Below are 127238 nucleotides of genomic sequence, written 5' to 3'. Positions count from 1 at the left end.
GAAGCAAGAGGGGGCCATTCGGGCCATTCACCCTTCGAGCCTGCTCTGCCATTCATTATGATCACGGCTGATCAAGTTCAATACCGGGGGCTGGATTCTCCGTTTGGGAGACTAAGTCCCCATGCCGGCTTGAAAACGGTGGTGTTTTACGCCAGGATTGCCCACTCGGTCGGTGGGGGGCCCAGAGCATTGCCGGATCCTTGGCCGCGCATGCACACGGCAGCAACTGCACCGTGCTTCATGGCAGACGCAGCCCGTGGACCTGGACCGCAAAAATAGACCCCCCCTACTTTGGCCGGCTCGCGTGCCCTGGACCGCCGACCCCCCTCCCACAGTGCCCCCAGCCCAGAATAAAGCCCCACCCCCGCCCGCGGATCGGCCTTCCCATGACTGTGGCGGCGCTGGACAGAGTCCGCAGCCGCCACGCTGCGTTCTTGACGGGTGAGACCATGATAGTCCCACGCCATCGGGAACTCGGCTGGTCAGGGACAGGCAGGCGGGCCTCAGACAATGGCCGGAGACCGTGGATACGGCATGCGCCGTACTCCTAGAGAACACCGCTTTTCAGGGGTGGAGTATTGCGAAAGCAGCGCCGCCCCCGATTTTGTCGTCATCAGGGATTCTCCGCCCCGTCGCCGAATGCAATTTCGGCATCAGGGATCAGAGAATCCAGCCCCCTGATCCCACCTTCCCCCCCCATATCCCTTGATCTATTTAGCCCCAAGAGCTATATCTAATTCCTTCTTGAAATGACGCAACATTTTCGCCTCAACTACTTTTTGTGGTAGTGAATTCCACAGATTCACAATTCTCTGGGTGAAGAAATTTCTCCTCATCTCAGTCCAAAAGGTTTACCCCTTATCCTCAAACTATGACCCCCTAGTTCTAGACTCCCCCAGAAGCACATGTGTGACTAACGATGTACTCTGTGTCTCCGCAGGAGAAGCTCTCCCAAAATCACCGGGAGAGGGCCCAGACCGGTGGAGGGGTACCGGAAATAAGAATCCCAACAACATTCAAGTAACGGGCCCTGGAGGTTTCGGGGGTGGCTGAGGACAGAGCGGTCACCAATGCGGAGGTCAGTGCACGCTGCAGAGGTGAGGATCCACTGGGCCCCATCTGGGTGGACTGTCACATGTGAGTTGTTAATGACATACAGACTTACCCATCTCTTCCACTGACCACGTGTTCATTCGCCCACAGGCCCTCCAGCTGATGCCACCAGCCCATCCGGGATGGTTCCCTCCCCTGCCTCCCATTAGACCACCTCGGAGGAGAGTTCTGACGATGCCACAATTGGTGCGTCACAGCTGTCATCCCCACCCTCCACAGCGCAGACACATGAACCTCGGTGGGCAACGTTAGTTGACAGGCTTCTGGACACAATCTGATGGAGGCTGGAACGCCCAGGCGAGACAGCAGTCGGAGGGCTGCTGGATCCCAGGACACAGCTGGGTCCCAGTCAGATACTGAGCCTCTGGAACAGGTTTACCCGGAGCTGATGGAGACGTTAGGGAGCGGGTCCGGGAGGCTATGGGCGCAGGTGATGTTGTCGGCAATGCGTGGCATCGAGGCCAACACTGCTAGGGTGGTGACCACAATGGAGAGTAGCGTGAGCGAAGGTGTCCAAGGCATGGCTCAGTCGGGGTCTCGGCAGAATGTCCGACTTGCTGGGGGATGTGACCCAGTACCAGGCTGACCTTGATGAGGTTCTGTGGGACATGTCCCGCTCTCAGATGGGCATGGCCGAGGCACTGCGGAGCTTGTCCCAATTGCAGGTGGGCATGGTCCAGTCACCGAGGAGCATCGCCGAGGGAGTCGACACCATGGTAAGCAGCCAGGGCTGGCAGAGCCAGATGACGCAGGGGCAGCTGGGGCTTGAACCAGCTGCCCCTCCATCCCAAAGTGAACCCCAGGCATCTATGGACACCGACCAGGAGGGGGTGCTGGCTGGCAACTCGGACCCATCACATGGACTGTTGACGGTGGCCACCAGCTCCCACGGGTTCCGCCCCTCTGATGAAGCCATGTCTTGCAGCCAGTAAATGGAACAGGGTGGCACGGCTGTGTATGTCCCGATTCCAGAGAATGCTCGCTTGGGGCATCGAGGACCATGGGATGTGGTAAGCAGTTCGCTGTCTCCACCTCTGATATGCATCCTGGGACCACACCTAGACGCGGTGGTAGAGCTAGGAAGGCCAAGCACAGCGAGGATCTCACTGAGGGCACTGGGGGGGGGGGGGGATAGTAGGGCAGCACCATCAGGATAATGGGGCACTTGTACACTTGTACATGGAACATTGAAATACCCTCACCCCTCACCCAAACCTCTGGCTCTTTATTCCGTGATGCGGGCTCATCACCAATCCCATGCCCGTCCCCCCAAGATATGCCCCCCTGCCCCCCAACCAACATGCCCTGCCCACCCACACCTACCTGCGGACATGTACCTGGGGCCCATTCCATGGGTGATCGAAGGTTGGTCGCTGACTCCCGCAGTGTTCAAGCACAGTGCCCATGCATCAAGGTGTGATTGGGATGCTGGGGAATGAGCCCCGCATGCTACATGGCCCACCCACCCCAGGGATCCACTTGGGGTTGTGAAGTACTCAATTAACCACAATTGCCAATTCACTATTCGCAATGGCCTTCCGCCGCACAGCCAGAGGTCAGTGGGTATTATGGGTGGTCGGTGGGGCAGGCAGGGGCTAGTTCCCGGTACAGGAATACACGGTCCAGGGGCTGGCATGGCGAACCCACGCCATCTGCGCCCCCCCCCCCCCCCCCAGCCTCCACAGGCCCCCACCCCCCCAGTCCTGATAACCCCAGCCCCCCATGGTGGCCCACACCCAACAGGGGCTGCACCCCAGCGGTTCCCCCCCCCCCAGAGCACAGGAACAGCATGCCCAGTGCCCCTGGGTTCATTGCCTGCGAGCGAAGGTGGCTACTCAGCTCCTCAGCTACCTGCAGAAGCCCATCCGCCAGGTTCACGTTTTTCAAAAGGAATACTAATCGGCGCCAGCGTGAGCACTTGCTGGGGAGGCTGCTGGATAAGGGTGGCTCCCATTAATTGCATGGAAATGGGACTTAAGTGGTGAAACTTGGCTTCTCGCCATGCTACAGCGGGATCCTGATTTCACCTACGTGAGCGGGCCAGTTGCATCGCAAATGGTTTGGTGACCGGTGCGGTTCTCATTTTCCTCCTTTCACCGCCTCGTTTCGCTCGAGGGAGAGCGCAATGAGGCCAGGGAATCATGCCCAAAGAATGAGGAAGGTTAAGGGTGCACTTTTTGAGAACTGATGTTAATGAATGGGAAGGGCAAAATGAATGGGGAATAGTTTCCAAGATATGTCAATGAAAACAATGACAAAGATATTTAAACATTCAGGAAGGCAGTGGGGGACCAATGGTGCAGGAGATGTCTCATTCTGGTCAAAATCATCAAATTCTATGGCTGAAGCCATTCTGCATGATTCCTCCTTCCTCTGGTTCACTGTTCTGAAGCATTGGACAGGGTTGATCAGACCATCCTCCCATACCTCTGTTCCTCAATGCAAGAGTTGTTGGTAATGTGGGAGGGAATAGGAAAGAAAGCATGAGAGTTTGGGGAAAGGAAGCTAGTTGAAGAAGAGCTGACAGAAGCACAGATTTTGGATATTTAAAAGCCGACAAGTGCTTTGTGCTTAATAACAGAGCTGAGGGGACTTCCGGTTGCGGCGATGCGGAGCTAAGCCGCACATTTCGGTAGCTCCCGCTATAATGGACTTTTGGGCTCTCCGGAGGAGCCCCAACGGAAATGTTTTGATTGAATCCCGTGTGGGAAGGTGAAGTAAGGTCCCCCCTTATGTCGTATGGCGGGGATTAGCGGTGGAGCGACGGAGAAAGAGGCTTTGGAGCAGCGGCAAAAACGAGGGGGAAAAACCAAGATGGCGGAGGACGGAGATCGAGCAGCATGGGGGCCGGACGAGCAGGAGTTCCTCAGGCGCTGCGTGGAGGAGCTTAAAAAGGAGATGCTGGCGGTAAAGCTGTTGGCGATCGAGGGGCTGAAGGAGACCCAGAAGGCCCAGGCGGTGGAGCTCCGTGAGGTGAGGGATAAAACTAATGAGAACGAGGACGAGATCCTGGGCCTGGCGGTAAGATGGAGGCGCACGAGGCAGTGCACAAGAGGTGGGCCGAGAGACTCGAGGTCCTGGAGAACAGGTCGAGGAGGACGAATGTCCGAATTCTGGTTCTCCCCGAAGGAGTGGAGGGAGCTGATGCCGGGGCGTACTTGAGTACGATGCTCCATTCGCTGATGGGTGCAGAGGTCTCTCCGAGCCCCCAGGAGCTGGCAGGAGCTCACCGGGTCCTGGCGAGGAGATCCAAGGCTGGCGAGCTGCCAAGGGCGATAGTGGCGAGGTTCCATCTCTTCGCGGACAAAGAGAGTGTCCTGAGATGGGCCAAGAAGGTGCGGAGCAGTAGATGGGAGAATGCGGTGATCCGAGTCTACCAGGACTGGAGTGCGGAGGTGGCAAGGAGGAGAGCTGGCTTCAACCGGGCCAAGGCGATGCTGCATAAAAAAAGAGTGAGATTCGGAATGCTGCAGCCTGCGCGACTGTGGGTCACTTATCAGGACCGACACCACTATTTCGAAACGCCAGAAGAGGCTTGGACCTTTATCCAAACAGAAAAATTGGACTCGAACTGAGGGGCTGTGGTTGTGGGGGGGATGTTGACTGTATACGGGGTTGTAAATATGGGTAAAGAATGTTTCCTGGGTGGGATGATGGATGGTGATGGGGGAAGAGTTCTTTTTTCTTTTGATGAGATAGTGGGGAATGTGGGCGTCGGTGCTGGAGGGAGGTGAGACTCGGGGATGGGGGATCTGGGATAAGGCCGCAACAGGAGCTGCGCCACAGGGGGCGGGGCTGTCTCAGGAAAGCGCGGGCATTTTCCCGCGCTAGGGAGGGGGGAATGGAGGAACGTAAGGAGGAGGAGAGATTCCCACACGGGGGAGATCAACGGGAAGGCGGGGGAAGCCGGGGTCAGCAGAAGTCAGCTGATTCACGGAAGTAGTATGGGGGGAGCAAAAGAGCTAGATGCGGATCTAGCGGGGAGGGAAGGGGGGAGAGGGGGGGATAATAGGGTTCCTGCTGCACTGGCCGAGGGGGAACTGAAAATGGAAGAGGTGGTCGGGGTGGGGGTTCCCCGTCTGGGGGACTGGAGGGTGCGGGAGACGCGGGCACGGGACTGGCCTAAGATAGGAGATGGCTAGTTGGCGGGGGGGGGTATCCCCCCAATCCGGCTGATCACGTGGAATGTGAGAGGCCTAAATGGGCCGGTTAAGAGGGCCCGAGTGTTCGCGCACTTAAAGGGACTGAAGGCAGACGTGGTCATGCATCAGGAGACACATCTGAAGGTGGCAGATCAGGTCAGGTTAAGGAAGGGATGGGTAGGACAGGTGTTCCATTCGGGCCTGGATGCGAAGAAGAGAGGGGTGGCAATACTGGTGGGGAAGCGGGTGTCGTTTGAGGCCAAGAACATAGTAACGGACAATGGAGGCCGATTCGTGATGGTGAGCGGTAGGTTGCAGGGGACGGGGGTAGTATTGGTAAATGTATACGCCCCGAACTGGGACGATGCTGGATTCATGAAACAGATGTTGGGGCGTATTCCAGACTTGGAGGTAGGGAGCTTGATAATGGGTGGGGATTTCAACACGGTGTTGGACCCAGCATTAGATCGTTCCAGATCTAGGACGGGGAAGAGGCCTCCTGCGGCGGCCAAGGTGCTCAGGGGGTTTATGGATCGTACTGCGCTGTATCGTTTTATGTTCTATGTTCTATGGGGGGAGTAGATCCGTGGAGATTTGCCAGGCCTTTGGCCAGAGAATTTTCTTTTTTCTCCCATGTACATAAGGCCTACTCCCGGATAGATTTTTTTGTTCTGGGCAGGGCATTGATCCCGAAAGTGGAGGGAACGGAGTATTCGGCCATAGCCATTTCAGACCACGCCCCGCATTGGGTGGAGCTAGAGCTGGGGGAGGAGAGGGACCAACGCCCGTTGTGGCGGTTGGGTGTGGGACTGCTGGCAGACGAGGAAGTGTGTGGGAGGGTGCGGGGGTGCATCGAAAGGTATCTGGAGGCCAACGACAACGGGGAGGTGCAGGTGGGAGTAGTACGGGAGGCACTGAAGGCGGTGGTCAGGAGAGAGTTAATCTCCATTAGGGCTCATAGGGAGAAGAGAGAGGGCAGGGAAAGGGAGAGGTTAGTGGGGGAGATTTTAAGGGTGGACAGGAGATATGCAGAGGCTCCTGATGAGGGACTACTCAGGGAAAGACGAAGTCTCCAGACGGAGTTCGACCTGTTGACCACGGGGAAGGCAGAGGCACAGTGGAGGAAGGCACAGGGGGCGATGTATGAATATGGGGAGAAGGCGAGTCGGATGCTGGCACATCAGCTCCGTAAGAGGATGGCAGCGAGGGAAATAGGTGGAGTCAAGGATGGCAGGGGAACTACGGTGCGGAGTGCAGTGAAAGTGAATGAGGCATTCAAGGCCTTTTACAAGGAGCTGTATAGGTCCCAGCCCCCAGCGGGAGGAGAGGGGATGCGACGATTCCTGGACTAACTGAGGTTCCCGAGGGTGGAGGAGCAGGAGGTGGCTGGTTTTGGGGTGCCAATTGGAGTGGAGGAGCTGGTTAAAGGACTGGGGAGCATGCAGGCAGGGAAGGCCCCGGGGCCAGATGGGTTCCCGGTGGAGTTCTACAGGAAGTATGTAGACCTGTTAGCCCCGTTGCTGGTAAGGACCTTCAATGAAGCAAGGGAGGGGGGGACCCTGCCCCCGACAATGTCGGAGGCGACGATCTCTTTGATCCTGAAGCGGGATAAGGACCCACTGCAATGCGGGTCGTATAGACCGATCTCGCTCCTCAACGTAGATGCTAAGTTGCTGGCAAAAATGTTGGCTACAAGGATTGAAGACTGTGTCCCGGGGGTGATTCACGAGGACCAGACGGGATTCGTAAAGGGTAGGCAGCTAAACACCAATGTGCGAAGGCTCCTAAATGTGTTAATGATGCCATCGGTGGAGGGAGAGGTGGAGATAGTGGCAGCTATGGACGCGGAGAAGGTCTTTGACCGAGTAGAGTGGGAATATCTCTGGGAAGTGTTGCGGAGGTTTGGGTTTGGAGAGGGGTTTCTCAGGTGGGTTAAACTCCTATATAGAGTCCCGGTGGCGAGTGTGGTTATGAATCGGCGGAGGTCGGACTATTTTCGGCTGTATCGAGGGACGAGGCAGGGGTGCCCCCTGTCCCCCTTGTTGTTTGCACTAGCAATTGAACCTTTGGCCATGGCATTAAGGGAGTCTGGGAAATGGAGGGGGGTGGTCCGAGGGGGAGAGGAGCATCGAGTGTCGCTGTATGCAGACGACCTGTTGCTGTATGTGGCGGACCCAGTGGAGGAGATGGTGGAGGTCATGCAGATCCTAAGGGAGTTTGGGGACTTCTCAGGCTATAAGCTCAATGTAGGGAAGAGCGAGCTCTTTGTGGTGCATCCGGGGGATCAGGGAAGAGGGATAGACGATCTACCGCTGAGGAGGGCGGATAGGAGATTTCGATACTAGGGGATCCAGGTAGCTAGGAGCTGGGGGGCCCTGCACAAACTCAACTTGACGAGGCTGGTGGAGCAGTTGGAGGAGGACTTTAAATGGTGGGACATGTTGCCACTCTCGTTAGCGGGCAGGGTACAGTCGATTAAAATGGTGGTACTTCCGAGGTTTCTTTTTGTATTTCAATGCCTTCCAATTGTGATCACTAAGGCCTTTTTTAAGCGGGTACGTAGGAGCATTATGGGCTTTGTGTGGGCAAGTAAGACCCCAAGGATAAGGAGGGGGTTCCTGGAGCGTAGTAGGGATAGAGGAGGGCTGGCGTTGCCGAATCTGGGTGGCTACTACTGGGCAGCCAATGTGTCGATGATCCGTAAGTGGGGGATGGAGGGAGAGGGGGCGGCGTGGAAGAGGTTGGAGATGACGTCCTGCAAAGGAACGAGCCAGGGGGTGCTGGTGACGGCACCGCTGCCACTCTCGCCGACATGGTACACCACGAGCCTGGTGGTGGCGGCAACGCTAAAGATCTGGGGGCAGTGGAGACGGCACAGGGGTGCGATGGGAGCCTCGGTGTGGTCCCCGATCAGAGACAACCATCGGTTTGTCCCAGGAAGGATGGACGGCGGGTTTCAGAGCTGGCATAGGGCAGGGATTAGAAGAATGGGGGACCTGTTCATTGATGGGACGTTTGCGAGCTTAGAGGCGCTGGAGGAGAAGTTTGGCCTACCCCCGGGAAACGCTTTCAGGTACATGCAAGTAAGGGCGTTTGTGAGGCGGCAGGTGAAGGAATTCCCGCTGCTCCCGGCACAGGGGATTCAAGACAGGGTGATTTCGGGCATATGGGTCGGAGAGGGCAAGGTGTCGGCGATATACCAGGAGATGAAAGAAGAGGGGGAGGCTTTGGTAGAGGAGCTGAGGGGTAAATGGGAAGAGGAGCTGAGGGAGGAGATTGAGGAGGGGCTGTGGGTTAATGCCCTAGGTAGGGTTAATTCCTCTTCCTCGTGTGCCAGGCTTAGCCTGATACAATTTAAGGTGGTTCACAGAGCGCATATGACGGGGGCGAGGCTGAGTAGGTTCTTTGGGGTGGAGGACAGAGGTGGGAGGTGCTCAGGAAGCCCGGCGAACCATGTCCATATGTTTTGGTCATGCCCGGCACTGGAGGGGTTCTGGAGGGGAGTTGCGAGAACAGTATCTAAGGTGGTGAAAGTCCGGGTCAAGCCAAGCTGGGGGCTAGCAATATTTGGAGTAGCGGACGAGCCGGGAGTGCAGGAGGCGAAAGAGGCCGGCATTCTGGCCTTTGCATCCCTAGTAGCCCGGCGGAGGATCTTGTAAGTGTGGAAAGATGTGAAGCCCCCCCAGTGTGGAAGCCTGGATAAATGATATGGCAGGGTTTATCAAGTTGGAGAGGATAAAGTTTGCCTTGAGAGGGTCTGCGCAGGGGTTCTACAGGCGGTTGCAACCGTTCCTAGACTATCTCGCAGAGCGTTAGATGAAGGTCGGACAGCAGCAGCAGCAACTCAGGGGGGGAGGAGGGGGGGGGAGGAGGGGGGGGGAGGGGGGGATATCTTTTTTGGGGGGCGGGAGGGGGGGGGGTTTCTGGGGCTCATTTGAGCAAGAAAATACATGAATGATCTGGAAAACTGATATGTACGGGAGGAATCCAATGTCCAAAGTTCTGTATCATATTGACTTGCCATGTCCATGTCTTGCTATGCGAGCTTTCTTTTTTTGTGTTATGGGGGGGAGGGGGGGGGGGGGGGGCGGGGGGGGGTTGTTTGTATGGTTGAACATTTTGTTTAAAAATTCTTAATAAACATATTTTTTTTAAATAACAGAGCTGAGAGGGGCAGCACGGTGGCGCAGTGGGTTAGCCCTGCAGCCTCACGGTGCCGAGGTCCCAGGTTCGATCCCGGCTCTGGGTCAATGTCCATGTGGAGTTTGCACATTCTCCCCGTCTTTGTGTGGGTTTCGCCCTCACAACCCAAAGATGTGCAGGGTCGGTGGATTGGCCACACTAAATTGCCCCTTAATTGGAAAAAAAAATTGGGTACTCTAAATTTATAAAACGAGAAAAAAAAATAACAGAGCTGAGGGTGGAAGTGCATGTTTCAAGTTTACATATCCCTAAATGATTATATTATACTCAATACAGGAAAAGATAAACATCGTATAGTTTATCTACATATATTTGAGAAGCTTGAACCATGGTGCACTAGTATTAATGGAATTAGAACTGGACGTAATATTTCTGATCCTTTTTGGCAACAGCTTACTGTTCCTGTAGATGGATAATGAAAATCAGGGGTGGATCTCAGCGAGGTAGTTATTTTTTAGTGTCACAAATAGGTGCATTAACACTGCAATGAAGTTGCAGTGTGTTAGATTAACACTGCGATGAAGTTACCGTGAAAAGCCCCTAGACGCCACACTCCGGCGCCTGTTCGGGTACACTGAAGGAGAATTCAGAATGTCCAAATTACCCAACAGCACGTCTTTCGGGATTTACGAGAGGAAACTGGAGAGCCCGGAGGAAACCCACGTAGGCACGGGGAGAACGTGCAGACTCTGCACAGACAGTGACCCAAGCCGGGAATCAAATCTGCGTCTCCGACGCTGTGAAGGAACATTGCTAACCACTGTGCTACCACGCCGATTCATCATATACGAGCTTCAGTGAAAGTTGACAACGTACTGACCACAGAAAGGCATTGCAGATAGCATGCAAGAGCGGAAACTGTCTGATTTTTCCCTCCCCTGTCCAATAGTATTAAGGCAAAATGTAGCATACTTATTGCAGCCCTGAGAGTCAGGGCAGACCAGGTCCCAAACTGGCCCATGCAAAATTCCCATTACCAACTGAGGCCACGTATTTGAGTCATAGCAGTAGGCTTAGAGATTTATTACTCTCACAGTACTATAGCTCATTCATACATTTGGAATTGTGTCATGCTCAATCTAACGTGCAATATTGTGCATTGGGCTTCACAATGTTAGGCCTCCTGTTGTGATGCCTGCTATAATTATTTTGGAATTCATAATGTTGGCACTCAAAAGAAAAATGCTGCTTTCTTGGGTTTTATGCCAAGGACAGGCCAGTAACTTAAATGATAGGATTTATCTCTCTTTCCTAATTAGTATGGTTAATTAAACAAAGATTCCATTAATCCAAACTCAACAATAAAAACTAGAGACTAGAATTTCCGTAAGGTTTCTCCCAACTTTAGCTGAAAACTGGAGAAAAAAACATAATCAGCCCTTTACACTATAGGTTCTGCATTTCTGCCCACATTATGACAAGAGATCAGGCAATCCCCATGGAAATTGTCCTCCTGAATTTTACCTACTTTCCCTCAGCAGCAGGTTCATATTTTATTTTCTAAGGTACTCAAAATTATTTCATTAGGTCTGACATTCCAGACATAAACTAGAACATGCATTGCTTTTCAACTCTGCTGTAATCCAGTGGAGTGGGAATTGCATCCCACAATCTGCCTGTAGCTTGGGAGATAGGTAATGGAGAAAGACCAATAGTCATGTCATGCTGCTAGAAGTACACCATCATTTTGTTACCATTATCTCAGCTTGATAATCACAACTACATACAATATAGACCTTGAGGGACAAAAATAACATGTCAAAAGATTTTATTCATCACAACTTAAACAGAAAGCAACTTTGATTTTTTTTAAACCTTTTTCTTAAACATTAACTTCTGGTTACACTAACAGCTGTTATAACAAACAATGAATACTTGGCTTCACATAGAAATCCACTATTGGCATTAACTAATTTTGATGAATAGTTTTGAAGTACACAATACAACAAATGCAAGTTATGAACTAAGATCATATATATTTTCATATGTACTGGCATACCAGCTAAAAGAAGGAATATGATGTTAGCATGATTTTTTTTCTTTTGTTCTGTAGTTTTGGTTTTACATTGCAGTATTTTTCAATGCCTACACTAATCCGTTATGCTGCGTCATAGGTCATCATGGTTTGTACATTCCATGGAAGGTAACAGGAATGTTGGTCTCCACTTCTGCCCTAGCTATTTCACTGAGATCCTTGGCATCAAGAATCAGAAGGAAGGCAGGTCTTTGTCCTGAACCTGGGCTTACAACGGAAGTCAGTAATATTCCTGTTAACAAGTAAAAAAAATCATTAACCATCATATTTTCCCCCTGTTAATTCAAGTAATTATCTCTTGCTGCCTCAGTCTAATGTTTAACATAATCCCTTTCATAACTCACACATCTGGTTGCATGCATGTGTGAAATCTAAGGCACATCTCGGTGCTAGGCGGTTAACATGCAGAATGAGCCATCAGGGATTATTACTGATCATTCCTTGAGGTTTTGTTTTTAAAAAGAGACTGGGAAAGTCTGAGACGCCACAGCAGCAGTTATCCACAATTAGGCAATTACATGAGGAGATTGGATGTAAATGGTCTGAGAGGCAGTTTGCACATCGTTCATCAGATGTATGAATGCATGACAATTGGAAGTCTACCCTCATGCTCAAGGGTCTCCAAACAAAGTTAGTAAGAGTTATGCTTGTAGAAACACCACATTCACACAAATCCAGAGAGTTTAGTTTCAAACTGACAAAAGCCAAGACTTAGGGCCTCCCAAAGTGTGGACCATCACTGTGGATTAACTAACCACAACTGCACAGTTTACCAGTCCTCATGAGCGTCCCACTTTTTGTTCAACTAGAATCACTCTACCTGCTTAGTTACTGATGTGCAAGGTTATCTGGAGCCTAAAGGGAAGAATCCCAGGTCACAGTGACAAATTCAACCTGCTTTTCCCACTTTCGTGATATAAGGGAGGTAAAGTAGAATAGAAACCTCTGCTGCCATTCAAAGTTATCATTAACTGCAAAGCAAGCACCATCTGACATCCTCCTACCTGATCCAAAATTTAAGTTATCACTATGTCTATGGGCTGTGTCATGATATGCACTCATGCACATAATGAGATAGACAGGCAGTGGCAGACACCCAGTACAACCAATCAACACACAGGACAGAACACAACCAATCACCAGGCAGAACACTAGAAGGTGGTCTCCCACTATAAAACACACGAGGCATCAACACTCTGCCTCTTTCCACTGGTGCGACAGTCAGGGTGTATATATCAGTTAGCACCTTCTACACATGGCTCAGAGCTAGTCTGGTCTAGTATGTTATAGTAAGCATGCTTAGATTAGTAGAGTGTCAAACCCACAGCGAACTGTGTGCACTGCTTAACAAGTTCAATAAAGCATATTGAACCAACACCAAAGTTTGGAGTCTACTTTCAAGTACAACTGCATCCAGTTGCAGTCCGTCTTACCCCTGGGTGATTTACACAACATGGTACCAGTAATCTACTATCTCCAAGTGGTTTACCTCGAGTGATTCCGTGACGACCAGCAAGTGCCTTCCAGCGGCATGGAGAAGATCCAGGCCCCTCCACTGCTACGGATCTTCGGCAATCTTGGTGCCAACTGGCGGATCTTCAAGCAAAGGTTCCTTCTCTACATTGAGGCCTCTGACCACGAGGATGCGTCCAATGCCAGAAGTATCACGCTGCTCCTATCAACTGCGGGGGACCAAGCCATCCAGATTTTCAACTGGCTTAATTTTACCGACGGCCAGGGCAAGACCAAATTCAACACCGTTTTAGAGAAGTTCGACAGTCACTGTGAAGTCGAAACAAACGAGAGCTTTGAGCGCTATATCTTCCAGCAACGCCTTCAGGGAAAGGATGAACCGTTCCAATCCTTTCTAACTCATCACCGTATATTAGCGCAGATCTGCAATTATGGTGCAACCGATGATTCCATGATCAGGGATCAGATCGTGTTTGGGATGCACTCCGATTCCTTGCGGGAGCAACTCCTCAAAATTAAGCACGTGACCCTGCCAGTCGCAATCGAGACGTGTATAGTGCATGAGCATGCGAGAAATCGGTATTCCCGTTTCAAATTGGCAGAATACGAAAAACTTGCCTACCACGAGGCAGAGAGTGTACAGGCCATTGCCCGGATGCAGCGCCTCAGTATCGATGAAAGCTGCCATTTTGTGCGCTTTTCCCGGGGCCCCACGCATGTGCAACACGAACGGGAGAACGAAGCGGACGAAAACCAAACTGCGCAGATGCGAACGTCGGCTGACCGCACTGCGCATGTGCGACGATGCACGGAGTGTAACGACGTCAACGTCATGACGTGCCCGAACTGCGGCACGACCCACTTAAAGCGGCAATGCCTGCAAAAGGCAGGCGATGTTTAACTTGCGGGAAGCCTGGACATTATGCAGCCTTGTGCAGGTCTGCACCACCAGTCAAGGGCCAGCGATCCCAATTCCAACGCAAGCGCATTTAATATGTACAGCAAGATTTACTGGATTCAGATCCTGGTAGCACTACGGATCCAGAGGACGACTGCCTGGAGTCCCCCGATCGTGTGGGCATCATCACTAGATGTGAGTATGCCTCTTCAAATTCAGCAAGATGCCTATCTATCCTCAATGTGAATTCCGCAGACGAATGGCATGCTGTCATACAAGTTAATCAATGCAGCATCCAGTTCAAGCTGGACACTGGTGCTTTTGCCAATCTCATCTCTCAAGCTGATTTTGACCGCATTAAAAAGCAACCCAAAATTCTTCCGCCAGCCTGCCAGTTCCTCGATTATAATGGCAATGCCATAACTGCACGAGGATCTTGTCATCTATTCGGCTCCAACAAGACCATCAATGTCACAGTGCGATTCAAAATTGTCAAGCCTGATAAGGCATCCCTGCTTGGTGCCCATGCATGCAAGCTACTCAACCTTGTACAGCGAGTCCATGCCATGTCTTCTTCCAATGTGGATCTTCAGGCTGACATTGGTGACATCCTTGCTCAATATCCAGATGTGTTTGATGGAATGGGCACTCTGCCATACTGCTACAAGATCCTACTCAGCCCTGATGCCACACCTGTAATCCATGCACCACACCGGGTGCTGGCTCCTCTGAAGGAACATTTAAAGGCACAGCAACAGGAGCTCCAAGACCAGGGCATCATCTCCAAAGTGTCGGAACCGACTGACTGGGTCAGCTCAATGGTCTGTGTGAAGAAGCCCTCAGGAGAGCTGCGGATATGCATAGATCCCAAAGATCTTAACCAGAACATAATGTGGGAACAGTACCCGATCCCGATGCGGGATGAACTGACCAGTGAGATGGCACACGCCAAATTCTTCACGAAGCTAGATGCATTGCGTGGTTTCTGGCAGATACAACTGGAAGAGTCCAGCAGGAAGCTCTGCACGTTCAACACACCATTTGGCAGGTACTGTTATAACCGTATGCCGTTCGGCATTGTCTCAGCCTCTGAAATCTTCCACAGGATCATGGAGCAGATGATGGAGGGCATTGAGGGTGTGCGTGTCTACGTAGATGATGTAATCATATGGTCCACGACCCCCGAGGAACACATATCCCGTCTCAAACACGTCTTTGTCCATGCAAACGGACTCAAGCTGAACAAGGCCAAGTGCGCCTTTGGCATGTCAACCATCAAGTTCTTGGGCGACCAGATATCCCAGCAGGGTGTGCGACTAGATTCAAACAAGGTCAAGGCCTTTAATGCCATGAAGACCCCAGAAGACAAGAAGGCGGTACTATGCTTCCTCGGAATGCTGAACTTCTTGGGAAAATTCATTCCCAACTTGGTCTCACACACCACGGCTCTCAGGCATCTGGTGAAGAAGTCCACTGCATTCCAGTGGCTACCCACACATCAAGCAGAGTGGCTCGAGCTCAAAGCAAAGCTCACCACTGCTCTGGCACTAGCGTTTTTTGACCCGGACAGGGAAACAAAAATCCCAGGACGGCATTGGTGCGGTGCTCCTCCAGAGGGTTGACTCCACGTCCTGGGCTCCAGTTGCTTATGCGTCAAGGGCCATGACTCCTACTGAACAGAGGTACGCCCAGATAGAAAAAGAGTGCCTGGGCCTCCTAACCGGCATTGTAAAGTTCCATGACTACGTCTACGGTCTACCTACATTCACAGTGGAGACTGACCACAGATCCTTGGTCCATATCATTCATAAGGACTTGAATGACATGACGCCCAGTCTTCAGCGCATTCTCCTTCGACTCCGAAGGTACGATTTTGAGTTAGTATACACACCAGGCAAGGAGGTGATAATTGCGGATGCCCAGTCCCGCTCCATCACCTCGCCCTGTGAACAGGTTGACTTCATCCGCCAGATTGAGGCACAGGTGCAGCTGTGTGCCAGCAACCTCCCGGCCTCAGATGAAAGAGTGATCAGCATTCGTGAAGAGACTGCCAAAGACCCTCTTCTGCAGCGTGTAATGCACCACCTTGCAAATGGCTGGGAAAAAGGGCAATGCCCTCAGTTCTTTAATGTGAAGGACAATGTGACAGTCGTCGAGGGGATCCTCCTCAAGCTAGATCGTATTGTTATTCCTCGCAGCCTGCAGAGCTTAGTGCTCAAACAAATCCACGAGGGACACCTAGGTGTCGGAAAGTGTAGGCGCAGGGCTCGGCAGGCTGTCTGTTGGCCTGGAATCAGCCAGGACATATCCAACATGGTCCTCAATTGTGCGACCTGCCAGCGTTTCCAGCCTGCTCAAACAAAAGAAACACTCCAGCAACACAAGATCGTGACCTCTCCGTGGTCCAAGGTGGGAATCGACCTTTTTCACTCCAATGGGCGTGACTATGTGCTCATCATAGATTACTTCTCAAATTACCCAGAAGTTGTGAAGTTGGCAGACCTCACATCAAGGACAGTCATCAAGGCCTGCAAGGAGACATTTGCCAGGCATGGTATTCCACTCACTGTCATGAGTGACAATGGTCCCTGCTTCCACAGCCAAGAGTGGTCCAATTTCGCCAAGTCGTACCAATTCAACCACATCACCTCAAGCCCACACTACCCGCAGTCCAGCGGGAAGGTTGAGGAAAGGGGTCCATATAGTGAAGCAACTACTCTGCAAGGCTGCAGACTCTGCTTCTGACTTCAACCTTGTGCTGTTGACGTACAGGGCAACCCCCCTGTCCACCGGTATGTCTCCGGCTCAACTCCTTATGAATAGAGACCTGCGAACGACTGTTCCAGCCATACACTTACCAGACCTGGATCACGTCCCAGTGCTGCAAAAGGTTCAGCAACTCAGGAACCGGCAAAAGCTGACGTACGATGCTCATGCTACGATTTGCCTGTGCTATCTCCGGAAGATGCGGTTCGCATCAAGCTACCTGATGGAGGCTGTTGTTGTTCGACAGCCTGCTTCCAGATCGTTTGTAGTTCGTATGGCTGATGGCTCCATTGTCAGGCGCAACAGAAGGGCACTGCGCAAAGTTGCCTGCCCACCACCAGATCCTACTTTTCCATATGTTGTTATGCCTCATCCGGACACCTCGCACCACGAGGCAACCAATCTGGCAGCAATCCCGCCTGTCAAGGCGCCATCGTCCCCACCTCCACCTCTCAGGCGGCTGACTAGGATCAGACGCAAGCCCCAAAGATTGGACTTATAGACATTTATCTTGTAAATTTTGTTCTGTATCTGCACGCTACACACCTCTTATGTATATATTCATCCACTCGCTTTCATCCACTTGCCATTTAATGTAAATAGTTCTACATGCAAATACAGTCGCATATGCTCCAAGCAACCAACATTTTTTTTGTTGAAAAAAGGAGAGATGTCATGATATGCACTCATGCACATAATGAGATACAGACAGGCAGTAACAGACACCTAGTACAGCCAATCACAACACAGGACAGAACACAACCAATCACCAGGCAGAACACTAGAAGGTGGACTGCCACTATAAAACACACGAGGCATCAACACTCTGCCTCTTTTCACTGGTGACAACTGTAGTGACAGTCAGGGTGTATATATCAGTTAGCACCTTCTACGCGTGGATCAGAGCTCGTCTGGTCTAGTTAGTTATAGTAAGCACGCTTAGATTAGTAGAGTGTCAAACCCACAGCGAACTGTGTGCACTGCTTAACAAGTTCAATAAAGCGTATTGAACTTACATCAAAGTTTGGAGTCTACTTTCAAGTACAACTGCATCCAGTTGCAGTCCGTGTTACCCCTGGGTGATGAACACGACAGGCTGATCATTGTAAATGGAATTCAATCTGGATAAGTGTGAGGTGATGCACTTGGGCAGGACAAACAAGGCAAGGGAGTACATGATGAATGGCAGGAGCCTGGAAAAGCACCGAGGATCAGAGGGGCCTTGGTGTGCATGTACACCAGTCCCTTAAGGTAGCAGGGGAGGTAGATACAGTGGTTAAGAAGGCATATGGTATACTTGCCTTTATTAGCTGAGGTGTGGAGATGCCGGCGTTGGACTGGGGTGAGCACAGTAAGAAATCTTACAACACCAGGTTAAAGCCCAACAGGTTTGTTCCAAAACACTAGCTTTCAGAGCACTGCTCCTTCCTCAGGTGAGGAATGGGCAGTGCTCCGAAAGCTTGTATTTTGAAACAAACCTGTTGGACCTTAACCTTGTGTTGTAAGACTTCTTACTTTATTAGCTGAGGCATAGAGTTTAAGAGCAGGAAGGTTATGCTGGAACTGTATAAAACATTAATGAGGTCACAGCTAGAGTCTTGTGTGCAGTTCTGGAATCCACATTGTAGGAGTGATGCAATAGCACTGGAAAGGGTGCAGAGGAGATTTACCAGGGTGTTTCCTAGGCTGGAAGAGAGCTATGAAGTGAGCTTGGATATACTGGGGTTGTTTTCCTTGGAGCAGAGGAGATTGAGGGGGGGACATGATTTTGATGTGTAAAATTATGAGGAGTACAGATTGAGTAGACATGAAGAAACATTTAAAAAATAAATTAAAAGTACCAAATTGTTTTTTTTCCAATTAAGGGGCAATTTAGCATGGCCAATATACTTACCTTGCAGTTCTTTATATTTGTGAGGATGAGACCCATGCAGACATGGAGAAAATGTGCAAACTCCATATGGACAGTGGCCCGGGCCCGGGGTCGAATCCGGGTCCTCGGTGCCATGAAACAGCAGTGCTAACTAACCACTGCGCCACCATGCCGCCACCCCTTACACAAAGAAACCTTTCCCCTTGGTGGAGGGATCAATTACCAGGGGGCATAGATTTAGGATAAGGGACAGGAGGTTTAAAGGGTATGTGAGGAAAAACATTTTCACCCAGAGGGTGGTGAGAGTCTGGAACTCACTGTCTGAAAAGGTGGTGGAGGCAGAGACCCTCATAACATTTAAGAAGTATTTAGATGTGCACTTGTGATGCCAAGGCATACAAGGCTATGGGCCAAGTGCTGGAAAATGGGATTAAAATACTTAGGTGGTTGTTCTAGACCAGTGCAGATGAGATGGGCTGAAGGGCATTAACTGTGCTGTAAACCTCTCTGACTCCTGCCAATGTAAGATGGCTGCGCAAGATGGCTGCTGATACCCATTTGCACACTTGTCCAAACATGGGCAGAAAATCAATGACATAATTTGCAAGACACACAATGCCAGTTTGATCTTATTTGGATTCCAGATTACAACCTCCAAAAACCACATTAGGAGCTGTGGGCCTTCTTCCTGGTGACAGGCACGGATTAAATGGAAAGAGACTCTAGAGTGGGGATTCAGAAACTACAGGGAGGCCACAGTTTCAAACCAGAAGAAGCGCCAGAGCTCCAAAGGCGGGATATTAAGATTGTAATCCAGAATTGTGGCCATCACCGGGTGGATCAGTCAACTCCTCTCCCTCCCTATCCCAATCCCCAGCTCCATTCCTCCCCCTCCACCCCACTAACTTGGAGAAGGTGAGGTCTTTTTAATCACTGTCTTTAATAACTGTTTGATAAGCATCTCTGCTGCCTACTCTGTCACTTGCAATGGCGTCACAGAGTAAACCAGTACAACTGAGCAAGCACAGCATTGGTAGCAAACACAGCCTTATTTAATACCATCATCTTCATCCATCGCATCCGGACGTGGAACAAAGATGGGTTCTGATGGATATGTATCCGGTTCCTGCCATAACCAATGCTCCTTTGTTTTCACGTTTAACTTGTATATCTGCACGGGAGAAGAATAGGTTAAAGTGGGAACAAATTCATTTCCTGCTAAATATAATTTCCTTTCCAGATACCCAGTTTTTTACCTTATCTGGAATAAAATGGTTCAATCCCAGTCCGTAAGCATAGGTGTAGTCTTTGCCACTGAATTTCTGATAGTTAATTTGAGGAAATTCAAATGCTGTAACAGAGAAAATGTGTTTTATGCAAATTTAAAGCAATCTCCAAAAACATCTTGTAAGATTTTTTTTTTTTGCACATCCTCGTGTAAAAGGGCATCACCTTGCCGAGACCCTGAGAAGAGCACTTCTGGTTCCAGCCAAATTGTTCCATCTTGCCGAACAGTAGCAGTGGCCGTCGTGGTGTTGAGAGACACTAGATTTTTGCCATGTTCAACCTAGATAAGACACAATAAACAAGGCACTGTACAAAATGCACCGCCGGATATAGTACTAAGTGAGAAGGCAAGAATTCTTCATTTCAATGTTTTTAAATAAATGTTTATGGGCCTAAAGCTTCACCAGGGTAACTATGGTGGAAGTAAGACAGGACTCTTGGGGAAAAAAGGCACTGACTGAGCTGGCTCAGTCAATGCTGGTTTTTTGGCCTCCACAACAATGTACAGGGACCATACAAGTGGGATCCAGGCCTAGCAAACAGCTTGCAATACCAAAGAGGTGCACACTTAAAAAATATACATAACTGAAGGACCCTCTTCCTCTGGGCCATATGGTCCAGTGATAGGGTCAGGGTGGCCTGAGCAATTCAGCTCCTGAAGGATATGAAGTGTGTGTTGGCATGGAACAAGCAATTCAGTGCAACCACTGTGTTTTATAAATGCAGAAGTAATTTATGGTGCAATACAGAGAAAGTGACTAGACCATCAAGGAAACCAAAAGACACATTTTCATTTTGGTAAATACACTTGAATATTGCTGAAAAGAGAGATATGGTGCTGGAACTTATCCTTTAGTGCACTCATCAGGGCAAATCCAAGAATACCACATTTTAAACAATCACAACACTTTATACTGCTGGAGAAAAGGGTGCTGCTTTTAAGTAAGTCGACGAATTGGCAGAGGTTTTGCCATGGAGAAAGCAATGCGGAACTATTGGCTCCCAAGTTCCTAGGTAATTCAAAAAAGGCGCAAGACTTAAACATATTCCTTTTGATAACAGAGAACAGGTACGTTCAATTTTTTATATTCTTTTTTGTGAAGGGGCAATTTAGTGTGGCCAATCACCTACCTGCACATCTTTGAGTTGTGGGGGTGAGACCCATGCAGAGACGGGGAGAATGTGCAAACTCCACATGGACAGGGACTCAGGGCTGGGATCGAATCCAGGTCCTCGGCGTCATGAGAGAATAGGTCCCTTCATATGAATGTCAGCTCTACAAAGTGCAAATGAATCATGCTAAGAGATCAATTTATTATCTTAAATTGCTTGTTTGTGTAGCTATCAGCACACTCAGGTTTGTTCAGCAAGTGCTGCCAAATCATAGAATTGCATCTAACATTTTGTTTTGGGTTTTGCAAGCGTGGGCTGGTTGAGTACTCTACTTGCCTTACTATAAACAACTGAAGGAACATACTTTTGATTTGATCAGTCAATTGTTGGGATGTAGGTCTTATGCAGCTGGCATTTCACTGGCACTGAAATTAATTTATTTTTGTATTTTTGGGGGGTTTTAGTGCTTTACATCAAAATTTACAAACAAGGATAAAAACAACAACAAGAACAATATATGTATCACAGGTTGTCACAGCATCTGTGGCAATAGTCCCAGTAATAGTATTTCTTTATTTACAATGGTGAACATTGTAAAAAGAATATACTATTTTATTTACAGTGACGGAAGGAGTTACCATCAATTACAAAGGATGAGACGGGTGCTCTGTCCCCCTGTTCTTTTATGCGTGGGAGGGGCCTGTAGACCTCCAGGTGTACGGCCTGCCTTCCCATATCTCCTCTCTGTTATGTGTGTTCCCCCTGGCTGTTCTCCCTCACCCCCCCCCATGCCTCCTTCCCCCTCCCTACCCCCTCCCTTCCTATCTGCTCCCCCCCCCCTCAAAGTTGCTGATTAGCTCTTCGAAGAGGTTGGTATATTTTTTCCATGAGTCATAGAATCTCTCCTCCGATCCTCTGATTGAGAATTTTATTTTCTCTAGTTTCAGGAATTCAGCCACTCTAAGGCACTGGGTGGTGCTGCCGACTTCCATCTGAGCAAAAGTCTCCACTGGGCGATCTTCCGCTCCTTTCCCAATGAAGAGCTCTGGGTGCTCTGACACCCTGATGACCGCAACAAATGGGCATGGCTCCATCTTAGCCCCACATCCCATGACATGGCTCAAAGAATGCTGTCCAGAACCCATCGAGTCTGGGGCAGGACTAGAACGCATGGCCACTGACACTGCTCGCACTTGTCCTCCACCTCTGGGATGATTCTGCTCACCCGTGTCTTGGTTAGGTGCGCTCTGTGCACCACCTCGAGTTGCATTAAGGGGAGTGGAGGTGGCGGGGGGAAGGGGGGGGCGGCAGGGGGTGCCAGGAGTGAGGCAGTGGCTAGGGCCTGGAGAGACATCCTCTATTTGGACCCAGTCCGCCTCCGGCTTTCTCAGCCACACTCTCATCCTCTCTGCGTTTGCTGTCCAGCGATAGAATTAAAAGTTTGGCAGGACCAATCCTCCAATGTGTTGCCCTCTCGGCAGGGATAAAGGGCACACCTGCCTCGTTCTGCTATGGGGCCAAACTACTCGGAACTGGTGACATTCATCTGCACGCTCGCCATGGGAGTTTCACCCACGTAGCGAACCCTGATCCTAACCCAAACCATTCAAGCACCTCCATGAGGTACCTCCATTCTACCCTGTTTTCAAAGGTCTCATTAATCTCGTTCGGGGCCGCAACCATCCTACCATTTCTGTCCCTAACTTATACTATTTCTTTCCGGGCAGCCAGCTTCTATGGTTGATGCGCCAGCATGCAGCTGGCTTTGACTCGTAAAAGGCCCCCAAATATTGGCGGAGCTGATGGTCTGCTTTCCCTGCGGAGAGCAGATCAAATTCCATTGGCAGCTTTTTCCTCTCTGCCAGCAGTTCCATGGTTGGTGCCGTGGAGTACCGCCAATCCTCATCCAGCATGGATTCAATCAGCCGCCCATTCCTTCTTTGGACCACTTCTATGGGCCCTATCAGCTATTATCACCGCCTCTGATCACGGCCTTCAATGCCTCCCAGAATGTATTGGGTGAGACCTCCCAGTCCTGGTTGCAGGTTACATAACCACCGGTGGCTTGGGATATATTTTTACAGAATTCTTTATCAGCGAGAAGGGCTTTGTCCAGCTTTCATGGGGGCGCTGCGCCAGGCACTTCTCCAACCTCACGTCCATGTAATGCAGCACATGGTTGGAGATCACTATCGTGGGGTATTCCACCCTCACTACCATGGAAGCACCATTTTCCCTGCGATAAAAAAGTCTATGCGCAAGTAGGCCTTGTGCACGCGGGAGAAGGAGAATTCTTTTTTCTTTGCGTGATTGAACCTCCATGGGTTCACGGACCATAACAAATCCCCCCCCCCCCCCCGGGTCAGTCACTATATTCGTGGCTGTGAATGTTACTGTCCAGTTAACTAGTATGGCCACCCCCTTGCCCTAGTGTCGCAGCACGGCTGAAACATTTTTCCCACCCAGCTCTTCCCTACACACAGTCAATCTCTCTCCCTTAGGTGTGTCACTTGTAGGAAGGCTACATCCACCCTCAGGCATTTGAGATGGGCGAGGATTCTTGATCTTTTCACCGGCCGTTTGAGGCCTCTCATGTTCCATGTGGCTATTCTAATTCGTCTGTCCCCCCCCCCCCCCCCACCACCCCTCCCCCCCACCCTCCTGTGGGGTCAGCCATACTCACCCTGTGGGCCTTGCCCAGTTAACCCAGGCCTGCTCTCGCTCTTGGGCCATTCAACATGGCCACTGTCTTCTTTCTCTTTTTCATCATCTCCACGTGCAATTACATTCTATCCTCCCCCCTGAAAACCCCTGTGCTTCCCCCCCATGGCACTCCCTTCCCATGAGCTCCCCCCTGCTTGTCCCCCCTTCCTCCTTTGACTTTATCCCCCTCTCTGCCCCCCAATCCATTCTCTTTCCTCTTACTCTTTGTTTCCCCTGATGGCCCATAGTTCAGCAGGGTACAGCATGACAAACTGCACCTCGCTTCCCCCCTCCCTCTTGCCAGGCGCTCCCTCTCTCCTGGGAGGTGCGCTGCTGCTTCCCCCTTCTCTGTACACCAGCCTGTTCGCTAGTGTAGCAGCTCTCCGACAATCAGATTTCCCTTCTCAACCCCTTGTAATTCTCTCCCTTCCCCACTTCTACCCTCCCCCACCAACAGCCCATGATGTAGTTGCCCGACCCCTTCCGAATCCTTAAAGCCCATATTAAAGCCATTGCCTTTTACTGCTATTTCCTCAGCTCATTTTCTGAACAAACTTGTTGACCTCCTCCAGGGAGTCAAAGTAGTTCTCCTTGTCCTGTTAGGTGACCCATAGTTCAACCTGAGTTCCTTTAAACATTTTACTTTTGAGTGTTAACTTGTCAGCATCAACTCTAATATGAACAGAAAATGCTGGAAATATATGTCAAGTCCTTCAGCATCTCAAAAACATAAATGTTGGGAAACATTTTAGGTAATGACATTTCATCAGAATCTTAACCTTCTTTTCACTCCAACTGCTAAATTGCCTAATTTGTATTTCAACTTTTCAGCATTTGTCATTTTTCTCAATTTAGCCCAATTCGTGCTGTTTTAGTGGACCGCTGACCAATATTACAACAAAATCCCATACAAATTGATTTACGTTATGGCCATTATAGTCAAATGAGAGATCTGTGTGTCTGTGATGGTTTCTGACTCAGGAAATAAATGTACTTAATGTTCCATTTACCCTTAATATTCTATAATAATAAAAACTCACATTGTTTATATCCAATGGCAGAACATATCTCCTAACTTCTGGCTGAGGAGCCTTTCTTGCATTCACTTTAAGTTCTTCCCAGTTTTCACGTAAATTGGCAAGCCACAGGTAATTATATATAAACTCAGACCTGTATTGGAAGTAATACAATATTCAACAAAACTGCTCACATGAGATGGGAACTGGACAAAAGGGTTGCTAAATGATGTAACTTTAAAAATTATCGAGTAATATTGAGATTTTCATCCAGTATGAAATCAATGTCAATCCCCTTATTAACAACAACGATCCCATCCTCCCACCACCCCCCAAGCAACGGCCCGCATGACAATATAAGCCTCGAATAAAATGAAACCTCCCAAGGAGAGTAAAAAAAAAGAAATCAGGAATCGCTTATGGTCACCATTGACATATATAGTCCACCCCCCCTCCTAATATTCAACACCATCCAATCCCCAAAAGAGTACCGTGAATGACACCCATGAATTGTAGACCCCCTCCTCCCCAGCCCCGCCCCCCCTCCCCCTCCCCCACCACCACACACAAATTCCTCCCCTCCATTTCCTCTTGTAAACTCCTCCCCCCAGCCTTGGTTCCTTCCCCCAACTTTTCACCCCGGCTAGACTCACCAAAACCAAGAGAAATGTATCATAATTCAATTCTTTCATGGTTAATAATTTTTTTTTAACTTGTTGCGAAAAGTAATTAGCAGTGCTGTAACTCTGTTCCTCCATGTTTTGTTAAGTTACGGTCTTTTGAGCCAAGGATCCATTTCTGGGATCTTATTGTCCAGTTATAACATCAACTGGGATCATAACAAGGTACTTACCCCTTCCAGGAGCATACATCAACAATAATAAAGCCGCTGTCTTCAAAAGTATTGATATGATGGAAAATATTAAATGCTGAAGTCCTGTAATTGATGTTATGGTATTCACCAGTTTTCTTGCTTGCAACATGGAACCATGTCTGTAAAACACATAATTTCATGACAAATTGGAAGTCTTCAAAGTTCTGTTCCACAATCACTATATAATCATGGCAGGAGGGTCATAAGCTTTGTACGTGCACTCTGTAGTGATGGTTCTTATCAATTTAAAATTAGCACTAAGAGAGGAAATGAGAGATTAGGAGAAATTTATTTATATTGAGGAGCAAATCATCAGATGCTTTGAGGAAACAAACACCATTACACATTTTGAAGAGAAATTGAATAAATATTTGAAACCAGAAAGACTATAAGAAGAAAGCAGGGCAGTCAGATTAGTTTTGGATTACTGGAGCACAGAGTGCAGACACAAATATGATTAACTGAATGGCTGTAAAGCTTCTATAGTTCTATCAAGCGCTAATATAGACTTAGGGCACAATTCAGCAACGGCATTGCGCCCAGCGTTGATCCGGGCGCAACAGGTGAATCGAGCGAGAGCCCCAAATTGGGCTCTGCGACGGGCGCTAGGCCAAGCACGAGTCACCAAACGCACTTCACCTGGCGCAATGTGGATCTCACCCAGTGGATCTGCATATTTAAATGAGCCATTAAATGATTCCGGGAGTCAACGGCCGCATCTGCAAGAGCTCGCCCAGGGCGTCGTTTAGTACTAGTCTATACAAATATGGACCAGGTGTGATGGCACCTCAAGGGGTCTTGCAGGCCATTAGAGACCCCTGGATTGTCAGGGACAGGCAGCGTAGTACCCTGGCACTCTGGCATCCAGGCACCTAGGCACTGTCAGCCTGGCATCCTAGCAGTGCCACCCAGGCACCCTGGCATTGCTACCTCAGGACTGCCAGGGTGCCCACGTAGAACTGCCAGGGACACCGTTAGGGTATAGGGCTGGAAGTGTCAGAGTGCCCAGATGCCAGATTGGTACTGCCAGGATTCAGGCCTGGGGGCCTTGCTATTGGAGGTGGGGCTCCTAGCCATTCCTGCTGGCGTGGTCAGCTCTGATCTCTTGGAGTGTGGCCTTGGTGGAGAGAAACACCCCGAGTCCCCAAAAATGGCAAAAGCTGCTGAACAACGGGATGATTCTCGGCGCTGCAGCCTCTGAAAAACATCCTACCAGACATGCCCAAAAGCGGACTCAAACAAATTCTGCACCCACCCCCACCGCTGACAAGTAGTGGCATACTTCCCCACCACTACAGGAATTACAGGTCACACCCCCACAGCATGCACACGTGATGGTAAGCCGAACCCCCATCAGACCCCGCCCCAGACCTCCCAACAGAGACCCCCCTCCCATGACAGATCTCCCCCATCAGAGACCTCCCCCATCAGAGTTCCCTGCCTGAAACCTGAAGAGCAGTCCAGGCAGTAGGTTGAAAAATCATTGCATTTTCACTTACCCTTTCCTTACATCTGCTGTCTCAGACAAGAGTATTTAAAGCAGCAGCTGTTACAAGTGTGAGAGGCTTCCTCCAAAGCACAGAACATCTCAAAGGGCTTGGAATTCCTTGGCAGTCTTTGAAATGCAGATCTTCCATTCAATTTCACTCATCAATACATTGCATTGCCAATGATGTACAGTTTTGTTTCTCCAGAGACAGCAGCTCGATGGATTGGTCATTGGTCTTTCCCTTACACACACGAACAGACTCAAAAACAGCTTCTTCCCCACTGTTACCAGACTCCTAAACGACCCTCTTATGGACTGACATCATTAACACTACACCCCTGTATGTTTCACCCGATGCCGGTGTTATCTAGTTACATTGTGTACCTTGTGTTCTTTTATTTCCTTTTCTTTTCATGTACTTAATGATCTGTTGAGCTGCTTGTAGAAAAATACTTTTTACTATACCTTGGTACACGTGACAATAAACAAATCCATCCATCCTTCATGCTTGAATGTATCTCCATTACCCTGCTTTGATGCTAACCTCAATGTTTATCAACACTCTTGCTACTACTGATCTTCGGGAGGGTTTAAACTAATTCAGCAGGGGGATGGGAACCAGAATTGTAGCTCCAGTGTACAGGAGGTTGAGAGTAGTGAGGTCATGAGTAAGGTTTCAAGGTCGCAGGAGTGTACCGGCAGGCAGGAAGGTGGTTTGAAGTGTGTCTACTTCAACGCCAGGAGCATCCGGAATAAGGTGGGTGAACTTGCAGCACGGGTTGGTACCTGGGACTTCGATGTTGTGGCCATTTCGGAGACATGGATAGAGCAGGGACAGGAATGGTTGTTGCAGGTTCCAGGGTTTAGATGTTTCAGTAAGCTTAGGGAAGGTGGTAAAAGATAGGGAGGTGTGGCATTGTTAGTCAAGGACAGTATTACGGTGGCAGAAAGGACGTTTACTGAGGTAGAATGGGCTGAGATTAGAAACAGAAAAGGAGAGGTTACCCTGTTGGGAGTTTTCCATAGGCCTCCGAAAAGTTCCAGAGATGTAGAGGAAAGGATTGCAAAGATGATTCTGGATAGGAGCGAAAGTAACAGGGTAGTTGTTATGGGGGACTTTAACTTTCCAAATATTGACTGGAAACGCTATAGTACGAGTACTTTAGATGGGTCAGTTTTTATCCAGTGTATGCAGGAGGGTTTCCTGACATAGTATGTAGATAGGCCAACAAGAGGCGAGGCCACATTGGATTTGGTACTGGGTAATGAACCAGGCCAGGTGTTAGATTTGGAGGTAGGTGAGCACTTTAGTGATAGTGACCACAATTCGGTTACGTTTGCTTTAGCGATGGAATGGTATAGGTATATACCACAGGGCAAGAGTTATAGCTGGGGGAAAGGTCATTATGATGCGATTAGGCAAGACTTAGGATGCATAGGATGGGGAAGGAAACTGCAGGGGATGGCATAATTGAAATGTGGAGCTTGTTCAAGGAACAGCTACTGCGTGTCCTAGATAAGTATGTGCCTGTCAAGCAGGAAGGAAGTTTCTCACGAGCGAGGGAACCGTGGTTTACTAAAGTAGTTGAATCACTTGTCAAGAGGAAGAAGGAGGCTTATGTAAAGATGAGATGTGAAGGTTCAGTTAGGGCGCTTGAGAGTTACAAGTTAGCCAGGAAGGACCTAAAGAGAGAGCTAAGAAGAGCCAGGAGGGGACATGAGAAGTCCTTGGCAGGTAGAATCAAGGGAAACTCTAAAGCTTTCTATAGGTATGTCAGGAATAAAAGAATGACTAGGGTAAGAGTAGGGCCAGTCAAGGACAGTAGTGGGAAGTTGCACGTGGAGTCCGAGGAGATAGGAGAGGCACTAAATGAATATTTTTCGTCAGTATTCACACAGGAAAAAGACTATGTTGTCGAGGAGAATACTGAGATACAGGCTACTAGACTAGACGGGATTGAGGTTCATAAGGAGGAGGTATTAGCAATTCTGGAAAGTGTTAAAATAGATAATTCCCCTGGGACGGATGGGATTTATCCTAGGATTCTCTGGGAAGCTAGGGAGGAGATTGCAGAGCCTTTGGCTTTGATCTTTATGTCGTCATTGTCTACAGGAATAGTGCCAGAAGACTGGAGGATAGCAAATGTTGTCCCCTTGTTCAAGAAGGGGAGTAGAGACAACCCCGGTAACTATAGACCAGTGAGCCTTACTATGGGTGTTTTGGGCACAGTACTGTTTTGGGCAAAGTCTTGGAAAGGATTATAAGAGATAGGATTTATAATCATCTAGAAAGGAATAATTAATTTGGGATAGTCAACACGGTTTTGTGAAGGGTAGGTCGTGTCTCACAAACCTTATTGAGTTCTTTGAGAAGGTGACCAAACAGGTGGATGAGGGTAAAGCAGTTGATGTGGTGTATATGGATTTCAGTAAAGCGTTTGATAAGGTTCCCCACGGTAGGCTGTTGCAGAAAATACGGAGGCATTGAATTGAGGGTGATCTAGCGGTTTGGATCAGAAATTGGATAGCTGTAAGAAGACAGAGGGTGGTGGTTAATGGGAAATGTTAGACCTGGAGTTCAGTTACTAGTGGTGTACCACAAGGATCTGTTTTGGGGCCACTGCTGTTTATTATTTTTATAAATGACCTGGAGGAGGACGTAGAAGGATGGGTGAGTAAATTTGCGGATGACACTGAAGTCGATGGAGTTGTGGACAGTGCGGAAGGATGTTACAAGTTACAGAGGGACATAGATAAGCTGCAGCGCTGGGCTGAGAGGTGGCAAATGAAGTTTAATGCAGAAAAGTGTGAGGTGATTCATTTTGGAAGGAATAACAGGAAGATAGAGTACTGGGCTAATGGTAAGATTCTTGGCAGTGTGGATGAGCAGAGATCTCGCAGTCCATGTACATAGATCCCTGAAAGTTGCCACCCAGGTTGAGAGGGTTGTTAAGAAGGCGTACGGTGTGTTAGCTTTTATTGGTAGAGGGATTGAGTTTCGGAGCCATGAGGTCATATTGCAGCTGTACAAAACTCTGGTGCGGCTGCATTTGGAGTATTGCGTGCAATTCTGGTCGCCGCATTATAGGAAAGACGTGGAAGCATTGGAAAGGGTGCAGAGGAGATTTACCAGGATGTTGCCTGGTATGGAGGGAAGATCTTAGAGGAAAGGCTGAGGGACTTGAGGCTGTTTTCATTAGAGAGAAGAAGGTTAAGAGGTGACTTAATAGAGGCATACAAGATGATCAGAGGATTAGATAGGGTGGACAGTGAGAGCCTTTTTCCTCGGATGGTGATGGCTAGCACGCGGGGACATAGCTTTAAATTGAGGGGAGATAGATATAGGACAGATGTCAGAGGTAGGTTTTTTACTCGGAGAGTAGTAGGGGCGTGGCATGCCCTGCCTGCAACAGTAGTGGACTCGCCAACATTAAGGGCATTTAAGTGGTCATTGGATAAACATATGGATGATAATGGAATAGGGTAGATGGGCTTTAGATTGGTTTCACAGGTCGGCGTAACATCGAGGGCCGAAGGACCTGTACTGCGCTGTAATGTTCTATTGTCCCTCACCACATCAAAGGCAGCTAAGTTCTTTGACTGCCTCTTTTTCACAGCAGGAAGCAGGAGCTGTATTCAAGCATGCAGGAAAAGATCAATAAACAATCCAGGGGATGTGGAGATCGCTGGCTAGGCGAGCGATTTTATTGCCCATCTTTAATTGTCCTTGAGAATGTGGTTCAGAGCACCTTCTCGAACTGATGCACTCCCTGTGGTGTAGGTACACCCATAGCAGTTAAAGAGGGAGACCCAGGATTTTAACCCAGTAATAGTGAAGGAATGGCAATATATTTCCAAGTTGGGATAATGTGTGGCTTGAGGACAACTTGCAGTTGCTGCCCTTGTCCTTCTAGGTGATAGAGGACACGAGTTTGGAATGTACTGTCGAATGAGTCTTGGTGTGTTCCGGCAGTGCATCTTGTAGAGGGTAACTGTTGCTAATCTGTGTTGGTGGCAAAGGGAGTGAATGTTGAAGGTGATGAATGGGTTGTCAATGAAGCAGGCTGCTTTATTTAGGATGGTGTCGAACGTCCCGAATGCTGTTGGAGATGCACTCATCCAGGCAAGTGAAGAGTATTCCATTACACTCCTGAACTATGCCTTGTAGATGGTGGACAGGCTTTGGGAAGTCAGGAGATGAGTTATTCTCTGCAGAGTTGATAATGTGGCATTCAGCAATGGTAATGCATTGAATGGCAAGGGGAGATGGCTGGAATCTCTCTTATGATAATCATTGCCTGGCACTGTGAGCAAATATTACTTGCTATTTATCAGCCCTGAATGTCATCCAGCTCTCGCTGCATAAGGATATTGACTGCTTCAGTATCTGAGGAGTCTCGAATGGTGGTGAACATTGTGCAATGTGCAATCATCAGCATATTTGTTTTTTATATTAAAATTTATTGTGTCACCTAGGATCACTCAGGACTTCCAGTGGTGGCCATGGAGGAGTAGGTCGCACATTTGATAGCTCCCGCCTGTGGCCGACTTTTGGACCTTTTCCCACGTTTTTTCCCGGATTTTATGGGATAAATCGGTGAAGAGTGAGACAGTGAGGAGAAATCCCCCTCCAGTGTATGGAGAATTGGACCAGAAGTGGCCGTGTGAGAAGACAAAGTCCTATAATGGAGACGCGAGCAGAGCTGGTAACGTGGGAAAGCATGGCGGAGAGCAAGGGCCGCGGGGAGACGGCACAGTGGTCGACGGAGCAGCTGGTGACATTTTTCAAAGATTGCTTCGCCAAGCTGAAGGAGGACACGCTGGACCCAGTTAAGGCTTCGATTGATCAAGTTGTGCAGAATCAAAAGACCCACTGAAGAGCGTTCCAGGAGGTGGAGAAAAAGGTGTCCGAGCACATAACCGTGCTGGAGACCAAGATGGAGATGGTGAACAACCGCCAGAAAAGAATGCAGGAGAAGCTGGAGGACCTGGAGAACAGGTCCAGGAGGCAGAATCTTAGAATTGTCGGCCTCCCTGAAGGCAGTGAGGGATTAGGGTTAGGCGAGGGCTTATGTGACGGACATATTGGAGAAGCTTTTAAAAAAATTTAGAATACCCAATTCATTTTTTCCAATTAAGGGGCAATTTAGCGTGGTCAATTCACCTACCCTGCACATCTTTGGGTTGTGTGGGCGAAACCCAAGCAAACACGGGGAGAATGTGCAAACTCCACACGGACAGTGACCCAGAGCCGGGATCGAACCTGGGACCTCGGCGCCGTGAGGCAGCAGGGCTAACCCACTGCGCCACTGTGCTGCCCATATTGGAGAGGTTGATGGGGGCTGAGGCGTTCCCTCGACCCCTGGAAGTGGATAGAGCGCACAGAGCCCTTGCGAAGAAGCCCCGAGCGAACGAGCCGCCAAGGGCGATGGTGGTACGCTTTCACTGATTCCTGGACAAAGAACACGTCCTGCAGTGGGCAAAGAAAGAACGGAGCAGCAAGTGGGAGAATTGTGAGCTGCGCATTTATCAGGACCTGGGCGCGGACTTGGCCAAGTGGTGAGCTGGGTTTAATCGGGCAAAAATGGCACTCTTTAAGAAGGGGGTGAAGTTTGGGATGCTGTACCCCGCCCGTCTGTGGGTCACACATGATGAACGGGACTTCTACTTCGAAACACCAGACGAAGTATGGACTTTTATTAAAGAAAAAAGGCTGGAGGTGAACTAAAAGACACTGAAGCCTTGGAGAGTACTGTGGTGGCGATTTGTTGTGCTGGGCTGGATAAGTATAAGTAGTGCTATGTGTAATAAGGGGCTGTTTTGATGGCTAAAGTTAAATTTGTCTTGCATGGAGCTGGTTAGAGGGGGGATGGTCTTTGGGGCTGGTTCTGTTTTTGGGTGTTTTGTTTTTCTAAAGTGGCTGTTTTTTCACCCTTTTTTCTGATGTTTGTTTACTGGGGAACGTGATGCTTTTAATATGTTTGTGCAAGTGGGGGGAGAGGGGAGAGAACAATGGGGAGACAGACTGCTTGGTGCCATGGGCGGGCGCAATCAAGTCAGCATGGGTCAGCTGATTCACAGAAGCACAGTGGGGGGTGAGCAGGTGTTGAGCTGGAGCTTGACTTGGGGGGTTGGGTTTCTAGTGCTGTTGCTGGGGGGGCGTGGAGGAGGGGGAGCTGCTTTGTTGATGGGACAAACTGCTACTAGGGGACAAATGGGAGGTCGGGAACAGCAAATGCCCGAGGGGGGGGGCTCGAGAAGGCGGAGGGAGCAAGCTAGAGGCTGGCTTAAAAAGGGTGATGGCTAGTCGGCAGGGTGGGGGGGGGTGCAGGCTGATTACATAGAACGTCAGAGGGTTGAATGGGCCGGTCAAGAGGGCTCGCGTATTTGCGCATTTGAGGGGGCTGAAAGCGGACGTGGCAATGCTGCAAGAGACACACCTAAAGGTTACAGACCAGACGAGATTGAGATAGGGGTGGGTTGGCCAAGTATTCCACTCAGGGCTGGACTCAAAGACCAGGAGGGTAGCGATCTTGATCGACAAGCGAGTGGCATTCGAGGCAGGGAGAATCGTGTCAGACAAGGGGGGTAGGTACATAATGGTGAGTGGGAAGCTGGAGGGGGTGCGGGAGTTACTCGTGATCATATATGCTCTGAATTGGGACGATGTGGAATTTATGAGGCGGGTGTTAGGTAAGATCCCAGACTTAGAGTCACATAACCTGATTATGGGAGGACAAAATCCAGGACAGGGAGGGTGCCAGCCGCGGCAAAGGAATTGAAGGGGTTCATGGAACAGATGGGGGGGGGGGGTAGACCCATGGAGTTATGCACGGCCAAGGGCGAAGGAGTTTTCCTTTTTCTCACATGTCCACAACATATACTCTCGCATCGACTTTTTTGTTCCGAGCAGGGCGCTAATACTCGTGGATACTGAGTACTCGGCAATCGCAGTGTCGGATCATGCCCCACATTGGGTGGATCTATGGATTATTCAGATCTATGGACCAGCTCAGGAAAAGGGGCGGGGTGGGGGGAGGGGGGACACCGGGTCACGCTTTACACAGATGACCTGCTTTTGTATATTTCAGACCCGTTGGTGGGGGTGGGGGAAGTTATGCGGATCCTGGGGGAATTTGGCAATTTTTCAGGGTATCAATTGAACGTGGCGAAAAGCGAGATGTTCGCGATCTAGGCAAGACTACAGACTGGGTGGGCTGCCTCTTAGAATGGTAGAAAAGATCTTTCGCTATCTGGGAATCCAGGTGGCCGGGAATGGGCGGCTCTGCACAAGTTAAACCTATCCCGGCTGGTAGAACAAATGAAAGAGGACTTTAGGCGATGGGACATGCTCCCGCTATCACTGGCGGGGAGGGTACAGACCATGAAAATGATGGTCCTCCCCAGATTTCTGTTTGTCTTTCAGAGCCTCCCCATCTTCATCCCAAAGGCCTTTTTCAAGCGGGTGAATAAGGTTATTTTGGGCATTGTGTGGGCGAGTAAAACCCCGCAAGTGACGAAAGTGTTGCTGGAGCGCAGTCGGGGGTAGGGTGGGTTGGCGCTGCCGAACTTCTGCAATTACTACTGGGCGGCTAATATAGCCATGATTAGGAAGTGGGTAGTGGAGGGGGGTCGGCATGGGAGCGGATGGAGGCGGAGTCATACAAAGACACCAGTTTGGGAGCACTGATAACGGCACCTCTTCCGTTCTCGCCGGCCCGATACTCCACAAGTCCGGTGGTGGTTGCAGTTCTGAGAATCTGGGGGCAGTGGAGGAGATATAAGAGAGTGGAGGGAGCATCGGTTTGGACCCTGATTTATAATAATCATTGGTTTGTACCGGGTAGGCTGGATGGTGGGTTCCGGATTTGGCAAAGGGCAGGAATTAGAAGGATGGGGAATCTATTTATAGATGGGAGCTTTCCCAGCTTGAAAGCCTTGGAAGATAAATTTGAATTGCCAGCAGGGAATGGGTTCAGGTATTTGTAGGTGTGAGACTTCTTGAGAAGGCAGGTTCCGGCCTTGACGCTGCTGCCGCCACGGGGGATACGGGATAGAGTAGTCTCCAGTACCTGGGTGGGAGAGGGGAAGGTATCTGATATTTACCAGGAGCTCTCGGAGGCAGAGGAAACTCCGGTGGAGGAGCTTAAGGGCAAGTGGGAGGACGAGCTAGGAGGAGAGATAGAGACGGGTCTATGGGCGGATGCCCTAAGCAAGGTTGATACATTCTCATCATGTGCCAGGCTTAGCCTGACACAATATAAGGTAGTCCACCGGGCACACATGACAGTGGCTAGGATGAGCAAGTTTTTCTGGGTAGAGGACAGGTTTGCGAGGTGCGCGGGAAGCCCAGCAAATCAGGTCCACATGTTTTGGGCATGCCCAAAGCTTAGAGGATTTTGGCAGGATTTTGCTAAGGAAATGTCCACGGTACTAAAAACACGGGTAGTACCGAGTCCAGAGGTAGCGATCTTTGGAGTGTCGGAAGAGCCGGGAGTTCAGGGCGCGAAAGAGGCTGACGTCTTAGCCTTTGCCTCCCTGGTAGCCCGGAGGCGGATCTTGTTAAGGTGGAGGGACTCAAAGCCCCCGAGTGTAGAGACCTGGGTTAGTGACATGGCTGGGTTTCTCAGTCTCGAGAAAATAAAGTTGGCCTTAAGAGGGTCAATGGTTGGGTTCACCCGGAGGTGGCAGCCGTTCGTCGACTTTCTCGGGGAAAATTAAAATGTCAGCAGAAGCAGTATTCCAAGAGGGCCAGATTGTTGTTTTGTGGTTGGGGTGTGTGAAGAGTGGGATGGGGGTGGAAATGTGTATTATATCATGTTCATAGAATTTACAGTGCAGAAGGAGGCCATTCAGCCCATCAAGTCTGCACTGGCTCTTGGAAAGAGCACCCCACCCAAGCCCACACCTCCACCCTATTCCCATTACCCAGTAACCCCACCCAACATTAAGGGCAATTTTGGACACTAAGGACAATTTAGCATGGCCAATCCACCTTACCCGCACATCTTTGGACTGTGGGAGGAAACCGGAGCACCTGGAGGAAACCCACGCACACACGGGGAGAACGTGCAGACTCCGCGCAGACAGTGACCCAAGCCGGGAATCGAACCTGGGACCCTGGAGCTGAGAAGCAATTGTGCTAACCGCAATGCTACCGTGTTACCCATGTTTATGTCATTGTTATTATTATAAAAACTTTCAAATACCCTAATAAAAATATTTTTTTTAAAACAGGAAAGTATCACTCCGAAAATAGAATCATCCAACAGAAGTAAAATGTTATATCTTTCTGCATACTGAATGGCTACTTACTCCCATGGAATCATTTGACTCAAAGCAATCCATGTAGGTAGTACTGCGCACGCTCCATGATGTTAGAAATTTCCACAGGTTAATTTTGACTGGTTGTTCCACAAATACAATGTAGTTTTCACACAAACCAAAACTGTTTGGATAAAGAAGTTCCTGGTTATAAGCAGCAGTGATTCAAAAACAGAATCATTTCTATGAAACGTTTAACACAGAAAGACTTTGCAAGGAAGTGTAATCAAAATGAATTTTCTGTATTCACATGTTTTATGTCAAAAGCGTAAGTATCGTGGGTTTATCACCAGGATGATTTGCCATCTACTCCTTTCGAATATTAGTAATCGATGCAACAAGTGCATTTTAATTCATTCTTGAGCCGAATTAGAATAACCCTGAGGGATATTTAAAACTGTTAAAGTTTTGTGAACTCATTTCAAAGAAAGGAGTTGCGAAGATTTTCCTGGAGACTTTGCATTTAACTATGAAGACAAATTGTTTTTAATGCTATTGGTTCTTTAACAAGTGACCATTCTAATATGACAGCATCAACACTTTATAACCAGAGGAGAATAGGAAAAATATAAAAATCATCGAGCCCAATCCTGTACTCACTTAACATCACCGAGCCCGAACCCATACTCACCCAACATCACCGAATCCAATGCTGTAATCACCCAACATCACCGAGCCCAATCCTGTACTCACTTAACATCACCCCAAGCCTGTACTCACCCAAAATCACCGAATCCAATCCTGTAATCACCCAACATCACCCCAATCCTGTACTCACCCAACATCACCCCAATCCTGTACTCACCCAACATCACCCCAATCCTGTACTCACCCAACATCACCGAGTCCAATCCTGTACTCACCCAACATCACCCCAATCCTGTACTCACCCAACATCACCCCAAGCCTGTACTCACCCAAAATCACCGAATCCAATCCTGTAATCACCCAACATCACCCCAATCCTGTACTCACCCAACATCACCCCAATCCTGTACTCACCCAACATCACCCCAATCCTGTACTCACCCAACATCACCCCAAGCCTGTACTCACCCAAAATCACCGAATCCAATCCTGTAATCACCCAACATCACCCCAATCCTGTACTCACCCAACATCACCCCAATCCTGTACTCACCCAACATCACCCCAATCCTGTACTCACCCAACATCACCGAGTCCAATCCTGTACTCACCCAACATCACCCCAATCCTGTACTCACCCAACATCACCCCAATCCTGTACTCACCCAACATCACCCCAATCCTGTACTCACCCAACATCACCCCAATTCTGTACTCACCCAACATCACCGAGTCCAATCCTGTAATCACCCAACATCACCGAGTCAAATCCTGTACTCACCCAACATCACCACAATCCTGTATTCACCCTACATCACCCCAATCCTGTACTCACCCAACATCACCCCAATCCTGTACTCACCCAACATCACCCCAATCCTGTGCTCACCCAACATCACTGAGCCCAATCCTGTATTCACCCAACATCACCCCAATCCTGTACTCACCCAACATCACTGAGTCTAATTCTGTACTCACCCAACATCACCCCAATCCTGTACTCACCCAACATCACAGAGTCCAATCCTGTACTCACCCAACATCACCCCAATCCTGTACTCACCCGAGATCACCCCAATCCTGTACTCACCCAACATCACCCCAATCCAGTACTCACCCAACATCACCCCAATCCTGTACTCACCCAACATCACCCCAATCCTGTACTCACACAACATCACCCCAATCCTGTACTCACCCAACATTACCCCAATCCTGTACTCACCCAACATCACCCCAATTCTGTACTCACCCAACATCATCCCAATCCTGTACTCACCCAACATCACCCCAATCTTGTACTCACCCAACATTACCCCAATCCTGAACTCACCCAACATCACTGAGTCCAATCCTGTATTCACCCAACATCACCGATTCCAATCCTGTACACACCCAACAACACCCCAATCCTGTACTCAGCCAACATCAACGAGTCCAATCCTGTAATCACCCAACATCACCCCAATCCTGTACTCACCCAAGATCACCCCAATCCTATACTCACCCAACATCACCCCAATCCTGTACTCACCCAACATTACCCCAATCCTGTACTCACCCAACTTCACCCCAACCCTGTACTCACCCAACATCACCCCAATCCTGTATTCACCCAAAATTACCCCAATCCTGTACTCACCCAACATCACCGAGTCCAATCCTGTACTCACCCAACATCACCGAGTCCAATCCTGTACTCACCCAACATCAGCCCAATCCTGTATTCACCCAACATCACCCCAATCCTGTACTCACCCAACAACACCCCAATTCTGTACTCACCCAACATCACCGAGTCCAATCCTGTACTCACCCAACATCACCCCAATCCTGTACTCACCCAACATCACCCCAATCCTGTACTCACCCAACATCACCCCAATCCAGTACTCGCCCAACATCACCCCAATCCTGTACTCACCCAACATCACCCCAATCCTGTACTCACCCAACATCACCGAGTCCAATCCTGTACTCACCCAACATCACCCCAATCCTGTACTCACCCAACATCACCCCAATCCTGTATTCACCCAACATCACCCCAATCCTGTACTCACCCAAAATCACCCCAATCCTGTATTCACCCAACATGACCGAGCCCAATCCTGTACTCACCCAACATCACCCCAATCCTGTACTCACCCAACATCACCCCAATCCTGTACGCACCCAACATCACCGAGTCCAATCCTGTACTCACCCAACATCTCCGAGTCCAATCCTGTACTCACCCAACATCACCCCAATCCTGTACTCACCCAACATCACCCCAATCCTGTACTCACCCAACATCACCTCAATCCTGTATTCACCCAACATCACCCCAATCCTGTATTCACCCAACATCACCCCAATCCTGTATTCACCCAAAATTACCCCAATCCTGTACTCACCCAACATCACCGAGTCCAATCCTGTACTCACCCAACATCACCGAGTCCAATCCTGTACTCACCCAACATCAGCCCAATCCTGTATTCACCCAACATCACCCCAATCCTGTACTCACCCAACAACACCCCAATTCTGTACTCACCCAACCTCACCGAGTCCAATCCTGTACTCACCCAACATCACCCCAATCCTGTACTCACCCAAAATCACCCCAATCCAGTACTCGCCCAACATCACCCCAATCGTGTACTCACACAACATCACCCCAATCCTGTACTCACCCAACATCACCGAGTCCAATCCTGTACTCACCCAACATCACCCCAATCCTGTACTCACCCAACATCACCCCAATCCTGTATTCACCCAACATCACCCCAATCCTGTACTCACCCAAAATCACCCCAATCCTGTATTCACCCAACATCACCGAGTCCAATCCTGTACTCACCCAACATCTCCGAGTCCAATCCTGTACTCACCCAACATCACCCCAATCCTGTACTCACCCAACATCACCCCAATCCTGTACTCACCCAACATCACCACAATCCTGTACTCACCCAACATCACCCCAATCCTGTATTCACCCAACATCACCCCAATCCTGTACTCACCCAACATCACTGAGTCTAATCCTGTACTCACCCAACATCACCCCAATCCTGTACTCACCCAACATCACAGAGTCCAATCCTGTACTCACCCAACATCTCCCCAATCCTGTACTCACCCGAGATCACCCCAATCCTGTACTCACCCAACATCACCCCAATCCTGTGCTCACCCAACATCACCCCAATCCTGTACTCACCCAACATCACCCCAATCCTGTACTCACCCAACATCATCCCAATCCTGTACTCACCCAACATTACCCCAATCCTGTACTCACCCAACATCACCCCAATTCTGTACTCACCCAACATCATCCCAATCCTGTACTCACCCAACATCACCCCAATCTTGTACTCACCCAACATTACCCCAATCCTGAACTCACCCAACATCACCCCAATTCTGTACTCACCCAACATCATCCCAATCCTGTACTCACCCAACATCACCCCAATCCTGAATTCACCCAACATCACCCCAATCCTGTACTCACCCAACATCACCCCAATCCTGTACTCACCCAACATCACCCCAATCCTGTACTCACCCAACATCACCGAGTCCAATCCTGTACTCACCCAACGTCACCCTAATCCTGTACTCACTCAACATCACCGATACCAATCCTGTACTCACCCAACATCACTCCAATCCTGTACTCACCCAACATCACCCGAATCCTGTACTCACCCAACATCACCCCAATCCTGTACTCACCCAACATCACCCCAATCCTGTACTCACCCAACATCACCCCAATCCTGTACTCACCCAACATCACCCGAATCCTGTACTCACCCAACATCACCCCAATCCTGTACTCACCCAACATCACCCCAATCCTGTACTCACCCAACATCACCGAGCCCAATCCTGTACTCACCCAACATCTCTGAGCCCAATCTTGTACTCACCCAACGTCACCCCAATCCTGTACTCACCCAACATCACCCCAATCCTGTACTCACCCAGCATCACCGGGCCCAATCCTGTACCCACCCAACATCACCCCAATCCTGTACTCACCCAACATCACCCCAATCCTGTACTCACCCAACATCACCCCAATCCTGTACTCACCCAACATCACCCCAATCCTGTACCCACCCAACATCACCGAGCCCAAACCTGTACTCACCAATCACCCATGCACTTTGCTGGAAATGGCTAATTGTCATCAACAGCAAACTTCCTAATTATTTCCTTTTTCAGCTCAGGAAGAATAAGGATCAAATTTATCCCATCTATTTGCTTCCAAATCTACCATAAAACTACACTTCCCCAAAGTTTGCGTTATCATATAATTTTACTGAATTAGCTGCTGGTTAGCACTCTTGTTTTCAAAAATCATCTAGGATTACTCACAACATAATCAAAAAGTCAATACAAACCTGTGAACATAGGATGGCTTAAATCTGTCACTACATGGAAACTGCACAACCACTTCAGTTTTCTTCATTGGGTCTTGACTATCTGTAATTATAAACAGTTTAATGTTGGGTTGCAGAAGAATCATGAAGTATGAAAAGTTTTACTTAAAATTTGAGCATTTGTACAGGCTAGATATTTGATCCTATCAGATCTACTATGCTCATTGTGGATCACCTTCTTGATAAGAAATTTTAATGAAATCAAAGTATTTGTAAAAATAAGCAGCTACCCAAAAATATGATAATTCTTGAGATGGCGCCAATAAATTGGGCATGAAACCTGTCAGATGGTTGAAAAAACTGAACACCATCTATCTTGAATATTTCATTTTAGATTTGCATAATCTGCTGACAGAAATCAAGAGATCCCGTTGTGTAAATAGCTTCTAGAATGCTATGCAAGACTGATTCACAGATTATCCTTCCTAAAGATCAAACTGCAAGTCCCGATCATATTCACACAAGATGGCTGCACAGTGGTTAGCACCGTTGCATCACAGCCCAGGGTCCCAGGTTTGATTCCCGGCTTGGGTGACTGTGTGGAGTTTGCACTTTCTCCCCATGACTGCGTGGGTTTCCTCCGGGTGCTCCCGTTTCCTCCCACAGTTCAAAGATGTGCAGTTAAGGGGGATTGCCTATGCTAAATTGCCCTTAGTGTCCAGAAGATGTTCCTGGGTTACGGGAATAGGGTCAAGATGTGGGCTTAAGTAGGGTGCTCTTGTCATTGGCCGGTGCAAACTCGATGGGCCGATTCTGCACTGTAAATTCTATGATTCTATGATGCCTCCGCAGCAACTAAGTCAATGTACAACATTCTATCAGAGGTAAATCCAGAGGTAACAAAAACATAGATGAAGGTTTGAACATGGGCAGCACGGTAGCATTGTGGATAGCACAAATGCTTCACAGCTCCAGGGTCCCAGGTTCGATTCCGGCTTGGGTCACTGTCTGTGCGGAGTCTGCACATCCTCCCCGTGTGTGCGTGGGTTTCCTCCGGGTGCTCCAGTTTCCTCCCACAGTCCAAAGATGTGCGGGTTAGGTGGATTGGCCATGCTAAATTGCCCATAGTGTCCAAAATTGCCCTTTGTGTAGGGTGGGGTTACTGGGTTATGGGGATAGGGTGGAGGTGTAGATCTTGGGTAGGGTGCTCTTTCCAAGAGCTGGTGCAGACTCAATGGGCCGAATGGCCTCCTTCTGCACTGTAAATTCTATGATTAGATGAAAGGAGGCAGGGGCAGAGTCAGTGGGTATTATGGAAGTAGAAATAAACATTCTTAGTGATGACATGGATATGACAGGCTCGGTTCCCGGCTTGGGTCACTGTCTGTGCGGAGTCTGCACATCCTCCCCGTGTGTGCGTGGGTTTCCTCCGGGTGCTCTGGTTTCCTCCCACAGTCCAAAGATGTGCAGGTTAGGTGGATTGACCATGCTAAATTGCCCGTAGTATCCAAAACAAAAGTTGGGTGAGGTCACTGGGTGACTGGGATAGGGTGGAGGTGTGGGCTTGGGTAGGGTGCTCTTTCCAAGGGCCAGTGCAGACTTGATGGGCCGAATGGCCTCCTTCTGCACTGTAAATTCTATGATTCTATGAGATCAGTGATTAGGGAATGGAGATTGTTATGAGACAAATATACTTTAGTTTCTGAAGCTTCAAACCAGCTTGCAAATAAATGAGGTGAATTAAATATTTCTTTCTCATGATAGGTAAGCCTCACTGCATCTGAAATGAAAAAATGAAGATCGCTTATTGTCACAAGTAGGCTTCAAATGAAGTTACTGTGAAAAGCCCCTAGTCGCCACATTCCGGCGCCTGTTCGGGGAGGCTGTTACGGGGAGGCTGTTCATTAAAGAGAAGGTACAGTTCTGATTGGCAACCATGTGTGGCCAGTACCTTTCAGAATCCATAAAAAGTAGTTAGCAGGCAGAAAACCGTGTAGTTGTGGAAAGACAAAGACCTTGATATTAGGAACCTGGAAACTAAGTATCGTTGTTCTGGGTTTTAATATTTGCATTTTTAGTCACAGTGGATCTCTCACTGAGGGAAAAAGAGATACTTTAAAAGCATGAGCTAAACTTTCCAGCAGTAATGCCAGGAACTGGAATTAATACAGAACTGAAGAAGATTTTACTAAAGTTTTTGATTAACTATTTACTTTTATTTAAAGCAATTGTGACCATCTGGCTAATGAGGAGCTTGCTTGCCCTGACTGTATAAACAGTCAAAAGGATAACATGTCCGTTTCAATACCGGGAAAAAAATATCCATATCGTCTATTGACAGGAGTGATTTGTTTGAACATTCATCATGGTTTTCAACTCCTGCTGGAAAACTGCAGTGCAATCACTGCAATGATGAGTCAATCATGTACACCTGCCCCATCTTCGACTCTCCAGCACTAAGATTTTGACCGATATCTAGAGGTTGGATTAGTTTTAAGAAAACATGTACAATATATACCTGACTGCAGTGGGGGTATTTTGATAATATTGTAAGCAAAAGAAAATCTCTTCCCAAAGCAATTGCCGATATTATAGACAGTTCCATCGCGCTCAATGTGAGGATGGGCAGTCGCACCGTTGATTACACAATACTTGCAAAGATCCACCTGCATCAAAATAAAATTACGTCACAAAATGCAGACTAAAATTTCAACCAGCTGGTTGTACAAATCCTGATTTCTTAATGTATAATGAGATATTTAGTTCACAAGCACCTTCTCTTCAACTTGATAAATTTTGTAAGATACTTTTCCATTGTCTCAAGAGTGTGAACGCTGGAAATTTAAGGCCACTATTAACTTTACAATGTAAATAAAAATCCAGAAACTGCAAAAGAAAAAACTCACCAAGCATGTACTGAATATTTGCAGACATTTTGTTTTTATCAATTACAATTTCAAATGTTGCAATCATTATAAAACGATGCGGCCTGAGTCTGGATGAGGGCAGCCATTTTGCGCGCTTTTCCCGGCCAAGCGGACGGCGAGGCCAACGACCGAACTGCGCAGGTGCGCACATCGTTCGACCGCACCGCGCATGCACGGTGGCACACGGAGCATCCTGGCGTCGGCGCTATGACATGCAACAACTGTGGCTCCGCTCATTTAAAGCGGCAATGTCCCACGAAATCTCGACGCTGTCTCCAGAGTGGCAAGCTTGGCCACTATGCAGCCCTGTGCAGATCTGCTCAACTGCCCAATACACAGCGATCCCCGTCGCAGCGCAGGAACGTCCGGTCAGTACAGCAACCCATTGCAGACTCTGACTCCGACATGGTTCCAGATTCCGACACCGAGGGCCTCACATCCCCATTCCGGGTGGGCATCATCACCAAGCATACAATGTTTTCAGTGAAGAAGGTGAAACAACTCCCAGTGATGAGCATTGATCCGGACGACGAGTGGTGTGCCATCCTTACGGTCAACAACACCATCCGCGTCAAGCCAAGCATTCTTCCACCGGCCTGCAAGTTCCTCGACTACAATGGCAATGCCATTGCTGCCAGTGGCTCATGCCAGCTTGCGGTATCCCATCGTTCTTCACAAGCAACCCTGCGTTTTGAAATTGTAGGAGCCAACAGAGCTTCCCTGCTCGGTGCTCGGGCCTGCAAAATCCTGAATCTTGTGCATAAGAACATAAGAACTAGGAACAGGAGTAGGCCATCTGGCCCCTCGAGCCTGCTCCGCCATTTAATGAGATCATGGCTGATCTTTGTGGACTCAGCTCCACTCTCCGGCACGTACACCATATCCCCGAATCCCTTTATTCTTTAGAAAGGCATCTATCTTTTTCTTAAAAACGTTTAAAGAAGGAGCGTCAACTGCTTCACTGGGCAAGGAATTCCAAAGATTCACAACCCTTTGAGTGAAGAAGTTCCTCCTACACTCCGTCCTAAATCTACCTCCCCTTATTTTGAGGCTATGCCCCCTAGTTCTGCTTTCCCCGACCAGTGGAAACAACCTGCCCGCATCTATCCTATCTATTCCCTTCATAATTTTATATGTCTCAATAAGATCCTTCTAAACTCCAATGAGTACAGTCCCAGTCTACTCAACCTCTCGTCATAATCTAATCCCCTCAACTCTGAGATCAACCTAGTGAATCTCCTCTGCACTCCCTCCAGTGCCAATATGTCCTTTCTCAGGTAAGGAGACCAAAACTGAACACAATACTCCAGATGCGGCCTCACCAACACCCTATGCAATTGCAGCATAACCTCACTAGTCTTGAACTCCATCCCTCTAGCAATGAAAGACAAAACTCGATTAGCCTTCTTAATCACCTGTTGCACCTGCACACCAACTTTTTGCGACTCGTGCACCAGCACACTCAGGTCCCTCTGCACAGCAGCATGTTTTAACATCTTACCGTTTAAATAATAATCCATTCTGCTGTTATTCCTCCCAAAATGGATAGCCTCACACTTGGCAACATTGAATTCCATCTGCCAGACCCTAGCCCATTCACCTAACCTATCCAAATCCTTCTGCAGACTTCCGGTATCCTCTGCACTTTTTGCTTTACCACTCATCTTAGTGTCGTCTGCAAACTTTGACACATTGCACTTGGTCCCCAACTCCAAATCGTCTATGTAAATTGTGAACAACTGCGGGCCCAACACTGATCCTTGAGGGACCCCACTAGTTACAGGTTGCCAACCAGAGAAACACCCATTTATCCCCACTCTCTGCTTTCTGTTAGTTAACCAATCCTCTACCCATGCTACCACTTTACCCTCAATGCCATGCATCTTGAGTTTATGCAGCAACCTTTTGTGTGGCACCTTGTCAAAAGCTTTCTGGAAATCCAGATATACCACATCCATTGGCTCCCCGTTATCTACTGCACTGGTAACGTCCTCAAAAAATTCGACCAAATTAGTCAGACACGACCTACCCTTTGTGAACCCATGCTGCGCCTGCCCAATGGGACAATTTCCCTCCAGGTGCCCCGCTATTTCCTCCTTAATGATAGATTCCAGCATTTTCCCTACAACCGAAGTTAAGCTTACCTGCCTATAATTACCCGCTTTCTGCCGACCTGCTTTTTTAAACAGTGGTGTCACGTTTGCTACTTTCCAATCCTCTGGGACCACCCCAGAGTCTCGTGAATTTTGATAAATTATCACTAGTGCGTTTACAGTTTCCCTAGCCATCTCTTTTAACACTCTGGGATGCATCCCATCAGGGCCAGGAGTCTTGTCTACCTTTAACCCCATTAGCTTGCCCAATACTGCCTCCTTAGTGATTACAATCATCTCAAGGTCCTCACCTATCATATCCTTATTTCCATCAGTCACTGGCATGTTATTTGTGTCCTCCACTGTGAAGACTGACCCAAAAAACCTGTTCAGCTCCTCAGCCATTTCCCCGTCTCCTATTATTAAATCTCCCTTCTCATCTTCCAAAGGACCAATATTTACCTTAGCCACTCGTTTTTGTCTTATAGATTTGTAGAAGCTTTTACTATCTGCTTTTATGTTCTGAGCCAGTTTACTTTCATAGTCTACCTTACTCTTCTTTATGGCTTTTTTAGTAGCTTGTCCCCTAAAGACTTCCCAGTCCTCTAGTCTCCCACTAATATTTGCCACTTTGTATGTTTTTTCCTTCAATTTGATACTCTCCCTCACCTCCTTAGATATCCACGGTCGATTTTTCCCCTTTCTACCGTCTTTCTTTTTTGTCGGTATGAACCTTTTCTGAACACTGTGAAAGATCGCTCGGAAGGTTCTCCACTGTTCCTCAACTGCGTCACCATGAAGTCTTTGCTCCCAGTCTACCTTAGCTAGTTCTTCTCTCATCCCATTGTAATCGCCTTTGTTTAAGCACAAAACACTAGTGTTTGATTTTACCTTGTCATCCTCCAACTGTATTTTAAATTCCACCATATTGTGGTCGCTCCTTCCAAGAGGATCCCGAACTCTGAGATCATTAATCAATCCTGCCTCATTACACAGGACCAGATCTAGGACCGCTTGTTCCCTTGTAGGTTCCATTACATACTGTTCCAGGAAATTATCCCGGGCACATTCTATAAACTCCTCCTCAAGGCTGCCTTTACCAACCTGGTTAAACCAATCGATATGCAGATTAAAATCTCCCATGATAACCGCTGTACCATTTCTACATACATCCGTTATTTCTTTGCATATTGCCTGCCCTACCATCCTGTTACTATTTGGTGGCATATAGACTACTCCTATCAGTGACCTTTTCACCTTACTATTCCTGATTTCCACCCAAATTGATTCAACCTTGTCTTCCATAGCACCAATATCATCCCTTACTATTGCCCGGATGCCATCCTTAAACAACAAAGCTACACCACCGCCCTTACCGTCCATTCTATCCTTTCGTATAGTCTGATACCCTTGGATATTTAACTCCCAGTCGTGAACATCTTTTAACCATGTTTCAGTAATGGCCACTAAATCATAGTCATTCACGATGATTTGTGCCATCAACTCATTTATCTTATTTCGTATACTACGAGCATTCAGGTAAAGTACACTTATGCTTTTTTTATGTCTTTGTTATGAATCCTAACACCTTGATCAGTAACTTTTCGCAATTTATTTTTCCTCTTACCCTTTCTCCTAATTTTCCTTGTCTTTGAACCCATATCTCTACATAATAACCTGTCACGTAACCTGCTGCTTTGATCGCCATTAACCATTATACTGTCCATAGCTTTACATTTCCCTTCCCCCCAACTTGCTAGTTTAAAGTCCTTGTGACCAACCTATTTATCCTATTCGCTCGAACACTGGTCCCAGAATGGTTCAGGTGAAGACCGTCCCAACGGTACAGGTCCCTCCTGCCCCAGTACTGATGCCAATGCCCCATGAAATGGAATCCCTCTTTCCCGCACCACTCCTTTAGCCACGTGTTAACTTCTCTAATTTTCTCAACCCTATGCCAATTGGCACGTGGCTCGGGTAGTAATCCAGAGATTATAACCCTGGAGGACCTGTTCTTTAATTTAGTCCCTAGTGTTTGATAATCCCCAAACAGGTCCTCTTTCCTAGTCTTACCTATGTTGTTAGTCCCAACGTGGACCACAACAACTGGATCCTCCCCCTCCCTCTCCAAAATCCTTTCAAGCCGATCAGAGATGTCCCTCACCCTGGCACCGGGCAGGCAACATACCATGCGGGACTCTCGATCTGGCTTACAAAGGATGCCATCAATCCCCCTAATTATAGAATCCCCTACAACTACCACTTGTCTTTTTGCTCCCCCCTCTTGAATGGCTTCCTGTACCACGGTGCAGTGGTCAGTCAACGCATCCTCCCTACAGCCCTCTTCCTCATCCACACAGGGAGCAAGTACCTGATACCTGTTGAACAAGGTCAAGGGCTGAGGCTCCTTAACTCCTAAACTCAGGATCCCCCTACCTGCCTCTCTTGCAGTCACACCACTCTGTCCCTGACCACTGACCGAATTAACAGTATTTATTCTACCGGGTGTGACTGCCTCCTGAAACAAAGCGTCCAGGTAATGTCCCCCCTCCCTGATGTGCCGCAGTGTGTGCAGCTCGGTCTCCAGCTCATCAATTCTGAGCCAAAGTTCCTCGAGCAGCCAACACTTGCTGCAGATGTGATCACTGACGGTCTCAATGGGATCCACCAGTTCCATTATCATACAGCAACAGCACATCACCTGTCCAGCCATATTCAACTAGTTAATTAATTTAAATATTTTTATTTTTTTATTTTTTTTATAGAACCTCAAGGATAAACCCGAACACCAACAAAAACACAGCCACTCACCCGAACTCAGATGCACTCTGTTCCAATCAGCACTTCGTGACTAAAGGCACTCCTGCCACACCTTTTGTGCACTCACCTCTCCCAGCGGGTTCACACCATGTCGTCCGCAGAAGCAATGGCCTCGCCAGATGTCAACTTCCAAGCCCAATTAGATGACAGCATAACACAATACCACAGTGTCTTCAAAGGTATGGGTACACTACCTTACTGATACAAGATACTGCTGAAGCCGAATGCCACCACCTGTGGTTCATGCACCGCATTGGGTGCCGGCACCCCTTAAGGACCGCCTCAAGCAGCAGCTGTAAGACCTCCAGGACCAGGGCGTCATTTCTAAGGTCACTGAACCCACGGACTGGGTTAGCTCCATGGTCTGTGTCAAAAGAACGTCTAGGGAACTTTGCATTTGTATAGACCCCAAAGATTTGAACCATAACATCATGAGGGAACACTACCCGGTACCTAAACGAGAAGAGCTCATCAGTGAAATGGCTCACGCCAAGTATTTCACGAAGCTGGATGCCTCCAAGGGGTTTTGGCAAATACAGCTGGACGCGTCCAGTCGAAAGTTGCGCACATTTAACACCCCGTTCGGTCGCTACTGTTACAACCGGATGCCCTTTGGCATCATCTCCGCCTCGGAGGTGTTCCACCGCATAATGGAGCAAATGATGGAGGACATCGAGGGGGTGCGAATGTACGTCGATGACATTATTATCTGGTCCACAACTCCTCAGGAGCACATCGCAAGCGAGTGTTCCACAGGATCCACGAGCATGGCCTCCGACTCAATAGAGCCAAATGCTTGTTCGGTCAAGCAGAAATAAAGTTCCTTGGCGATCATATTTCGCAGTTCAGTGTGCAGCCAGATGCAGACAAGGTGTTGGTGATCAATGCCATGAAGTCCCCGGAGGACAAGAAAGCGGTCGTCCGCTTCCTAGGGATGGTCAATTTCCTTGAGAAGTTTATCCTCAACTTTGCATCACTCACCACAGCTCTCTGCAATCTTGTCAAAAAAACTACGGACTTCCAGTGGCTCCCCGCTCATGAGCAAGAGTGGCGTAAGATCAGGGCGAAACTCACCAAGGCCCCGGTACTGGCGTTTTTCGACTCCGCCAAAGAGACGAAGATCTCCACCGACGCGAACCAGGCTGGCATTGGGGCAGTACTCCTCCAGCGGGACGAATCCTTCTCCTGGGTCCCAGTCGCATATGCCTCTGGAGCCATGACACCTACTGAGCAACGATACGCTCAGATTGATAAAGAATGCCTGGGCCTCCTCACAGGGATTGACAAATTCCATGATTGCGTGTATGGACTCCCCAAATTCACGGTCGAGACAGACCACAGGCCATTGGTTCACATCATCCAAAAAGACCTCAATGATATGACGCCACAGCTACAACGTATCCTCCTCAAACTCCGCCGCTACGATTTTGACCTCATCTACATCCCAGGCAAAGAGCTCATTGTGGCCGATGCACTCTCTAGATCCATCACCGCGCCGTGTGAGCAGTTGGACTTTGTCAGATAGATGCTCAGGTGAAGTTTTGTGCATCCAACTTTCCGGCCACTGATGAAAGGGTTGTGCAAATTCATCAGGAGACGGCCAGAGATCCTTTACTCCAGCGGATAATGCGACATCTTACGGATGGTTGGAAAAAGGGGCAGTGCCCCCAGTTTTATAATGTTAAGGATGATCTAGCGGTAGTGGAAGGCACATTAATGAAGCTGAACAGGATAGTAATCCCACAGAGCATGCGAGAGATGGTCCTCGGCCAAATGCACGAGGGTCACCTGGGGGTCGAAAAGTGTCGGCGTCGAGCCCGGGAGGCAGTATATTGGCCAGGCATCAGTCAGGATATCGCCAACACGGTCCTCAATTGCCCAACGTGTCAAAGGTTCCAACCGGCTCAGCCCAAAGAGACTCTATAGCTGCATGAACTGGTGTCCTCCCCATGGTCCAAAGTTGGTATTGACCTCTTTCATGCAAAAGGCCGAGACTACTTCCTCCTCGTGGACTACTTTTCCAACTACCCCGAGGTGGTCAGACTGACTGCCCTCACATCAGCAACGTCATCAAGGCATGCAAAGAGACTTTTGCCCATCATGGCATTCCACTTACAGTTATGACTGATAATGGTCCTTGTTTCTTCAGCCAGGAGTGGACGAATTTTGCCCGGTTGTACAATTTTACGCACGTCACTTCAAGCCCCCACTACCCCCAGTCGAATGGGAAGGCTGAAAAGGGGGTCCACATTATTAAATGACTGTTGTGCAAAGCTGCTGACTCGGGTTCGGATTTTAACCTGGCGCTGTTAGCCTACAGGGTGACTCCTCTGTCCGCTGGCTTGTCCCCAGCACAACTGCTGATGAACCGCACACTACAGACGACGGTGCCGGCTATCCACATCCCAGACCTTGACAATTTTCCGGTCCTGCAGAGGATGCAACAGTCTTGGGCTCAATGCAAGCCAGCGTACGACGCCCACGCCACAGATCTCCCTGCTCTGGCTCCTGCTGACCGAGTTCGTGTTCAGCTACCTGACGGTGGCTGGTCTGCCACGGCTGTGGGGGTTAAGCAAGTGGCCCCGAGATCGTTCCTCGTTCTCATGCATGATGGCTCCTTTCTTCGGCGTAATAGGCGGGCACTGCGGCTGCTTCCACGCCCGCCACCTGAACGTGGTGTCCCGCCTCGCATGCTGGTTCCTCAGGACGCACCCTTCCACGAAGCCACCGATCTGCCAGTTCTTTTACCGACCTCTACATTGGAGGCAGTTCCACCCGTTCAAGTGCAGGCGGCCCCTGACCTACCCTTGAGGCGGTCAACCAGAACTCGTCGCCCGCCACAGAGACTGAATTTATAGACTGAATGTTGCATTACCTTGTGATCTTTTTACACACCTGTACATATTTTTTCTTCCTAATTTCTTATCTGCCCTCTATCTGCACTAGACACCTTCCCATGTGAATATGTTAACATACTTTGTATATAGTCAGGCTCCTGTACACACACACACTGACTATTTATTCACCTACCACATTTTTTTAAATAAGCAAAAAAAAAACGGGGGGAGATGTCATAATATACACACAAGTATATGATGGTGCACAGACAGACAGTGAGTGACACAAAGAATGACCAGTGAACACACAGAACACAGCAGCCAATCACCGGACAGGACACAACCACTATATAACCAGTGGGCACTAGTTTTCCCGCTCTCTTGGGATGCAGCCTCTGAGACAGTCAGAGCCCGTGAGCAGCAACTAGAACATACACCATGTGGTAGTAAGATAGCCTGGTCAGGTTAGCCTCAGGTCTCCAGTCAAGTCAGCATAGTGTCAACCCACAGTTAAAGTATGTATGATAGTTAAGAGTTCAATAAAATCGAGTTGCATTTCTTCAAGTGTTGGAAGTCTCTCTCACTGCTGCAGTAAACACAGTCCTCGCAGACCCGGTATACCCAACACATCAGAGACCAGCCCCAAGATTCGGGGATACAGATCTGAGGCGGCTGCTGGACACCGTGGAGACCTGGATGGATGTCCTGTTCCCCTGAGGATCCTGGAGAGTCGGCTACAAGGCAGCCAGTGCTGCCTGGGATGAGGTGGCGGCAGCTGTGAGCTCGGGGAGTGTGATCAGGAGGACTGGCCTCCAGTGCTGGAAAAAAGTGAATGCCCTACACCGGACAGCACGAGTTAGTAGACACCAAAGCCCCCCACTTCTCCCACCCCCAAGAGGGAATCCACCCACCCAACTCCCCAGGTGACCCCCAACCCTCATCCCAAGAATCAAACTACTGAACTTTCACTACACTACAAGTATTTCCAAGTAAAGGAGCACACAGTGCTCTAAATGTGGCCTCCCCAAGCCCTATACAACCGTAGTAAGACTTCCTTACTTCAGCCTCCTTGCAATAAAAAGCAACATGCTATTTTCCTCCCTAAATGCCTACTATACCTGCATGCTAATTTCCTGTGTTTCTTGTACAAGCATACCCCAAACAGAAACTCCCTGAACATCAATATTTAGAACTTTCTCACCATTTGAAAATTGTTCTGTTTCTCTATTCTTCCTCTGAAAGTAACAATCTCACATTTCCCCACATTATTGCCCACTTACCTAACCTGTCTATATCTCTTTGCAGTTTCTTTGTATCCTCCTCACAATTCACTGCACTGTTTAGCTTTGTACTGTCAGCAAACTTTGATATGTTACCCTTGGTATCTTCATCCAATTCATTAATATAGGTAACAAGTATCTGAGGCCCCAGCACTGATCCTGTGGCAGTCCACTAGTTACAGCCTGCTCTGGGTATCATTATTCTCTGATTTCTTCCCATTAACTAATCCTCTATCCATGCTAATATATTACCCCAATCCAATCAGCCCTTGTAATGCCAATCTGAGGAACAATATGGTCTCACCCTGAATTGTAAGGTAGAAGTTGCTGCATTATGGCATATTTAATCAGGGGCAGCAATTGAGTTAAGAACATAACATAATTAATTTGAATGAATGCCTGGAGCTGTGTGGCATTTTGGTGAACTACCCCTGTCCCATGAAGCCTGACACCAGTGCAGACTAATTAAACTGTTGCTACTAAATTTGTTGGGCATGTGCGCCAATTCACTTGGATTGTCAGTTGGGGCGCTCAGTGGTGGATTGTCTATGCTGGAGCAGAATCCATAGTACAATTGTTGACTCTCTAACAAGTGTTTTATATAATGGTTCAGCAAAATCTTAGTGGTTTATTAGAAACCAGGAAAACGCTTCAGTTTGGAGTCAGCCATCCCTAAAGTCATGATTTTGAGGCTTTAGGTGACTAGAAAAAAACTACTCACACAATACTGAACATGTAAAAAGCAAATTGGTCAGAAGTACAACACATGAAACTGAACCATTTCTCAGCCAAGTGGTTAAAAGTCCAGAAAAGGAAAGAAAGACAAACTATATTTAAACAATATTACTGAAGCTTACATCCTCTTCATAAAGTTGTTGGGTCAGTAAAAAACTAATCGATTAACAGATTAAATACAAAGGTCAGAATTTTCTGACCGTTCTCGCTGGCAAGATCTTCTGGTTCTGGCAGCAGGGGCTGCAGAGAACGGGAAACCCCGTTGACAGCGACAGGATCAGAAGACAATGGTAGGCCACCTCCGCTGTCATAAAACACACCGCCAGGGCACACGGAAAATCCCGCCTAAATTACTTCCATCAGGAAAACTGAATGCTGATCCAACTGAAGTGTTTAGAATGATAAAAAGGATTCCATCTGGTCGATACAGAAAAGCATTTCCTTTGGTCAGGAAAATACAAAATGAAGGATACAAACTAAAATTAGAGCTAAGGCATTCAAGGGTGAAATCAGTGGCTCTTTTTCACATAAACAGTACTGGAAATCTGGAGCTCATTTCAAAAGACTGTGGATGGTGGCATTTTCAAGACGGAGACTGACATTTTTATTAGGTTAGTGAATCAAGACATGTGAATCAAAGGAGCTGAGGTATAGATGAACCCATGATCTAACAGAACAGTTGAATGGTTTACTCCTCTTATGCTGCAAACAACAAGCAAGTCAGCTTTCAGTTAATTATGGTGCTACTGTTCCTGCATGAGAATGAATACTTGGGTTGATGATCCAAACAAGCAGAGCTCTCCTGGATTCTACCATGTCACTGTTCAACAGAGTAAATAAATGAAACCAGTGTGGAAAAGAGGCATGTTAAAAATCTCCAGAACAAGTGCAGCACTGAATTCGAGATAGCATCAAGTGAATTCTGGAGTCACTCAATTTTTAATAAAATATAAATTCTTGGGATGTGAGTGTCGCTGTCTGGGCCAGCATTTGCTGCCCATCCCTAATTGCCCTTGAACTGAGTGGCTTGTTAGGCCATTTCAGTGGGGGTCAGTTCAGAGTCAACTGCAATGCTGCGTGGGTCTGGAGTCACATATAGGCTAGACCAGGTAAGGGCAGCAGATTTCCTTCCCTGCAGGACATTAGTAAACCGCTTGGATTTTTACGACAATCGGCAATGGTTTCATGGTCATCATTATAGTTTTAATTGGGGCAGCGCGGTGGCGCAGTGGGTTAGCCCTGCAGCCTCACGGCGCCGAGGTCCCAGGTTCGATCCCGGCTCGGGGTCACTGTCCGTGTGGAGTTTGCACATTCTCCCCGTGTTTGCGTGGGTTTCGCCCCCACAACCTAAAGATGTAGGTGGATTGGCCACGCTGAATTGCCCCTTAATTGGAAAAAATGAATTGGATACTCTAAATTTTAAATTTTTAAAAAAAAATTATAGTTTTAATTCCAGATTTTTATTGAATTCAAATTTCACCATCTGCCATGGTAAAATTTGAACCTGGGACCTGGGACCCCAGAGCATTACACTGTGTCTCTGGATCACTAGTCCAGCAACAATACCACTATGCCATCACCTCCCCTTGGGGAGCAAATTGGAACAGTGAATAAAGAGAATATAACAACAAGAGTGCATCAACACTCACAAAAGGATGTTGCCTGGTACGGAGGGCATTAGCTAAGAGCAGAGGATGGAATCACTGGAATAATGGAGGTTGAGGGGTAAGCTGATAGAAGTCGTCAAAATTATGAGGGGCATGGACAGAGTGGTCAGAAGCTTTTTCCCAGGTGCAAGAGTCAATTACTTGGGAGATAGGTTTAAGGTGCGAGGGGCAAAGTTTAGAGGAGATGTGCAAGGGTAGTATTTTTTACACAGTGCGTAGTGCCTGGAACTCACTGCCGGAGGAGGTGGTGGAAGCAGGTACAATAGTGATGTTTAAGGGGCGTCTTGACAAATACATGAATAGGATGGGAATAGAGGGAGGGATACGGACCCCAGAGGTGTAGAAGGTTTTAGGTTAGACAGGCAGCATGGTCGTCACAGGTGTGGAGGGCCAAAGGGCCTGGTCCTGTGCTGTACATTTCTTTGTTCTTAGTTCTAAAACAAATGTACTGCTCAATTATTAGGATGTTCTTAAAGTATGTTCTTAGTTTAGAAGTAATTCTGCATCTTCTAATTGATTTGTAGAGGTAGGTTCAAAACAAAAACAAATGGGAATCACTTATCAAACACCAAGTACCAGAAATGCCCCAAGTGAACAAAGATGTCACCTACATGAAATGGAAAGCAGAAACAGTGACACATGCATTAACTATTGGGGCGGCACAGTAGCACAGTGATTAGCACTGCTGCTTCACAACACCAGGGACCCAGGTTCAATTCTGGCCTTAGGTCACTGTCTGTGTGGAGTTTGCACATTCTCCCCGTGTCTGTGTGGGTTTCCTCCGGGTCCTCCAGTTTCCTCCCACAAGTCCCGAAAGATGTGCTTGTTGGTGAATTGGACATTCTGAATTCTCCCTCAGTGGACCCGAACAGGCACTGGAATGTGGCGACTAGGGGATTTTCACAGTAACTTCATTGCAGTGTTAATATAAGCCTACTTGTGACAATAATGAAGATTATTATTAAAAATATGGGAAAGAAGTCAGAGCAAATATTAAAAACATGTTTGTTAATCCATTGTTCTGAAGTTTTAGGGTCCTTATGCTCAAATAATGGCATTAAAATTTCAGAAATATGGATTGATTAAAGCCTATACTAATCCATTTAAAAACCGCTGATCCGACAGCTCAACATTCAGATATACCAGTTGAAGCTGAAATGAGTGCAGGAGCCTCATTTCAGTTTCACATTCATCTCAGGGAACTGCCCATTGTAAGATTAAAAGTGGAACCAATTTAGAATTGGCTCAAACTCCTAGGCAGAGCGAGTACAGGCCCCTGTTGTACTAAATTGGGTATAATTGTGTCTGTTTGCCAGAAGCAACAGTGTTGAATTTAGGCCCCTGTATGTTTTCCATGAAGACCTGAGATGAATCTTACAGCAAACCAGTTCAGCTGGAAATGATTTGTTCTTTAACAGCAATGCGCGTAACAATTAATCTTCTCCAAAGGATGCATAATACTATGGGTCTCATTAGAAAATAGCAGTGCCATGAAGAACAATATAGCAAAATTATAGATCATGCTCTGTTTTGTAACCTACAGCTTTTCACTATGAATCAACATAGATTAATAACTGCTTTAGGCTTAGACAAGCAATTTCACAGATGGCTGTCCCAGATAGGTGAAAACTAAATTTTTCATTCTATCCATCTCTACAGGATTTGAACCCATAATTTCAAAGGTTAAATAAACCAGTTCACTCATTTTATGGAGTAATAAAACAAAAATTATTGGCTTATTTATCTTACCTCTGCAACAGATGGAAATCCTGTGAAGCAAAACCATTCCATTTCAAACTATGAGATCATTGTTCAATTCATTTACAGTATTATACAAGACAAAATCTGTACGCCAACAGCATTTTATGCTTATTGCTTTTGTTGTTAACACAATGGTTATTTGCGCCATCCAATTTGAACAATGCATCATATGCAGAACTTAACCTTTTGTATTGTTTCCAGTGTTTCTGGATCGATCTTTGTGATGTAGTTGGTTTCAGTGCAGGCATAATATTCTTCTCCAATGGGATACACATTTACTAGAGCATTGTCGGTGATTTCTAAACCTTCAAAATAGGAAAAAAACCTGAAATACGGAGAAATAAATAGTAAAAGAAAAATACTGGATCAAAGGAAAACATTGCAGATAGAAAATATTCTATAGACTAAGCTCTATTTATCTCAGATATATCCTGTTGTAAAGGTGGTAATCTTGATACTTGTGGAGAATTCTGGTCTGCCCGTCAGTGAGAACCACTGGGACTAAATCCAAGATAAAAATACTTTTTAGGGAAACAGAAAGTACAACTATAGAATTTTGAATCTCAGTTTGCAAGTTTGAAAATGTATCTGGCTTGTTATCTTCTAGCATGAGGCTTGTTATCTTCTAGCATCAGGGTTGTTAATATCTTATATCCCTGGATAACAGTTCTTTGCCCAGTCATCCATTTAGTGCAAAAAATTAGGCAGTCTGGCGGTTTATGGTAGGCCTGGTCTCATGAGAATGTTTTTCCATCCAACTTTTATAAAGACAGGAGGGGAAGACGGTGGCATAATATTCGAGTAATCCAGAGAGCCAGTGGAATTTGAATTTGGATAATACATCTGGGATTTGATTCAACGATCTCGCCGTGTCCGACTTGAGTTAGGATGCGGCAGTTGAATCCCGGGATAGAGACAAATTGGCCTTCGCGTTGGGCGAAAAACCTCGCAAGAGTTACCAGACTCATGAGGCCCGGCGTGATCTGGATCACCCCATCGCTGGGCAAGATCCAGAAATCCATTTTTTAAAAAAAATTTAGAGTACCTAATTAATTTTTTCCAGTTTAAGGGGCAGTTTAGTGTGGCCAATCCACCTAGCCTGCACATCTTTGGGTTGTGGGGGCGAAACCCACACAAACACAGGGAGAATGTGCAAACTCCACACGGACAGTGACCTAGAGCCGGGATCGAACCTGGGACCTAAGCGCCGTGAGGCAACAGGGCTAACCCACTGCGCCACCGTGCTGCCCTAGAAATGCATATTTAAATGCGCCATCAGATGAGTAGGAATTTCCTCAAATTATTGGAATGATTGAAGCCATTGGGCAGAATCGTCCCCTCCCACCAGGATTTGTCGTGGGCAGGGGCGAAAGATGTGTCAGGGAATGAAAACTCAGATTCCCGATGTTTGAAACCACGCCAACATTGTCCCCTCTTAATGTTCATGGCAGGTCAGGTTTCTCGCTGAAGAAAAGTGGGAAGCCATTTCACATCTCATGCATGCTCATCAAAACCCCAAAAGATCAGAAACATGTATCCCCATTAAATTTTCCTCCTTGCCCCGCAGCAATTTACACCAGTCTGTCACCTGACTGGACATTTGTGGTGAGCACCTGGCGAGGGAGAAATTCTAAAGCTTGGAGTTGAAGCTGGCTGTACCGCTAGAGTTCGCAACGGAAGTGGACATGAGAGGGGGAGGTCCAGAGGAGATGAAGCAGGGGTTGGCACAAGGCACGTTGGGGGGTGGGGGGGATGTGTACAGGGAGATGAATGAAAAGACAGTGGGAGGATGAGTGTGGATTAGAAAAAATGTCTGGGTTGTGGATGGAATGAGGAGGCAAGGAAGGGATGAAGGAAGACATCAGGAGAAAGGGAGAGCAAGGGGGAGAGGGAGATGGAGGGAGTGTGGGGTGGGGCCAGGGTGCTTCAGAGGAAAGGGTCAGGCAATTTGATGTTGGAGTCCAAGGAGGGAACTGGGGGCGATGGTGAAATGAGTGGACTGTGACTGTGAGTGGGGGAAGTGGAAGGGTCCAGGTATATCTTGCATAATTCCAATCCTGGAAGTCATTGAGGAGACCAAGGATGATGATGAAGATTTGGGGGAGGATCAGGGTAAGCCTAGGAAACGTGGCTGAGGTGGGCTCAGCGGGGAGAGAAGGGATGTACGGGATGATGGGAGGAGGTTCACAGGTGATATTAGGGAGGCGGTAATTGATGTTGATGGGGGGAAGTTAGTGGGGGAGGCGGGGAAGTGATGGAGGCAGGTTGAAATGAAACACGCACCATCTTTTTTTTTCTTTTTTATACACTTAGAGTACCCAATTCATTTTTTCCAATTAAGCACATCTGCACATCTTTGGGTTGCGGGGGTGAAACCCAGGCAAACACGGGGAGAATGTACAAACTCCACATGAACAGTGACCCAGGGCCGGGATCGGAACTGGGACCTCGGCACCATGAGGCAACAGTGCTAACCACTGCGCCACCGTGCTGCTCTCACACACCATCCTGAGAGAGAGCCAGCTGTAGATGGGCAGAGCTGAAGGTGAGCACAACTGGGCAACCCAACTAAACATGTGGAGAATGTACGAGAGCTTTCTCATTTGTTATTCCTCAATACCTGGTGAAGGCCACATGGCAGCTGGTTGGGTCCCGAGGGTTCTCACAACAACAAGATCCCAGCAATGTGTAGAGCTGCAATTCACTCTGAGCTCCTGGCCATTGGCCATCTGCTGCAGGCGGAGTTAGGGAAGAAGGGAGGGTGAGTGATGCCCACAAGGGGCATTGAGGTGAATGGTAGCCACATCTCAACTGTAAACCTCCATCTTTCCGGGGAAAATGATCTACCTGGCAAGGACTCGTGATGTTAATCTTTCCATTGTAACAAGGTTTCTCCATAGAATCTCAGGGCAATGGACACTCGCTGACTAATGTGAGTGGGAGGCCCCTTGTGCATGGCAGCCATCACCCTTGTCAAAGAGCGATGTCTCCATGTGCAGCCGTGCATTCGGGGGAGGAAGTCCCATCCTTGGCCCCTCCTGGAAAGGGTGGAGTGCTTGCACCCATTAAAATGACTAGCCACACAAATTAATCCAGTAGACTTCTTTCAAACAGTGCAACATAACTTTTATTTGTGAGTGTAAAAACTTCATAATAGTTGAACACCTGTGCTACCAGTGCTCATTCAATACTTCTTATATTTTTCTTACTCTAGCTGCTTGCCCAACATTGGCAGCAGAGGTGGAGGCAGCCTGCTGATAGTGTGCTGTGATACTTCAGCTGCTACCCTCTGGTGGTTAGAGGCCTGCAAGGTCCCATCCTGATTTGCGTCGCCTGTTCAGGGTCAGGTGCACCTTCCTTGGCCTGAGCAGCTGATGCTGACGGGGTCACAAGTCGAGGGGATTGAGAACGCCTAGGCACCCTTGAAGACTCTTGGGTGGATGCCTCTGGGTGCGGTTGATGCTCCTCCTCCCTGAGTTCCCGAGGTATCCTCGCTGACTCCTTGAAGAGAAGGGACAGCTGGAGGAAGGTTGATGTGCTCCATCCTTTTGTTTATTCGTTCATGGGATGTGGACGCCGCTGGCTGGGCCAATATTTATTGTCCATCCCTGAGGCATTTAAGAGTCAACCACATTGCTGTGAATCTAGAGTCACATGAAGGCCAGACCAGGTAAGGACGACAGATTTCCTTCCCTAAAGGACATTATGTAACCAGATGGGACTTTTTGAGGATCGACAATAGTTTCATGGTCTTCATTAGACTTGCATTCCGGATTTCTATTGAATTAAAATTTCACCATCTGCTCTAGTGGAATTCAAATCCAAGTCCCCAGAGATTTGCCCTTGGTCTGTGGATTACGAGTTGAACAACAATACCGCTATGCCACTGCCTCCTGCTCTCGCGTAAGGCTTTTAACAAACAAAATCATTTATGGGATGCGGGCGTCACTGGTTAGGCCAGCATTTATTGCCCATCCCTAGTTGCCCTTCAGAAGTTGGTGGTGAGTTGCCTTCTTGAACCATTGCACCCACTGTGCTGTGAGGAAGGGAGTTCAAGGATTTTGTCCCAGCGACAGTGAAGGAACGGCGATATACTTCCAAATCAGGGTGGTGAGTGACTTGGAGGGGAATCTCCAGGTGGTGGGGATCCCAGGTATATGCTGCTTTTGTCCTTCTAGATGGTCTTGGGTTTGGAAGGTAATGTCTAAGGAATCTTGGCGAGATACTGCAGTGCAGTTGCAGATGGTTCACACGGCTGCTACTGTTCGTCGGTGGTGGAGAGTTTGAATGTTTGTGGAAGGGGGAGCAATCAAGCAGGCTGCTTTGTCCTGGATGGTGTCGAGCTTCTAGAGTGTTGTTGGAGCTGCACTCATCCGGGCAGGTGGAGAGTATTCCATTACATTCCTGACTTATGCCTTGTAATTGATGGACAGGCTTTGGAGGGTCAGGAGGTGAGTTACTCGCTGTAGGATTCCTAGCCTTTGACTGCCCTGGTAGCCACAGTATTAATATGGCTAGTCCAGTTCAGTTTCTGATCAATGATAACCCCGAGGATGTTGATTGGCTCATGTATTGCTACAGTGATGTAGAGTAGGTCTGAGTGCATCTCCGGTTGCATGATTGAGTTAATAACTATCTATTATCTTCTTTTTAGGCAGTTCCTCAGAGTTGAGGATCAATTGCTTCCACACGAAAAATGAGTTCTCAGGGATGCTTTTCCTCCACTGAAGGTGGTCTTGGGCCAGGGATTCCCAGGTGTCAGAGGGATGTTGCACTTTTTCAAGGAGTCTTTGAGGGTGTCCTTGAAATGTTTGCTTTGCCCGCCTAGGCTCACTTGCTGAGCTGAAGCTCAAAGTAGAAGGCTAATGTCGGGAGTCGTATCTCAAGCATGTGGACAATGTGGCCAGCCAGCGTGATCAATACTTCGATGGTGTGGTTGTTGGCCTGAATGAGAACATCGATGTTGGTGCGTCTATCCTACCAATGGATTTGCAGGAACCTGTGGAGGCAGTGTTGGTGGTGCTTCAAGGGTTTTGAGCTGCCTGTTGTCCATAGTCCATGTCTCTGAATGACATAGGAGCCAGGCGGATAGCATTACTCTTCTGTAAACCATGAGCTTGGTGCAGGGTCTGAGGTCCTGGTATTCGAACACTGCCTTCCTCAGGCGACCAGAGACAGCACTGGCTCATTGAAGGCATTATGAACTGAGTCGCTGATGTCGGTCCTTGTTGACAGTAGGCGCCCAAGATATGGAAAGTGGTCAATGTTGTCAAAGGCCTCATTGTGGATTTTAATAATTGGGGGGGGACAATGTTGTGTGGTGGAGGGCATTTGTCTTACAAATACTGTGAACAGTTTTGGCCCCCTTATCAAAGAAAATATATACTGACATTGGACACAGTCCAGAGAAGATGAATTAGGTTGATCCTGGGTATGGAGCAATTTTCTTATGAGGAGAGGTTGAGTAGGTTGGGCCGGTATTCATTGGAGTTTTGAAAAATGGGAGGTGATCTTATTGAGACATATAGGATTCTTGGGTGGGGGTGGGGGGGGGGGGGGGGCTTTATAGAGTAGATGCTGAGAGCTTGTTTCGCTTGTGGGAGAGTCTAGGACCAGAAGGCATAATCTCAGAGTAAGGGATTGTCCATTTAAGATAGAGATGTGGAGGAATTTCTTCTCTCAGAAGATAGTGAATTTATGGAATTCTTTATGGCAGAGGGCTGTAGAAGCTGGGTGATTAAGTATGTTTGAGGCTGAGCTAGACAGATTTTTTATCGGTAAGGGAATCAAGGAATCAAGGACAAGAAAGGTAATTTTAAGAGATTTGTATTTGTATTGGTAAACATCAGAAATAAGGTATAGCTTTAAGTGGTTTAATTTAATGCTTCTGTGCCTGGAAGGTTAAAACCTATCATTAATTTCATGCTTGTCAAAGGTGATGTATGTGTGGGGGTTGGTTAAATTCCAACTATGTTTTGATTGTGCTTAGAGAGCTTACAGCATAAAGAATAAATAAACCAGCAGTGGTTGCTTAACAACTCGGGCCTTGTAATGTAGAAAAACTTTAGTGTAGCCAATTTGACTGTAGTTGAAGATGGGTAGTGAGGGAGAAGAACATTCTCACAGCTCTGCTAGAAGCAATTGTCTTAGAAGGCTAGAGAAGGAACATCTCTCTCAGCTTTTCTAGAAGACAAGCCATACCCTGGAGTAATGGTTGAGAAAGCAAGTGCCGAGATCTGAAGAGCAGCTCGTTAAGGGAACTAGATAAATGAAGATAAGTTTCCAAGAAGTATGAGATTAAAGGTACTGAGAGAACTGTTCAGTAAGGAACTGAGAAGAAGGCTTAGACACCAGAAAGATATCTGAAGTGATTTTCAGGTTTGAGGGATTTTACCGCAGCCTGGAACACTTGCTGAAATAACTATGGAAATTAGCTGGAGTTTGTAGATTGTGCAAGAACAGTTCAGACAAAGGAAACCTGAAAGGAGGGTAGTATTAACTCCTGGACTGGATTCTCTGTTAAAAGTGGAGAGCGGAAGCTTTGTTTAACAATGTCATTTGGAAAACCTGGTCTGGATTTCGGAATGCAAAGCACCAAGGGAAAGCATTATTAGAAGAGACGATTTTAAAGTGTTCTTTGGCAGTGGAATTTGGAAACTCCCATGTGACAATCTTCTGGAGGGATACAGAGGAGACATCCATAAATATTCACTTGGGGTTCAGAGTGGAGAGTATATTTGCCCACAGTCATCTTCTATGCTTAAAAGGGACTTGGGTTGTTAATTGCACAATTGCAGATTAAGATGTGCTTTGTTAATCCATGTTAATCCTAAAACCTGTGTGTAATCTTTAAGGAGGGAGTAAGGAGTATTGTATCATAATCAATTTTTCCATGTTTTTTTACTTGTAAAATATTAATTAGCGGTCTGAGTATTTTTGAAAAAGGTCACATTTCATACAATAAAGACTGAATTAAACAGAATTAATTTCTACATGATGACCCTTCTATTTAAATAATAGCAAAGTATTTTCAGAACCTGGAGAAGATGTTCTTGCATGGGTCAGGATAACCAAAAGTACCAAATTCAGTTATCACAATTCGTTTCTCAGTCATAGCCCTTACGTAGGCATCGGTTTGAACAAACCTATAAGGAAATAAAAATTCTCTGTTGAAGCCAAAATAATTGAAATCGATCAATTCAGGTAATTGGTAATGATATTGTCGAACAAGTGCTTAACATTTAGGGCAATCTTGTTTACTATTCTAAAACAGGTATTTACTCATTTGGTTCAAGTGAATTAACAACTGCACTAAAACAGTGGACAAACAATTCCATATGAATACACTAAGTGTTTGTGCTGTACGCAATCACTAACAATAACTAAAACCTACATTTATATAGAACAGTTGAAGGCGCTTCCCAGAGGCATAAGGAAAAAAAAGGCAAAGTACAAGATATTGCGAGGTCTGACCAAAGGTTTACTCAGGTGGAATTTAAGGAGAGCCATAAAAGAGATGGAGATTGAGAGGCAACAAATGTTGGGGAATCATTTCCGGAGCTTAGTTGGTTGATATCACGCATGCTGAGATGAGGGCTGTTGCACAAGAGGCTGGAGGCAGCAGAATGAAACATTCAGCAGCCATTGTTCCTTTTAAAATTTTGCTGCTATCCATGGTAGTTTTTGTCAATTGGTGGTACCTTTAAATGTTTTTTCCATGCTCATATGCAGCTTAGCAGGAACACTGTAGCACTGGAAATTATCGCAGAAATATAGAGAAGTGAGGCCTTGAAAACACCAGGCGGAGAACCTAAAATTTGAAACATTGGATATCCAAGAGGCAGTACAGGTTAGCGAAGACAGGAGTAAACTGCACCAACCTCTATTCAGCTCAGTGGATCTGCCCTAGCTTGCCTCTAATTTTATGTGTTAGCTTGCATGTATATCTCTAGAATGGTTCATCTTCCCAATCCTGCACCTTGGGAATCCCATAAGGATGCATAATGGCTTTGTCCTCTTGCTCATTACATTATGCCCCTTTATGGTATTATCTGCAAACAGTGGATCAGCTTCCACATGTCTGCTGATGATTTGCAGCTCTATCCGTTCATCCAGTCTTGGAAGAGGCTCAACTTCCTTCAACTAAACATAAACTATCATTCTAGACTACTGCCACAAACTTCACTGAAGATCATAGAATCACAGGAGCACAGTAGGAAGATATTCAGCTCATTGTACCTCTGCTGTCAGTCATGCTTAGTACCACTGTTCTGTTTTTGTCCATAATCCTGTCAGTTCTCAACCTTATGTATCTGTCCAACATCCACCATCTTTTAATGTACAACGTTCCTGACCCTGATAATTCTCCAGGTGCAAACTTGGGCAGGACCACATTGTGTGGAACCAGCATTCTATTTGTCCCCAAGTTGGGCTTCCAACTCCAACTCCTCTATCACAAATAAAATCTACATGCCTCTAGCATTTCAGCCTCTCAGCCAATCTATTACTAGAGCCCTCAACTATGTCTTTGCCATTAGGCTGAATGACTTCAAAAGGTTCTCCAGGCCAACTTCTCATTCTCTATTCTTCATTAATTTCAATGCATTCAAAACTCTGCTACCTGTATCCAACCCCACAACAAGTCTCGTCTTTGTTAACTTGTACTGTCTCCTATATACCCAGTGCTACAAATTTTAAATTCTCAGTCTGGATTTAAACCAAAGGCTGTAGAAGAGTTAAGATTTGCAGGAAGGATAATGCTTCATGGTCATAATCACAGGCAATGTCAATTCTGACATAACTGTAGTACCACAACAGGATCAGAAATCCGATAGAAAGGATTTTTGAGAAGTAAATGATGGCAGCAATTTTGAAAGGCAGTAATTTTGAAAGGGTATGGAGTTATGTCTGAGGTAATAGATCCATGTACAATGTCAACTAACATGAGGAAAAGAAGAGAAGATAGATAATTTGGATTCGAGAAAAAATGGAATCCAGGGAGTATGACTGGAGACTCATGACCGAGCTAAGCTTGGAAAGGGCATGGGAGAGGTGAATAAAGTTTGGTAAAGATTGATATAGTCTGATCGGGTCTGGAGTTGTGTAGTTTAACAAGTTGCACTCCGGGTTCACTTAAATGTTCTTGTTGGGCAGAATAACAGGGATGGAAGGTTTACCTGGAGGCACAGAGGGCAAAATTGTGGGCATGGTTAATAGCTGCAAAGGTGTAGTGGAAAATGGTCGGTCACAGGCAAGACAGTTAGGAGCTTAGAATGAAGATGGAAGCAACTTGGGGGAGTTTTCATTCTTCCAGGGATAAATTCAGAAAGAAGTGGAAGTAAAAGAAGGCAGGAAGATTTAGGTGGTGAGGGATACAATGAAGTGGTCAAAGATGATCTTGTTATCAAGATCATGGACAGGTCATGGAAGATGACAAGGTTGAAGGGGTTTCGATAATTATGAACAGCAAAGTTAAGATAGAGAGATGAGTTCAGGAAGGATAGGATTTGAAAGTGAATTCAGCAGAGTGAGGCAAGTAAATGGAGATTAATCATTAAATAATCAGGTTGAAGAGTCACTTAGCAAAAAGAGGCTGAAGGAGGAAAATAGGGAAGATATTTTGGATGAAAACTCAAAGTGGGCCTTGGAGGGCAGTAGACAACAAAGGTTTTAAAGGAGAAATGAGAGGGATGGAACAGCTTTGGATGCTCAAAAAAGAAGTGCAAGGTGAGCAACATGATGCCAAACTGATGATTAATGTCATAATGGCACTGAACCAGTTTGAACAAGGCAGATGGTGGATGTTATAAACAGGAGGGAGGCAGAAAGCTTTGGTAAAGGGCAAGACAACAACACCTATTAGCTTTTTCAGTTAAACTTTGGATGCCGAGAGTGAGTAGACATTCTGTAGGGAATTGATGAATGGGTTGGTGATTATTGATCTGCTGGCAGATGCGTGATATATCAGCAATGATATATTCTCAACTCAGAAAAAGTAAGAGAAATTAGAAAAAGTATGAAGAAAGAATCAACCATCAATGTCAGACCACTATCAGTGATTTTAGCCATTTATTGTCCTTAAAGGATTTCAGTATACTATATAGATTGGGTTACAATCTTGTCCAAATAGTTGCCTACCTATCAGGGAGAGCATCACAGCTGAGGTCAATCCCATTCTCTTTGAACATTTGCTTTTGTGCATCAGCTCACTGGATAACCAGTCAGGAGCATGGGAACCATGGTAAATCCTCTCTCCTTGCCCTGGGGTGTCACCCCAAATGTTTCCTAACCAAGGTCAACCAACATTGCTGAGAATGCTAGTTAAATTCTAAAGGTTTCAGAAAAATTATTAAGGACAAGGTTTTCCATAATTCGGTTAATAACAATGGTAATATTGTGTATGGTGCCATTCGGAAGGAAATAAGTAACTTGTTAAAAAACAGGTCATGACAAAATTAATTTATATTTATTCATAGTTGGCTGCCATGTTTTTGTGGTACTTCATTGCCTCATGATCTTCCATCAGATTTGATAATATCTACTGTGAGACAGTTCTTTCCAAATTTTTGTTTGGGGAGGGACTGAACATTATAAAATATGAATTATGTAAGTTGTACAATACCGTCTGTAATAGGTGACTTCTCCATTCTTGAAATCAAATTTGTGAAGGAGAGCTTGTCCGTCAAATAGATGATAGAATGGCTCTGAGCCTATCTCAAATAACCCAGGACCACATCGTAGCAGGCTACCCTTTAACCATGAAGGAATTGCACCTAGATGGTCAGAAGAACTGGTGTGAATTAATCAATATGTAATGCATGGTTTTATTCAACTAGTTGCATTATCACTAAGTATATATACACAAATTGCATTTGAAATGCCAGCTTGGCTCAGTGATAGCACTCGCACCTATGAATCAGAAGATCATGTTTTCATTGTTCATTCCCATCCTTAGCACATAACTTCAGGAGAACAATGCAGAGGAGTCCTACAGTGTTGAAATGCACTGGTTTTTTTTGTAAACAATGTTAAATCATGATTTTGTTTGGTTAGGTAGATAAATGTAGAAAACTGCATTCTGCCAGTGTCCTGCCAACATATATCCCTCCACAAAAACAGCATTTGCAGTACGTTTGCAGTTTCCTAGGTGACAATAACTATACTTGGCTATGAAGTATTTTACAACAGAGTCATGTAAAGACAATTCTTTCTTTTTTTACCCAATAATGTAGTAACAAAACCTAAACTAGATATTTGGTAAAACTACAATATCTATAGAACGAGGGAACCACAGAATGTAAGTAGATCATGAAGTAAGCAAACTCATACTTAGAATATATCTTTCTCTAAGTGGACAGAGTGACAATAAAAGTATAGCATTAGGCAAACAGTTTCTAATATAATAATAATCATTATTGGTGCCGCATGTAGGCTTACATTAACACTGCAATGAAGTTACTGTGAAAATCCCCTGGTCGCCACACTCCGGCGCCTGTTCGGATACACTGAGGGAGAATTCACAATGTCCAATTCACCTAACGAGCACGTCTTTTTGGACTTAAGTAATACTTTAGCTGTGTTGCATGCTTTTCCAGGTAGCATGGTGCCATTGACAGCATTCATATTACCTTGTGGGCCCTCCATTATCAATTGAAAGGCATTGCTTGGTCTAGTTTGTTTGCAACCACCAGCAGTCCATCATGCAGGTCTATGTCCAGTTTCCAGGCAGCAATCATGGCTCTTTTATCCTGGCCCAGTCCCCTCTGTTGCCTTTGTTCCAACCAGGCAGTCAGGTTACCGGCCGGTTATCTGAAGGGATATTACCTTCAGACTTGGTTCCTGACTCCTGGAAGGAATCTGAAAGCACAGCTGGTCTCCAATAAGAACCATGTTGCCACCATTGAGCTGACAGTTGATGTACCGAAGCAATGCTTTTCCTGACTGAACCATTGGGAGGAGACTTGCACTACAATTATAAGTGGTCATTCAGAAATGTGGTCTTCTGCTCCATTTATCCAACAATGTCACCATGAGGAACTACCCTTATCATCATCTAGGAAGCAAGAAGTACAGCAGGAACAAGAGAGCACCAGCCAGATTCCTTAATTTGAAACCATAGCCTTTTGTTCTCGGTTTCCCCATGAGAAGAAACATCCTCTCAGCATCAACTCTGTCAAGCCCCCTCAGAATCTAGTATCATCCAAGGAATAATGAACCTCTTCTGAACTGCTTCTAATTTGCAAGTATATCCCTCTTTAAGTAAGGAGACCAAAACTGTACACAATGCTCCAAGTGTGGTCTCATCAATTTCCCTTAAAGTTGTCACAAAACGTACCTATATTTATACTCCACCTTCCCTGCAATGAAGGCCAACATTGCATTTGCCTTCCTAATTAAGTGCTGTATTTTCATGTTAACTTTTTGTAATTCATACACAAGGGCATCTATTTCCCTCTGTACTGGGGCATTCTCCATTTAAATAATATTCTGCTTTTCTATTCTTCCCACAAAAGTGAACAACCTCATATTTTCCCACATTACACTCCATCAGCATGGACCTCCGGTGACGTCATGTATGGTGAGGACACTCACATCGCAGCTCCCACCAGGGCCCTTTTCGCCCGTTTTTTCAGGTAATTATTTCACCAAAATGCCTTTTATTGTTTGTAAAGGATCCCAAAGTCACTGCAATGCTGAAGAAAGGGCATAAGCAACCTACTGAAAGAAATATGGCTACCGACTCAGGGGAGTCACGCAACTCCTCCATGGAAAAAATGGCGGAGGCTGTGTCGGTGATGGCCGCCTCCTTGATTACTGTAGATGTGCTGACCAGTATGCTAACTAAGGAATTTGTTTTTAAAAAAAAAAAATATTTATTAAAGTTTTTTAACAAAACAATTTTTTCCCCTTACAAACAATAACCCCCCCCCCCCCCGTAACAAAATAACACAAAATCGTAACTAAGGAATTTGATGGCCACTTTGAAAAGCAGTGGAGGCAGGTGGAAGTAAACCTATGCAAGTCACCTGTCTGTGTGAAATTAGAAAAAACTGTGGAATCGGTTAAAAAACACGGTGAGGTGACGGAAGACATGGAAAAAGCACTGATGGGTCACGCCGAGCAGATTGCCTCACTAGAAGCTGAAATAGCGTAAGTGGCTGCTGAAAATAGGAGGCTGAAGGCTAATGCCGGCGACCTCGAAAACTGAGCTATGGCGTTGGCAGAAGGCGAGGAGGGCTAGAACCCAACTGCATATCGTGTTTGAGTTTTTGAGAATAAGATGAAGGAGTGTGGTCCCACATTGCCTCTGGAATTGGACAGATCCCACCAGTCCCTTCACCAAAAAGCCACCACGTGTGATCATAGTGTGTTTCCATAGTTTCAGGAGAAAGAGCGGGTTCTGAAATGGGCCAAGGATCATCGGGATTGGAGATGGGGAGGCAGTTTCATTGAATATGCCAGGATGTGAGAGTTGAGCGAGCGAGAAAGCGGGCAGCCTTCAACAAGGCTAAGGTCGGCTTGTACAGGAAAGGAGTATCCGGCAAGGCTGCAGGTTACTTATGAATCAAAGGACTTTTACTTTGACACATCAGAGGGGGTGGACACCTTCATTAAGAAGCATGGGCTTGGTTCAAATTTCTGGGTGTGGTTTCTCCACCGGCGGACTCCTCCATTTTGCCGGTAGCCCACTCGCGCCAGTGGCTTTCCTGACAGCGGATGGCCACAATGGGAAACCCCATTGGCTGGCTGATGGGATGGACGATCCCACTGCCGGCGGGGGCGTGCCCCACCAGAAAGCCGGTGCGGCGAGACGGAGAATCCCACCCAAGATGTTTTGTTCGGTATTTGACTACTGTAGGCTGAGAGCAATATTGGGCTATCCTAGAAATAATTGTTGTTGTTTGAGGGTGAAATTCTTCTTATATTTCTCTGTTTTCTCTTCTATGGGGAAATCGAGGACATTTTGCTTCACGTATGATTTGGTTATTGTTGGGGGGCTAACTTTGATGAAAAGTGTTATTTCTTTTCTCTTGTACTATAGTTGGAGTTATATTTCTCCGGTTGGGAACTCAGTTTTGGAGAGTTTAGTATTGAGAGGCTTGTTTTACCCTTAGAGCGGGCCATAAAGTTATGTTTTTTCTTCTCTATCCTGGGGCATACTGTCCCACTAACTTTAAAATTCAGCTAATTAACACAAGTGAGATTGGGGGGGGGATCTGCAGCTGCCGAACTAGTCTTGCATGGTTGACGAGCTTAGCTTCTGTAAATAGTTGCAGGTTGGGGTGAGTGGATCTTGGTTTTTCTATGGGTATCGGTATGTATATTTGGATGGAGTGTTAGTTGGAGGAAGTCGGAGGGAGGGGGGGAAGGGTTAGTTTGCTGATGGTGATTACGAGATTGTCTTTGTCTCATTATATGGGTGGATTTGGCAACACTTTGGGTGGGCCTTGGGCCTCTTTTTTCTGAGTAGGAACTTGGCAACTCTGACGGTGGAAATGCGACTGAGGGGTGAGGGGGGTGGGGCACCCCCAATTCGGCTGGCCACCTGGAATATAAGAGTGCTGGATGGTCCGGTAAAAAGGTTGAGAGTTTTTTCTCGCCTAACAAATCTAAGTGCTGATGTTTTGCAGGAGACCCACTTGCGGGTAAGGGATCAAACCAGACTGCAGAAGGGGTGGGTGAGCCAAGTGTTAATTCGGGCTTTGATGGACAGGCCCGAGGTACAGCGATCTTACTCAGAAAAAGGGTTCTTTTCTCGGCCACTAGGATCATAGCGGATCCCAATGGCAGATTCATGATGGTCAGTGGGTCTTCAGCGGGCACATCCCCGTTGGGTGTGCAGCCATCTCAGATGGCCACCTGCAAAGGACCATGGGAATTATGGCCAATCCAGGACTCAGACACACTCAGAGCTTGTGTGTGTATTTGCAACCCAGATAGCTAGACGCGATCGAAACCCCTGCTCGTTTGTATTCTAATGGCCCATTTCCCCAGAACAATAGGACTGCACTCAAGAAACCGATAAAGCCACAGACTAATCGGCGCCACTCCCTTTGCTGAGAAAGCCCAAACAGCCAAGGTCAATGACCGCTCAGGACATACCCAGCCATCAAGGCACCCACCCCTTTATTGGCTAAAATCGAAGGCAGTGATCGAAGCCTGTCGAATTATTGGGTCCAAAGCTAAGGACCCCCCCAAAGAGCGCGAAATCCCAGAGGGATAAAAAGAGATACAGCCATGTGCTCGGTCTCTCTTGGATCCGACCTATGCCAACCCAAGTGCAGCATAACGACCAGACAGACAAGTTCAAGACCAACAATCGGTACCAGACAGATGAGTCCAGCAGAAACAGAGCCACTTCTTCCACCCAGCCACACAAGATCCGGACAAAGGCCTTGTCCATCTGCATAGAACCGGCTGCCCTGATGTTAAGTATAGGTTATTGTAGTTGTTGGGTGTAGTTTAACTTGTAGTGTTTTATGTTGCGTGTCAAAGTAATCATGGTGTATAAATAAACTATCTTTGAACCTGAACTGACTAACTGGTTGTTTGGTCCTTTGATTGATATCCGATAAAACCTTGTGGTGGTATCATTTGATACCTGGCGACTCTGAAAAGCAATATTATCATTAGTAACTGCCATATCTAGTTAATTTGGCAACATTATTGGTGCTGATTGGTGGGATAGTATTCCATTCATTAAAAAGAGCAACATTATTGGTGACTCCGGTGCCAATTGGCAACAGGTGATACTAGTAAATATCCACATGCCAAACTGGGACGATGTGACATTCGTTTGAAGAATGTTATATTCCATTCCTGACCTAGATGCACACCAATTAATTGGTGGTGGGGATTTCAACTGTGCTTTGGATCCTATACTAGATCGATCCAGGACTAGATAGTTTGCTCCCTCAGGGATGGAAAAGGTGCTCCTGGTCTTTATGGAACAGACGGGGAGGGGGGGGGGGGGGTCACTGAGCAGGCAGGCTTCTGCATTCAGGTGACAAGGAGTTCTCATTGTTTTCCCACATGCATAAAGTCTATCCAAGGACTGATTTCTTCTTAATGGGTGGGCCCCTCCTATTCTGGGTGTGGCGAGCAGAATCTCAGACCATGCTCCACACTTCATGGACTTGATCTTGAAAACAGATTCTAATCAGTGCTCACCGTGAAGGCTTGACGTAGCACTGCTGGTGGACAGAGGCTTTTGTGAGCACATGTCCAAGACCATGAAGGAGTACACCCGATTAAATAGGAATGACTCTGTCTCGCCCTCCACACTATTGGAAGCCCTTAAGCCAGTAGTAAGGGAGGAGGTAATCTCCTTTAAGGCCCATTTAGATAGGACAATGAGGGTGGAATGGCACCGGTTGTGGATGCACTTCTTGAGACCAATTGTCAACATTCGTCTGGCCCTACCCTGGAGTTGCTTGCGAATAGGTAGAAGCTAGAAGCCCAGTTTGATTTGCTGTCCACTAGGAAGGCGATGAGCCCGCTCCAGCACTCGAGGTTTTTTTTTATGAGTGTGGGGAGAAGGCCAGCTCTCTTCTAGCTCACCAGTTAAGGCAACAGGCAGCTTCCCGAGAGATTATACAAATTAAAAACTCGGAAAACTCGGCGGCAGTTTGGTTTCGGTCCCGAATCAAGTCAATGTGGTCTTTGAGTCTTTTTACAGGCATCTGTATAGGTCAGAGCCCCCCAGAGAATAAGTTGGTGTTTTAGATGGATTGTTCTTTCCGTTGTTGGAGAAAGGCAAAATAGTTCTTAGTCAGAATGGTGTGCGGCTTAGAGGGAAACTTCCTTTGGTGGCATTCGCATGCATTTGCACCTCTTGTCTTTCTTGGTGGTAGTGGTGCAGGTTTGGAAGGATTTCTCCAACATGAATAGACACGTGCTCTGCGTGCATCTCTCCCTGTATGCCTGGCGCTCTCTCAGTGGATTTGAATCTCTAGTCTTCCATAATATGTTCCTCTTCAGTAAGCTATTTGAAATAATTGTGATTAGACATGCATCTGATTTGACATTTCATGATTTGACATTTAATGCTTATTAATAAAGGGTGATCACCAATTTCATAGAATGATACATCATAGAAGGAAGCTATTCAACACATTGTGCATCTGCTACATTGTCAAAGTCGGGGGCGTGACCCGCGGGTGGGTCGCAGGCAGGTGTCGGGAGGGTCGCGGAGCCATCCGTCGCAGCGCTCCCGATTGTGCAAATCCGCGCGCAACAGCCACAGCAGCCAGCTTTTAAAGCCTTCAAAATGGCCACGAATATATTTTTAAAATGTGGCCGCGCTGCGCATGCGCACCGATGAGCGGTCACGCATGCGCAGTGTGGCCGCTTTTTAAAAATTCTGGTCGCAGCCTTTTTGAAGGCCGTTCGCAGTCGGAATTGTTAAAAGCCGGCAGCAAAAAGTTCGGGGAGAAAGATGTGATTGGTTGCTTTCTGAATTTTGATGCTGATGAAGTGGAAGTCTCTTACTCCAAGAATGGTGAGCGATCCAACGATGGTTTCACCGCAGCCGTAACTTCAGCCAAGAGATGTCAACGTTTTTAATCTTGATTTTTAAACATTCCAAAACAAAGTCCCTGCAGGTCGTATTTGGAAACTTTATCAATTAATTGATTTTTAAGTGACTTTTGTTTTCTTACATTTTAATTGTAATGTTCAGGTGAAATGTGGTGAGCTCCAATTTCGAGAGGATGAAAACATTTTCAGTTTCTGCATTTGTTTCCTGTTAAACTTTATCAAATAACACCCCCCCCCCCCCCCCCCCCCCGAACTTGTAAACAAAAAGCCAGCTGCTGCGGTTGTTGCCCCGGAGACGCAGAAGATTTAAAATAAAATTCTCTGTAATTTTCCTGCTGAAGGGAGGCAGAGAGCAGGTCACGCTCCCCGAACATTGACATCACGTGCTTTGGGCGCGATTGCGATTCCTCCATTTTATCAGCAGCAAACAAGATAAGAGAAAAGGGTGGGCCGCGAAGGTCAACCGGCGTAGGCCGTGAAGGTCAGCCGGCGTGGGTCGCAAAGGTCGGCCGCGCGGGCCGCGAAGGTCAGCCGGCGTGGGCCGCGAAGGTCGGCCGGCGTGGGTCGCGATGATTGACCGGGTTGGGTCCCGAAATTTGGCCGGTTGGTGAAAATGGGTCCCCGGAAAAAAAGTTTGAAAAACACTGCATTACATCCCAATCCCACCCCCTCCCCTGCCCCTATAGTCAAATTCTCTTTCAAAATTTGTGATTGAATCTGCTTCCAACACTCTTTCAAAAAGATCACATTAACTCACTGGGCAGGTTTTTCCAGCTATTCCTGCCGGCAGGATATTCCAGGCCTGCCGACGGTGACCCCCTACTGTGGGTTCCTCGGCAGCGGAGGGTAGGAACAACTGGAAACCCCATCGACAGTGGCAGGACCAGAGGATCCACTGTCGACCAATGGCAGGCTGCCTCCGCCACCACAAAACACACCGCGGGAGTGCGGAACATCCCACCCATAATGTACAGTCCTTCTCTTTTCGTGAAACTTTTGGTTCTTTTGTTAATTATATTAAATCTGTGATCTTTGGCCACTGTCCTTCTGCTGCAGTTTCTCCTTATTTACCCTTTATGATTTTGAACACTTTCCCTTAACCTGCTCTGCTTCAAAAAGAGAACAACTCCAGCTTCTCTAATCTTTTGCACTTAACTGAAGTCGTTCATTCCTGGTACCATTTTAGGAAACGTCTTCCGCACAGTCTGCAAGGTATGAACTCCTGCCTAAAGTGTAGTTCCAGAATTGATCACAATACTCCAGTTGAGTATGTGAATATTAACACTTTTTAAAAAAAGGAGTTAGTACCCTTGCTTGTTTATTCTATTCTGTTATATTGAAAACTAAGGATGCCATACGACGTCTCAATTTCTCCTGTTACCCAAGATTTGTGTACAGCTGTCCACAGGTCTCTCCTTCTCTGCATCCTCTTAAAATTGTACCATTTCCCTTCTACCACCTTTCCTCATTCTTCCACGAAAAGGAATCGCTTCACTCATTCCTGAGGTAAATCACATCCATTATGTGGAGATGCCGGCGTTGGACTGGGGTGAGCACAGTACGAAGTCTTACAACACCAGGTTAAAGTCCAACAGGTTTGTTTCGATGTCACTAGCTTTCGGAGCGCTGCTCCTTCCTCAGGTGAATCCATTATGTGTGAGGTAAATCACATCCATTATGTGTCTGCCCATTTTACTAGCCTATGTCCTCCAGAAATCTGTTCAAATCCCCCTCACTGTACATTTTTTGAGTTGTGTCATTTTCAAATATTGAAATTATGCCATGCATGTCAAAATTCAGGTCATTAAAATATCAAAAAGAGCAGTGTCCTAATATCAACCACCGGGGGAACACCACTGCATACTTCCCTCCAGGCTTAAAAACAACCATTCAATGCTTCTCTTTCCTATCTGTCCCTTAGCCAATTTTGTATATACACAGTCTTTACCCCTTTAATCCCACAGACTTCAATTTTGGTAATAAGTCTAATATGTGGTATTTTATCAAACACCTCTTAAAGTGACTAGGGGATTTTCACAGTAACGTCATTGCACTGTTAATCGAAGCCAACTTGTGACACTAATAAAGATTATTATTATTCATTTCCTTTATCAACCCTCATTATTTCTTCATAGAACTCAATCAAGTTAATCAAACATGATTTGGCTTTAACAACTCCATATATTGGCTTTCTTTTATTAAACAACATTTTCCCAAGAGTCCATTATATTATACTAAATCAATATCTAAACGTTTCCCCACCCTGTCTTCAGGCGGACAGACCTCAGTTGCCGGGGTTGTCTCTCTCCTCACTTTTAAACAGAGCAAAATACATTTTTGAAATAAATATTTGAAGAAAATATTTAGAAAAAGAAATTGATCTTCTGTTGAATGAAATCCACAACATTATAAACATTTTTTTTTACAAATCACTTTTTCATGCATTACTGATAAATGTTACTGAGGATGATTGTAAGGAAAATACAAATGAGCTTTGAGAGAAACTGGTAATGCACAAATAGAACTGCAGATGCTTCTCATTTTCTTTCAATTTGCAATTGCCAAAAAGAAAATAAGTTTTTTAAAAACAAACCTGTCACACAGGCTGGTAGCGGCTGAGCAGTTTCCTTTACTGTTTCAAACAACTTCCTATAGCCACCACTTGGATGTTCGATTCTGAAAGATTTACATGTTTCGCCAATTAATTAATTATACTTCAAAGCTTGTTCCATTAAAGATTTTTGTTTCAGTATAATGCAAATGACTGAGAAATCATTACTTACTGATTTGCCATTGCAGTAATTCAGTTGATGAAAACTCCACTTTCAACAAACTGTATTTGTTTTGCATTTCGCAAGTATTATATACAACAATGTTCAATCGCATTGCAAATTTAAGAGGTTTAAATAAACATTTTGGCCAATCACCGAAGCGTAGGAAAACAATAGCTGCTTTCAGCTGGAAAATCCACAGGCTTCATTTTGCTATTTACAAGAAGCTCTGAATTTTCTAGAAAGACCTCTTCCTTGTTTTATCACAATCAGATTAGAGCAACACAAAGTATGTTGTTCTAAAGCAATTCAAATTTTCACAACGATTGAGTCAACATAACCGCACTCCTAAACAACTCTGAAATCTCAAAATCCATGTCAGCAGTGATTCACTTTTTTCTTAAACTAGTACTGAGAACTTTTAAATGGTAAAATACTTTGGTCAGTAAAGCATTTGAGCAAAGATGAGGAAGGTGGTGGATTAGAAATATCTGAAGGCATTTTACTACTTGTTTATTTATGCTGTTACCTACAATCAGGCAATAACTTGTCTACTTGTTATTACTGTTGTCCACTTGACTTGATGATTTCCTCGCAGAGTTAATGAAACTCAACTTGCGCATCTCAAAAAACAATAGCTAGAGAAAAATACCATAAACAAAGCATTGAAAAGCCACAGGGGATGAAAAAGAATTGCAACAGTTTGGCAGAAGATAAATTATGCATCTTATAAATAGCACAATGCTTTTCAACAGCAGGACCAACAAGCATATAAAAGTTTAAGGCAGAATGGAGTGCACAATACCTAGAGAAAGTTGGCATCCATAGATCCACTTTGAATCTTCCATTGCTGAGTTTCAGAATTTAGCAACACGCTTGTTAGAGGGATGTTTCTTGACCGCTGCGTTGGCGAGATCGTGGCTTGTATTTAACTACACTTGATAGTTATAACAGCTGGAAATGAGCCCCCACGAGCTTCTCGCCATTAATGGCTGTCTCGCCGTCTTATTTGCCAGACTCGTGCCTCAGCGTCTCACCGCTAACAAGGAGGAGCTGCTTTTAAACGCTCTCTCACCACTCACTCCCAGTCAACATACAAGCATGGCAGCACGCAGACCTGCTCTTCGTTTTGGGGAGAATAATAATTATCTTTATTATTGTCACAAGTAGGCTTACATTAGCACTGCAATGAAGTTACTGTGAAAACCCCCTAGTCGCCACACTCCGGCACCTGTTCGGTTACACTGAGGGAGAATTCAGAATGTCCAATTCACCTAACAGCACGTCTTTCAGGACTTGTGGGAGGAAACCGGAGCACCCGAAGGAAACCCTCGCAGACACGGGGAGAACGTCCAGACTCCACACAGACAATGACCCAAGCCGGGAATCAAACCTGGGACCCTGGCGCTGTGAAGCAACAGTGCTACCCACTGTGCTATCGTGCCGCCCTGGCAAGACTTCCTAATGCCGTTCATGCAAGATGCAACATCCTGTTCCTCCAAGGGGGTCGGAGGACCAACAGCAGGGTCAGCAATAATGCCTGGGAGGCAGTGGCAGGGGCTGTCAGTGCAGACAGCATTACCAGGAGGATCACCGACCAATGTCGGAAGGAGATCAAAGACCTCCACCCAAGCTTCTGCAAGAGTAAGTCACTACCTCTCTCCTTGCAGCAGTTCCACCTGTCATCCCTCAAATGCCCAAACCCCCACCCCCGAAACAACTGGCTAACACCTCATACCCTCCCCACAACGGGGGCTGGATTCTCCGTTCTGGAGACGAAGACCCCACGTGGCGTGAAGATGGTGGAGTTTCACGATGGAAAAATTGTTGTGAAACAGCTACCGATACCCTGTTCCGGTGTCAGGGGTGGGGGGGGGGGGGGGGGGTTGTGAGGAGCGGGCTAGCAGCCAGGCAACGTCGAGCACCAGGTTCTAGCTGCTGATATGGCCTGGGGAATTACCGGGTCCGTGGCCGCGCATGCGCACGGCGGAGGCCTGCAACTGTCGCGCCGTGTTTCATGGTGGATACCGCTCGCGGATCCGGCCACTGAATAGCTCAAGCTTCCCGGACCGCCCCACCACAGTGCCCCCAGCCTGAATATGTCTACCCCTTTCTGCGTATCGACCCACCCCTGATTGTGGCGGCGCTGGACTGAGTCCGCACCGCCACGCCGAGTTCCCGATGGGTGAGACCTCACATGTCTCATGCCGTCAGTAACTCGGCCGGTCAGGGGTGGCGGAGCATCGGGGGGCGGGCCTCAGGCAATGGCCCGAGGCCGTGGTTACGTGGCGCGGTGTACTCGCTTTGCAGGTGGTGGAGCATCGCGGAAGTGGCTCGGCCGCCGATTCTGCCAGGAATTTGGATTCTCCGGCCCGTCGCCAAACGTCATTTCGGCTCGGTGACCAGAGAATCCAGCTCCTGATCTTCATGCTTGTTCCTCAGAACCCACTGGCACCCAACGGCACAAACCCGTTGTCTTGCCCCATCTGAATCATCCACACTCTTCACCAGCGCAGACACACACCTCGGTGGGCGACATTAGTGGGCAGGTTTCTGGGGCACAATCTGGTTGGAATCCCATAGTTACTGCTGCACATCAGGTGGAGGCAGGAACATCCAAGGGAGACAGCAGTCGGAGGTCGGCTGGATCCCAGGACACAGCTGGGTCCCAGTCCGAAGCTGAGCTCCTGGACAAGGTTATCCCAGAACTGATGCAGGTGATAGGACTCAACCATAATATTCAGGAGGGGATGTCAGTGACATTCCAGTGAGTGCATAGCCGATTGGAGGATTCCCAAAGACCAAGGGCACTGGAGATGATGTTAACAATTCATGGCACTGAGGCCAACACTATGAGGGTGGCAACCTTAGTGGGAAAATCTGGAGCACGATATCAGTGTCTTGCTTGATGGTGCTCAAGGCATGGCTAAGGACGTGATGCCCATGGCTGATGGCCTTGACATGATGCCCCAGTCGCTGAAGGGCATGTCCCAGACACAAATGGACATTGCCAAGGCATTGCAGAGCATGGCCCTGTCACTAAGGACCATAGCCAAGGGTGCCGGCACCATGGCCCAGACAATGGGATGCCATCAGGACTGGCAGAGCCAGATGACTTAGAGGCCTCTGGAGCTCACTCCAGCTGCCCCTCAATCCCATGGAGACCCCTGGACCCTATGGGTACTACCGTGGAGGAAGAAACCCTGAAGGCATTTCCTCCTGCCAACCAGGAGCCAACAGTGGTCTCTAGTTCTTCTCAATCCCCCCGTCCTGACACTGGTGCATCTAAAGGGCAGCGGGCAAAACAGGATGGCACGGCGACGCCTAAGACACCGATAAGTTGGCTGGAGCCTTGTGGCTCCAGGTCGTCTAGAGGACGTCCACCAAGGGCGTCAAAGGCCACAGGGCGCGGAAAGCAGCACCTGCCTCCACCTCTGATGTGCATCCTGGGGATACACCTAGAAGTAGAAATAGACCATGAAACGTTGGGAGAGAAGGTCACTGAGCGGGCACTTTCTGTAGCTAGGGAAATGTCAAATGTTCACTATTAAATCATGATACACTTCTGTCTCGTTAATCTTCATAATGGACCTGCCTGCACCTCCACTCCCTGTTGCCCTTCGCTCCTCCACCCCCTGTGCAGTGGTCCAAAATGAAACCCACCCAATGTGGACTCAGAGGATGGGTGTGAGCAGAAAGACAGGTGTCAGATTTTGATAAAAACGGAGGAGCACCAGAGCTTCATAGAATTTACAGTGCAGAAGGAGGCCATTCAGCCCATCGAGTCTGCACCGGCTCTTGGAAAGAGCACCCTACCCAAGGTCAACACCTCCATCCTATCCCCATAACCCAGTGACCCCACCCAACACTAAGGGCAATTTTGGACACTAAGGGCAATTTATCATGGCCAATCCACCTAACCTGCACATCTTTAGACTGTGGGAGGAAACCCACGTACACACGGGGAGGACGTGCAGACTCCGCACAGATAGTGACCCAAGCCGGAATCGAACCTGGGACCCTGGAGCTGTGAAGCAATTGTGCTATCCACAATGCTACTGTGTCATCTCACTCTCCTGCCTTTTATATTGACGCACTGACAGTGCTGACAGAGGCCCATCACCGTAGGGTGATATTAGACAGACCCTTGGAGATGGAACAGTGTAGTGTGGGAGGTGCAGGGAATGGGGAGGGGAGGGGAGTTTATGAGCTGATAGACAACGCCTCATCCTATGAGAATCAGGTGAGGTTCCGGGTGCGGCGATGACCAGCTGAGTCGCACGTTTCGGCAGCTCCCTGTGAAACGGACTTTTGGGCTCTTGATAGGAGCCCCAACGGCAATTTTAACGGCTGAAAACACCGTGCGGTAAACCAGAAGGGTGTTCCCCCTGGACACGGATGGAAAAAGGAGAGGAAAGTGGCCGGATTGCAGCGGATCCTTTGGAACAACGGCAAGGAAGGCAAGCAGAAACCAAGATGGCGTCGGAAGGTGGCAGTTTCATATGGGGCCCTGAACAACAAGAGTTTTTGAAACGCTGCGTGGAGGAGATAAAAAAGGAAATGAAGAAAGAGTTGTTGGCCCCGATACTACAGGCGATTGAAGGGCTGAAAGAGGAACAAAAGACCCAGGAGCAGGAGCTTCGGGTCGTGAAGGCGAAAGCAGCAGAGAATGAAAACGACATACAGGGCCTGGTGGTGAAGTCGGAGATACAGGAGGCACACCAGAAACGATCTGTGGAGAGGTTGGAGGCACTGGAAAATAACGCAAGGAGGAACAACTTGAGGATTCTTGGCCTTCCTGAAGGTGTGGAGGGGGCGGACGTCGGGGCATATGTGAGCACGATGCTGCACTCGTTAATGGGAGTGGAGGCCCCGACGGGTCCGTTGGAGGTGGAGGGAGCATACCGAGTTATGGTGCGAGGACCGAGAGCAGGAGAAGCTCCCAGAGCCATAGTGGTGAGATTTCTCCGTTTTAAGGATAGAGAAATGGTCCTTAGATGGGCGAAGAAAACTCGGTGTAGTAAATGGGAGAACGCGGTGATCCGCGTCTATCAAGATTGGAGTGCGGAGGTGGCGAGAAGGAGGGCGAGCTTTAATCGGGCCAAAGCGGTACTTCACAAAAAAAAGATAAAGTTTGGAATGCTGCAACCGGCAAGACTGTGGGTCACATATCAAGGGAGGCACCACTACTTTGAGACGGCGGATGAAGCGTGGACTTTTATTGTAGAAGAAAAATTGGAATGATTGGACTACGAAAATGAACATTTGGACAAAGTGGTGGGACGAGTGGGGGGGGGGGGGGGGGGCGAAGAGGGATTGTATGATTAATCCTGCGGTATGGTAACTTTTCTTTCTCCCACAGGTGGTGATGGGGGGAGGTGGGGAGGGAGAGGAGATGGGGCGTTGGCCATGGGAGGCGGGGCCGAGGGAGAGGTGCGGGCTTGGTTCCCGCGCTATGATAATTATGGCGGGAATAGAGAAGCAGGAAGGAGGGGGCGCCGCACGGGGCGAGCCGTGATCACGGGGGGAAGCCGAGGTCAGCCAGAGTTTGCTGACTTCTGGGAGCAACATGGGGGGAGTAATTACGCTAGCGGGGGGTCTAGCGGGTGGGGGGGGGGGGGGGGGGGGGAGGGGGGAATTACTGGGTTGCTGCTGCTGGGGAAAGGGGGGAGTGGGTGCGGGAAAGGATGGGCGGGGGGGCACCGTCTGGGAGAAATACAACCGCGTGGGAACTGGGCGAGAAGCTGGAAAAAGATGATGGCTAACCGGCAAGGGGGGGGGGGTGGGAAGCCCCCCAACTCGGCTGATCACGTGGAACGTGAGGGGGCTTAACGGGCCGATAAAGAGGGCACGAGTACTCGCACACCTTAAGAAACTTAAAGCAGATGTGGTCATGTTACAGGAAACGCACCTGAAACTGATAGATCAGGTTAGGTTGCGCAAAGGATGGGTAGGGCAGGTGTTCCATTCGGGGCTGGATGCGAAAAACAGGGGGGTGGCTATATTAGTGGGGAAGCGGGTAATGTTCGAGGCAAAGACTATAGTGGCGGATAACGGGGGCAGATACGTGATGGTGAGTGGCAAATTACAGGGAGAGATGGTGGTGTTGGTAAACGTGTATGCCCCGAATTGGGACGATGCCAATTTTATGAGGCGAATGCTAGGACGCATCCCAGACCTAGAGACCGGAAAGCTGATAATGGGGGGAGACTTTAACACGGTGTTGGAACCAAGGCTGGATAGGTCGAAGTCCAGGACTGGTAGGAGGCCGGCAGCAGCCAAGGTGCTTAAGGATTTTATGGAGCAGATGGGAGGGGTGGACCCGTGGAGATTCAGTAGACCTAGGAGTAAGGAGTTCTCGTTTTTCTCCTATGTCCATAAAGTCTATTCACGCATAGACTTTTTTGTGTTGGGTAGGGCATTGATCCCGAGGGTGAGGGGAACGGAATATACGGCTATAGCCATTTCGGATCATGCCCCACACTGGGTAGACTTGGAGATAGGGGAGGAAACAAGAGGGCGTCCACCCTGGAGAATGGATATGGGACTAATGGCGGATGAGGGGGTGTGCTTAAGGGTGAGGGGATGCATTGAAAAGTACTTGGAACTCAATGACAATGGGGAGGTTCAGGTGGGAGTGGTCTGGGAGGCGTTGAAGGCGGTGGTTAGGGGCGAGCTGATATCAATAAGGACACATAAAGGGAAGCAGGAGAGTAAGGAACGGGAGCGGTTGTTGCAAGAACTTTTGAGGGTGGACAGACAGTATGCGGAAGCACCGGAGGAGGGACTGTATAGGGAAAGGCAAAGGCTGCATGTGGAATTTGTCTTGCTGACCACAGGCACTGCAGAGGCACAATGGAGGAAGGCGCAGGGTGTACAGTATGAATATGGAGAGAAGGCGAGCAGATTGCTGGCACACCAATTGAGGAAAAGGGGAGCAGCGAGGGAAATAGGGGGGGTGAGAGACGAAGATGGAGAGACGGAGCGGGGAGCGGAGAGAGTGAATGAAGTGTTTAAGACATTTTATAAAAAATTGTATGAAGCTCAACCCCCGGATGGGAGGGAGAGAATGATGGAGTTTTTGGATCGGCTGGAAATTCCCAAGGTGGAAGAGCAGGAAAGGATGGGATTGGGAGCACAGATCACGGTAGAAGAAGTGGTGAAAGGAATTAGGAACATGCAGACGGGAAAGGCCCCGGGACCGGACGGATTCCCAGTTGAATTTTACAGAAAATATTTGGACTTGCTCGCCCCGCTACTGACGAGGACCTTCAACGAGGCAAAGGAAAGGGGACAACTGCCCCCGACTATGTCAGAAGCAACGATATCGCTTCTTTTAAAGAAGGAAAAGGATCCGCTACAATGCGGGTCCTACAGACCAATCTCCCTCCTCAATGTAGATGCCAAGGTCTTGGCCAAGGTAATGGCAATGAGAATAGAGGAATGTGTCCCGGGGGTGGTTCATGAGGACCAAACTGGGTTTGTGAAGGGGAGACAGCTGAACACGAACATACGGAGGTTGTTAGGGGTAATGATGATGGCCCCACCAGAGGGTGAAACGGAGATAGTAGTGGCGATGGATGCCGAGAAAGCATTTGATAGAGTGGAGTGGGATTATCTGTGGGAGGTGTTGAGGAGATTTGGGTTCGGAGAGGGGTATGTTAGATGGGTGCAGCTGTTGTATAGGGCCCCAGTGGCGAGTGTGGTCACGAATGGACGGGGATCGGCATATTTTCGGCTCCATAGAGGGACAAGGCAGGGATGTCCTCTGTCCCCATTACTGTTTGCACTGGCGATTGAGCCCCTGGCGATAGCGCTGAGAGGTTCCAAGGGATGGAGGGGAATACTTAGGGGAGGAGAAGAACACCGGGTATCTTTATATGCGGATGATCTGCTACTATATGTGGCGGATCCAGCGGAGGGGATGCCAGAAATAATGCGGATACTTGGGGAGTTTGGGGATTTTTCAGGGTATAAATTGAATATGGGAAAGAGTGAGCTGTTTGTGGTGCATCCAGGGGAGCAGAGTAGAGAAATAGAAGACCTACCGTTGAGGAAGGTAACAAGAGACTTTCGTTACCTGGGGATCCAGATAGCTAAGAATTGGGGCACATTGCACAGGCTAAATTTGACGCGGTTGGTGGAACAGATGGAGGAAGATTTCAAGAGATGGGACATGGTAGCATTGTCAATGGCAGGGAGGGTGCAGGCAGTTAAGATGGTGGTCCTCCCGAGATTCCTTTTTGTGTTTCAGTGTCTCCCGGTGGTGATCACGAAGGCTTTTTTCAAAAGGATAGAAAAGAGTATTATGGGTTTTGTTTGGGCCGGGAAGACTCCGAGAGTGAGGAAGGGATTCTTACAGCGTAGTAGGGATAGGGGGGGGCTGGCACTACCGAGCCTAAGTGAGTATCATTGGGCCGCTAATATTTCAATGGTGAGTAAGTGGATGGGAGAGGAGGAAGGAGCGGCGTGGAAGAGATTAGAGAGGGCGTCCTGTAGGGGGACCAGCCTGCAGGCTATGGTGACAGCCCCATTGCCGTTCTCACCAAGGAACTATACCACGAGTCCGGTGGTGGTAGCTACACTGAAGATTTGGGGACAGTGGAGACGACATAGGGGAAAGACCGGAGCACTGGGGGGGTCCCCGATAAGAAACAACCATAGGTTTGCCCCGGGGGGAATGGATGGGGGATATGGAATGTGGCAAAGAGCAGGTATAACGCAATTGAAAGATCTATTTGTGGATGGGAAGTTTGCGAGTCTGGGAGCGCTGACCGAGAAATATGGGTTGCCCCAAGGGAATGCATTCAGGTACATGCAATTGAGGGCTTTTGCGAGGCAGCAGGTGAGGGAATTCCCGCAGCTCCCGACACAAGAGGTGCAGGACAGAGTCATCTCAAAGAAATGGGTGGGGGACGGTAAGGTGTCGGATATATATAGGGAAATGAGAGACGAAGGGGAGACTATGATGGACGAACTAAAAGGGAAATGGGAAGAAGAGCTAGGGGAGGAGATTGAGGAGGGGCTGTGGGCAGATGCCCTAAACAGGGTAAACTCGTCGTCCTCGTGCGCCAGGCTAAGCCTGATTCAGTTTAAGGTATTACACAGGGCACATATGACTGGAACACGGCTCAGTAAATTTTTTGGGGTGGAGGATAGGTGTGCGAGGTGCTCGAGAAGCCCAGCGAATCATACCCATATGTTTTGGTCATGCCCGGCACTACAGGGGTTTTGGATGGGGGTGACAAAGGTGCTTTCAAAAGTAGTAGGAGTCCGGGTCGAACCAAGCTGGGGGTTGGCTATATTTGGGGTTGCACAAGAGCCGGGAGTGCAGGAGGCGAAAGAGGCCGATGTTTTGGCCTTTGCGTCCCTAGTAGCCCGGCGCAGAATATTGCTAATGTGGAAAGAAGCCAAGCCCCCGGGGGTGGAGACCTGGATAAATGATATGGCGGGGTTCATAAAGTTAGAGCGGATTAAGTTCGTCCTAAGGGGGTCGGCTCAAGGGTTTACTAGGCGGTGGCAACCGTTCGTCGAATATCTTGCGGAAAGATAGATAGGGGAGAACAAAGAAGGCAGCAGCAGCGGCCCAGGACTTGGGGGGGGGGAGGGGATGGGGGGGGGGGGGTGGCCTGAGACAAGGCAGTTGCCAATTAGGGCTAGTTTTTATTTTTTGTTATTTAATATTTATTTATTTGTTGTTGTTTTTGTTTAAATTTAAAAAAGGTCATTATTATCTGTATTGTTACAATGTTGTGTAAAGGATGCACAATGTACTGTGTTGGTTGACCAAAAATTTTCAATAAAATATTATTTAAAAAAAAAAGAGAATCAGGTGAGGATAAGGGCCTCCCTGGTCCTCCGTCATGCCAGATCCTCTGGCTTCTCCTGCGGGTCCTTCCCGAGCTCGTCCTCCATCCCCTCCTGGTTCGCTTCCTCCTCAAGACAAGACTGCATGTTCCTCTTCCTCCAGCATGTCGCCTTGCAGCTGTGTCAGGTTGTGGAGGGCACAGCAGACCACCATAAAGCGGAAGACCCTCTGGCGGGGAGGAATGCAGTGCACCACCAGACATCAGGCATCAGAACCGCATTTCAAGCAGACCGATGCACCGCTCAACGACAGCACGCGTGGCAACATGGACCTCGTTATATCGGGTCTCAGCTTTGGCCTTGAATCTTTGCACTGGCGTCATCAGCCAGGACCTTAGCGGGTACCCCTTATCCCCCAAGAACCATCCTGTGGTCATCCTCGAAGACGCTGGGGATCTGAGTATCCCAGGATGTAGCTGTCATGCATACCCACTGGGAAGGAATGCACACATGCGCATGATAATGAGGTGGTGGTCGCACACGAGTTGAACATTCAGGGAGTGGGACCCCTTCCTGCTAATGAAGGGCACTCCCTGCTGCCCCGGTGCGTGCAAGGAGACATGCGTGCCATCAACTACACTCTGGACCTGGGGCATCCTACCAATGGTAGAGAATCCTGCAGCCTGGACATCTTAATGGGCCTAAAGTCTGACGCTCGGGCATACAGGGCATCCATGACGTCATGGATGCACTGGTGGGTTGTAACTTGTGAGATATTGCACAATTCCCTGCTCCAGCCCTACTGTACTGGAACAGTCTGCAAGGACGTGACACAATTGCCGCAATGTGTCTTTGTTGAGACAGAGTCTTCTGTGGAGAATGCTCTTCATCTCCTTAAAAGACCAATGATGCCTTTACACCTTGGGCCATCGCTGGCATCACCTTCTGGGTTCCTCCTTGGCCTGTGGGTGGCCAGGTCTTCAGGGTGTGCGGAGGCCACATCCAGCCTGCATCAGCTCTGCTGCCTTCTCCAACGTCTGGCCACCAGCGGAACGGACGTAACCAGCCATATTATTGTATCTGTAAGGAATTGGAGGAGAGTGGTCGACAATCAGTTCGGGCTTGCACTGCAGGAACCTCAAGCCTCCCCCACTCTTACATATCCCGCCTTCTATCAGAGTGCCATCCACCGAGCCAGTTATGTTGGAAAACCTTGCACTGCACACTCACCCCAGTCACAGCAGGAACCCCCGGACACCAGCCCGGAACATTTGGGAGACAGTGCTCAGGTGCCTTCCTCTAACCCACACACTTACATAGATGATTTGGAGTTGGGGACCAAGGGCAATGTGTCCACGTTTGCAGACAACACTAAGATGAGTGGTAAAGCAAAAAGTGCAGAGGATACTGGAAGTCTGCAGAGGGATTTGGATAGGCTAAGTGAATGGGCTAGGGTCTGGCAGATGGAATACAATGTTGACAAATGTGAGGTTATCCATTTTGGTAGGAATAACAGCAAAAGGGATTATTATTTAAATGATAAAATATTAAAACATGCTGCTGTGCAGAGAGACCTGGGTGTGCTAGTGCATGAGTGCAAAAAGTTGGTTTACAGGTGCAACAGGTGATTAAGAAGGCAAATGGAATTTTGTCCTTCATTGCAAGAGGGATGGAGTTTAAGACTAGGGAGGTTCTGCTGCAATTGTATAAGGTGTTAGTGAAGCCACACCTGGAGTATTGTGTTCAGTTTTGGTCTCCTTACTTGAGAAAGGACGTACTGGCACTGGAGGCTGTGCAGAGGAGATTCACTAGGTTAATCCCAGAGCTGAAGGGGTTGGATTACGAGGAGAGGTTGAGTAGACTGGGACTGTACTCGCTGGAATTTAGAAGGATGAGGGGGATCTTATAGAAACATATAAAATTATGAAGGGAATAGATAGGATAGATGCGGGCAGGTTGTTTCCACTCGCGGGTGAAAGCAGAACTAGGGGGCATAGCCTCAAAATAAGGGGAAGTAAATTTAGGACTGAGTTTAGGAGGAACTTCTTCACCCAAAGGGTTGTGAATCTATGGAATTCCTTGCCCAGTGAAGCAGTAGAGGCTCCTTCACTAAATGTTTTTAAGATAAAGATAGATAGTTTTTTGAAGAATAAAGGGATTAAGGGTTATGGTGTTCGGGCCGGAAAGTGGAGCTGAGTCCACAAAAGATCAGCCATGATCTCATTGAATGGTGGAGCAGGCTCGAGGGGCCAGATGGCCTACTCCTGCTCCTAGTTCTTATGTCCTTACCTTTTGGTCACGAGGATATCCTCAGTGCTGAAGCCCAGCACGAATGTTTGATTGTTGGCTGCTGCCTCTTTGGTACCAACACTTCTAGAGTTCAGGCACTGTGTTCAGGCTTCAAAGCAATAATCAGCATCTGGGACATGGCACATTACCCACAAGATGCCACTTGAGCTGTGATGTGCTTTCACAACTAGCAATGCCTTCAGCTGTGAAGCCAGAAGATGTTCACAGACAAAGGGGGTTAAAGTGTTCTTCAGCAGAGAACCAAAATCAAGGCTTTGTTCTGGAAATGTTGGTAGGACAGATGGAAGCAGCTGTAGTTTTCCATGTTATGGGTCTGTACAATATTTAAAGATGGCTTGAAGGTCTCACAGTCACGAGACCCCTCAACCCCCCCCCCCCCCCCCCGGCCCAGGGCCGACCCCCCACCTGGAACTCTTCAGCTCCCAATCAATCCCACCTCCCCCTCCTCGAGGGGTCTGTTTCTCTCCCCCCACCCCCCCCCCCCCCGCCCCTTTAATAGCCAGCAGCACTAGTGCCCTTGAACTACATGCTGGAAAATGGAAATGGCTACTCACCTCCTCACTTACCTGCCATTGCACCAGCTTCACCTTTTTAAAAAGGAGCACTAAATAATACCCATTAAATTTCTCGCTGGAGAGTGGGTTAAGCTTGGGAGGCCGTTGCATTTGACTTTAATCTTGTAAATGAGATGGAAACAAACGCAAATGAGGGTTAATAATATGCTTGCCATATTTGGGCAAGATTGGGAGCGGGCCGGTTAGATAACAAACTGATTTACGCCTGGCATGAATCTCGATTTTGGCATTTCCCGCTATTTAACTGCCCAGATCCACGCCGGGTGCAGCACGGTGGTTAAGTCGCACCCTGTAGCTGGGAGCCTTAATGCAACACAGACTTCAAATTAAACTTGCCTCAGTGCATCACAATTAGCCACAGTGAATAAGATTGTTTTTTCTGAAAGGCTTTATTTAGTCAAACTTTTAGCTTTGTTTCATTTTAGGCATATTCAGTTCAATCTAAATTAATTGCGAGAGGTAATTATGGATATTTTCTACATTAATAATAAAAGCTGAAGATGTGAGTTATTTCTGTTGTTCAGTCAAAATAATTTCTGTTATGAAAGTACTATATGGTATGTGCAAACAGGGAGCAGTGTTCCCTACCTCAGCCATGAGTATATATTGGTAAAAATAGACAATGACAATTTCTTTCTTAAAAAATATATTTATTCAAATTTTGACAAATTTTCAACAAACCCCCCCACCCACCCAACAAGAAGAAAGAAACAAGAACACAACAAGCAGAAATCATACATTGGATTTCCCCCATATACAATAACCCCCCCATATAACAGTCAAAAACACAAATCGGGAAACCCCCCCACCTTAACCCAAACACCACCCCAAAAGAACCCCCCCCCCGGGCTGCTGCTCCTCCTAACGCTCCGCGAGATAGTCTAGGAACGGTTGCCACCACCGCCTGAGGAACCCTTGCAAAGACCCTCGCAAGGCAAACTTTATCCTCTCCAGCTTAATGAACCCTGCCATGTCATTGATCCAAGCTTCCACACTGGGGAGCTTCGCATCTTTCCATAGTAGCAAAATCCTCCGCCAGGCTACCAGGGACGCAAAGGCCAGAATGTCGTCCTCTTTCGCCTCCTGCACTCCCGGCTCGTCCACTACTCCAAATAGTGCTAGCCCCCAGCTTGGCTTGACCCGGACTTTTGCCACCTTAGGTACTATTCCCGCAACTCCCCTCCAGTGCCGGGCATGACCAAAACATATGGATATGGTTCGCCGGACTTCCTGAGCACCTCCCACATCTGTCCTCCACCCCAAAGAACCTACTCAGCCTCGCCCCCGTCATATGCGCTCTGTGCACTACCTTAAACTGTATCAGGCTAAGCCTGGCACACGAGGAAGAGGAATTAACCCTACTTAGGGCATCAACCCACAGCCCCTCCTCAATCTCCTCCCCCAGCTCCTCTTCCCATTCACCTTTCAGCTCCTCTACCAAAGCCTCCCCCTCTTCTTTCATCGCCGACACCTTGCCCTCCCCAACCCATATGCCCGAAATCACCCTGTCTTGAATCCCCTGTGCCGGGAGCAGCGGGAATTCCCTCACCTTCCGCCTCACTTGCATGTACCTGAAGGCATTTCCCAGGGGTAGTCCAAATTTCTCCTCCAGCGCCCCTAAGCTCGCAAACGTCCCATCGATGAACAGGTCCCCCATTCTTCTAATCCCTGCCCGATGCCAGCTCTGAATCCTCCCGTCCATTCTTCCTGGGACAAACCGATGGTTATCCCTAATTGGGGACCACACAGAGGCTCCGAACACTCCCCTGTGTCATCTCCACTGCCCCCAGATCTTTAGCGTTGCCGCCACCACCGGGGTCGTAGTGTACCTTGTCGGCGAGAGCGGCAGCAGTGCCGTCACCAGCGCCCCCAGGCTCGTTCCTTTGCAGGACGCCATTTCCAACCTCTTCCACGCCGCCCCCACTCCCTCCATCACCCACTTTCGGATCATCGCCACGTTGGCTGCCCAGTAGTAGCCACCCAGATTCGGCAACGCCAACCCTCCTCTATCCCTGCTACGCTCCAGGAACCCCCTCCTTACCCTTGGGGTCTTGCTCGCCCACACAAAACTCATAATGCTCCTGCCTACCCTCTTAAAAAAGGCTTTAGTGATCACGATTGGAAGGCACTGGAACACAAAAAGAAATCTTGGGAGGACCACCATTTTAATCGACTGTACCCTGCCCGCCAGCGAGAGTGGCAACATGTCCCACCTTTTAAAATCCTCCTCCATCTGTTCCACCAGCCGCGTCAAATTAAGTTTGTGCCGTGCCCCCCAGTTCCTAGCAACCTGAATCCCCAAGTATCGAAAGCTCCTTTCCGCCCTCCTCAATGGTAGGTCGTCTATCCTTCTTCCCTGATCCCCTGGATGCACCACAAAGAGCTCACTCTTTCCCACGTTGAGCTTAAGCCCGAAAAATCTCCAAACACCCTTAGGATCTGCATGACCTCAACCATCCCCTCCATTGGATCCGCCACACACAGCAACAGGTCGTCTGAGTACAGCGACACTCGATGTTCCTCTCCCCCTCGGACCACCCCCCTCCATTTCCCCGACTCCCTCAACGCCATGGCCAAAGGTTCAATTGCCAATGCAAACAGCAGAGGGGGCAGGGGGCATCCCTGCCTCGTCCCTCGATACAGCCGGAAATACTCCGACCTCCGCCGGTTCGTGACCACACTCGCCACCGGGGCTCTATACAGGAGCTTGACCCAACTAATAAACCCTCCCCCGAACCCAAACCTCCTCAACATTCCCAGAGATACTCCCACTCTACTTGGTCAAAGGCCTTCTCCGCGTTCATGGCTGCCACTATCTCCGCCTCTTCCTCCACCGATGGCATCATGATCACATTTAGGAGCCTTCGCACATTGGTATTTAGCTGCCTACCATTTACGAATCCCGTCTGGTCCTCGTGAATCACCCCCGGGACACAGTCCTCAATCCTCGTAGCCAACATTTTTGCCAGCAACTTCGCTACGTTAAGGAGCGAGATCGGTCTATACGACCCACATTGCAGTGGGTCCTTATCCCGCTTCAAGATCAAAGAGATCGTCGCCTCCGACATTGTCGGGGGCAGGGTCCCCCCCTCCCTTGCCTTATTGAAGGTCCTTACCAGCAACGGGGCTAATAGGTCTACAAACTCCCTATAAAACTCCACTGGGAACCCATCCGGCCCCGGGGTCTTCCCTGCCTGCACGCTCCCCAGTCCTTTAACCAGCTCCTCCACCCCAATTGGCGCCCCCAAACCAGCCACCTCCTGCTCCTCCACCCTCGGTAACCTCAGTTGGTCCAAGAATCGTCGCATCCCCTCTCCTCCCGCTGGGGGCTGGGATCTGTACAGCTCCTCGTAAAAGGCCTTGAATGCCTCATTCACTTTCACCGCACTCCGCACCGTAGTTCCCCTGCCATCCTTGATTCCACCTATTTCCCTCGCTGCCATCCTCTTACGGAGCTGATGTGCCAGCATCCGACTCGCCTTCTCCCCATATTCATGTATCGCCCCCTGTGCCTTCCTCCACTGTGCCTCTGCCTTCCCTGTGGTCAACAGGTCGAACTCCGTCTGGAGACTTCGTCTTTCCCTGAGTAGTCCCTCATCAGGAGCCTCTGCATATCTCCTGTCCACCCTTAAAATCTCCCCCACTAACCTCTCCCCTTTCCCTGCCCTCTCACTTCACTCTGTGAGCCCTGATGGAGAATAACTCTCCCCTGACCACCACCTTCAGCGCCTCCCATACTACTCCCACCTGCACTTCCCCGTTGTCATTGGCCTCCAGATACCTTTCGATGCACCCCCGCACCCTCCCACACACTTCCTCATCTGCCAGCAGTCCCACATCCAACCGCCACAACGGGCGTTGGTCCCTCTTCTCCCCCAGCTCTAGCTCCACCCAATGCGGGGCGTGGTCTGAAATGGCTATGGCCGAATACTCCGTTCCCTCCACTTTCGGGATCAATGCCCTGCCCAGAACAAAAAAATCTATCCGGGAGTAGGCCTTATGTACATGGGAGAAAAAAGAAAATTCTCTGGCCAAAGGCCTGGCAAATCTCCACGGATCTACTCCCCCCATCTGATCATCAACCCCCTAAGCACCTTGGCCACAGCCGGCCTCTTCCCCGTCCTAGATCTGGAACGATCTAATGCTGGGTCCAACACCGTGTTAAAATCCCCACCCATTATCAAGCTCCCTACCTCCAAGTCCGGAATACGCCCCAACATCCGTTTCATGAATCCAGCATCGTCCCAGTTCGGGGCATATACATTCACCAGTACCACCTCCGTCCCCTGCAACCTACCGCTCACCATCACGTATCGGCCTCCATTGTCCGCTACTATGTTCTTGGCCTTAAATGACACCCGCTTCCCCACCAATATTGCCACCCCTCTATTCTTAGCATCCAGCCCCAAATGGAACACCTGTCCTACCCATCCCTTCCTTAACCTGACCTGATCTACCACCTTCAGATGTGTCTCCTGAAGCATGGCCACGTCTGCCTTCAGTCCCTTCAGGTGCGCGAACACTCGGGGCCCTCTTAACCGGCCCATTTAGGCCTCTCACATTCCACATGATCAGCCGGATTGGGGGGCTACCCCCCCCGCCGACTAGCCATCTCCTATCTTAGGCCAGTCCCCTGCCTGCGCCTCCCGCACCCTCCAGTCCACCAGACGGGGAACCCCCGCCCCGACCATCTCTTCCATGCTCAGTTCCCCCTCGGACAGTGCAGCAGCAACCCTAATGTCCCCCTCTCCCCGCTAGATCCGCATCTAGCACTTTTGCTCCCCCCATATTACTTCCATGAGTCAGCTGCTTCTGCTGACCCAGGCTTCCCCCGCCTTCCCGTTGATCTCCGCCGTGTGGGAGTCTCTCTTACTCCTTACCGTCCTCCTCCCCCCCCTCCCCCTCCCCCAGCGCGGGAAAATGCCCGCGCTTTCCTGAGCCAGCCCCGCCTCCTGTGGCGCAGCTCCTGTTGCGGCCATTGTCCCAGTTCCCCCATCCCCGAGTCTCACCTCCCTCCAGCACCGACGCCCACATTCCCCACCATCTCGTCTACAGAAAAAAAAAAGAATTTGAACCAGAAGTCTACCCACATCCCCATCCATCATCCCACCCATGGAGTATTCTTTACCCATATTTACAACCCCGTATACAACCAACATCCCCCCTCCACATCCGCAGGCCCTCAGTTCGAGTCCAATTTTTCCGTTTGGATAAAGGTCCAAGCCTCTTCTGGCGTTTCAAAATAATGGTGTCGGTCCTGATGAGTGACTCACAGTCGCGCAGGCTGCAGCATGCCGAACCTGACTCTTTTTTTGTGCAGCACCGCCTTGGCCCGGTTGAAGCCAGCTCTCCTCCTTGCCACCTCCGCGCTCCAATCCTGGTAGACTCGGATCACCGCATTCTCCCATCCACTGATCCGCACCTTCTTGGCCCATCTCAGAACACTTTCTTTGCCCGCGAAGCGATGGAACCTTGCCACTATCGCCCTTGGTGGCTCATCAGCCTTGGGTCTCCTCGCCAGGACCCGGTGGGCCCCTTCCAGCTCCAGGGGGCTTGGAGAGGCCTCCGCACCCATCAGCGATTGGAGCATCGTGCTCACGTACGCCCCGGCATCAGCTCCCTCCACTCCTTCGGGGAGACCCAGAATCCGGAGATTCTTCCTCCTCGACCTGTTCTCCAGGACCTCGAGTCTTTCGGCCCAACTCCTGTGCACCGCCTTGTGCACCTCCATTTTTACCGCCAGGCCCAGGATCGCGTCCTTGTTCTCATTCGTTTTATCCCTCACCTCACGAAGCTCCACCGCCTGGGCCTTCTGGGTCTCCTTTAGCCCCTTGATCGCCAACAACATTGGCACCAGCACCTCCTTTTTAAGCTCCTCCACACATCGCTTAAGGAACTCCTGCTGGTCCGGCCCCCATGCTGCTCGATCTCCACCCTCCGCCATCTTGTTTTTTCCCCCTCATTTTTGCCGCTGCTCCAGAGCCTCTTTCTCCCACGCTCCACCGCTAATTTCCACCATACAACGTAAGGGGGGACCTTACTTCTCCTTCCCACACGGGATTAAATCAAAAAATTTCCATTGGGGCTCCTCTGGAGAGACCAAAAGTCCGTTATAGCAGGAGCTGCCGAAATGTGCGGCTTAGCTCCGCATCGCCGCAACCGGAAGTGTCCCTGTGAGTAACCTTGAACTGTATTAGGCTGAGCCTGGCGCAAGAGGAGGAAGAATTAACCCTACTCAGGGCATCAGTCCACAGACCCTCATCTATCTCCTCCCAAGCTCCTCCTCCCACTTGTCCTTTAACTCCTCCACCGAGGCCTCCTCCTCTTCCTGCAGCTCCTGGTAAATCGCCAAAACCTTGCCTTCTCCAACCCATACACCCGAAATCACCCTTTCCTGAATCCCACGTGCCGGAAGCAGTGGGAATTCCCTCACCTGCCGCCTCACAAACGCCCTCACTTGCATGTACTTGAAAGCGTTTCCCGGGGGTAGCCCAAACTTCTCCTCCAGCGCCCCTAGGCTCGCAAACGTCCCATCGATGAACAGGTCCCCCATTCTTCTGATCCCTGCCCGATGCCAGCTCCGAAACCCCCCATCCATCCTTCCAGGGACTAACCGATGGTTCTCCCGAATCGGGGACCAAACCAAGGCTCTCCCACCTCGCCCGTGTCGTCTCCACTGCCCCCAGATCTTCAGCGTCGCCGCCACCACCGGACTCATGGTGTACCTTGTCGGCGAAAGCGGCTGCGGTGCAGTCACCAGCGCCAACAGGCACGTGCCCACACAGGACGCCATCTCTAGCCTCTTCCACGCCGCCCCCTCGCCCTCCATTACCCACTTACGGATCATCGCCACATTGGCTGCCCAATAATAGCCACACAAATTCGGCAGCGCCAGCCCCCCCTGTCCCTGCTATGCTCCAGAAACACCCTCTTCACCCTCGGGGTCACAAATCCCATGATACTCCTGCTTACCCGTTTGAAAAAGGCCTTGGGGATCAAGATGGGAAGGCACTGGAACACAAAAAGAAATCTTGGGAGGACCACCATTTTAATCGACTGTACCCTGCCCGCCAGCGAGAGTGGCAGCATATCCCATCTTTTAAAATCCTCCTCCATCTGCTCCACCAACCGTGTCAAATTGAGCTTGTGCAGGGCCCCCCAACTCCTAGCTACTTGTATCCCCAGGTACCGAAAGCTCCTTTCCGCCCTCTTCAGCGGTCGCTCGTCTATCCCCTTTCCCTGGTCCCCTGAATGCACCACAAAGAGCTCACTCTTCCCTACGTTGAGTTTATACCCCGAAAAGTCCCCAAACTCCCCAAGGATCTGCATGACCTCCGCCATCCCCTCCACTGGATCCGCAACATACAACAACAGGTCATCGGCATACAACGACACCCGGTGTTCCTCTCCAACCCCCCGAACCAATCCCCTCCATTTCTTGGACTCCCAGTGCCATGGCCAGCGGCTCAATTGCCAGTGCAAACAACAAGGGGGTTAAGGGACACCCCTGTCTCGTCCCCCGGTACAGCTGAAAGTACTCCGACCTCCGCCGGTTCGTAGCCACACTCGCCACCGGGGCACTATATAGCAGTCGGACCCAACTGATGAACCCCTCCCCAAACCCAAACCTCCGCAACACTTTCCCAAAAATACTCCCACTCAACCCAATCAAAGGCCTTCTCCGCGTCCATAGCTGCCACTACCTCCGCTTCCCCCTCCACCGAGGGCATCATAATCACATTGCGAAGCCTCCGCACATTTGTATTTAGCTGCCTACTCTTCACAAATCCCATCTGGTCCTCATGAATCACCTCCGGGACACAGTCCTCAATTCACGTAGCCAGCACCTTCGCCAGCAACTTAGCGTCAACATTGAGGAGCGAGATCGGTCTATACGACCCACATTGCAATGGATCCTTGTCCCGCTTCAAGATCAAAGAAATCAGCGTCCTGGACATTGTCGGGGGCAAGGTCCCCTCCTCCCTCGCCTTATTAAAAGTCCTCACTAGCAACGAGCCCATCAGGTCCATGTATTTCCTGTAAAATTCAACCGGAAACCCATCCGGCCCAGGGGCCTTCCCCACCTGCATGTTCCCCAATCCTTTAACCAGCTCCTCCAGCCCAATCGGCACCCCCAAACTAGCCACCTGCTCCTCCTCCACCCTCGGGAACCTCAGCTGATCTAGGAATCGTCGTATCCCCTCCTCCCCCGCTGGGGGGCTCAGACCTGCACAGATCCCCATAGAAGTCCCTAAATACCTCGTTTGTTCTCACTGCACTCCGCACCGTATTCCCCCCTCTATCCCTAACTCCACCAATCTCTGTCGCTGCCTCCCTCTTACGAAGCTGATGTGCCAGCATCCGACTCACCTTCTCCCCATACTCATACGCCACCCCTTGCGCTTTCCTCCAATGTGCCTCTGCTTCCCCCGTGGTCATCAGGTCGAATTCCGTCTGGAGGTTCCGTCGCTCCCCAAGTAGCCCCTCCTCGGGGGCCTCTGCATAACTCCTGTCCACCCTTAAAATCTCCCCCACCAACCACTCCCTCTCCCTCCCCTCTCTCTTCTCCCTGTGGGCCCTAATGGAGATTTGCTCTCCCCTGACCACCGCCTTCAACGCCTCCCAGACTACCCTCACCTGCACCTCCCCGTTGTCGTTGGCCTCCAAGTATCTTTCAATACACCCCCTCATCCGCCAACAGTCCCACATCGAGGCGCCACAGCGGGCACTGGTCCCTCTCCTCCCCCAACTCCAGCTCCACCCAATGCGGGGTGTGGTCCGAGATGGCTATGGCCAAATATTCCGTTCCCTCCACTTTCGGGATTAGCGCCCTACTCAAAATGAAAAGATCTATCTGGGAGTAGGCTCTATGGACTTGGGAAAAGAAGGAAAATTCCCTGGCCTGCGGCCTGGCAAACCTCTATGGATCCACTCCCCCCATCTGGCCCATAAACCCCCTGAGCACCTTGGCCGCAGCCGGCCTCTTACCCGTCCTGGACCTAGAACGGTCCAGTGCTGGGTCCAGCACCGTGTTGAAGTCCCCCCCCCCACCCCCCCCCCCCCCCCCCCCCCACATTATCAAGCTTCCTACCTCCAGATCCGGAATCCGACACAGCATGCGTTTCATAAATCCGGTATCATCCCAATTCGGGGCATATACGTTCACCAGTACCACCCGCACCCCCTGCAACCTACCATTCACCATCACATATCGACCTCCATTATCCGCTACAATATTCAATGCCTCGAACGACACCCGCTTCCCCACCAGTATTGAACCCAGTTCCCAATCCCTCCATCCCTCACCCCCCCTGCTAGATCTGCATCTAGCCATTTTGCTCCCCCCATGACACTCCCGTAAGTCAGCTGACTCCTGCTGACGCCGGCCTCTCCCGCCACTCCATCGACCCCCCAGTGAGAATCCCCCCACCCCTTGGCAGACAGTGGGCGCTCCTCTCCAGCACCGCCCTCCCCCCCCCCCCCCGGCCCCGCCCCCATCATTCCATAACGCGGGAAAAAGCCTGCGCTTTCCGTCTGAGCTGGCCCCGCCCCCTCTGGCGCAGCTCCTTTTTGCGGCCTTACCCCAACTCCCCATCCACGGCCTCCACCCACCCTCTTCCTCCGCAGGGCTCTGCCCCTCCAACACCGATGCCCACACTCTCCCACAGCCCCCATATCAAATCTATTCACCCATCTCCACCCAGCACCAAAACAAAAAGAACATTCCCCAAACACAGTAAACATCCCCCCACGACAAACCCTCAGTTTGAGTCCAACTTTTCAGACTGGATAAAGATCCATGCCTCATCAGGCGTCTCAAAATAGTGGTGCCGATCTTAGAACGTGACCCACAATCGCGCTGGTTGCAGCATCCCAAACTTCACCCACTTCCGATGGAGAACCGCCATAGCCCGGTTAAAACCAGCCCTCTTCTTAGCCACTTCCGCACTCCAGTCCTAGTAAATTCGGATCTCCGTGTTCTCCCACCTGCTGCTCCGTTCTTTTTTGGCCCATCTCAGGACACACTCTCTGTCCATAAAGCGGTGGAACCTCACCACTACAGCCCTTGGCGGCTCGTTGGCTTTGGGTCTCCTTGCCAGGACCCGATGAGCCCCATCCAGCTCCAGGGGCCTCGGGAAAGCTCCCGTGCCCATCAGCGAATTAAGCATCGTGCTCATAAATGCCCCGGCATTGGGCCCCTCCACTCCTTCAGGGAGACCCAGAATCCGAAGATTCTTCCTCCTCTACCTATTCTCCAGGTCCTCAAATTTCTCCTGCCACCTCTTGTGCAGCGCCTCGTGCGCCTCCACCTTCACCGCCAGGCCCAAGATCTCGTCCTCGTTCTCCGAGGCTTTTTGCCGCACCTACCGGATCGCCGCCCCTTGGGCCTTCTGGGTCTCCACAAGCTTATCAATCGCCGCTTTCATTGGTGCCAGCATTTCTGTCTTCAGCTCCGCAAAGCAGCGTTTAAGGAACTCCTGCTGCTCCTGCGACCACGCTGCTTGGTCTCCACCCGCCGCCACCTTGCTTTTCCTCCCTCACACTTTCCGCTGCACCAGGATCACTTTTTTTAACCACTCCACTCCTGGTCCAATCCATATAGTGTTGGGGGAACCTTGCTGTCACCTTCCCACACTGGGAGCCGTCGAACAATTTCCACTGAAGAGCCCAAAAGTCCATTCCCGGCGGGAGCTGCCGAACATATAACCGCAGCCGGAAGTCGACAATGACAATTTCTGACTTGGAATCAGTAACAAAGAAAATTTGCAATTACTTTAAAATGTTTGGGGAATCAACAATTGTTTTTTTAAAAAAAAACTTTTAACAAGTGTGTATGACTTGTAAAGGGATCAGATCTAAACTTTGGAGACTAGAAAATACTGGTCCATGTTGCCAGACAAACCCTTGGACCTGGAAACTGCGTGTTCTAACAGGGAGAAAGTTTAAATACAGCTCAGCACTGCAGCCAGGCAGTTATAGAACATCACGTTTCGGTGCAAGCAGAGCTTTCGACAAAATATAAATTTTCTGTTTGGCTGTAAGAGAACACCTGGAACTCTTGAAGAGGCAATGTACTACTCGTGAGCTACTACAAAGGACTGAATCTTGAAAGCAGTGCTAATGGGTCAGCTATGTTCACAAGCTGAATGTTTGTACCAGAGGTGACCAGACCATGAACCAGGATGTTATTAATTAATAAGAAAGTTGATAAAAAAAACTCTGGAAATCTATGCCATCAGGACTTTTTGTGACCAGAGTGAGAGAGGGTTTGTAGAAAGGTGCCTTGTAAATGCTACTAGTCATCAGAAGTCTCTGGCTGTTATTAAGCCTAACAAGCCTGCAGACTCTGCCATACACAGGGCAAGTGGTGCTTGGAGAATTGAGTGGATGAGTTGTGTGGAGATTTGTGCATTTATTTAGTGTCTGGACTTTGCATATGCATATTTCTGATTAAGCCTCTTGATATGTCCAGTGCCATCTCAAATGAACCTTCTCCATTTTGGTTAGTCATAAGCTAAGCACGTGTCGTTGGGGGATGTTTGACCTCTTTAGGGATGCTTCAAGGACATCCCTAAAGCATGTGTTACCCTCCTCGGAGTCAATTCTTTAGAAGAGGAGGAATTTCTTCAGCCAGATGGTGGTGAATCTGTGGAACTCATTGCCACAGAAGGCTGTGGAGGCCAAATTACAGCGTGTCCTTAAGACAGAGATAGATAGGTTCTTGGTTAATAAGGGATCAGGTGCTATGGGGAGAAGGTAGGAGAATGGGGATGAGAAACATATCAGCTAAGATTGAATGTGATGAGCCGAATGGTCGAAGACTGCTCCTATGTCTTACCTTAGGCGGGATTCTCTGGCCTCCTAGCTGCATGTTTCGCAGAGAAGGGAGGCGGCATGCCATTCGTTGGTGGTGGAATTCTCTGTTCCCGCTGCGGTGAATGAGATTTCCCATTGAAGCTCCCCTATGATGCCAGGAAACCCACGGGCAGTGGCGCGCGGCCGGCAGGACCAGAGTCCCGCATCAGAGAACGTAAGAAAACGTTCCACGTACCTTCTCAAGACACACTACTCTCTTTTCACAGAAGACTGTACTTAATTCCAATAAAAAAGTTCCCTCCGTCAAAGTCTCCCCCACGAGACATCAATGGCATAGGCAGTCATGAGCATCCCTTTATTCAGTACACCAAATACACAACTGGCCTAGCAACTACAAACTACATTCTTAAGAAAGTCAATTGATAAATGTCTAACTTCTCTCGCTCATCCTACTTCCTCTTCATTTAAAAAAATGTCCTTTTCAACAAGAAGTTCCTCCCGAAGAAGACACTCTGGAGGAGGTAATTTATCTTGAAATTTATCCATTCAGGTGTTCATAGACCATCACCAGACCAATGATTTTAGTTTTCACAGAAAGGCCAGACAAAATTTCATCCCTAAAGTACTGGTATCAATCCTGCAATTTTTATGTAATAAGAGTAATTGTTCATCCACAGTAAGCCACAATTTATATCATATAAATGACCTAAATCATCGAATGTGATCTGTAAAACACTGCTGGAAATCTCAAAATCCAACATATATTGAATTATTCAAGTCCTGTAAAATAGTGGCCTTGACCACCATGTTTTGTAAGATAAAATTAAAAGATAATATATAATGTATAATTGTTTTCAATACTTAAAAAAAAAATCTAAAACGACTCCCATGGAAGCATGACAATTAGATTTAGCTAGGTAAAAGTTTAAATCAAGCAGACTTTATTGATTTTTTTCTAGATTAGATTTCTTTGGCACATTGGGTTTAACAATCTGTACAAGGAAAATATTCTGCTCCAAATGAGGCAGATAAAGAAAAAAGTACACATTTTCTCTGACAAATACAAAGCATACTACCATGATTTAATAAGCAATCATTGTTAAATTAAAGATATCTTGCATTATCTTTACAATAGTATGGTGTTTATAATTCTAATACATAGAATATTAAAGATCATACCCTTTCTGCATGTAATACTACAAAATAGACACACAAGGGGGATTCTAATTTAATCTAAGGATCTATTACTGAAGAGTGCAAAATTTAATATACTGCAATTGAATTTATAACATTTATAAATAATAGGAATACATTTTCTAAGGCCTCATGATAAAGACGCAAAACACACAAAATACACGTTTTCCTGAACTTGCTCTTTACATGCTATATACAGGTTATATATTTCACAGTATGCGAAAAGAATATATAAATATATAATATAGCAATAACAGCCATTTATTCAATTTCAAAATAAGGGCAGTTAGTAGTAACCAAAATTGTCTTCACAATCAGCTACACCAGTCTTTATTCTTAACTCACCATGCTATAAATTAGGCAACCAAAGGGGAAACTGCGATTCATTTTTATATGCAAGCCGTAGGCCTTTTGCCCAGATCCAAGAGGACTCGAAAACCATTATTATACAAGAGAGTGAATATCTCGAAGAGCCATTTCCTAATATATTACAATCAAGAGTGAAAATAGCTTGCTTGTCTCTACTTGGGATGTTGGGCAATTTAAAAAATATATATATATTTAGAGTACCCAATTCTTTTTTTTCTCCAATTAAGGGGCAATTTAGCTTGGCCAATTCACCTACTCTGCGCATCTTTGGGTGTGGGGGTGAGACCCACGCACACAGGGAGAATGTGCAAACTCCACACTGACTCGAGGCTGGGATCGAATCTGGGTCTTCAGCGCTGTGAAGCAGCAGTGCTAACCATTGCGCAACCATGCCACCCTGATGTTGGGCAATTCTATGAGCAATTCTATGCAAGTTTTTAAGCAGCCAGATCTTGGGAACATGTACAAAATATGCACAGGCACTCAATGTAGTTACAATGCCAATTCACCATCCCCATCCCACACACAATTAAGGTTACAACAGTATTACAAGCTCAACCACAACATGAAAATTGTTAATAAAGCCAAACATAACAGTATCAGTGTGGGGTGAAATTAGTAGGAAAATACAGTCCAATAGTCTTCTGCCAGAAAGCACAACTGAGGAAATGCCAATTTGTGATATTGGAAGAATAGTTGACCTGAAGGCTCCCCATCACAGGAATTGCTATGATATAAGCTCAAATGTCTGTACAATTGTTATTCAATTTGTTAGCAAGAAATTAGATTAATTCAAATACCCCTAAATGAAAAGAAATGCTAATGTATGAATGAATGGCTTTATTGGATCTCTCCATGCATTTCTCTGCTTTGAGGATGACAATTCCATCTTTTCCTATCTCTCCACATATGAAAGCCACATGCTTCCATGCTTGTGTATAGATCTTTCCTTACTTGGCAAATGAATTATCCCTACAGTGCAGGAGGCCATTTAGCCCATCAAGTCTACACCGATCCTCTGAAAGAGCACTCGACCAAGGTCCATTTCCCACCCTACCCCTGTAACCACACCTAACAGTTGGACATTAAGGGACAATTTAGAATGGCCAGTCCACCTAACCTGCACATCTTGGGACTAAACCGGAGGACGTGGCGGAAACCTACGCAAACACGGTAGAACGTAGAAACTCGATACAGTGACCAAAGGTCGGAATTGAGCTTGGGACCTTGATGTTGTGAAGGAGTGCTAACCAGTGCTGCTTCATCATTCATCCCTTGAACGTCTTACAAAATACAATGTGTACCCAGTGTAATGTTGGCAGGATGTAACAAAAATGAGAAACAATTTGGATTTCTTATGATGCTGCTAGGGCATATTCTCAGTTTACTACTCATTTAGATGTCAACTTCAGTGGGAAAATATAGATGAAGATTCAGAGGAAGCATATGATCCATTGTACTGTAGCCAATTGGAAAACGTTTAAGAGATTCCAGTGAACATCTTTTATAGTTAAGCTATTAATTCATGACCAAGAGATGGGAGACAGAAAATGATGAACAAATATATTTTTCTGACTGGAAAGAAGTAACGCGACTTTGAAATGAGTAAACACATGCCAAATGTAATTTAATGTGGAAAAGTGGGAACTGCGCTTTGGAGAGGGAGCATCTATTTTGTATTCTTTTGAGGGAGGGGGAGCGGTGTTGGGCAAGAACAAAAGGGAATGGGTGCATGTTCACAAAGCTTTGAAGGTGGACCAATTAATAATAATATCTATTACAGACTTTAGCTTTATATTCAAAATTTATTAATGGAATTTAAATTCCAGCAGTTGCAGTAGTGGGATTTGAACTCCTGTCCCCCAACACCTGGGCTTCTGGATTACTATTATTGGTGACATTACCACCACACCATCATCTTTGTAATAACCTGCACACAATAAACCCGAACTACGACTTGATACCATGTTGTATATATGGTCGGCCTGATAGGAACTGACCGACAGAGGGGACTCGGATGAGGTTTAACCAGAGCCCTTTTTGCCTTTATCAAACTGGTGACGAAGATAAACTGGGACTGTCAATGTGCCATGTTGGCGCCTACATCATCTCGCAGTTCTCCTGGGACTAAGGTCCGGTGTTGAGTGCTTCACCATGCCTTTGTTTGGTCAGTTGGATGATTATGACCCTGCAGTTGAGCCTTGGGAATCAGTACGTGGAATACTTGCGATACTTTTTCCATGCCAAAACGGAGCGGCAGGCTGTGGTCCTATTGAGGGTCTGCAGTGCACACCCATTCGGTGCCTCATGTTTCCAGCAATGCCAGACATGGTAGCATCTGACCAGCTCGTCGCACTGGTGGGGAATCATTTTAACCCAACACCGTACGGCGGAAAGGGTGTCAGTTTCAGAGTATGTTTCCCGGTTACAGAATATCGCAGACTTTTGCAAATATGTGCTGTGGTGGCAGATAAACTTTGTGACTGCTTGGTTTGCGGTATTAACAGTCTCAACAAGGCCTCGACGTACAGGCTTTGCAAATTTCTCTTTTGCAGGAGTGCCGCTTGGGGATACGGGAGCTTCAAGGAATGAGGTAAATGCTGTTTGATGCCAGCCCCTCGCCTCTTTTCAGCAACTAGAATGGATCGCCGTGATGCAGTGGGCCCCGAGCACGAGGCCATAGGCCGCGGCACATGTCCTCTGGATTTGGGACAGGCAAACTCGCGGGGTGGAGAAATGTGGGTGACGTCGGTGGCAGCGAGAGGGACGTGCCCTTATCACCAGGAACGAGGTAGGCGTGCTAGGGCCCTACATTTAGATGACCCTGAAACTGGTGAGTCAGGAATGCCACGGGTGGCCCCTAGTCGCATTGTGGTATTGGTCAACGGGCACTTAATGCAGATGGAATTGGATAAGTGTGCCACATCATGTGTTCGACCGGATTGAACACTGGGCGAGTAGATTTTCATTTGCAGATTCGGCCACTTGCCTCACTACGTATACCGGGGAGCATTTGTCTATTGTGGGCTCCATGCTCACCCCAGTGTTCTATGGACATCAATCTTGGAACCTTCCCTCATTGTGGTGAGGGAGACGTTCCCAACCTGCTAGGTTGAGATTGGCTGCACCATTCGCAGTTCGACTGGCAACATATTCTCAAGGTGGAAGCGGGCGGCTTACATGCGGTATTGGGCCAAGCCTTTCATGTTTGGCTGGTCCCCTATGCGATCGTTGGCAAGGTCAAAGCCGAACTTCAGTGATTGAAGAGCCTCAGCATCATTCAGCCGGTTTGTTTCATTGACTGTGCAGCCTCGGTGTAACCGGATCAGACTGTGTCTCTACGACGATTACAAATTAAATGTAAATATAAAACTTCACGTTTGGACTTCTATCCACTCCCTTGGATTGAAGATTTCTACTCCACTCTGGTAGGTGGTTCTGTATTCACCAAGTTAGATATGAGAAATGCTTATTTACAGCTTAAGTTGCACAAGGCCACGAGAAAGTACTAAATGAATACACCCGACTTCCCTTTGGGGTCTCTTGAACATGCGCCATGTTTCAGGTTGTGGAAGATATATAGAGAGGTCTCCTGCGAGTTGCTATCTATCTTGATGATGTGTTGATCACAGGGATAATGGAGACAGAACACCTGAAAAACCTTGAAGTAATGCTGCAGCGGTTTTCTGGCATCCATCTGTGTAAAATGAAATGTGGCTTCAATGCGAAGGAGGTATTTCGGCTACTGGATGGACCGGAATAGCCTACATCCAGTCGCTGACAAAGTACAGGCAATCAAGATGGTGCTTGCACCGCATGCTACAGAACTTTGCTCTTTCTTGGGCCTGATAAATTATTATGGCCCTTTTATACGGAATCTGGCTACAATCCTGGCCCCCCCTTCACTTTTTATACAAAAAAAAACCTGGGCTTGGGGCAATGAACAGGAGGCTGCTTTCAGTTTGGTAAAGTGGACGTTGGTTTCGTCCAGTACCGACTCATTTAGACGCAGGTAAGCCCCTATATCTGATGTGCAATGCATCACTATGGCATCGGCGCCATCCTTTCACATGGCATGGGTAACAGCCAAGACCGTCCGATAGCTTTTACCCCCAGAACGTTGATGACTGCAGAGCATAATATAGAAAGAGGGTCTGGCGGTCGTGTTCGGGGTGAAACATTTTCACAATACCTTAAAGGCCACTAATTTTTTCATAACCTCTAATCATAAGCCGTTGCTTGGTCGAATCGCGAGGATAAGGCAGTGCCACCAATTGCGTCAACCCAGATCCAAAGTTGGGCTCTGCTTTTGGCTGCTTGAAGTATTCCTTTAAGCATCGCACGGGGCATCAATAGCAAACGTCAACGCATTTGTTGTCTCCCCTTGCGTCGGTGGATGCGCCTATGGCCGATGAAATCGCGGCAGTCCTAAACTTCATGGACACTCTGCTCATGACAGCTACTTGCATCCATGAATGGACAGAGAATGATCTGGTGCTCGGCAAGTTGCGGCCATAACGACAGTTTCCAGTGGAGTTCAAAGAATTTTTGACCAAAATGTCAGAGCTGATTGTCAAGGATGGTGTCCTTCTGTGGGACACAAGAGTTGTCGTCCGTTACGTCTGAAAGACTTTCATGTGCACACCTGGTGTCCCCAAAACGGAAATGCTGGCCAGGAGTTAAGTTTGATTGTCTGGCATCGATGCAGACATTGAGCTGGTGTCCCAGCACTGGCCTGCCCGTCATGCCCAATAGAAGTTTATAGTAGCAGCGCCTCTGCCACCATGGGAGTGGTCTAGACATCCCCAATCCTACTGGTTACCCTGATTCCACAGTCTGCACACCGGACCAAGTTGTCTTCTTCTCGCAATACCGAAATGATGTCTGGTGGTCTGACATTAAGCCACGGACCTCTGGGGTCTTTTTTGGACGTTGTCACTAGGCCACCTTGAGGTTTCTCCACCCAGGCGGACCAGCCACAAACATAGTTCTCCAGCTCGTTATACTCCAGTTGATCCGGTCCCACCGCCAGGAAGCGATGTACTGAGGCCAAAGCATCTGCATCACCTGCCGGAAACTTCTGATCCTTCCTCATCATCAGTGTTTTAAAACTTTTTCTTTGTTTGCTACTCATCTTCTTCGTTCCCTATGGGGATCTTCGGTCTTGGGGGGAGGGGAGGAAACGAGGACAGGAGAAACCACACAGGGCTGGGCTGATTGTTTTCCCCAGTGTGGCTCGAGGAGTATGAGCTCCCCCACTTCCACTCCAAATCTGATTGAGGTTGCGAATAATTATACAAATGTCCCTAAATCAAATTATTGCATACTACCTGCACATCAGCATCAGTGAGATGTTAAGTACAGAGCAGACAGAGTCACCATTTGGTTTACTACCAAGAACTAAAAACTAGGGCAGCACGGTGGCACAGTGGTTAGCATTGATGCCTACGGCGCTGAGGACCAGGGTTTGAATCCCGGCCCTGGGTCCATGTAGAGTTTGCACGTTCTCCGTGTTTGCGTGGGTTTCACCCCCACAACCCAAAGATGTGCAGGATAGGTGGATTGGCCACGCTAAATTGCCCCTTAATTGGAAAAAATAATTGGGTACTCTAAATTTAGATTTAAAAAAAAAAAAAGAAAAAAAAAGAACTAAAAACTAACAGGATAAAGGATACCAGTTAAGTGGCGGGGTGGGGGCTCATCTCGGAGCAAGTTTGAATAATTCCTTAATCTCTTGTAATTGACAATAACTAGTTGTAGTAGCTCGTAAACTACACAACATAATTTAAATTTATCAAGGCAATATTGGAAGTTTCTGAATCTCTACCAGCAAGTTGCTGAAGACCATTTTTTAAAAAGCAGAAACATTTCAACATTTGGTGCTGCTCTCTTGTCGCATATAGTTATGGCACAAGATTACGTGACATAGAATATTGTTCAATTATATTGTTAGCTTGTAACTCTCAAACCGTGACTGTTGACGTGTGTATAATACATACAATCCAATGTTTATGTTTAGTTTGTAATATTTTCCCATGCACATGAAAGCGACTCATTAAAAAAAAAAGAAAGTCTGCAACTACTGGAAGTCTAAAACTGATACAAGGACTCAGTAGGCTAGCAACGGCAAAGGGAAGTGAGGTTCTCAGAAAAAAAGGTTTGACCCAAAATTTAACTTGACATCAATTTAAAGATACTGATTATGATTATGCATATTATGACCTCGGATGGCATTCTGATTTTGCCTGTTAATCTATAACCAACATCTCAAAAACTAATGAATGGTTTCAACAAAATGGATTGGGAAAGGCCCAAGGAAGAACCAATTAATTTTTAGTGAAGCTGTGGATCTGGATTGTGGAATTTCTTTCAAAAACCTGTAACTTTCTAAATAAAACCCACAACGTTTAAAAAAAAAAAAAAAAATGTTGATAGTTTTAGAATGTTGTGGATTGTCTTAGCTGTGAAAATGAAAGTAGATTGGATATGGATTGGCCTGAAGCCTCTTCCGTGAGATGGAAGCTCTTAAAATAAAAACATTTATATTTTCAGCTTTGTAGCTCCAGAGCATGAACTAGAGAGGGGGAATATCCTCAAACAGCAGCTGAGTAATTCAAATAAAGTTGAGTTAACAGATTGTGGTGCAGGCATGTCCCCTTCATTTGTTACTTCAGTTTGTGTCCCTCTACCCCTGTAAATGAGTGTCATTGGAAACATTTTCAACAAAAAGTTTCACTTCATGGATGTTACTTGAAAATTTGTGCAAATAGCTTGAAAATCCTGATCTTGTTTTATTCAATATCTCAGACTCTGCATTTTCTGAAGACTTTTAAGTGGCTTCTTTATTGTAATCAGCATTGGTGGTTTGATCTTGGGTTTATCCTGGAAGAGCTTGGCCTCACTGTCAGTCGTGGGAAAGCGGTTTTGATAAATTTCTGGATATTCTTTCTGAAACTGGAGCAAAAAAGTGGATTAATAGGAAACTCTGCCAATTCTAAGTTATTTCCAGTTAACACTTGAACAGCCAATGTTTAATTACCTATCTTGAAATTTTTTTCAAGTTTCACATATAAACATGATATTATTACTTTCCTCGCATCCAATTGCACAAAGAAATTAATGTTCAATATGGCTAGGAAACCTGACACAACTCAGTGTACAAGCACTCATTCTCATCTATACATCTAGGTTTCAATGTTAACTGTTCCGGTTCGGTGGGGAAGTCGGAGCAGTTAACTGCCTAGTTTACATCCTGCCCGATTTCATTTTCATTTCAGCCAATGGAAAAGAAAATTGGGTGGATTGTAAAATGGTTGGCCAACTTAAGAACTAGTGAGGGTTTCTGCAAGCCATGTGAAGTCAATGCCTTTGCACTGTCTGCACTGTAAATTCTATGATAATCTATGATATTATCCATAATAATTAGGTAGGATCCATGAAGATGTCGAGGAGTAACACACACATTTTCAGGTTCACGTAACAAGTCCCCACCATGGGCTGTTCAATTAGATGCTGAGAATGCATTTGATAAAGGGATAGTACCTACTCGAAATCAGAGAAATTTGGCTTTATCTGTGGTTTTTCTGCACCAATCTGATTATTGATGGGAGCAGACAAAATAGCTTGTTAAAAAGGCACAAGAGATCCTTGACTATTTAAAATAGAAGCATGGAGCATAAAAGCAAGGCAGTTACAGATAACTTTCATACATTGTTGAGGCCCTAACTGGAGCATCAAAAGAAAAGATTGTCCACCTGTAGGAAAATGTAGGAAAGGAGTAAAAGATTACAAATCAGTGGATTTCAACTATCCCCAATAAACTAGCAGAGATTTAGGAAGAGAGGTAAAGAGAAAGGAGATTTAACAGACATGTTAGGACTCTCTTTTTCTAAATTTGTATTCAAGAAGCCAAACCAGAGGGTAACCACTACTGGATCTCATGACGGAAAATGAAGTGGAGCTGAAAGGAGAAGCAAACATTGGAAACATCTTTCCAATAGTGATCATAGCACAATTAATTTAAATATTGCGCCGAGCAAAACCATATATACAAGACTTAAATTAGTTGACTGACAGGGCAGCAGTGAGATAATATCTAAAAATATTCCAGTAAACATGAATAAGCTTAGCCAGTAATGAAACATCATTGATAAATAAAATGAGATGTAAAATTGGAACTAAAGAAAAAGGCACACACTAAACATACATCAAACATAGAAGGAAATTATAAATAAATTACAGAATTAATTTGAGGGAATAGAGAATAACCACATTAATTATAAAACAAAGAGCAGGCTAGAGTTATGACTGTTAAGGAATGCATAGCTAAACTTGTAAGTAAAGACGACAAAATGCATAAATGTTGAATAATTACGTTGCATTTGCATTTACTGAGGAAACCAAGATAAACAATTAGAAGGGAGAAGACAAGATATTTTAAGTAAAAAGGGGACAGGGGAGTAAATAATTGTTAAGCTGATCAGCATATTAATTATTGTCAAAGGTAGAGCAAGAAAAATCACTTGCGGGAAGAATTGAATCCACAAAATATTTATTAATGATACAGAAGGACGGAGAACATCATGTGATGCAGAGGGATGCACTGCTGTTAGGACAGGGACTGGGCGCTCTACTTAGTCAAGATGTACTTCAACAGAAATATCCAGACAATTGAGCAGCAATGGTAACATCCAAGTAGAAACACAAAGGGTATTCAAATGGTCATTGGATAGACATATGGACGATAAGGGAATAGTGTAAATGGGCTTTAGAGTGGTTTCACAGGTCAGCGCAACATCGAGGGCCGAAGGGCCTGTACTGCGCTGTAATGTTCTATAATATTTTTAAATATTGTGGAGAAACAGAACAGGTGCAGGAAGGCTTGAGGAAGGAGGGGGATGTCTAAAACTCAGAAGGCTGCCGGTAAGAAGGGGGTAAGTGAAGGTTCGCCGTCGAACGAATGGGTCAGCCCGGCAGCAGGAAAGATGGCGGAGGCTGGTCACTGGTGGGGCCGCACCCTTCTCGGCAGAAAAGATGACCGAGATGATGGCCGTGGAATTTGAAAAACAGTTTATTAAACACACGGAGGTGATGAGGAAGAAAGTAATGGCGACAATTAAGGTATGATGGCCCAGTGGTTAGCACTGCTGCCTCACAGCTCCAGGGACCCGAGTTCAATTCCGGCCTCAGAGTTTACACTTCTCCCAGTGTATGCGTGGGTTTCCTTTGCGTGTTCCAGTTTCCTCCCACAGCCCAAAGATGAAATGAATATTGCTTATTGTCACAAGTAGGCTTCAAGGAAGTTACTGTGAAAAGCCCCTAGTCGCCAAATTCCAGCACCTGTTCGTGGAGGCTGGTAAGGGAATTGAAACGTGCTGCTGGCCTGCCTTGGTCTGCTTTAAAAGCCAGCTATTTAGCCCAGTGTGCTAAACCAGCCACTGGTTAGGTGCAGGTGGTTAGGTGGATTGGCCATGCTAAATATCTCCCTAGTGTCCAAAAGATTAGGTTTGCTTACTGGGTGTTTATACCATATCAATGTGTCATTATACCATATCAGGAAACAAGGTGTTGCAGAATCCCCTTTTCTTGAAGTGATTAATTTTAAATAGCCATGGAGCCAAAACTGGGTAAATTTGAAGTTGGAACTCACTTGCAGAAATTATTTGACATCAATGCAGCAGAACAAAGTCTTAGCAAAATTTTAAGCATTTTATTTTTGCCGTTTTCTGCAAATGATACAACTCATTTAGTTCCTTAAATTAGCTGTTAGATTATTTGTGCCATTATCTTTCCCATCAAAAAATAATCTGCATCAAGATACTTTCTTTGCCTACTTGTTTAAGCTTCTTCCTCTTGTCTTTGACTGACAATTTCTTGTCTTCCACGATATTTTCCAACAGCTCAGTTATTGCAGCCTGAGACACAGAAACCTTTTGATCTTCAAATTCTTTGGTGCTTATCTGTTGACAGAATGCATACATTGGGATTGCAGCACTTATGTTTGTGCTTGGATATGTAATCTGAAAAAGAATAAATGAATACATTTAGCCCTTGAGGTGTGTATTTTGGGACTGAAATTCATATTACTGTTATATTGCATGAAGTGAAAATACATCCCCAAAATCATTACCAACAAAAGTAAATTATACCTGGACTCTTTGGAGATGGTGGATGTGGTTGTCAACAGCATTCTTCAAATAAGGTGGTACCTGCAGAATCTCTTGTTGGTGGTCCAACATAAAGGAAACAAGTCGTGTGCCTAGTAATTCATCAAGGTCAGCTTCTTTTTCACAACGTAGTATACAACGTGAAAAAGTTTGAATTACCTATGTAAACCAAAATGTGCAATCAAGAATTTGCATGCCAAATTTCATCCTTCAGTATCTTTTTTGTTTAACTGGTTTTACTCACTCAAAGATAGAAACTCAACTCAATGATGACAGCTAATCTTGCAGGTGATGGGGTCACTGATAGAGGCGAGAGGTGAGGATGAGCAGCACGGTACCCTTGGGAGTGTCGTGGGATGAATCCCTTTGGGTGCATTGCTTGAGCTCCTGATCCCTGTGGGTGTCCTTCACGCAATCATCTCTACAGCGAGTTCCAGCAGGCTATTTGACCGTAAACATGTTCATATGGCAGTGATAGTCATGAGGTAGGCCTTATACTCCGAGCAGACATAGCTCTCACCTGATGTCCACACAAATTCTCAGCGGGAGACACTGGAAGAGTAATCATGTGCATAGGTGGTTCTGGCTCATTTTTCTTTCATGTGACAAAAATATAAAGTACCCTACTCTTAGTTGTGGCATTCTTCACCTTTATGAAGAGACTCGAGGAGAAAAAAAGCTAACAATAGAAGTTTGTGGTGGGAAATGCTAAATATTTTAGGGGAATCATAAATTGAGGCTTGTGCTAGAAACAAAGATGATTTTATGACACCTTTCACACAAAGGCAATTAGAATATCTATTAGAATTGAAAAACTAAAAGTACGCCAAAAACATCAAATAGCTGGTATTTCAGATATTTTCAGCACGTGGGTGTTCCTACGACACGGACTACAGCAATTCAAGGCGGCAGCTCATCACCGCCTTAAAGGACAATTGTGACTGATGACACAAAATTAGGTGCAAATAAGAGTAGTGAGGAGGATGCAAATGTAAGAGTATTTAGACTGGCAAGAACACAAGTGGCATGAAGATGGCAGATGGAATAAACATGAAGTTGCCCACTGACAGGTGAAGAGAGAGATTAGGAAGTGTTGATGTTCAAAAGCACCTGGGCGTTCATAAACCACTGAAAGCTAATAAGCAGGTGCAACAAGTAATTAGGAAGGCAAATGGTATGTTAGGCTTCATCACAATAGGGTTTTAGAGCACGGACAAGGAAGATTTGCTGCAGTTGTATAGTTGGTGAGAGCACATCTGTAGTATCGTTTGCAATTTTGGTCTCCTTATCTAAGAATGTACTGGCCACAGAGGGAGCAGAACAAAGGTTCACTGGACTAATCCCTGGGATGGCACGATTGTGCCATGGCGAGGTTGAGGAGACTGGGCATGTATTCTCCAAGATCTAGAAGAATAAGCGAAGAATAAGAGACAATCTCATTCAAACATACAAAATTCTTAAGAGTTCAACAGGATAGATGCAGGAAGGATGGGAAGGCTGTTTCCCTGTTTGGGTTGCAGGTTTGGTCAAGAACCAGGGGACACAGTCTCAGAATGATAGATAGGCCATTTAGGATTAAGATAGATGCAGGAAGGATGGGAAGACTGTTTCCCCTGGTTGGGTTGCAGGGTTGGTCAAGAACCAGGGACAGAGTCTCAGAATGATAGATAGGCCATTGCGGATTAAGTTGAAGAGGAACTTATTCATTCAGAGGATACTGAATCTTTGGAGTTCAAAAAGCTCAGCCAGTGTTCAAAGCCATGGTCAATAGACATCTTGATACCAATAACACAAAGTTAGGCGGGAGGGTGAGCTGTGATGAGGATGCTGTGTAATTTGAACAAGTTGAGTGAGTGGGAAAATGAGTGGCAGATGCAATATAATTTGGATAAATAGGAGGTTATCCATTTGGTAGCAAAAACAAAGAGGCAGACTATTATCTGAATGGCCATAAATTAGGAGAGGGGAATGTGCAACGAGACCTGGGTCTCTTTGTACACCCATCACTGAAAGTAAGCATGCAGGTACAGCAAGCGGTAAAGGCGGCAAATGGTATGCTGGCCTTCATTGCAAGTGGATTAGCATACAGGAGCAGGGATGTCTTGCTGCAGTTATACAGGGCTTTGGGGAGGTCACACTATTGTGTGTACTTTTAGTCTCCTTATCAGAGTAAGATTGTCCTTGCTTTGGAGGGACAGCACCAACGGTTTACCAGACTGATTTCTGGGATGGTAGGATGGATGGACATACAAGGAGAGATGAGTCGGTTTTTCGCTGGAGTTCAGAAGAATGAGGGGGACTCTAATTCTAATAGGACGAGACAGGGTAGATGCAAGAAGGATGTTCCCAGTGGTGGGGGTGTCCAGAACCAGGGGTCACATAAGGATCTAAAAGAGAAAATGCTGGAAAATCTCAGCAGATCTGGCAGCATCTGTAGGGAGAGAAAAGAGTTAACGTTTCAAGTCCAGATGACCCTTTGTCAAAGCTATAAGGCATATAAAGTGGGAGAATTTTATACTGTGGAGTGAGGGAATGAAAGATGAGTCATAGCCACAGAAACCAAGGGAAAAGAGTGCTAATGGCAGTCCCCAGAGAGAATAAAGGCTGTAGCATGTCTAACTGGAAGATGAGATGCTGTTCCTTCAGTTTGGTTTGAGCTTCACTGGAACATTGCAGCAGGCCAAGGACAGACATGTGGGCATGGGAGCAGGGACTTGTGTTAAAATAGTGTCACATAAGGATACAGGATAGACTATTTAGGACAAGAGATTAGGAGAAATTTCTTTACCAGAGAGTGGCGAGTCTGTGGAATTTGTTACCACAGGAAGTAGCTGAGGCCAAAACATTGTATGTTTTAAAGAAGGTTAGATTTATCACTTGGGGTAAAGTAAATGGTGGCGCGGGGGCGGGGGGGTTTAGGAGAGAGAGAGAAAGAAATTTGGCTATGATCAGCCATGATCATAATGAATGGCGGACCAGGCTCAAAGGGTCGAATTACCTCCTTCAGCTACTATTTCCTATGTATCTATGACAGCAAACAGAGATATAATGCAAGATGGCGGCATAGAGACAAAAGATCAACCATGGTTTAATTGAATGGTCGAGCATGCTCAAAGTGCCAATGGCTTACTCCTGTTCCTATGTTTCTGGGGATGGGCAATAGATGCTGGACGAACCAGTGACCCCCAGATTCCTTGGGTGAATAATTTTAAAAAGGGCACAAGCAGCAAAGGGGCTCCCCACACAGGGCTTTCGTAAATTGTACCTTAGACAGCCCAGTCTTTCAAGATCAGCCAAGATCATGAGGTCAAGATTGAGCGCAAGAACTTACAGATGAGGGGTTGGTCAGAAAATCATGTCCAGAGGTGGAATTCCATACAGGAAATTCACCGAATATTTGAAATTTCTCATTCTTGAATATTTGTTTCTATCCAGGACAAGACAAGTTAAACAGAAACCAAACGTCAAACTGTTACACTACTAGTTTGAACAGAGTAATGTCACATGGCATGTTGTTTCCCAATGAACTAAGGGAAGGGAAGGGAAAAGAAAGCGTTGTTCCCTTTTATTCCCTTCTAGCATACAAATGATGCAGGTTCGTACAGATTTTCCCCAGTGTATCATCTGTCCATTTGAGATCACATTTACATGAATTTTAGACATCCACTATAGTCTTTATTTCACTTTGAATGCTATTGTAAGATAGTTTATATGGAAAATCAAACAAGGTCAAAAGTTGCAAGCGGGATTATTGTTCTGCAGTTGGACACAGGTCTGCAAAAGGAACTCTGCAGTTGGTTGGCGGTGTCTGATTTGCAAGTGCCTGATACCAAGACTGGGTGCATGCTATTCCCATCTGGGGTACAAAATTAATTTCACGTAACCATATAGCCTAACATTTGAAAAGAATATCAGAATTTGTATAAATTCAGCTTGGCACCAAAGCGTGTCACTTTTCATTATACCAGGTCAATGTGATATTAAAGGTAGCCACATACCAACATTCTTGTTCCCATGGCTTCATGGAGTTGTGGCATATCTACATTCATGCTGATGCGAGATACCATGCGCATTAGTAGTTGCAGTTTTCTACGATTAGACGGAGGCAAGAAGAGGCAACATATCTGAAGGGCTTCTATGGCAACCTGCTCCAGCTGAGGTTGTAGCAAACCTGTCGTACAGATATGAATCAGGTTTTACTATAATTTCCCCCAGACCTTCATCTCATGCATAAATACACTAAAAATATTTCCAAAACATAGTCTGTGTAACTAAGTTCTTCCAAATCTAAATTTGAGCAAGTCTGTACTACACAAATTAGATTTTCTTAAAACCAGATCAAATACTGGAGAAGACAATTTGTTAACAATAGTAATTGTATTAATCGTCATTTGGTATGGAACTGGAGTATTGCTTGAAACAAAAACAAACAAAAAAAAGAAAAAGAGACATGCTGTCAAAACTTTTCATTATGCAGGGGGCAGATGGAGGGGACACAGTAAAATAGACACACATCATGCTATAGTAAAGGAAGCAAGTCAGAATGAGTTCAGCTATGTTGAATGTCAAGAGAGTAAGAGAATAAGACATGGCAGGATGTTCTTTGCTTTAATGCTAGGAGTGTAATAGGTAAGACTGGTGAGTTAAGGGCATGGATTGACATGGGATTGTGACACTGTTGCCATCACAGAGACATAGTTAAGGGAAGGGCAGGACTGGCAACAATATTCCAGGGTATAGGATCTTTACATGAAACAGAGGAGGGTGTAAAAAGGGAGGTGGTGTTGCACTATTAATTAAGGGATCAATTATTGCAATGAGAGACAATGTCTTGGAAGGGTCTTCAAATGAGGATTTATGGGTAGAACTCAGGAATACAAAGGAGTCAGCCACATTACTGAAAGTGTATTTTAGACCCCCAAAGAACCAGTGGGAAATAGAGGTGCACATATGTAAACAATTTACGGAGGTGTGTAAACAATCTACTGAGGTGTGTAAGAATAATAATAGAGTAATTATACTAGGGGATTTCAACTTACCCAACATAAATTGGATAGTCATACTGTAAAGGTTTTAGAGGGGAGGGGGGGGGGGGGGGGGGGGAGGGGAGTTTCTTGAAATGTATTCAGGAGAGTTTTTCTGTATCAACATGTAGAAGCTTAGGGAGAACCCACAAGATATTCTATAAATACAATTAAGGGGAAAAGCTAAACCAGGGAAAGAGTAGGGTCCATTAGAGACCAAGGGGGCAATCTCTGTGCAAAGCTGCAGTACATTGCTTGGATGTTAAATGAATACTCCGCATCAGTCTTCACTCAAGAGGACGACGTAGATACAGAATTCAAGAAATGGGACTTTGAGGACCGTTAGCAGTTTGACATAGGAAGTGAGGAGCTATTAGAGGCTTTGATGGGCTTAAAAATAGGCAAATCCCCAGGCCCAGGTGAATTGCATCCCAGGCTACTGTGGGAGGCGAGGCAGGAAATTACAGGGGCTCTGATGCAAGTTTTTAATTCCTCTTTGGCCATGGGGGAAGTGCCAAAGGACTGGAGAACAGGTAATGTTCCACTTTTAAAGAAGGGTGGTAGAGATAAACCAGGAAATTATAGACCTTTGAGTCTCACATCAGTGGTAGGAAAACTATTGGAGAAAATTCTGACGGAAAGGTTTAATTTCCACTTGAAAAACATGGGTGATTAGGGATAGTCAGCATGGCTTTGTCAGAGGGAGGCCATGCCTAAACAATAATAACTTTTTTGATAAAGTGACCGAGTGTGTGGATGAAAGAAGTGCAGTTGATGTAGTTTATATGGATTTTAGCAAAGCCTTTGACAAGGTCCTACATGGGAGACTGATTGAGAAGATGGAAGCACATGGAATTTAAGGACATTTGGATGAGATGGACCCAAAAGTGGCTTAGTAATATGACACCGAGTATGGTGGTAGAAGGCGGTTTGAGTAATTGAGATATGGATAGGTTGGCCAGGTGGGCAGAGCAGAGGCTGATGGTATTTAACCCCAAGTGTGAGGTGAAGCACTTTGTAAGAGGAAACAGGATAAAAGGAGTATGTAATGAATGGCAGGGCACTTGGAAGCTCAGAATAACTGATGGATCTTGGGATACTTGTTCCCAGAAAGTGGCAGAGCAGGTGAATAGAGAGTTTTTAAAAAAGCATACGGGACACTTGCCTTTCTAAGACATAGAATTTACAGTGCAGGAGGTCATTCAGCCCATTGAGTGTACACCACCCCTTAGAAAGAGCAACCAACTTAAGCCCACACCTCCACCCTATCCCAGTAACTCCATCTAATCTTTGGACACTAAGGGGCAATTTAGCTTAGCCAATCCATCTAACCTGCACATTTTTGAACAGTGGGAGGAAACCGGAGCACCCGGAGGAAACCCACACCGACATGGGAAGAAAGCGCAAACCCCACAGAGACAGTCACCGAGGCTGGAATTGAACCCGGGACCCTGGAGATGTGAGGCAGCAGTGCTAACCACTGTGCTGCCATGGTTATGGCATAGAATATAAAACGAGGAGATTATGTTGGAGCTGAACAGAATATTGGTTATGCCACAGCTGAAGTTCCGTGTGCAATCTGGTCACCTCACTGTAGGAAGGAGTACAGAGGAGATTCACCAGAATATTGTCTGGGATAGAGCAGCTGAGCTATGAGGAGAGACTGGACAGGCTTGGATTGTTTTCTTTAGAGCAGAGAAGGCAGATAGGGGATATGCTTGAGGTATACAAGATTGAGTGTTTGGGCAGGGTAAATAGAAAGCAGCTGGTCCCTTTGGTTTATGGGCCAATCACAAAGGGATATAGTTTGAGGAACAGAAGATTTCAAGGTGATTTGAGAAAAAAGAATTTGAGGGTGGTGAGAATCTGGAATGCATTCGCAATTGAAACGCTTTCACATTCAAGGATATGGGACAAGTGCTGGTAAATGGGATTAGCATGAGATTAGGGGTAGTTATTGTTGGTGCAGACTGAACGGGCCTAGGGGCCTTTTCTGCACTGTACGACTATGACTCATCAGGACAGATGCAAGAATGCCAAATTTCAAAGGGAACAATTTATACTGCACAAGAAAATGGTGCTGATTGATCAGAGATGACTTGCTAACCTTTGTTGCCATAGCAAATGCACCAGAGAGTTATTGTTTCCCCCATGCTTTAAGCAAAAAAGAAAAAGTTTTATCTGGACATTTTCCTTTAACTGCAGAGCACAGATCCCCGCAAATGAATATACATATCTAGCCAAGATTAAGTGAGCTACATTCTCATTTTAAATTGGGTTAGTGCAATTCTGAGCACAGGGATTCAGCAAGTACGGTCCAATCATGGAATTCCATCTAATGCTAGATATGACGTTCTGAGTTTTACAAGCACAGATGGGTAGAGTATGGTCAGTATTCTGCCTACTACAAACAGCCAAAGGGAGGTGCTGCTCGATAGTCATGGGTAACTGGCATTGCACTGGCACTGAAATTCATATATCACTTTACTCATTTGTGTGGTAGGCAGAATGCCTTTTTGGCTTGAGAGCAGCATCCATTAGTGGAAAGTACCACACATGTTGCCACTGCATAGCAGCAGCAGCACAAAATGGCTAGCTTCACACGTTTCTCAAATTTGAGGGATACATTACCCCACCAGGGCAATTTGAGACAGACTAGGCATTTCCAGGTCCAAAGTGGTGACCGTAGGTCCATGTGTGTACTACACAAGCAGGTTGTACTTCCCAATTACTGGTACCGCACATCCCTTCGGCTGTTCGTAGTAGGCAGAGGACTGACCATACTCAATGAACCTATGCTCGCAAATCTCAGAACATAATTAGATGCAATTCAGGATTCAATGGATGGGAAGCACATGCTGACTAATTTAGAGTGTGCGAAGAATTACAGTAACTAATTTATCAGTCAGACTTGCAATGCTCACTTGCGCTTGCACAGTGATTATACAGTGAACAGTCTTCTGCAGACAGAAGAATATTGCACTTTTTTTTTGCATTAACAAAAACATGGGGACAAAGTTGCCATGCCAACATTGACCAATCAAAAGTGACTTCATGAAATCAGCACTACTTTTGTCATACAGTATAAATTTGGTATTTTTGCATCTGTCCCGATGAATTCCTGATTTCCAATTTACATTAAAACATTTCCCATCGGGTAAGCCAAACATTTTATTGAAGCATTTAAAAAATTTTTTTTAAGTACTCAATTCATTTTTTTCTCTAATTAAAGGTCAATTTGGCGTGGCCAATCCACCTACCCTGCACATCTTTGGACTGTGGGGGTGAGATCCACACAGACACAGGGAGAATGTGCAAACTCCACACAGACAGTGATCCAGGGCCGGGATCGAATGTGAGGTGCAGTGCTAACCACTGTGCCACCCTTTATTGAAACATATTTACTTAGTAAAATATTTAAACATAGCAGGATGGGTGATGTGTGGCAGCTGAAGAATGTTTAAGCTCATGGACAACACTGTGATCCAAGGCAAACACTTCTGCAGCTTAAGGAACTTCAGCTCAGAGTTATTAAGCTGAGGCCGAGCTGCAGAGGGGGACAGTTACTGGATACTTTATTTCAGGAGGCAGTCATTCCTAAGGCTAGATGGATTTTAGAGTTGGTCATGGCCAGGGATAGCAGGGTGTGACTGAGTCAGGCAGGTGTGCGGAAATCAGCTTCTAGTGTCAGAAGAGCATCAGCCTACGCAATTATCCAACAGCTATGAGGTGCTTGCTAACAGTGTGGAAGAAAAAGACTCAAGCTGGAAGAGCAGACTGGCCATCATATCATAGTGAAGGATGGCATTCGAATGGGAAGGGATGGTGGTGGTGGGGAAAGAGGAACTTAACAGTGAGAATCATTGAGAGCATAGAGACACAGATCTGGGCGTGCAGGTCCACAGATCCTTAAAAGTGGCAGCACAGGTGGAAATGGTGGTGAAGAAAGCATATGGCATGCTTGCCTTCATAGGATGGGGTATAGAGTATAAAAGCTCGAAAATTATGTTACAGTTACATAGAACATCGGTTAGGCCACATTTGGAACACTGTGTCCAATTCTGGTCACCACACTACCAGAAGGACGTGAGGCTTTGGAGAGAGTACAGAAAAGGTTTATCAGGATGCTGCCTGGTATGGAGGATATTAGCTAGGAGGAGAGATTGAATAGACTGAGATTGTTCTCCCTAGAAAGGCGGAGGCTGAGGGGCGACCTGAATTATTAGGGGTATAGATAGGGTGAACAGTTGGAGGCTTTTTCCCAGGGTGGAATTACAAATTACAAGGGGGCACAAGTTCAAGATGAGGAGGGATAGGTTCAGTGGAGATATGCGGGGGAAGTTATTTTTAGACAGAGGGTGGTGGTGGCCTGGAATGCACTGCCCAAATGAGGTGATTGAGGCAGATATGTTAGCGACCTTTAAGTCTCATCTGGATAGGCACATGAACAGACGAGGTTTAGAAGGATACAGGTGATTGGTCTAGATAGGACACATGATTGGCGCAGGCTGGAGGGCTGAAGGGCCTGTTCCTGTGTTGTATTGTTCTTAGTTTCTCGAACCACTCACCAATTGGTAGAGGATGAAGCAGATTAGAGAAGCTAGACACGTGGCTCAAAGAATACTGTGAAGAGTGAGCTATTCTGATGGAATGGGCTCTTCTTGAACCTGGCCAATTATAGAACCAGGGTTGTGGACAGGGGCAGAAGGCAAGGTGGAGAGTTTGGGTGGAGGGAAATTTAGAAACCTAAAGAGCAAATTTGAGGCATTGGAGCAGTATGGTGTGTGGGCTAGGCAAACCAAACGGAATGGCAGAGAGAAATGTACATCAGCATACAAGGTCCTTTTAGGGAATAGAAGTAAGAAAAATAATGAAACTAAGGTTCTTTATCTGAAAGAATGAAGCATCTGCAATAAGATAGATGAACTCATGGTACAAAGAGAGGCAATGATTACAGAAACATGGCTACAAGGTGATCAGAGTTGTAAAGTCTGGGTTGTTCAGTGTATTCAACGTTGAGATAGACAAATGTTTAATCAATAAGGGAATTAAAGGTTATGGGGATAACGCAGGAAAGTAGAGTTGAAGATTATTTCAGATCAATCATGATCTCACTGAATGGCGAAGCAGACTCAATGGGCCAAATGGCATACTTCTGCTCCTACATCTTATGGTCTCATGAACATCAGTGAGAAAGGAAATCATTAGTGGTCTCAAACAATCAAGAGTAAAATTAGTATGGGTAGAAATTAGGAATAGCAAGAGTCAGAAACAGTAATTTATAGGCCCTCTAAAATAGTTACAATTTGGACAGAGCAAAAAAAAATTATGCGAGCTTGTAACAAAAGGTTACGCAATAGTTACAGGGGATCTTCATAGAGACTGGGGCAATCAAATGACAAGAGAGGGGGATAGACGAATTTGTAAAATGTATTTACCCAGGCAACTGCAACTGTCAAAAACATTTTGGAACTGACAATGGATAAAGCTATCTTAGAGTGGTGTGTAATGAAGCATACATAAATAACAATCTCAAAGTAAACGATCCACTGGTAAATATAGAATTCAACGATGATCCCTATATTTAAGTATGAAAGTGACAATCATCACAAACAAGAATCTGAAATTAATCAAAACATTATGTAGGTTTGAGGGGAGAACCATACAATTAGATAACGAGACTATAAAAGTATGGCAGCAAATAATAATATTTATTGTCACAAGTGGGCTTACATTAACACTGCAATAAAGTTACTGTGTCGCCACACTCCGGCGCCTGTTCGGGTACACGGAGGGAGAATTCAGAATGTCTAATTCACCTAACAAGCCCGTCTTTCGGGACTTGAGGGGGGAAACCGGAGCACCGGAGGAAACCCACACAGACACTGGGAGAATGGACAGTGGGAAGCATTTTAGCAATTCAAAATCCATAGATCCCTCGGGTGCAGAAGGCTATTTGGCCCATTGAGTCTACCCATGCCCACTTCTCTACCCTATTCCTTTATAACCTAGCCTACACATCCCTGGACACTAAGTGACAATTTAGCGTGACCAGTCCACCTAACCTGCACATCTGTGTGACTGAGGGAGGAAACCCACACAGACATGGGGAGAAAGTGCAAACCCCACACAGACAGTCACCCAAGAGCAGAATTGAACCTGGGTCACTGGCGCCGTGAGGCAGCAGTTCTAACCACTGTGCCACCCTCAAATGTTCAACAAAAATACATTCCATTTACAAACAAGAACTTAGCAAGACTGAAGATTGGAAGTGTTTTAGAAACCAGCAAAGGGTCTCCAAGAAGTTGATAAAGGGAAAGAAACAGAATGAGAGTAAACTAGCTACTAAAGTTGCTAAAGTAAATAATAGTGCGTTAGAGGCAGTGACAGGAAAAATTATAGGGAATGACAAAATGATGGAGGTATTGAATAAATATTTTGTATCTGTCTTCACAGTAGAATACACAAATTTCATACCAGAATTTAACAGTAACCCAGAAGCTGAGGTGTGAGGAAGAATCAAGGAAATCAATATTAGCAGAGAAAAAGTATTAGAGAAACTGAAGACTAAAAATTAGACAAAATAACCTGATGACCTACAATGTAGGATTTTAAAAAGAAGAAAGCTGCAGAGATAGTAGAAACACTAGCTACTATTTCCCCAAATTCCATATGGAGAACAATCCCATCAGATTGGTAGTTGGCAAGTGTTACACTGCATTTCAAGAAAGGAAAGAGAAAAACAGGGAGCTACAGGCCAGTTTGCCTACCAATCTGGCATTGGAAAAATACTGGATTACAGAAATCTTGGAAAGTACTTGGAAAATATATAGTAGTAACGAATTTGAGGATGTAACGAGTGGGGTAGATAAAGGAGAACTGGTAGATGTAGTATAGTCGGATTTCCAAAAGGCATTTGACAAGATGCCACAATAGGCAAGATAAGGGTTCAGGTAGTTGGAGGAAATAGATTAGCATGGATCGAAGATTGGTTAATAGATAGGAAGAAGAGAGCGGGCATAAACAGAATTTTCAAGTTAGCAGGCAGTGAATAATGGAGAGCCACAAGGATCAGTGCCGGGGCCCCAGTTATTGACAATCAATATTAATTGCTTAGAAAGTGACAGAGTAATGTATACCAGTTTGCTGATGATACAAAGCTAGATGGAAATAAATAATAATCATCATCGCTTATTGTCACAAGTAGGCTTCAATGAAATTACTGTGAAAAGCCCCTAAGCTGTTGGGATGACACAAAAAGGCTGCAGAGATATAGGCCAGGATTCTCTGTTCCAGATTCTAAGTGCTCCTGCTAGTGGAGAATCGGGATAGTTGTCCGCTGACACTAGGAATGTTGCCAGCAACGCTGACAGTTAGAGACTTTTACAAAGGACACAGACTAGCGACGTGGAATGGACTGACGGAGGAATAGGAATTGCCGACAGGACAGGAAGCGAGACAGCTACAAATAAAACATTTCCTCCGCAAAGATACAATAGGATACCCCTGGGTCCGGAGACCACACTATTAGAGGACCTGATGAACATGGACAGCAAGGAAGGGGGATTCTATTGGGAAAATATATGGACAGCTACTGGACAGAGCTGGAACACCACTGGTCGAGACCAGATGGCAATGAGAGGACAAACTGGGGACAAAAGTGGGATGGGGAGTGAAGCACTGAGCAGGGCCAACTCCACCTCCTCCTGTGCAAGGCTCAGCCTCATACAGTTCAAAGTGGTGCACAGAGCACACCTGACCAGAACTCTAATAAGCAGTTTCTTCCCGGAGGAGGAGGACAAATGAGAGCGGTGGCAGAGGAGTCCGGTCAGCCACACCCATACATTCTGGGCTTGTCCCAAACTTGCTGGGTTCTGGACAGCCTTCTCCAAGGCAATGTCCAAGGTTGTGGGGGTGAGGGTGAAGCCATGCCCAAATGTGGCAATCTTAAGGGTATTACAGCAGCCAGAGCGACACATGGGGAAGAGGGCCGACGCATACCGGAGAATCCAGCTGGCTGGTGATCAGCAGCACCACCCACAGCAGACTGGCTAGCTGACCTTTCGAAAATTTTCCACCTGGAGAAGATAAAATACGCCATCCGAGGAAGGCTTCCTTACTGCATGGGGGCAATTTGTCGGCCTGTTCCAAAACCTGTTCGAGGCCACCAACAGCCAGTAGAGGGGGAAACTAGAAGGATTAGAAAGGGAAAAGAAAGACAGACAAGGAGGAATATCAGGGATGCATAACCCGGGGGGGGGG

General features: G+C 47.2%; 2 protein-coding genes across 4 annotated transcripts in view; both read right to left on the bottom strand.

Annotated features, from left to right (window-relative positions):
* Positions 1-11209: 11209 nt before the first annotated feature.
* LOC140426379 (retinoid isomerohydrolase-like) lies at positions 11210-77892 on the bottom strand. 2 transcript variants are annotated; one of them, XM_072511064.1, is made up of 14 exons: positions 77727-77851; positions 77537-77619; positions 68027-68177; positions 64443-64550; positions 57589-57730; positions 43804-43951; positions 41307-41388; positions 36301-36433; positions 25476-25615; positions 24647-24776; positions 19956-20070; positions 19760-19854; positions 19563-19674; positions 11210-11725 (listed from the first exon to the last, which is right to left on the bottom strand). In XM_072511064.1, exons 1-14 carry the CDS (start codon positions 77735-77737, stop codon positions 11577-11579), a joined length of 1599 nt encoding a protein of 532 aa, XP_072367165.1. In that variant the 5' UTR covers positions 77738-77851; the 3' UTR covers positions 11210-11576. The 2 variants fall into 2 exon arrangements, 1 of the variants encoding a protein (XP_072367165.1); XR_011948194.1 differs by lacking the exons at positions 11210-11725; positions 19563-19674; positions 19760-19854; ... (2 more) ...; positions 25476-25615; positions 43804-43951 and having other exon boundaries at positions 36309-36433; positions 77727-77892.
* A 25249-nt stretch (positions 77893-103141) lies between these two features.
* Positions 103142-127238, bottom strand: part of LOC140426378 (DEP domain-containing protein 1A-like) — a 63046-nt gene continuing 38949 nt past the window's right edge. For both annotated transcript variants that reach the window (XM_072511062.1, XM_072511063.1), the window contains 4 exons: positions 117951-118123; positions 113935-114111; positions 113620-113805; positions 103142-110740 (listed from right to left, as the gene is read on the bottom strand). In XM_072511062.1, coding sequence (XP_072367163.1) covers positions 110582-110740; positions 113620-113805; positions 113935-114111; positions 117951-118123 — 695 coding nt within the window. In that variant the 3' untranslated portion in view covers positions 103142-110581. The remainder of the gene's footprint in view (positions 110741-113619; positions 113806-113934; positions 114112-117950; positions 118124-127238) is intronic.

Source organism: Scyliorhinus torazame, chromosome 7, assembly GCF_047496885.1.
Source record: "Scyliorhinus torazame isolate Kashiwa2021f chromosome 7, sScyTor2.1, whole genome shotgun sequence".
NCBI classification, from domain to species: domain Eukaryota; kingdom Metazoa; phylum Chordata; class Chondrichthyes; order Carcharhiniformes; family Scyliorhinidae; genus Scyliorhinus; species Scyliorhinus torazame.
The sequence above is the reverse complement of the archived record's forward strand: the minus strand, read 5'-3'. Positions and strand labels throughout refer to the sequence as shown.

Excerpts from the sequence above, each read along its gene's own strand:
- LOC140426379 (XM_072511064.1), bottom strand. Across the intron at positions 41,389-43,803 it reads AATACCCCCACTGCAGTCAG|ATAGTCAAGACCCAATGAAG; the intron begins GTATATATTGTA and ends TTATAATTACAG. Across the intron at positions 19,675-19,759 it reads ACCATTTTATTCCAGATAAG|ATATACAAGTTAAACGTGAA; the intron begins GTAAAAAACTGG and ends TCTCCCGTGCAG.